Raw genomic sequence first — 130,159 nt, 5'->3', positions numbered from 1 at the left:
TCATACATTAGTATGTCGTCCAAATTTTGACAAAAAAGTCATACTTTAGTACGTCGTCCAAAATGTGACAAAAAAGTCATACTTTAGTATGTCGTCCAAAATGTAACCGAAATGTCATACTTTAGTAAATCTTCCAAATTTTGACCAAAATATCATACTTTACTATGTCGTCCAAAATGTGACCAAAATGTCATATTTTAGTATGTCGTCCAAAATGTGACAAAAAAGTCATAGGTTAGTATGTCATCCAAAATGTGACCGAAATGTCACACTTTAGTATGTCGTCCAAAATGTGACAAAAGTCATACTTTAGTATGTCGTCCAAAATTTGACCAAAATGTCATACTTTACTATGTCGTCCAAAATGTGACCAAAATGTCATACTTTAGTACGTCGTCCAAAATGTGACAAAAAAGTCATACTTTAGTATGTCGTCCAAAATGTGACCAAAATGTCATACCTTAGTATGTTGGGCAAAATGTGACCAAAATGTCATATTTTAGTATGTCGTCAAAAATGTGAAAAAAAGTCATATGTTAGTAGGTTTTTCAAAATATGAAAAAAAAAGTTTGTGATTTTGGACAACATACTAAACTATGTTATGCTATAATTAAGTTGATCATTCTTTATCAACAATATCTGTTGCTGCTTGTATAAATAGCATTGTAGTTCTATAAACATGTCATCAGTGATTCTGAATTGTCTTGTCTAAACTTACAACTTCATACAATTGTTGTACATCTGCTCATTGTGTGAATTATTGGGTTCATCTGCCCTGTATAATGTTGTCTATGAACAGTTCATTGAGATAATGTATGTTGTGATTCAATGCTATATTAACAAAATTGAATTGAAATAAAATCTGTTTACAATTTCACGCAAATATAAAAAAACATAACATTCACTTCACTCATTCGTTCTTTTCTCAGATGTCTTCTTTGTTTTTTTTCTTACCCAATTAATTCAACTTTTTTTTTTTCAAATTAAAGGATTATGTTTTTGTTTTTTTAAATTTAGGGATGGAAATCAGATTTGACCCTAAGGATTAAGGAACATTTAAGGATGATTTAAGGATGAAGACTTAATTCTCCAAGTGTATAACATACATTATACTCCCATAAACAATAAATTCCCAACTGACAACATGACTTAGTTAAAATGCTGTTACAGATTTTTATTTACATTTTTACAGTCCATATTTAACAATGTGATCAATCTGATAGGATTTTACATTTTTCTCTTTCTTCCCAATTACTCATTCAGTGATTTTAATCAGTATCAGACAATACATACTAAGTATCATATTGCTCACCCTTAATTAAAGCAATTTCAAAATAAAGTATAATGTATATTAAACTATATCAAATAGTAATTTTAATTGATGTGATCGAAAAGGACTAAACTGAGGCTTATTACATATCATGCAAATAATATGGATAGATGTGATTCCACATGATGTATTATTAGATTTAATTTATTCATCCATTTCTTTAACGTGGTCTCAACTTTGAGAGAAAGTGAAAAACTGTTTTGAAAAAGAGATAATAAATAGGAAAAATTAAAAGAAATAGTTAAGGTTTTTGATATTGCGTAAATGAGGTTCCTATGCAGAGTCAATGTTGCATATGTGCTGCCTGTTCGGGAGGGAGAAAGAGAAGATGGACAGCAGAAAAACATCAATCACATTATAACTGTACACTGTTTAAAATGCTGTCACACCTTATCTAGGCAGGTTTTCTCCAAGTATGTATGTACATAGGTGCAACGATGTTAAAGCAAAAGTTAAATGTCACTAGAGCTGAAACAGTTACTCGATGAACGGATTATTAATCGTTTACTTAATCATCAACTATTTTGATAAGTGATTAACCGATTCAGCTTTTTTTCATGATTAAAACAAGATTTTTTTCAGCTTCTTAACTGAGACTATCATTAAAACTGAATCTTTTGGTTTGTGGAATTTGAAGTGACAACTTGAAACAAAATGATGGGAAACAAAAGACAAACTTGAGTCCCATTTTTGGAAACAAGAAACCTTGTTGATTCCAGCTACAGTTCAGCAAAAGGCCGGTTTTTTAATATGATACGTATTTTACTCAAGTTGAATCCATACATCAGTGGGTTGAGGAGCAGCTGCACCGTGAGCCAGTACAGCGACAGAATGATCCTCAGCATGTTTGGAGTTCCTTTCATGTTAAATCTGCTCTGGACTATTTCAAAACAGGATCCTACCGAGAAGTTGATCAGCGCTACCACGTGAGGCACACACGTGCTGAATGCCTTCTGCCGTGACTGTTTGCAGCCCGAGGAGCAAACGAGCATAATCTTCAAGTAGGTAAATACGATGAGGACCATAGGAAGACCAATGGTGCTGAACGTGGCGATGAGGCCGAAGATGTTTTTGATGCTCGTATCTGAACACGCCAATCTGACCACAGAGTAGTTGTCGCAGTAAACCTTATCGATGACATTCCCACACAGCCGCATAGACGACGTCTGAGAGACCATGATGACACATGCGACGACCCCGGACAACCACACCACAGCGAGCAGTTTGGAGATCGTGGACGTCGACATGCGTGTGCTGTACTGCAGAGGGCAACAGATGGCGAGGTAGCGATCATACGACATAATGGTTAAAAGTAAATATTCCACAGTCCCATAAGTATGTATGCAATAGAGCTGCAGGAGACAGAAATGAACAGAGATGGTGTGAACATCAGAGAGGATCTGCACCAGCAGCAACGGAAACACACTTGTGCCCCCACACAGTTCATTTACAAACAGGCTGCACAGAAACATGTACATAGGCTCGTGTAGACTTCTGTTCATACAGATGACTACAATCAGCAGCACATTAGCACACACCATGACCATGTAGATACACAGAACACACACGAAAAACATGTATTTAAAGAGACCGAGTTCGATGTACGCAGACAACGTGAAATATGACCCCAGAGTGGAGTTCATCATCCTCCAAACACACCAGAATAAACGAAACAAGGTCTTGGAGTGAGTTCAATCCTGACTGAGCTGGAGGTTTGCTGCTGCTCCTTTAAACCAGACACACACACACACACACATGCACGCACGCACACACACACACGCCACACACACACACGCATGCACAGCAAGCACACACACACACACACACACACACACACACACACACTCACACACACACACACACACACACTCACACACACACACGTTGTGCTTACTTCATAGAGAGACATTAATGCTGATCCTTTACCTTACCCATCACAACTAAAAGACAAACCCTAACCCTAAATCCAGGTCTTGAGGCTTAAAAGCCCTTAAAGGATCTCCTCACTTTCCACACTGCCTATGGTTTATACTTTTTTTTTTTGGCCCTCACAAGGCTACAAACACACACAAACACTGATTTGCACATGAAAATCAACAATTAATCATCATAGATTGATCATTAATCAATCATAAATAAATAAAAAAAACACTTAGAAAAGGGTAGACGTACAGATGTTCAATTTTGAAAACTGCAGATATGTTTTAGTGAGGAGTTTTTTTCTTCTTCTTTTCTGTTCAACCTCACTAAATTGTGACCCCAAAGATTTCAAAATAAAGGCCTTACTTTCTTTAATGAACAAAGGATAATTTACAAATACATTTTTTCCCTCCCTCTCTAGAGATCGCCACAGAAAGGTCATGGGCTGGTCTAGATTTGAAAATGACAATTACAAGACAAGTTTGTTTTTCTGACTAAAAACACAACTCTGCAGTTTTCAAAGTCAATAAGTCATTTATCCCCTTGGTTTATTCTTATAAAAGTTTCAAAATAATAGTCTCAGTTTCTGTTCATCCACACTAAAAGTATCTTTTTTAGAGGCTGTAATTTAGGAATTCAAGGCTCTTTGTTGTTGTTGTAAACCAGTTATTCATGTTTCCAGGTAACAGTCACTTTAAGTTTTAAATATATTTGGAGTGGATGACAGGATAAGGAGAGTGCTGTCACAGCCCCCTTCATGTCACCTGATCTGGCAGAAAAAGATAAAGCACAAACCAAAGACGTAGAAGCAGAGTCTGACCTCAGTGCAGGAGGGAGGGACTCTCGCTGTAGCAGGTGGATGTAAGGTTTGCTAATCCTTACTGGTTTCATTTGTTCAGGTTTATTCTTTCATTTTAAAAGTTTTCTGAATCTGTTCAATTGTGCTCTTTCTTGATTTTACATTTCACAGTGACTGAATAATATTTACAAACATATTGATTGTGTTTGAACGTTCAAATCTTCATCTTGTTATCAAACTTGACTTCCCCCTTATCACCGTTACTTAAAATGTAAAATATCGACGAACAGTGCAACATTGAATTATGATAAACTCCACTAATGTGTCATATTTCATACTTGGTGCATTTTTCGACACTGGACATCTTAAATATCTGTTTTTCTTGATCGTGCTGTGTTTATACGCGTTGATCATTGTTTCTAACGTGCTGCTGATTGTAGTTATCTGTATGAACAGAAGTCTTCATGAACCTATGTACCTGTTTCTGTGCAGCCTGTTTGTAAATGAAGTGTATGGGAGTACAGGATTGTTTCCGTTACTGTTGCTTCACATTCTCTCTGACGTTCACACCGTCTCTGCTTCGTTTTGTTTCCTGCAGATTTTTTGTTTGTATACTTATGCTTCCATACAGTTTAGTAATTTAACCATCATGTCCTATGACAGGTACCTGGCAATCTGCTATCCGCTGCAGTATAACACACGTATGACGTCTCACAGGGTCGCTGTGCTCATTTGTCTCTCATGGTTGTATCCGTTTGTTGGGATGTCTGTTCTGATTTCTTTGAGCATCCCTCTGCAGCTGTGTGGAAACATGATTGACAAAGTTTACTGTGATAACTACTCCATTGTGAAACTGGCTTGCTTTGACACAACAGTCAATAACGTCTATGGAATCTGTTACACGATCTCCTTAATAGTTATGGTTCTGCTGATCATTTACTCGTACACGAGGATCTTAAGAGTCTGCTTCTCTGGTTCCAAACAGACGAGACAAAAAGCCATCAGCACCTGCTTGCCTCACCTGGCCTCCCTGTTTAATTTTTCTTGTGGTTGTTTCTTTGAAATTATACAAAACAGATTTAACATGAAATATGTGCCAAATGGGGTGCTTATTTTCTTATCATTGTACTGGCTCACCTGCCAGCCGCTCTTTAACCCTGTCATGTACGGACTGAATTTAACTAAAATACGCAGCACATGTAAACGTGTCATCTTTGGTAAGATGTGAGCTGGAAAGTAATATTTAATAATGAATGAATGAATGAACAATATCAATGATAACAATAAATAATATGAATCATTCATTTTAAAATGTTTCCACATTTTTTCTTTTTCCAGTTTGTAAAAACAATGACACAATATACTTTCTCAGCTCCAGTATGATGAGAATACGTGAAGAGAGAAGGTTGTGACAGTGGCTCGTCTTATGTTCAGTAAGCATCAGTGTATTAGACAAATAAACTTCTGTTAAATTAAAACTTGTACACTGTTGCAATGGAGTTAAATAAAGCTTTATATTGAAATACATTTGAATATGGGACAATTATACAAATGTCTAAAGTTTAAATATTCTACTTATACTGTTGAATAAAGTGAGCTTACCATAAATTTAAATACATTATTGTTATAATATTATATAGTGATGCATTATGGAACTGTTGTGAAAAATGAAATAATGTACAGTTATAAGAATACAATGAATTATACTACTGTTATTAAATATGATGATGTTAGTCATTAATGCAGTGCTGTGACAGATATAAATAAAGTTAAATACAGTAATAGAATCTGACTACAGAATAAAAAGAAGTAAAATGGATAAAACACCAGGGATGAAGGGTTTACAAATTCATTTAATGAAACCCATAGAAATGAAATATTTCTTGGGAAAATAACTAAAAAATAACAAATGCACTTTAAGCCAATATATGTAAAGACATTGTGCCACATGTAATAGATAATGACCAATGTGAATTCATTCCAAAACGGGTCATTGTCTGCCAATATGTGCTAAATATAATAGAACAATCACACAGAGCTTTTGCTTTTAGCATTAGATGCAAATAAGCAGGTAAACAACAAGCAGTGAATACAAAGCTAATATACAGAGCAAAGGATAATGGAATCATTTCTAGAAGAACATATGAGAACAAATGAGAACAACACAAACTGCTTTTATATGCAGATAATGTGATTATGTATGTATTATCCCCAGAACAATCTTCAAATATAGGAAACACTTAAATGAAAACAAATGTGAAGCTATAGCTGTTGGTAAACCTGTATCACTACAATTTAAAGTGCTAGCTATAAATCTCAATGGGATTTGACAAAAAATAAACAAGACTTAAAAGATGGAAAACAATACCAGAATAAAACAATAACAGAACACTAAATAACACAATTTTAAATAGAATAGAAATTTAGAAAATGTAAAATAGTAAATAGTAAAGGGGAGCACTCTCTATTTGAGATTATAAAAGGAAAGACAGTTTATGCTTAGTGTTCCAGATTTCCAGATTTATTTTCATGCCACCCAAACCTCAGTGATAAACTCTAAATGGAAACAGATAAAAAACATCATTAATAAACATCAGTATCTGATTGAAAGAAATGCAAAAATGCATCAGAAATAATAGATTTGTAAAAAAAAAAAAAAGGAAAAATAGAAATTGGAAATATAGTTGGAAAATATATATTTGAAAATGAATGTTCATGTATTTAACTTGAGTAATAATCTTTATGAATTACCTACAAATGAAAAGCTATTTAGCAGACGGACAGAATCAGAGAAGCAATACACTATTGGAGTTTAGGAATAAAACCAAAATATATCAATTAATTTCTCCAGGAAAAAAAGGAGAAAGAGCTGGGAATTGTAATTTTGTAAGAGGACTGGACACAAATATGTGATCTTTAAAACTACACAATCCAAATATTGGAGAGAATTCTCTTGGAAAATAAATGTGATGATCTTCATAATACCAAAAACTATGTATGTCATGCAGGAATTACTGAACTAATTTTTTTTAATGAACTGATTCTAATGATTCAGTACAATGAAAACAACTGCTTTGACTGTCACTAGTTCCCTGTCCACTTGGCTGTGGGCTGCCCCCAACTGTACATGTAGGGGTACTGAACCTGAAAAGGTTAAAGTGGAACAATGCAGGATTTTTACTCTAATTAACAGCTTCAGAGTCATTGTGAAGGTTAAATGCCTATGTATACTTCTGCGTACAGCGCGCCCCGACCCAATGCACAACAGCCCAGATTTTGGAACTGCATGCAAAGAGCTCGTTGGGTGCACGTGGACAGCGCATGCACAAACTGAATTTCCGCCCCACCGATAGATGGAGTATTAAGCCCCGCTCACCAAGCAGAAAAAACATTTTGACGCGATGCAATGCGATGCACACTACGGCATGAAGGCTTACCAGGGCCTTAAATGTATTCCGGAAGATTGGGGACTCCCTCCACTCCCACTACTGTCTGTTAAGGAAAACCACCCTTAGAAGATCATGGCTGCTGACCCCAAATCAGGAGGTCTTCGAAAGTCTAGGGTCTGACGAGAAACACAAATTGCTTCACAGCATTACACTCACATATCAAGGTACCAACTATTAGATCAAGGCAGAGATAGATAGTGAAATTTTAGACATTCATCATGACACAACCGGGGAAAGAGAAGCAGAGAAAATTGCTGTTGGAGGAAGTGAAGTAAAGGGCATTTCCCTTTTCTTCACTTCCTCCAACAGAAGAAAAGGGAAATGGTTGTCTGACCGAGTGAGAGGTCACAGACGAGTAAACATCAGAGTGGCTTTTTTAGTATGGAGAGAATAGAAAAACACAGAAGCATGCAAAATGGACATGGCGCCAAAACTTGTGAAAACACAGTCTTGGAGCAAAACACGACAGTGAGGATAGATGGATGTATGGATGCATGGATGGATGTTTACAGTGGTGTTGTAAAAATATGCACTCCGAAACTATAGGGGGAGCTCTTTAGAGAAAAAGTGACCAGATTTGTAAAGCTCTGCTTTAAAAGAGACCAGAGCAGAGTTGAAGCTTAGTGGAAGAGGGATGAATGCTCGCTGCAATAAGTGGGTGTTAGGTTTGCTGTTTTTGAACTTAACGTTTTCTGTATTCATTCGTTGTATTCTAGAATCTGACTGAATGTGCGTGAAAACCAAATTCTTTCATAATATTAGATGTGTTTTGAACATTCAATCTCACGCATGTTTCATTGTTTCACAGGTGAGTTTTTACAGTGAAGAAACCCTTTCAAAACTCAAACACTGGAAATGCTTTTTCTACACGACTTCATCAAAGTTTGACAACTCGTTGTAAAACAAGACTTCATATGAACAGTAGCAACATTTTTCAAAAATGGAATTCTATATGTAAAGTATCTATTAACTGTGCAACAGTGAAACATGATAAACTCCACTAGTCTTTCATATTTCATACTTGGAGCATTTTTTGATACGGGAGACTTTAAATATCTGTTTTTCTTGATCGTGCTGTGTTTATACGCGTTGATCATTGTTTCTAACGTGCTGCTGATTGTAGTTATCTGTATGAACAGAAGTCTTCATGAACCTATGTACCTGTTTCTGTGCAGCCTGTTTGTAAATGAAGTGTATGGGAGTACAGGATTGTTTCCGTTACTGTTGCTTCACATTCTCTCTGACGTTCACACCGTCTCTGCTTCGTTTTGTTTCCTGCAGATTTTTTGTTTGTATACTTATGCTTCCATACAGTTTAGTAATTTAACCATCATGTCCTATGACAGGTACCTGGCAATCTGCTATCCGCTGCAGTATAACACACGTATGACGTCTCACAGGGTCGCTGTGCTCATTTGTCTCTCATGGTTGTATCCGTTTGTTGGGATTTTTGTTCTGATTTCTTTGAGCATCCCTCTGCAGCTGTGTGGAAACATGATTGACAAAGTTTACTGTGATAACTACTCCATTGTGAAACTGGCTTGCTTTGACACAACAGTCAACAATGTCTATGGAATCTTTTACACGCTCACCACCCTTGTTCTGGTTCTGCTGATCATTTACTCGTACACGAGGATCTTAAGAGTCTGCTTCTCTGGTTCCAAACAGACGAGACAAAAAGCCATCAGCACCTGCTTGCCTCACTTGGCCTCCCTGTTTAATTTTTCTTGTGGTTGTTTCTTTGAAATTATACAAAACAGATTTAACATGAAATATGTGCCAAATGGGGTGCTTATTTTCTTATCATTGTACTGGCTCACCTGCCAGCCGCTCTTTAACCCTGTCATGTACGGACTGAATTTAACTAAAATACGCAGCACATGTAAACGTGTCATCTTTGGTAAGATGTGAGCTGGAAAGTAATATTTAATAATGAATGAATGAATGAACAATATCAATGATAACAATAAATAATATGAATCATTCATTTTAAAATGTTTCCACATTTTTTCTTTTTCCAGTTTGTAAAAACAATGACACAATATACTTTCTCAGCTCCAGTATGATGAGAATACGTGAAGAGAGAAGGTTGTGACAGTGGCTCGTCTTATGTTCAGTAAGCATCAGTGTATTAGACAAATAAACTTCTGTTAAATTAAAACTTGTACACTGTTGCAATGGAGTTAAATAAAGCTTTATATTGAAATACATTTGAATATGGGACAATTATACAAATGTCTAAAGTTTAAATATTCTACTTATACTGTTGAATAAAGTGAGCTTACCATAAATTTAAATACATTATTGTTATAATATTATATAGTGATGCATTATGGAACTGTTGTGAAAAATGAAATAATGTACAGTTATAAGAATACAATGAATTATACTACTGTTATTAAATATGATGATGTTAGTCATTAATGCAGTGCTGTGACAGATATAAATAAAGTTAAATACAGTAATAGAATCTGACTACAGAATAAAAAGAAGTAAAATGGATAAAACACCAGGGATGAAGGGTTTACAAATTCATTTAATGAAACCCATAGAAATGAAATATTTCTTGGGAAAATAACTAAAAAATAACAAATGCACTTTAAGCCAATATATGTAAAGACATTGTGCCACATGTAATAGATAATGACCAATGTGAATTCATTCCAAAACGGGTCATTGTCTGCCAATATGTGCTAAATATAATAGAACAATCACACAGAGCTTTCGCTTTTAGCATTAGATGCAAATAAGCAGGTAAACAACAAGCAGTGAATACAAAGCTAATATACAGAGCAAAGGATAATGGAATCATTTCTAGAAGAACATATGAGAACAAATGAGAACAACACAAACTGCTTTTATATGCAGATAATGTGATTATGTATGTATTATCCCCAGAACAATCTTCAAATATAGGAAACACTTAAATGAAAACAAATGTGAAGCTATAGCTGTTGGTAAAAAATGCATCAGAAATAATAGATTTGTAAAAAAAAAAAGGAAAAATAGAAATTGGAAATATAGTTGGAAAATATATATTTGAAAATGAATGTTCATGTATTTAACTTGAGTAATAATCTTTATGAAGTACCTACAAATGAGAAGCTATTTAGCAGACAGACAGAATCAGAGAAGCAATACACTATTGGAGTTTAGGAATAAAACCAAAAAATATCAATTCATTTCTCCAGGAAAAAAAGGAGAAAGAGCTGGGAATTGTAATTTTGTAAGAGGACTGGACACAAATATGTGATCTTTAAAACTACACAATCCAAATATTGGAGAGAATTCTCTTGGAAAATAAATGTGATGATCTTCATAATCCCAAAAACTATGCATGTCATGCAGGAATTACTGAACTAATTTTTTTTAATGAACTGATTCTAATGATTCAGTTCAATGAAAACAACTGCTTTGACTGTCACTAGTTCCCTTTCCACTTGGCTGTGGGCTGCCCCCAACTGTACATGTAGGGGTACTGAACCTGAAAAGGTTAAAGTGGAACAATGCAGGATTTTTACTCTAATTAACAGCTTCAGAGTCATTGTGATGGTTAAATGCCTTCGTATACTTCTGCGTACAGCGCGCCCCGACCCAAAGTGCAATAGCCCAGATTTTGGAACTGCATGCAAGGAGCTTGTTGGGTGCACGTGGACAGCGCATGCACAAACTGAATTTCCGCCCCGGGGTATTAAGCCCCGCTCACCAAGCAGAAAAAACATTTTGACGCGATGCAATGCGATGCACACTACGGCATGAATTTCCAACTTACACAACACTAGGAATTTGCTCTGGCCTGTGGTGTGCATATACAGTACATTATATATATGTACATATAAACATATATATATATATATATATATATACACATATATATGAACAGCATCGTTCATATATATAGTTTTTAGTTCACTCTGGAAAAACAGAGGTGGTATGGAAAGCAAACAGTGTCGACGATGGCTGTTAAGAAACATGCAAAAAATGAAGAAAAATAATTAAAACAAGGATTTTAAAACCGTGACACCAGTTTTAAAATCACTACATTGGCTCCCTGTGTGTTTCAGGATTTATTTTAAGGTCCTGGTAATGGTTCTTAGATGTCTTAATTGTCTTGTGCCTTCTTATCTCACAGAAACACACCTTTTCTAATTTGGCCTTTAAGCTAATGTCCCCTTCCTATTGTGGGAGTGATTCTGTTTTTATTATGTGAAGCACTTTGTGCTACATTTTTATTGTACAAAAATGCTCTACAAATAAAGTTTGATTGATTGATGCAGGCACCTCCTATGAAAGTGACGTGTCACTGCTTACGCTCATCATTTTGCACGTTAAAAGCAGTAGTGACAGAGGTTCAGGTGAGAGAGGTAGGGCTTAGTGTGATCACTGGTGATGGTGTGGTGTTCTGTGTATCAGCACTGTTGTTGTTGTCACTGCAGCTGGAAACTCCACATGACGTGAGAGAGTCAGTGGCATCTCCGCATCTAAGAATCATCTTAGAGTCGACAGCTTGACACCTGATTGTTTGTGTGTGTGAAAAGAAATGATGATTAACTCCACTCTGGTGACACATTTCACCTTTGCTGCTTACTTTGACATTGGTTTATTGAAATACTTTGTATTTGCAATCCTAATGGGTTTATACCTGTTTTCTGTGTTTGCTAACGTGCTGCTGATTGTGATAATCTGTATGAACAGAACCTTACATGAACCTATGTACCTGTTTCTGTGCAGCCTGTTTGTGAATGAATTGTACGGTAGTACAGGCTTGCTCCCTTTCCTATTGCTGCAAATCCTTGCTGACGTCCACACTGTTCCTGTTCCTCTCTGTCGCCTGCAGATCTTCTGTTTGTACATGTATGTGAACGTGCAGTTTTATACCTTAGCCGTGTTGTCGTATGATCGCTACCTCGCTATCTGCTGTCCTCTGCAGTACAATGGGTGGATGACATCTAGAAAAATAGCCCTACTCATCACCTTGATGTGGTTCTTCCCTGTTGTTGCGATAGTGATAATGATTTCGCTAAATGCTTCTCTGCAGCTTTGTGGGAACATCCTTGAGCGACTCTACTGTGACAACTACTCTGTGGTGAAGCTGGCGTGCGACAACACCACAGTCAACAATGTCTACGGCATTATCTACTCATTTTGTGTGCTGTTCAGTCTCATTCTGCTGATCTTGTACACGTACATCAAGATCCTGCTTGTCTGTTTCTCAGGGTCCAAACAGTCTCGACAGAAGGCAGTGAGCACCTGCACACCTCACTTGGCTTCACTGCTGAACTTCTCCTGTGGCTGTTTCCTTGAAGTGATACAGAGCAGGTTCAACATGAATGGAGTTCCCATCCTGTTACGCATCTTCCTGTCTCTGTACTTCATCATCTGTCAGCCTGTCTTCAACCCGGTGGTGTATGGACTCACTTTGACCAAAATACGCATCATCTGTAAAAATCTAGTCTTTAGACAAATATAAAGCTGCAACATGAAAAACAAAAAAAGTTTGTTTCAAGAATATCAAAGAAAGATTGAGTTTAATCTTTGAGCTTTTTAAAAAGCGCCATATTTTCTCAAACCTATGAATGTTTGTTTCATTTATGTATAGTATTTCATAATAGTTTTCAGCTCTTGTCTTTTAATTGTTAACTTTGGTAAACACCGGTAATTTTAAAAAGATTTGAATATGTTAAGGTCAGTGATGTTAGATGATGTTTAGATATTTGAACACAAGTCACAATCTGAGAATAAATCCATAATTGTATATTATAATGAAAAACTATAAATAAGAAAATAATTAAATGAAAACATAAAACTTAGACCATGTTGACACAGACTGATTGTTTGATTGATCCTAGGTAACTTGTTATTCATTTCCATCCTACTAATTCATCCTCTTCATCCTAATCCATCACTTTCCACCATAAACCACACACTGTTGTGTCATGGTCCTGGCCAAAAAAACTACAAATTATTCTTTTCATATATCATATATTCCTGTGACTTTTACAAATGTTTAAATAAGTTGTAAAAGTTGAAAATTCTGTTTCTTCTTCTGGAAACCTCATCTTCTGGATTTTTCGGGCTGGTTCCTCATTCTTGTTCCTGTCTAATACACATTTATTTGGGATGATATATCTGGTTTAATAAGAACAGTCAAATCGCGATGTATATGTATATATGTATATATATATATATATATATATATATATATACACATGTAATGTAATGTAATCTTTACACAGAGAAATAAAACACACACATAAAACACTGGTGGACACTGAAAGAGAGCACACAAACGCACAATTCAGGGAGGGCAAGAGAGAAAACACAAACTCACATAGAAAGAAGGAGAGGGAGAAACAGCGTGTGCACGCACACACACACACACTTTTTAAAATGAAACATTCCACCTAAAAGTCCGTCCTTATCCATCTTTGCAATGTAGACTGTCCTGTGACCAGGATGGCTCAGTTTGCCTTCAAACGTGACCAAAGGTTAGGGGTCAGTCGCCACCGGAAGAGATCTTTATAGGTATCTCAAAAACTTATATTACAAGCTATAAAAATAAATAGAGAACTACTTTATCATAGAAAAAGGTTGGAAAGGCTGGAAAGAATTTAGTTGGAAATTAAAAATGCTCACTATCTACCACTTTATCCTCCAGGGGCCACTGGAGTCAATCCTAGTTGACACAGGGTATAGGACGTGGTACACCCTGGACAGGTCACCAATCCATCGCAGGGCCAACATACAGAACCAACAACCATTCTCTCTTTTAGAAGAATTTGTGTAGTACAGGCCATTCAGAATAATCTGTTTCAATGTGCGTCAGTGCTGATATCACATTTTATCTGGTAACACCGGTAATTTAAAAAAAAGATTTTAATATGTTAAGGTCAGGGTTAGTAATGTTAGATGTTTAGATGTTTGTGAGTAAATAATAAATACGCAGACTGACTCGATGTATATATACACATACACACATATATACATATATATATATATATGTACATATACATATACATATACATGTGTGTGTGTTATCTATATCTTATATATAGGTATATACTTTTATTAATACTATGTTTATGTACTGAGTAACATTTTTAACTTATTTTATTTAGGATCAAGACAGAACATTGTTAATATACAATAACAAATATTCCTTGACCTAAGTTTTCATATTGTACGTTCATTCATTCATTCATTCATTTATTCATTCAATCATTCATTTCAATGTGGTAAAATATCAAAATAAAATAAGGCACAGGCAGTTAAATAACAAAATCTAAAGAAAAACGTCTTTAAATAAACAGTAAATCAATTCAGTATTCAAAAGAATATAGGATGGCGTCAGGAACTTTTCTCCTTCTTTTTTACCTCTAACAGTCAAATCAAAATGAGGGTAAACCAAGGCCTTATTATAGCATATATAATGGGACAGAATTTAAATAATTTTCCCTAATATCAGGAACAGTTTACACTTCCATCACAGGATCTTTATAAGTATCTCAAGATAAGAAAACCCTGGACAGGTCACCAATCTCCATCCTACTAATTTATCCTCATTACTTTCCACTATAAACTCATATATAATATATACCTGTGACTTTTACAAACCTTTAAATAAGTTGTTGAAAATTCTGTTTCACAACAGTCAGTGTGAAATATAAAAAAAAAAAATAGCCAACAGACACACATAAAGATAACAATATAAATAATGTATAACCCTCATGAGACACACCACATTGTTTGTGAGCCAGGAGTCTCAATCTGAGGAAAAACATGAGCAAAATTAAAAAACCCAATAAAGGACTAGAGCAGGGATATTCAACTAAAATTCTATTAGGTCCACTTCCAAGTTCCTCAAGCAAAGGTCCGGAACATCATAATGTCTAACTTGTGTTATTATTTAGTAGTGGGATGTATACTGAAGTAGCCTAATAGTCTGCGTGTCATCAACAACTGACTGTCAGATCAAATATAGAAAGAACAATTCAAAAACATTTCGACAATATTTATTGTCACTTTTATACAATTATGTAGATATGTGACACTGAACATATGTATTATTTTCTTCTCTCATAAAGGGAAAGAAGGGCTGCATATAAAAATAAATTGGTGGAAACAAATCCGTCTTCTCTTGCTGTAACGCTCTTTTCTCCATCTACTCTCGCTGTAACGCTCTTTTCTCCATCTACTCTCGCTGTAACGCTCTTTTCTCCATCTACTCTCGCTGTCTCTTTTCTCCGTCTTCTCTGGCGCTCTTTTCTCTCCGTCTACTCTGTGCTCTTTCTCCGTCTACTCTCGCTGTAGCGCTCTTTTCTCCGTCTTTGGTCGTCTACGGCCGTCTCCATCTCTCGCTGTAGCGCTCTTTACTCTCCGTCTATCTTTACTCTCCGTCTACTCTGCTGCGCGCTCTTTTCTCCATCTACTCTCGCTGTGCTCTTTACTCTCGTCTACTCTGCGCGCTGCTCTTTACTCTCCGTCTACTCTCGCTGTAATGCTCTTTTCTCCGTCTACTCTCACTGTCTAGCTCTTTTCTCCGTCTTCTCTTGCTGTAGCGCTCTTTTCTCTACGTCTACTCTCGCTGTAACGCTCTTTTCTCCATCTACTCTTGCTGTGACGCTCTTTTCTCCGTCTACTCTCGCTGTAAAGCTCACTGATGCCCTGTCCGTCACTCGCTCCTCACTGCCTTCATCTGTCCGTATTCAGGGTCGCAATATTTAGCGGGACGCACAGATTTGATTGGCTTTTAGTGGCATCACGTGGGATGGCTTAACTCAAATACAATTGGACGAATAATTTATTCACTGTAGGTCCAGGTCCGTATAGGACAGCGTCTGGGTCCGGACTCGGACTGCGGTCCACCTGTTAGTGACCTCTGGACTAGAGGTTTAATTCATCAAAGTGAATCAAACCTTTAGTCTTTTATTGAGTTTATTGGGTTTTTCAATGTCAATGTCTATAAAAAGTAGTTTTAGGAAGAGATTTAAAAGATAGACTTGCTAATTAGCAAGCCTTATCTCAGCGGGAAGGCCGCTCCAAAGCCGAGGCGCTCTGACGGAGTAAGCGCGGTCACCCCTGGTTTTGAGCCTCAGCCTCGGAACAGTTAAGAGAGACCCGCCCGCGGATATAAGGCTGCAAATGCAATATTTTTGAATGATTAAATCGATATTTTATTTGCTTCTTAAAATGTGTTGTTTGAAAATATTGACACAAATCTAAATCCAGCTCGTCCTCATTTGTAACTCTGTTTATGTGCACTGTGCTGCTCTCACACAGCGCTTCTCTCTCTCTGTGTGCGTGACTCTCTGCCCGCAGTAAAATATGGAATGAAACTTGAATATATTGAATGAAAGTCCTCGTTCTACCAATGAGCTACAGTTGCCCGCAAACTCTTTACACAAATAAATTATTCAAATTAGATGAACAATGACGTATGTAAATCTGCATGTCAGCGAGTGTTGCAGGCCCCTCCTATGAAAGTGACGTGTCACTGCTTACACTCATCCCATCCTCTGTATTGTTCTGTGTATGAACACTGTTGTTGTCACTGCAGCTGGAAACTCCACAGCATCTGAGAGACAGCTTGACAGCTGATTGTGTGTGCGCGTGTGGGTGTGTTTGTGTGCTGTGATGATTAACTCCACTCTGGTGACACATTTCACGTTTGCTGCTTACTTTTTACATTACATTACATGTCATTTAGCAGACGCTTTTATCCAAAGCGACTTACAGTTGAATTGAGTACAATCAGCTAGGGGTGGAATCGAACTCTGCAGTACAATGGGTGGATGACATCTAGAAATATAGCCGTGCTCATCACCTTGATGTGGTTCATCCCTGTCATAGCGATATTGATAGTATTTTCATTAAATGCACGACTGACAATTTGTAGTACCATCATTGAGCGACTCTACTGTGACAACTTTTCCGTAGTGAAGCTGGCGTGCGACGACACCACAGTCAACAACATCTACGGCCTTACGTACACAACCTGTGTGTTCGGTGTATTTCTGCTGATCTTGTACACGTACATCAAGATCCTGCTTGTCATTTTCTCAGGTTCCAAAAAGTCCAGACAGAAGGCAGTGAGCACCTGCACTCCTCACTTGGCTTCACTGCTGAACTTCTCCTGTGGCTGTTTCCTTGAAGCGATACAGAGCAGGTTCAACATGAATGGAGTTCCCATCCTGTTACGCATCTTCCTGTCTCTGTACTTCCTCATCTGTCAGCCTGGCTTCAACCCGGTGGTGTATGGACTCACTTTGACCAAAATACGCATCATCTGTAAAAATCTAGTCTTTAGACAAATATAAAGCTGCAACATTAAAGTTACAGAAAAAACAAATGTTTCAAGAATACATTTCAAAGAAAGTGACATATTTTCTCAAAACTTGTAACCACACACTGTTGTGTTGTGGTCCTTGGCCGTAACAACTACGAATTATTATTTTAGTATATTATATACAGAATATCTGTGACTTTTACAAACGTTTAAATAAGTTGTTGAAAATTCACAACAGTAAACGTAAGCAAATTCATTCAGTCTGGACGAAGGTTACAATAGTTTTGGGTTATTTTTTTTTTTTATAGTAGTTATAGTATAGTTTTGACTTTTAAAATAAGTGAGTTTGAATTAGTTTTCAGGACCATCTCCAAACTGCCTTTTATCTCAAAAATTCTTGAGAAGCTAGTCCATGGTCAAGTAATGGCCTTTTTATAGGAAAATAATATCCTTGAGATTTTCCAGTCCGGTTTTAAATCACTGCACAGCACAGAATCAGCACTTTTAAGAGTTTTTAATGATATCTTTTTAGCTACTGACTCCGGTGACTGTGTAGTTCTTGTGCTTTTAGACTTAACTGCTGCTTTTGATACAGTGGACCACGAGATCCTGATCTCACGTCTGGAGGAGCAGGTCGGCATCAGGGGCACAGCTTTGGAGTGGTTCAGGTCATACTTGGCTGATCGAACTTTCTGTGTCAGCCTCGGTGACTCGACATCCTCCTCGGCTCCTCTCACCTGCGGGGTCCCACAAGGCAAGAGTTCTGGGCCCCCTTCTTTTCTCTCTATATCTGCTTCCACTTGGCTCCATTCTTAGAAAGTGTGGCATCTCGTTCCATTGCTATGCAGATGACAGTCAAATCTACATGCCTATTAAAAAGAACGAAGTTAACTCTTTTAAAATTTTACTTCAGTGTCTTGATGACATAAAGGCCTGGATGGCTCTGAACTTTTTAAATTTTAATGACAAAAAGACAGAAGTGATGGTGTTTGGTGGCACCACCGGGACCCCCCAAGTAGATCTGGGCTGCTTGGCACCGTTTTTAAAACACACTACCACAAACCTGGGGGTTAAAATTGACTCTGATCTGAAGCTTGACAACCAGATCAGGTCCGTTGTTAAATCGAGGTTTTTTCAATTGAGGCAGCTGGCCGAAATAAAGCCAATTCTCTCGAGGCAACATTTTGAAATAGTCATTCAAGCCTTTGTCACCACTCGGCTGGACTACTGCAATTCTCTTTATGTGGGGGTTAGTGCGTCCTCCATTGCTCGTCTTCAGATGGTACAAAACACTGCCGCACGTCTTTTAACTGACACGCGTAAATTTGAGCACATTTCCCCCATTTTAGCTTCACTCCACTGGCTGCCCATACACTTCAGGATCGATTTTAAAATTATTTTATTTGTTTTTAAATCCCTGAATGGTCTTGCCCCGCCCTACCTCTCTGAGCTTCTACATCCATACTCACCCGCTCGCTCTCTCAGGTCAGCTGATCAGCTGCTCCTGAGTGTGCCTAAAACCAAGCAGAAGCTCAGAGGGGATCGTGCCTTCGCTGTCGCAGCTCCAAAACTTTGGAATGCTCTGCCCCTGCACATAAGACAGGCCTCGTCCTTGTCTGTTTTTAAATCCCTTCTTAAAACCCACCTTTTCTCCTTGGCCTTTGACACTTCATGAGACGTTTGGTTTTTATTTATTTTACATATTTTAATTTGAATAGAATTTATTGTTTTTTTTATTGTATGGCTGCTAATTCTTATTGTATTTTATGATTCTAATTTATTTTAAGCTGTTTTATATAATTTTGAACCTTTTATTTATTATGCCTTTTATTTATTCTGTACAGCACTTTGGTCCATTGTGGTTTGGATTGGATTGGATTAGTTTTGGAGTAGTATTAAAGTAGGTTTGCTAGTCTTTATTTGTTGTAAATGCTTGGTTTTTATTGAGTATGTGATTACAGTGTTAGTTTTAGTTTTGTTTTTTGTTTGCCAGGTGCAGATTCAAAAAGGTCATAATACGTATTGTAGCAATGTGTTGTGATTTGCACTTCAGGGCCACCGTATTCAAGCGCTCAATCTGAGGAAAAACCTGAACAAAATTTAAAAAAAACAAACATTTAGGATTAAAGGCTTGGTTCATCTGAGACTTCGATAGATAGATAATATTCTATTGGGTTTATTTTTTTTTTTTCATTGCTCATGTTTTTCCTCAGATTGAGCTCCTGAGACTCCTGGCTCAAAAACAATGTGATGCGTCTCATGAGGGTTACTTATGAGACACAAATGTTATGTTTAACTTGCATTGCCTTATGTCCAACATTCTAAACATTTTATTATGAATGACTGAAAATGCTGTCTCAAATAAAACCTTTCAAAATAGCTGGCAGAGAAGAAATAAATACACTCCATATGAACCCAAAATGTTCACTACAATTTTAGTTAGTTTTATGAACAAACAATTCAGTTTTAGTTAGTTCTCTCTTCTTTCTTCATTTATGGACACAAGGATGGATTTACTGTATATATTTACTCAGTAAAATAACTGATTAAGATTTTTCTGACTGGTTCCTCATTTTGTTCCTGTCTAATACACATTTCTTTGGGATGATAAATCTAGTTTAATAAGAACTAAGAATTTTAATAAGTTTAATAAGAATCACGATCACGTCATCACAGAGCTGAAGTCAGTTAAACGTGCAAAAATAATTATTCTAATAATAAATACACAGACTGACCGACTAACAGAGCTGCACTGCCACACACACACACACACACACAGAATATTGTTAAAATAAAATAGCAAATATTCCTTGACATGAATTTTAATTTATTCATTCATTAAATTATTTAATTTAAATGTGGTAAAATAACAAAATAAAATAAGGAAGAGAATTAACAAAATCAAAAAAATCTAAGCAAAATGTCTTTAAATAAACAGTAAAAGTAATAACAATCCAGTGTTCTTATGAATGTAGGATGAAGTTGGGAATTGTTCTCCTTCTATTTCACCTCTAACAGTCAAATTAAACAAAGGCAAACAGCGTAAACAAAGGCCTTATTATATCATATATAATGGAACATCATTTTAATTATTTTCCCTAACGTCAAGAACAGTTTACACTTCCATCACAGGATCTTTTTTAGGTATCTCAAGATAAGAACTTCTATTACAATATTATAAAAACAGAGAACTGGTCAGTAAAAACGACTTAGTATTAGAAAAACTATAAATAAGAAAATACTTAAATGAAAACGTTGATCTATGTTGATATACCAACTGATTGGTTGATTGATCCTAGGTATTGTGTATGGGTTTCTAAGCACTTTGATCTCCATCCTACTAATTCATTCTCATTACTTTGTACAATAAACTCTGTAGTCCTCGACCATACAAATTTTGTGTATTCAATTCAATTCAATTCAATTCAATTCAATTCAATTTGTATAGCGCCAAATCATAACATACATTATCTCAAGGCACTGTACATAGACAACATCAAAGAGAGCAGAGAACCCCAACAGTTCACACAATGAGCAAGCACTAGGCATCAGTGGAGAGAAAAAACTCCCTCTTAACAGGAAGAAATCTCTGACAGAACCAGGCTCAGAGATGTGCGGTCATCTGCCTCGACCGGTTGGGGTGAAAGGAAAAATGGGGGACAGTGGAGAGGTGGGGGACAGAAAATGGGGGGAGAGAAAGGACAAGAGGGAGATGAGGGAGAGACAGAAGAGAGAGAGGGAGACCAGCAGCAGATACACACACACACACACACACACACACACACACATACATATATATCATTATTTTTATGCACTGAATGACGTTTTTAACTTATTTAGGATTAAGACAGACAGAACATTGTTTATGTACAAAAACAAATATATTCGTTGACATGAGTTTTCATAGCATTCATTCATTCATTTATTCATTTAAACATAGTGAAATAACAAAATAAAAGAGGGCACGGGCAGTGAAATAAAATATAACTCAGAGCAGAATGTCTTTAAATAAACATTTATATGTAACACGTATATGTATCTCCAGATAAGACATTGTATTACAGACTAGAAAAATAGAGAACTGATCAGTAAAAAACTACTTTATAAATATTAAAGAAAAAGGTTTGCACACAACAAAATATGTTTTACACGTATACAAAAGTGACTGATGACACACACACAGCACTGACAATATCAAAGAAAAATGGGAACTAGAACAACAGTAGCTGCACTTAAGCAAGCTTGACTAAGTGTGCGCTATGTTAGCAGTGGAGGCCATTCAAAATAATCAGTTAAATAAAAGTGCAGCAGTGCTGTTATCACAATTTATCTGTGATGGAGTAGGAAATAAAGTTTAGACGGACGGACAGACAGATAATTAATAGTAGTAGTACAAATGTTTGACAATCTGATGTCTGTAACATGCACATGAAAAACACATTTTCACTGAGATCACATTCTTACTATTTAGTTCAGTGAAATAATTAAATACCCAAGTTTCCACTGTGACCAGCCAATGTCTTACAGCTGAGGACATGTATACAGGCATTTCGTATTTTGGTCATTTGCAATCCAAACATTACTGGACTTAGCAGTGGCTGAATGATGAGGAAATACAGAGACAGCATGCTACGCACGACTCTGGGCACAGCACTCATATCAAACCTACTCTGAAGAATCTCAAACATACAACCAAAGGAGAAGTTGAGCAGTGAAGCCAGGTGAGGTGCACAGGTGCTGAGAGCTTTCTGTCTCGTCTTTCTACAACCAGAGAAACAGACCTTTAAAATCCTCAAATAGGAAAAGAGGATGGGAACCAGAGGAATTACAATAGTGATAATGACACCAAATAGTCCATAGATGTTGTTTACGGTGGTGTCAGAGCACGCCAACTTAACAACCAGGTAGTTATGACAATACAAACTGTCTATGATGTTTCCACACAGCGTCAGGCGCAGGTTTAAAGACAATGTGATTAAAAACTTCACAAAAGAGTAAATCCACACAATGAAAACAAAGACCAATGCCCTGTGAGTCGTCATACGTGTGTTATATTGCAGAGGGCAGCAGATGGCGAGGTACCTGTCGTACGACATTACAGCTAAACTACAAAACTCCACATGTACATAAGTGTACAAACAGTAAATCTGCAGGAAACAAAAAGGGGCAGAAACAGTGTGAACATCAGAGAGAATGTGGATCAGCAGTAATGGAAACAATCCTGTACTACCGTACAGTTCATTTACAAACAGGCTGCACAGAAACAGGTACATAGGTTCATGGAGACTTCTGTTCATACAAATAACTACAATCACACACATGTTAGAAAAAACTATCAGGATGTACAGTGAAACTGTGATGGTGAAATAAAAATAGGTCAACTTTCCTTCATTTAAATAACCCCCAAGAATAAAGTACGACAATGGTGATAATGTTGAGTTCATCTTTGCTGTAAATTATTAAAACAGACACAACTAATAAAAACACATCCACAACTTAAAATCTTCATGTTCACCAACAGACACTATGGTACCTTACATGACACATCCTCAGAGTCACAGGAACTTAGCCAGTAATCAACCCACCCTCACTGACCCTCACCAACACAAATGAGCTGAGCTAACAAACCTCATGTCTTTTAACACCACAACCATCCCGAGACCTCCCTGACGACATCATCATCATCATCATCGTCATCATCAACTTGGTATATGTGGCCTTTGTGTTTTTGGTTGATCAATGCTGAAGTGGCTTTTGGCTGCCTCAAGAAAGCAATGCAACAACAATGTGCTGGCCAACACACCTACAGGTGCACTGATGGGTGCGAGTGCCATGGCTGCACAATAAATCATTACAAAAACATTGTGATCTTGAGTCACAACTACACGTGATCTCATTCTTCTGCATTTGAGCTGTATCACAAATAAAAGATCCTATTTCCTCTCCTCTCCCCAAACGTAGCCTTGTCACTGCCTTCTTTCTCAACATAGAAGCGCCTTTCCATCATGGGATTCAGTGGAGGCGGAAAATGGATGGTGATGAAAACCCAGGTGGTAGTGACTTGAATCACACAACCACCCGACCCGAGCTTGTGCCGAAAAAAGGTTTGTATTCGTATATCTTCAGATTTTGTTAAGAAAAATATACTGAAATTTGAAGTTCTGAACAAACATGATATTCTTGAGGCAATGAATAAATTTGACCCGGCTTCATGTGGGGTGGTTTCCCTTTCTTATGGAATCCTTCATGAGAGAGCTCTGCTGAGTATAGGTTTATAAAAAGGCATGGGCAGATGACTGGGAGGAATGTCTACATAATGTACATAAATGTTCAGTTAACGTGAGACAATGTTATGCAATTTAAAACAATACACCGACTCCACTATTCACAGGAGAAACTGCACAGATTTCACCCTGTTTCACCCATGTGTAATCGCTGCAAATCCAGTCATGCAGTAAACTTCACTCGTACTGGAAAAGCATTTTTCATTGTTTTTCTGAGGCTTTTGGAAAAAGCCTGGAACCCAGCACGCTAGAGGCGGTTCTGGGAGCTACAAGTGCCTTCTACTAACAAATATGAAAAGAAGTTCTATTCAATTCTATTCAGACAGAGGAGAGGTATAAAACAATAAAAATGTGGGACCCTGTGCTGAGATACCTTAAGGGGTAAGACTTAAAATCTTAACACCTCACTGCGCATAGTATAGGAGTTTGCATATACTTAATTTTATTATTTTATTTAGTCATAGATGTGGGATTTTTTTTGTCATTTGGGTTGGTTTTTTTTGTCATTTGCTTTATTATCGAAATATGACCATGGACTGATACCATAATTTCGGATGTACTATGTTCTGAATGTTATCTCTTTTTTTCTCTCCTTTTTGTTTCTCTGTCTTTAGAAAAATAACAAACATACTTCAAAAAAAAAAGAAAAAGAAAATAGACATTGGTTTATCCTTGCTTCGGTAATTTTATTTTTCCCTGCCTCTGTGAACGGTGTAGCTAGAGGTGCACGAGTGCAACTTGCTGCAGCATTTGAACCAGCCAGACTCTGGCCGTCATCATTATCATCTAAATTTGATGGACAATGAAATGGCACTCACATTAACTAAGTAGAAAGGGCCTGTCCTGCCTGGAGAGGTGAAATTTACCTTCAGCATTAATAACAGATGGCATCTCGTTAGCTCCACTGCTGCTTGACTCGTCCCTAAGTAGCAGCATATCAAACACGTGACAGTCCTGCAAATGAATTGCATGCTGTGTGGCCAAATGTTTCTGCATATCGGAAGATATGCAGAAACATTTTGTTCATGAGAACAATAAACAATTGGGCATGTTGACTGAAATGTTTCATATTTCATATTCATATTGAGTTCCATAAAATGACAAGACTGTCTGCATCTCAAATGACTCTATCCTGTGAAATCCTTTAGACTCACCTTTAGTAGAGGTCTTGCTCCTCTCACTCCCTGTGCTCCTCTGCCTTGACTCCTACAGGTCAATAGGGATGGTGAAGGGATTATTATTAGTGTATTATTATTATTATTATTGTTGTTGTTATTATCCACTGATAGTCATACGTGAATGAGCTCAGGTCCTGGCGCAAGTGAGAAACACAGCAGCTGATGCTTCGGAAGTTAGTCTATGGTAAAAAGAGTGCACTGCACACTTAACTCTATAAACAACCAGGGCCTTCACAATGCAGTCAGACTAACTAGCTAGCTAAGTAGCAGTGTTCTTTTAGCGCTGGAATGTAACTTTTGACCGCAAAACAACAAAGGTGAGACGTGTGCAGAGATCGTCTATAGTGTGCAAGCTAGGTTTTTATTTTTCAAACAGGGAGCACTTGGTTCATTCATTACATGGGACTTTCTGCTGTTAGCTGGGGCTGGAGTTAACTAGCTGTTACTACCAGCAGTGATGAATACTTACTTACTTCTGATATCCATTCTTCCTTCACGTTATTCTGCTAATGCTGCTGTATTCGCTCTGTGTGCTTCAAGGTGCACACACGCTGCAGGAGTTCGAGCAACGTCGAAGGGAAAACGTGGACTGGATTTTCAGTGATGTGGGCGTTCTTTATATGAACAAGTGGAATGGATTGGATAACGACGAATTAAAGGGGCTCTCTCTGCCTTACACTATGAAGTCAAGGGAAACTGACAGATTTATGATCATATTTAAGTGAATAATGACAGGTTATATCATTATTTATTCAAACTCAGATTATGGCCATTTTATATAGAATTTGGTGACAGAATAAAATTGGTGACAAAATGTGCCAAATGAGACCTCGCCTTTGCTTGGAACAACAGACCAGCTCTTTACTGGAGTGGGCCTGGGAGTAGAATTTTCCAGTCTATATTTTGCTGTAAATTATTAAAACAGGCACAACTAATAAAAAAATAAAAATCCACAAAATAGAATTTAGTTTTGTGGATTTGGAGAAAGTGTATGACCAAGTCCCCAGGGATGTGTAAATTCTCACACATCTGAGGCAAAACTTTTTAAGTTTAAGATATCTGCGAAATCTCAAAGTGAATTTGCATGTTGTTGCCAATGCTTGAAGTTATCAAATAATTTCTCAGCTCAATGTGGTTTTGACTGACTCTTTTGTTACAGGTGATGTAATCCATAGCTGTGGCCTGCTCATCCAAAATACTTTTTTGTATTATTCTTATTCTTATTAATATACGGACAGAAAGATAGTAAAAGTACAGTTCAATTATTATTAGTAGTACAAATGTTTGAGAATCTGATGTCTGTAACAAACACAAGAAAAACACATTTCCACTGAGATCACATAGAGTACATTTTATTTTAGTTCAGTGAAAGAATTCAATTAAATTCTAACACATTAAATGACAGGTATCCTAGTTTCCCCTGTGACCAGCCAATGTTTTACAGCCGAGGACATGTTTACAGGCATTTCGTATTTTGGTCATTTGTAATCCAAACATTACTGGATTCAGCAGTGGCTGAATGATGAGGAAATACAGAGACAGCATCACACGCATGACTCTGGGTACAGCACTCATATCAAACCTACTCTGAAGAATTTCAAACATACAACCAAAGGAGAAGTTGAGCAGTGAGGCCAGGTGAGGTGCACAGGTGCCGAGAGCTTTCTGTCTTGTCTGTTTACAACCAGAGAAACAGACTTTTAAAATCCTCATGTAGGAAAAGAGGATGGGAACCAGAGGAACTACAATAGTGATAATGACACCAAATAGTCCATAGATGTTGTTTACTCTGGTGGTAGAGCATGCCAACTTAACAACCAGATGGTTGTTACAAACCACACTGTCAATGACATTTCCACACAGTGTGAGACGCAGGTTTAAAGACAACGTGATTAAAAACTTCACAGACGAATACAGCCATATGACAGCAATGAAGACAAAAGTTCTGTGAGTCGTCATACGTGTGTTATACTGCAGAGGACAACAAATGGCAATGTACCTGTCAAATGACATCACAGCTAAGTTACATATTTCTATATTAGCATAAGTGTAAACACAGTAAATCTGCAGGAAACAGAAAGGAACAGAGATGGTGTGAACGTCTGAAAGAATTTGGATCAGCAGTAATGGAAACAAGCCTGTACTACCGTACAGTTCATTTACAAACAGGCTGCACAGAAACAGGTACATAGGTTCATGGAGACTTCTGTTCATACAGATAACTACAATCACACATGTGTTAGAAAAGACAATCATGATGTACAGTAAAATTGTGACAGTGAAATAAAAATATGTCAACTTTCCTTCATTTAAATAACCCCCAAGAATAAAGTACGAAAATGTTGGGAATGTTGAGTTCATCTTTGCTGTAAATTATTAAACAGGCACAACTAATAAAAACACATCCACAAAATAGAATCTCCATGTTCGCCAACAGACACTATGGTGTTTTACATGACACATCCTCAGCAATGCATCAAGAGACAAACGAAAACACAGAGTCACAGGAACTTACCCAGTAATCAACCCACCCTCACTGACAAACACTGAGCTGAGCTGCCGACCCTGGTGCCTTTTAACATCACAACCATCCCATGAGACCTCTCTGACATCATCATCATCATCAGCTTGGTATACATGTAATGTGACCTGGCCTATGTCTGTGCATCTAATACTGGGTTTAAATAAGCATGAAAATACTGTGCCATTGACTTAAGACCATGTTTTTGTTGATCAATAGTGCAGTGGCTTTTGAGGATGAGTGGGTCTTTGCAGTGGCGCCCCCTAATCTCTCAATAGTTTACTTGTTTGGGACATCCCACTACCAAGTTTAGTCTAAGGTGCTGGAAAAGAGGATTTAGCTGATTGTCGAACCTCAAATTGAAGAGGAGCAATGTGGATTCTGTCCTGGCTGTGGAACAACACACAAGCTCTTTACTTTGGCAGGGATCCTGGAGTGGGCCTGAGAGTACAATTTTCCAGTCTATATGTGTTTTGGGGATTTGGAGAAGGTGTATGACCAAGTACCCAGGGATGTTCTGGGGTCAGTTCTTAGGGCCATTTAACCCCAGTATGCCCAAAAGTGTGAGCTGTGTCCAGATAGTCGGCAGTAAGTTGCATTTGCTTCCAGGTGTTGGCCACCACCAGGGCAGTGTGAAGAGGTTGCAGTTTTGACGACAGGAGGATTGCTTTTTCTCAAACAAACACATTTCAGCTAACTAGTAAACCAATAAACTAATGAAGAGAAACGGTTTTCAATCTTTATGCCATAATTCTTTATTCCACTGTTGCATCTTTTTTCAAATGTTCTCAGCCATTATTTTCTAACATACTGTTTATAATGTGTGAAGAGGAGAAATTCTGGATTTGCTTTACATGGACATCAAAGTTAATTTTATTTGGATGACTCCTTTGCATGTGGTTGCCCAGTTTTGCCTATGTATAATCTTTAGTGTCAATACACAGCGTTCCAAATTATTATGCAAGTGATATTTTTCTCTAATTTTTCTAAATAGTCGATGCAAATGACAGTCAGCATTATTTTCAGTAATTAACCGTTAGAGTATAATTTGAATGTTACTGAACAAATCTTCCAATGATAACAGTATTTTTTTCAAAAAATAAAAAACTTAAAATGCACTGTTCCAAATTATTATGCACACCAGAGTTTCAAAACATTTTATAGGTTGTAAAGAACTGAAAATGGTCATTTGTTGAATTTGCAGCATTAGGAAGTCATATTTATTTCAATCAAAAGCTATTTCAATCAAAAACATCTTAACAGGTCAAGTTACATTTTAACATAGGACCCCTTATTTGATAGCAGCTTCACAATTCTTGCATCCATTGAACTTATGAGTTTTTGGAGAGTTTCTGCTTGAATTTCTTTGCAGAATGTCAGTATAGCCTCCCAGAGCTGCTGTTTGGATGTGAACTGCCTCCCATCCTCCTAGATCTTGACGTGGTGTCATGGTGCATTGTCATGCATGACGATGATTTTGTTACGGAAAGCATGGTGCTTCTTTTTGTACCATGGAAGAAAGTGGTCAGTCAGAAACTCCACATACTTTTCAGAGGTCATTTTCACACCTTCATGGACCCTAAAGGGGCCGACCAGCTCTCTCCCCATGATTCCGGCCCAAAACATGACTCCGCCACCTCCTTGCTGACGTCGCAGCCTTGTTGGGACATGGTGGCTGTTCACCAACCATACACTACTCCATCTACCTGGACCATCCAGGGTTGTAAGGCACTCATCAGTGAACAAGACTGACAAGAGGATCCTACACCTTGATGTTCGTGGGACTCCAGAGGCACCAGCAGCTTCAAATACCTGTTTGCTGCTTTGTAATGGCATTTTAGAAGCTGCTCTCTTAATCCGATGTATTTGTCTGGCAGAAACCTTCCTCATTGTGCCTTTATCTGCACGAACGCGTGTATGCTCCGAATCAGCCACAAATCTCTTAACAGTACGATGATCATGCTTAAGTTTTGGTGAAATATCTAAGGTTTTCATACCTTGTCCAAGGCATTCAACTATTTCATGCTTTTCAGCAGCAGAGAGATCCTTTTTCTTTCCCATATTGCTTGAAAATGGCAGTCTGCTTAATAATGTGGAACGTCCTTCTTTAGTAGTTTTTCCTTTAATTGGGCTCACCTGGCAAACTGATTATCACAGGTGTCTGAGATTGATTTCAGTGATCCAAAGAGCCCTGAAACACAACACCATCCATGAGTTTAATTGAAAAAAAAATGTAATCTTTATGACACTTAAATACAATTTGCATATAATAATTTGGAACGCAGTGTAGAGAAGGGTTTTCATAAAGACAAACACAATGAAGACCAATTCTCTTCAAATTCCTTGCACCCACCTGTCATGTCTAAAAGTGACACAGTAACACTTTAAGGTTAACTCACCTTTTAATATGCGTTTGTGTCACTTTGGTCACATCATGAATAAAAAAAATTAAAAAAACATTGATCCAACTGAAAACCTCTGTTTTTTTCCATATATATATATACACATATATATTAAAAACAAATATTTTTAAATTCTTCATACAGAAAAAAAACTAACAGAAACATTTCACACCTCTGAGGTAAAACTTTTTAAGTCATTATATCTGTGAAATCTCAAAGTGAATGTGCATGTTGTTGCCAATAAAGAAATAAATTATATTAGATAAGTATTGTTATCAAATAATTGTTCAGCTCTATGTGGTATTGACTGATTGCTGTGTTACAGGTGATGTAATCCTCATTATATCCTTATTATTATTATTATTGTTATTAGTATTATTATTAGTATTAATATTATTGTGGTTGAGGCTCTGATGACATCACAAAAAGTCAAATATGATGCAAGTTAGTTTCCACTGTGACCAGCCAATGTCGTACAGCTGAGGACATGTATACAGGCATTTCGTATTTTGGTCATTTGCAATCCAAACATTACTGGATTCAGCAGTGGCTGAATGATGAGGAAATACAGAGACAGCATGCTACGCACGACTCTGGGTACAGCACTCATATCAAACCTACTCCGAAGAATCTCAAACATACAACCAAAGGAGAAGTTGAGCAGTGAAGCCAGGTGAGGTGCGCAGGTGCTGAGAGCTTTCTGTCTCGTCTTTCTACAACCAGAGAAACAGACTTTTAAAATCCTCAAATAGGAAAAGAGGATGGGAACGAGAGGAACTACAATAGTGATAATGATACCAAATAGTCCATAGATGTTGTTTACGGTGGTGTCAGAGCACGCCAACTTAACAACCAGGTAGTTATGACAATACAAACTGTCTATGATGTTTCCACACAGCGTCAGACGCAGGTTTAAAGACAATGTGATTAAAAACTTCACAAAAGAGTAAATCCACACAATGAAAATGAAGACCAACGCCCTGTGAGTCGTCATACGTGTGTTATATTGCAGAGGGCAGCAGATGGCGAGGTACCTGTCGTACGACATTACAGCTAAGTTTAAAAACTCAACACTTCCATAAGTGTAAACACAGAAAATCTGCAGGAAACAGAGAGGAACAGAAACAGTGTGAACATCAGAGAGAATGTGGATCAGCAGTAATGGAAACAATCCTGTACTACCGTACAGTTCATTTACAAACAGGCTGCACAGAAACAGGTACATAGGTTCATGGAGACTTCTGTTCATACAAATAACTACAATCACACACATGTTGGAAAAAACAATCAGGATGTACAGTGAAATTGTGATGGTGAAATAAAAATATGTCAACTTTCCTTCATTTAAATAACCCCCGAGAATAAAGTACGACAATGGTAAGAATGTTGAGTTCATCTTTGCTGTAAATTATTAAAACAGACACAACTAATTAAAAACACATCCACAACAAGAGAAAACACAGTCACAGGAACTTACCCAGTAATCAACCCACCCTCACTGACAAACACAAATGAGCTGAGCTGCTAACTGTCCACTGTCATGCCTTTTAACACCACAATCATCCCCTGACATCGTCAGTGGCATAACAGAGCCACACCTTCTCATGCAACATCAGTGCATTCCCATAGAAACACTCCAGACTTCTGTGGAAAGCCTTCTCAAAGAGTGGAGCCTGCAAAGGGGGACCAACTCCATATTAAAGTAGTGTGTAACGTCATTACAGTCCATGTTGGTGTTATGGTCATTTGTCCGAATACTTTCGTCCATATAGTGTATATCAGCTCACTTTCAGTTTACTGCTGCCAGATTATCTTGTGTTTACACCAAGCTAGCCAGCATTATCTTAGTTTATCTTATCTGATCTGCCTATACCGACCTGTTTGCCGTTTACCAGCACAAGTCACAGGACAACCTGGCCAAAATGAACCCAGCTGACACAGAGTCACTCCATAATGAGCTGGGAGCACAAGCCACCGCTCTGCAATGCCACAATAAACAGACCAGGGGTCTGTGGGAGATGGCGTCATGAGAGAAGCATGTGTTCTGTTCAAGAACATCATCAATACTATTCTGGTGCTCCTGGTTCCTGCCGGCCATTCTTCGAGCAGCGTTCCCTTGCCTTTGGACTGCAACCTTCTTATTCCCCTACCGAGCAGTCACAATACACAATACATGTGTATTGTTTCTGACAGGCAGAGCTAAAGACAAGGGAACTGCAGAGTTCTCATCTGTAAAGAAATTCTATGATGAGCTGCATAGGATTTTTGATCACATCATTCCTAAAAGAGAGGTTGCTCGAGGACTGACTCTGGAAAGGAAGTCAGTGTCCACTTATTCCATTGAAGTTCACACCATAGCAGCTGAGAATAACTGGAACTTCTCCTCTCTTCAATGCATTCTACAATGAACTATAATGAAAGACAAGCTTTGATACATGCTCAGCTTGTTTGCACAGGTATTCACTGACCAGCTCATTTGGGTCTTGGTCGAGTGGCTCTGAAGATCCATGCAACAACTTTAGATGATTGCCCACTCTGCAGGGTTACACATCGATCAGCTTCTCTTTAAATTATATCAGGTAATCACACCGAGACGCTCTCTTTCCACTTGATTAACGCACCAAAAGAACCTGTTATATTAGGTTACCCTTGGTTTAGAAGACACACATAGATTGGGCTTCAGGAACAATTATTCAATGGAATGCTTGTTGGCATGTTGTCTGTTTGAAGACTGTCTTGTTAGCTGCCCCTGTTGTGCCAGTAACCTCTTAGTTTACAGACCTATCCGACTTTCTCAAGGAATAAATGGATTTAAAGGAGGTTTTCAATAAGACCTGGGTTACCTCCCCACCACAACATTGCCCCTGTGACTGGCTCATTGATCTTCTTCCAGGTACGTCCCTTCCCAGAGGGCGAATTTATACCTTATCTGAAATTAAGGCAACTAAGGCTCCTGAAACTAAGGCATCAATTGGCGCATTTCCACCGGCTCTACTCGCCACTGCACGGTCTAAGTAGGGTTTCCACTAGCATAGTACCTGGTGCCATGTGCTATTTTTAGTACCTGCTCCAGCGGATTCCAATCGTGCTAGTAGTAGGTACTATGCGATGATTGGTCAGACTGCCGGCCGCTGACTGGCCAGAGTCCTGTCACAGGAAGAGACGTCCCACACAGAAATCAAGCCGAACAGCGCCGAACTGTAGATCACTTAAAACTACTTAACAATCCTAAAAACGTGGGTTAATCTCAAACAACTACCAGGGAAACCTCTATATTTAACAGGAGTCTTTTAAAGTGGAGTGGTGTATTAAGGGACAGCGCCACTGATCGTGAGCGGCATCACAGACCGCTGCCGCTGTAGTCTGTGGAGTAGGAGGCTGTACTCCGGAGACGTGTGGGCCGAAATCAAGCCGAACAGTGACGAATTGTAGATAAATTAAAACTACTTAACAATCCTAAAAACGTTAATCTACAGAAGTCTGGGGTAAAGTCACTAGTCACTCGTGTGTGTGTATCGCGTATAAAACACCGCAGTTTCACTCAGTCATGCAATGATGACTCTGCCCACGTTAAGTAGGTACTTTTTTGTAGTGGAGATGCAACCTAATCGTGCCATGTCGTGTCGTGGCGCGGCAAGGTGAGGCAAGGCGAGCCGGTGGAAATGTGCCAAATGAGGAGAATGTGGTGCGTGAATGTTGGGTTCTGCAGAAACATTTGGCGAATCAGCTTTTCATGAAAGCTGAGAAATGTGTGTTCCACACTTCATGAGATTCGCCGCCAGTGCTGGCAAAATAAAGAAGGATACAGCCAAGATGCAGGTGGAGACAGACTGGCCAACCCCATTAGGATTTTTCAATGTCTATAGGAGGTCTATCCGAAACTACAGTTCTGTGGCAGCTCCAATCACCACTCTCACCTCCTCGAGAGTTAGTTTTAAATGGTCTCCTGAAGCTGAAGTGGCGTTTGGTCAGTTAAAATCATGGTTCACTTCTGTCCCTAGTCTTATCTTTCCAGAATCCTGCGCACCAGTTTACAATGGAAGTGGATGCTTCAGCTGATTTAGACAACCACAAGCTGCTGGCGATCAAGCTCACTCTTGGAATTTGGAGACACTGGAGGGAATGGAACATCTGTTTGTGAAGGTGATTAAAATTGCGATTTCAAATCATATAAAATTCTGCATCTTTCTTTGCTCTGAAAAGCTGTGGGGCTTGTATGCACTGTATGCTTTAGTGTGGACCCAAGCAGGTGAACATCATCAGAGTTAAACACTCTGCTGTCAAACATAAAGAGAAGCGACATTCATCTATTTTGGTCCCCACTAAAGTATTGTAACTCTCACGCCAGTGCTGCAGCGTTGAATAAGGGAGGGACTACACAAAGTCTCTGAGATGGCCCGGCCGACGTCTCCATCTCCGCGGCTGTGAACGAGTGGGGGACCCAGGCGCCTCTGCCTGGAGGTTGGGGCTATGTCCCTGTGCAGTGAGGTGTGTGTGTGGTGAGAAGGGGAAAGGATGAGTTTGAACAGGGGGGTCAGTCACAGTCTCTGTGGAAGTATGTGCAGGGGGAATGGGGCTTTGATAGGGCTCGTGGGTGTGTCCGTGTGTACTGGTTGTGCCATCGCCCCTCCGCACAGGCGTTTGGGAAGGCAGGGAGTCTCCTTTGTACAGGGCCAATCTGTCTCTGTGGAGTGCTACCTTCTTCTTTTTAGCCAGGACAAGGGGCACATGCATGTCCCAGTCACGTTGATGCTCGGCGGCCTTCTGGAGGGAATTGAAGGCTTGTTGGCACTATGGTGTCCAAGTGAAGCCCCTGCCCCTTTGCAGCAGGTGGTACAGGGGAGCGGCCGTGCAGGAGAAACCTCGGACAAACTTCCTATAATATGAGGCCAGGCCAAGGAAGCTCTTCAGTTGTCGTTGGTCTGTGGGTGTGGGCCAGTCTCTCACTGCATGCACTTTGTCTTCCAGTGTGCTGATACCTTCTCCCCCCAGTCTGTGGCCCAAAAACTCCACCTCTATCCTCATGGAGCGGCACTTTTGGGGGTGCAATTTAAGGCCCGCCGCCGACACTCTCTGCAGCACCAGCCTCAGCGACTCCAAGGCTGTTTGGAAGGAGCTCCCATGGGCCAGGATGTCGTCCAAATACACCAGACATCTCTGGCGCGGAATGCCAGCCAGCACCTGGTCCATGAGTCTTTCAAAGGTGGCTGGGGCATTGCACAGGCCAAAACTGAGGACCCGGAACTGCCACAACCCCCTATCCATGGAGAATGCAGTCTTTGGTCTCGCTTCAGGGCTGAGGGGCACCTGCCAGTATCCGCTTCGCAGGTCGAGTGAAGAGAACCAGGAGGAGCCAGACACCAAATCCAGTGATTCATCAACCCTGGATAATGGATATGCGTCCTTTTTGGTCACACTGTTCAGAGGTCTGTAGTCCACGCAGAATCTCATCTTGGAGCTCCTCTTTTTCGAAACCATCACCACTCCCGAGGCCCATGGACTGTCTGATGGTTCGATAATGCCAGCTCTTTGCATCTCTTCCACCGCCCTGTCTGCAGCTTCACGGTGAGCCATGGGGAGGTGCCCTGGACGCGTCTTGATGGGACGTGCATCCCCAGTGTCTATTTCATGCTGCACAAGGTGTGTCAGGCCCACTTTGTCGTCTGATAGCGCAAAAATGTCATTGCTCCAATTGGTCACAATTCTGTCTCCATATCTCTCTCACCGCTGTCAACCTGTCCACCCCCTCCACCGTAGTGGACTGGGCCGGGGAAGATAAACAGGAGTGAGCAGAGGAGGGCTGGCCATTGTTGGGGGCATGGGGCACCAGTGGCAGGGTGCTGCAGATTGGGGAGTTGTTGGTCTCTTCTGGGGTTTTTGTGTCATAGCAGTGTGTCTCTACAGCTGTCCCGACCAGGGGGTGTGGCTTTGGGGACTGTGTGGGTGGTATCATTCTGATGGTGGGGCCCCCGGGGAAGGTCAACGTGTTGAAGACCAGTCGAGCTGCCGCATTCTGGATGAGTTCCAGAGGTCGTATGGCGCATGCAGGAAGACCAGCCAGGAGGGAGTTGCAGTAATCCAAGCGTGAGATGACAAGAGCCTGGACCAGAACCTGTGCCGCCTTCTGGGTTAGAAGAGGCCGAATCCTTCGGATGTTGTGCAACATGTATCTGCAAGATCTAGCTGTTGCAGCAATGCTGGCAGTGAGGGAGAGATGGTCGTCAAGTGTCACACCCAGGTTCCTTGCGGTATGAGAAGGAGTTACCACAGAGTTGTCCCCTCTGGAACCACATCTGGCCTCATTAGTGTTGCTGTGGAGCCCGTGTCCACAAGGGCGATGCATGAGGTCCCACATATGGTGACAGGAACGTGGCAGAAATTCCCAGCATGAGTCCAACCCACCACCATTGTGGATTCCGTGTTCTCGTCATCCTCAGGAGCCTGTCTCCCCCAGCCGTGCTGTTGGGCTCCTCCTCTCGATGACGCAGCATGGAACATACACGTACAGTCCCATCTATATGGGCCCTGGTCCGTTTCCCTGGTCGTTAGAACGCTTGGGGCACTGTCTGAGGATATGGCCAGGCTGTCCGCATCCCCAGCAGACCAGGGGGCGTTGGCGAGGGCGTGTGGCACTTTGTGGCACATTCATGGACACAGCCCGAATAAGTTCAGTCATTTCAGCCACCCACACAGGCGGCACCTGGGCTGTGTCAGCGCATGCGGCGGTTCTCACTGTAGGACCACTCTCTCCAGGGCCCGCGTCATTCGCCATGCGCCCTCGACGCCAGCTTCAAGTGGGCTTTGGTCTCTGCAGCGCGCTCCCACTCCTCCACCAGACCCTCCGCACGGGCAAAACCGTAGCTCACCTCCTCCTCCTTAACTTTGGGCCGTGTTCCTCTCTCGTGCGGCATGTCCATTGACAGTACAAACAGCGGCTCCGCTCGGCTAGGCTAACACCGGAGAAGAAAAAAAAAAGTTTGTCACTTAACTTCTGACACCAGTGTAACGCTCACGCCAGTGCTGCAGCGTTGAATAAGGAGGCGATTACTGGCTTGCAACTTCTGTGCATTTATTTGCAGCAAAACACAGATTAACTCCGGTCACTGTTGGCCGTGACCACACCGTACATTTCAGCAACCACAACAACATACCAGAGCAACAACATCCGCCTCGCGTTGTCTCACCCCCTCTCGCGAGACAGTCCCCCCACAATAGCGCACAACACAAAACAGCTGTAACATTTGCATAACTGATGAACTCATAACATAAACACATGAACTCAGCTCATTACAGTATGTATATGAGCACACCAACGTCCATAGAGAAAATTGCTGATCGATCACGGGAGCTGCTGGTCTACTGCAGCCTCGCTGGGTCAATTTGTTTTACTGATGCAGAGGTGGCAAAAACCTACAGTCCTTAAATGTAAACTGCTCACTTTCCCACACCAACGTGCGGAGAGGAACACTGGAGCTACTGGTCTACTGCTGCCTCCTTGGATAAGCTTGTGTGACTCTAATAAAATAACGCATCAGTGGATCAGCTTCTCATGTGTCTCATAATCTAAAATGGTTTATTATTTCTATGGACTTTGGTGCGGCAGAGTGAGCAGTTTGCAAAGTCACACAAACATCAGTTCTTGCTAGAAATGATGTTGTAGACTTAAGCTGGTGAAGTATTTATTTGATAAGGCTTTTATTAAGCTGCTAAAATCTATTACTCCTGGTGTTCCACTGGCAGCCATGTTTTCACAGAGAGGGAGCTGCGATGTCTAAGGCTAGTTTTATGCACTGATTATATTTCAGTGCCTGAACGATCCCTTTAAAGTCACACTTTAGCCTGGGGGAACCAATTTGTTTGTTTTTTGATCAAATGTCCAAGAAAGATGAAAACACCAAAATATAAAAAACAAACTTAAAATAGCCTGACAACAGCACAGAGGCCAGACTTCAGGACACAAAAGTTCATGCCACATGAACTGCAGACTCACAAACTCACTGAAGAAAGACAATGGTAAAGGTTGCTTAATTGTCCCCAAGGGGAAATTTGTGGTGCAGCAAGGGTTTACATGTACAACATAAAACACATAAAAACAACAACAATAAAAAACACACACAGTAACTGTGAGTACAGTGTTGTGTTTGAGGCTCAAACCACCAGAGACAGCTGGAAGGTACAGTTCTGACCATTAACATGTTGTTGTTGTGCTGCTGTTGTCCATCCTAAAGTGTCCAAGGGGATATCATTACCTGTCCTTAGTGGACCAGAGGGACTAAGTACATTGTTTCTGAGGGAGTAAGGGGAAACTGTGGCCAATGTGAAATTGGCCTTTGACCTGAGGGACCTCATTAACGATGTCCACCTTAATGAAGAGATCTAACTTTGTCCAACTCCTGAGGACACTTTATTAAACTTTTGTGCTTCAGTCTGGACTGCTACAACTACAAAAACAATAAAAAAATATCCAGCATAAAGAATTCAATATTTTAAACCTTTTTAAAATCCTCATGGACTGTATTGTATTTCCTTTTAACAGATCCTTGTCGCTTTGTTGTGTCCCAGACGACTTTAAAAAGTACAAGTTACACTTTATCCAACTGTCTGTCTTCTTCTGCCAAAATAAGGACTTGGTATAAGAGAGTGAGTTCTGTTGTCTAAACATGAGATGGGGCAGTGAAAATATTCTTCAAGGTAGGGTGGGAGATCATTTTCTGGACTGCTTAAAATCCTTTTCACACCCCGATTGTAACCTATTATTAATGCATTGTAATAAAAATGAAAAATGTCATTCACCTGTGGAACGGACATGCCTGAAAATAAACACCATCCAATCATATTGAACAGCCTTAACGAAATAATTGAATGCATCAAAACCCATCTGTCCCCCACCAAAAAGGCTGATGCAGATCGATCCAAGACCAGAGTGAACATTGGTGCTGCGTTTGAACGGTGGAGACAACTGAAAGCCCATAAAGGGCAGCAGAGTGATGCCATGGTGGCTCTGTTTCTCATGGACTGGCAGATTAACTTTTTGTCTTTGTGATCTTTTGAGAGTATTTGTTGTTTTTTGGCATCAGGTTGTCATTTGAACAAGTATCCAAAAAAGTTCAGAACGTTACAGATGCTGTGAAATGCTTTAGAATCTATGTTCGTTGTGCGTTCTTGTGCTCTGGAGGCGGAGCTTCGGAGGAAAGTCTGAAGAAAGGGGCTTGGATTTTTGAATTCAAAATGTAGCCTGCTCAAACAGTTTTTCCAGGATCTCCAACCTTACCTTTAAGATACATCATTATCTTAAATAATACAATCTATTTTTCTCAGTGTCTCTGCAGGTTTCACTAACAGCAAGCCCCCATGTCTCAGGCTGGTTTGAGCGAATCGGTCAGTGCTGACTATATCAGCACCTCACACAATCACACCATTTGAAGTAATTATGTTTATTGACAAGGAGTGATTTTAAACAAACATCTTTTCATAAAACAAAAAATAAATCTGAAAACAAGTCAGTGTTGCAGTTTACTCTCAGTTTGACCTCACCTAACCTCCTGCAGCTTTTCTGACACAAAGAGGCGTTTGATAGGCACCGTAACAGGTAATCTGTGCATCACCTGGCGTATTAAACATGAAATTGCACCAACTGACTCTGTCCTGTTCTCTTTTCAGCAAAATCACCCGGTAAAAAAAGGAGGACCTTGTGAAGCCACTGGTCACAACAGAAAGAGTGGTTTGTCATTTGATCCGAGAGTAAAAAAAAAAAAAAAGCAAACAGGGTGAGATACAGTGACCCCAACATCAACATTGTTTCTGATGTGAGACAGGGTCTGACCAAGATCTGGACATATGATCATTCCGGTCCTCCTATCCTTCAGGACTCTGGAGACCAGCTCCTGGTCATGCAGAACCTAATCTTTAACCTGGGGATCTTGATGATCAGTCAGATTGAATGAACCAGACTCTGCTGCTCTACTCCTCACATTCTCATTTTGTTTGCTGAAGCCAAAGTAGATTCAGTGTTCACACGTGGACAGATTCCATTCAACACGCTGACATTGGCCTACAAATCACTCAGATGTCCTGTGGTCCCAGTCCTGGCCTACCTCTCAGCGCTGATCTTGTACCGTAGGACAAAGTATGCAATGAGCCTCAGAGAGAAGAAGAAGATGGCAAGGACAATGAAGTCCAGGTAGAGTTTGGCGTCCAGCATGTCCAGCTCCTTTAGGATTGCCTCAGATTTCTGGAAGTGACATGTCTCGTGTTCATCACAGTGAAGATCCTCTCGATCCAGACTGTAGATGGACAGGATGACACCCTCAAAGCCGAACCTGAGAGACAGAAAGCAGTGACCTACGGTGAGATGGACATAGCAAGACAACATCAGCACCGTCTCTCTTGAACAGATAATGTAACATGCAGTCCTATTTACGGTTTTCAAAATAAGTCTTATCAAGAGTAAACACTACATACCGGAAAGTTGTTGAGAATGTTAAGTTATCTGTCAGTGAAGCTGTAGTTGTTTACATCTTGTTTTTGTATTGTTCGTCTTTATTAAGTTGCATATAGTCATATTTCTTTACCTTATGTCTAGTTTAATATCAGTGTTGCTATCATTAAACAGTATAGCGTATATGACATGTACCCATTACTACTGTTCACAGTTTGTAGTATTGTAATCAGACAGGACCCCACCTGACGTAGGATATGTATGATATCCATTGCAGGTACCAGGGTATGGTGTCAAAACTGACAAAGAATCCGGAGAACAGCAGGACTGGTATTGCAGTGACAGGGCCGACAAACGTCGCTACCTGCAGGAGACAACCAATACCTGAGTGACGCCAGTAAATACACTCACACCTGTCTGCAGGTGGCACACATGAGCTCTGACAAAGGTGAGGTGACCTGCAAAGAGGTGGAGGCGGCTCCAATGAGTAGACCCAGACTCTGAGCTACCAAAGATGTAAGTATGCCCAGAGACAAAAAGAGAAAGAAGCGGCTGGCATCAGGAGGCTGAGCTGTCATCCAGTACACAATACTGCAATACACCACCGGGAATACCACCTGTAAAACAGAGGTAACAGTAGAACTCAGTAGAGTTCAGCAGACTGCTGCATAATCCAGTGAAGTTCAGTAGAGAGTTCAACAGAGTCTAGTAGATTTCAATAGAGTCCACTAGAGGTCACTTAAGTCCAGTAGATTTCAGCAGAAAGGTTAATAGAGACTTAGTAGCCCAGTATAGATCAATTAATCTCAGAAGAGTTTAGAATAATGCAGTAGAACTCAGAAGAGTCTATTAGAGCTCAGTAGAGCTCAGTACAGTCCAATAGAAACCCTAGAGCCCAGGTGACTCTACTGAAGAGTTTAGTCTTGTAGACCTCAGTAGAGCTCAAAATAGAGCTAAAAAAGAAACCAGCTGGGTTCTGTAGAGTCCAGTTTAGCTCAGCAGAGCTCAACAGAATTCAGTAGAGTCCAGTTGACTTCAGTTTCTATTACATTTCTCAACAGAAACATGATTCTGATCATCAAATAAAACAAATCTATTAAAATAAATGTACTTACCTGGAAAGGGACGTCCGCCATGGTTTTAGCAAGGTAGTATATCTTCAGACTGTACCAGTAGTTCAGATGTTCCCTCAGAAAAACTCCCATTTCCAAGGGAACTGAAGCACACACAGTGACACAACACAACAGTATATATATGACACCACTAGACTCACAACAACCTTACAACAGTTCATACAACAACTCAAGCTGTTAACAGTTTACAGACTAAGTTTGTAGACTCACATGTGAGCACTGTGGGCATCAGAGCGGCAAACATTAGGAACAACATGGAGAAGAAGAGGAAGCCTGAGTTGCTCAGAACCTTCTTGGCCTCATTCCCAATGCCCAAGTACAACAGACCAATCAGAATGCCGATCCCAATGTGAGACAAGATCCTCAGGTGAGTCAGCACCTGCTTGATCAGTGACAAGAGTCTTTATTGAAAGCCACAGTGCAGTGACAATGACTGTCAAGTGGGTATCTCTATACGCTCCTCTCACCGAGTCTCGAAGAATGCTGAGCAAGGTTCTCCTGAACAGGATGGAGAACTGGGTCATACAGGTCACAGAGAAGCTGTGGCAACCATCAGAGGGCATTGACTCCTTAGGCAACATGAGAGGATACGTATCAAAATAACGGAAAGATGATATACTGCTATTATTGTACTGTTTTAAAAAAGGAAATAAATGAATACATACTAATATGTACCAATATTCTGATAAAGATCAGTTGAGTCAGTCAGCAGAGTCACTAAACATTTCTGCTTGTATGTACATGGCAGCCCTTCCATTCATACTAAAATGAGGGTCTTCATTAGTCTAAAGTTCCACACATGCATAGTAAAACTCCTTCCCAGTAGTGCAGTCTACATTCAGTCAGTGCGGTCACAAAAATCTTGGGCTGTTCGTAGTGTCATCAACATGATGACAGGGCAATTTTATTTAAAAATGTTGAAAGTCGTGCAGCAGCGTAATATAACCTCCATCATAATAAAAGGGTTGGTGTGATGCAGCAGTTTGAAGTAGTTGTTGGTGGTGTTTTAAGGCAGTTAGCAGCTGTAACGCTGCATTATTGCCAGTCAATCCAGTTCTTGCAGTGATGAATCTCTGTTGTCTTTTATTTTGAAAGAGTCAGTGTGATAAGTGTGGTAAGTGTGGAGGGGGTTTCAGGGGTTAGGATTAGTGTTAAGGTAATGGAAGATGTAACAGCAGTTAGTAATACAGCAAACGTTAATAAAACACCAAAGAAGAAGGAAAGCAAGAGGTTATAAATGTGAACATGACTAAGAGCATTTTATACCTCCTTAGTGCTCTGCCAAAGAAACGGGTGCAGGTTTGCGTCTCCGTTTAGGTCAGTCTGATGATCCATGTCACACTTTCGGTCATGAACGGCCTTCACCATTCGCACCATCTGGTCTCCATACTCTCCGGACGCCACCTCCATCACTGCAAGGCAGAGGAGGAAGGGAGCGTGAGCAGGTGACAGTGAAGGCATCATGGAGGTGATGTTAATGTGGGGGACTGTCTTTACCGAAGTCAGCGGGGTTGTGGTACGTGGGACAGTTAAGTCCAAGTTCTTTGAGGTAGGACACAAGGCCGGAGACTTTCCCTCTGTAGATACACTGACCCTGACTGAGTACATAGAGCTGGAACATAGAGATACAAACTGATCAACAGATACAACACAGAAAAATGACAGAGAAGCTACAGAACAACCAAGGTTCCACATCCCAAACTTATTTTAAGGTACATTCTATGACAAGTTTCTCATCAACTTAAACCATGACATTTACTGTATTATTAACTGTTCTTTAAATGAGTTTTATCTCTCGCTGCTTTGAGGGCAGCACTGGAGTTTATATATATATGTATGTATATGTATATGTATATATATATATATATATATATATATATATATATATATACATATATACATATATATATATATATATATATATATATATATATATATATATATATATATATATATATATATATATATATATATATATATATATTTATACATATGTGTGTTTGTTGGTCAGTGGAGCATTGTGTAGTGACACAGTGTTGACTTAGGTAGAGTTTGTGCAGGATGCACTCACCTTGTCAAAGAGCTCAAACAGTTTGGCGCTTGGCTGGTGGATTGTGCAAATGATGGTTCTTCCTCCCTGAGCGAGAGCTTTGAGCTGAGACACCACCTGGAAACAGGACGAGCTGTCCAAGCCACTGAGACAAAGAGGACAGAGAGGGAGGACAGAGAGACAGGGGCAATATCTGTGTTATGTCAGTGATAATAAATATACAAAAATATCCAAAGGTGTGTCCATTTGTGGTTTTGACTCAGTGGGTCACATAATATTGCAGTTTGCACTCCTTTGTTAGTGTTTGACAGTGGTTCATCCCTTGCGTCTCAGGTCTTACAGGGTCTTCATGACTTCCTTTGTCATGGTTGCTTGAATTGCTTTTACCTCTACACCAAAACTATTGTGCATAATCTGGTATGTCAAAGGGAGGCTCTCAGTGAATGCATGGCTGCCAGTGGGGGCACCAGGGAGAAAAAACTCTATTAACTTAACAAAAGGCTCACCTAATAAATTCTATGTCATTCATTCATTCATGCATGCATTCATTGTCCTGCTTTATCCTGCACATGACGGTTGCCAAGACCTGGAGCCAATCCAAAGACAGGACACACCCTGGACAGGTCGGCAGTCCATCGCAGGGCAAACACATAGAGACAAACAAACATTCACATTCTCACCTTATCCAATTAAGCTCTGCATGTTTTTGGACATGTGGAAGGAAACCCACACACGGGGGAACAGAATCTCCACACAGAAAGGCCTTCATTCGAACCATCAATCTACATGCTGTGAGGCAACAGTGCTAGCCACAATCTCGCCATGAGAGCCTACATTTATTTAGGATTTGTGTGACCTGATATGAATTTAGGTACATTTTAGGTGCAAGCTGCTTTCAGCGAGTCAAAGAAGAGCTCAAACTGTTTGGTGCTGGGCTGGTGCAGATGATGTTTCAACAAAACTCCATGTCACGGGTTGGTTTGTTTTGGGTTTTTTTGTTGGCTGTTCCAGGATATTTTCTAATGTATTTTCTTAATGACACTGCAATAGGTGTGCAGTAAGAGGCTGGGTTAAAATGTACCTTTTAATTTTTTTGCAATTGCATGCCGTTTATTTGCATCAAAAGTAATAAATAATAAAACCAGAATTAAATGTCTTTAGATTTGTGAAAAAAAACTGAATCTGTCCGGAGCTCTGACCTTGTTGGCTCATCAAAGAACATGACTGGTGGATTATTGACAAGCTCCAGAGCGATGGCCAGTCTTTTCCTCTGACCCCCTGACAGGTGAGACGTCCTTGTTTCAGCACAGTCTAGCAAACCCAAAGCCATCAGGATCTCCCGGACCTGAACTCACAGAGAGACCAGAGACCTCTGACATTTGACATTTAACCTCTTCAATAATAGCACCTGGAAATAGTATGGTGTCAGAGCTCACCATCACTCTGCCAGTCTCCACCTTCTTCTGCAGCTTCAAGTTAGCAGACACCTGCAGAGACAAGAGGACCAGATCAGGACTAGATCAGGATCAGGATCAGGATCAGGTCAGACCTAGATCAGAGTGTAGATTCAGCAGTTCATACCATCATGGACTCATGGACAGTGAGGTGAGGTAGCAGTATGTCATGCTGCATGATGTAACAGGAAACCTTACGGAAGGAGCGCAGGTCTCTGGGTTGTCCATTGATCAGAACCTCCCCCTTCATTCCTGTCTGCCTGTTCAGAACCAGAAACACAGGCACTGGACCAGACTGGTACACAACCAGACCAGTTCTGGGCTGGGCTAATCCAGACTAATACTGGACCAGGAACATGACTGAAACTAGACTGAACTGATTCAGCCTGGACATAATTAATTACTCACACAGACATAGATACCTCACCTGTACCCAGCCAGGATATTCATGAGTGTGGACTTCCCAGCTCCTGAAGGCCCCATGATGGCCACCAGGTCCCCACAGGTGAATTTCCCAGAAATCCCTTTGAGCAGAGTTTTGTAACCTGAGAATAACAGAAACAATAAGCCTGCAGGTTCCCAGATTCTCTGATAAACAACAATCTTTATCCACAGCTCAGAGATTCAGGTTTCAGAACAGTCCACAGGACTTTGCCTGAGTCTGGTTTCACTCTCACTTATGTCACACACACACACACACAAACACACACACATATGCTCGCCCCTTCAGGAGGGACCAAATTGTCAATTTGAAATGTTGTATTCATGAGGGTGGAGCAGTGATGCAAGCACACAATGTGCTGCTATGTTTCAAGATTCATATCAAAAAGATGTTCATGATTCAAAAACTCAGCAGGCGATCTGTTGTCAGAACATTCACTGTTTTTTATTTCTAAAAAATCTTCATTTTGAACTTTGAAGTGTTTTATTACATTTCTGTTCATCACAGAAACTTAATCTCTGGGGTTTGGACAAAACTGCAACAAAGGAGCAACATTATTTTTTTTTAAAATGTTGTAGGACTTTTGAATATCACCATGTGTTTTTGGATGTTTTGTGTTCTGGACATTGATGGATGTTTTTGAAGAGTTTTGGAAAATCGTGGACATTGTCAAGTTGTTTTCATATCTGTATCATATTTATGAAATTCACCAGAAATAAAAGAGAGATCATGATAAAAAAAAATAAGAGGACCCAGATAATGACCTGGATTTTAGATCAGACATACTCTCTGAGAAATTTATATAAATGGGGTTGCTGCAGAAATCAAAGAGGAGCAGCATGAAAATAACTTGCAGTGTTCATCTGCTGATAGAGGTTAAAGGCTCTTTAATGAGATTATCAGATTTTATCTGCCTGGATTGGATTTAATCCTCTGACTGACAGTAACCTCTGCTGCAGGAATACTTACGCCATACTGCAATAATACACTCTGTACAGTAGGAAAAGAAACAGTTATTCAAACTCTGTGAGAAATGCTGTAAGACACATTGCACTGTAGTAATTAGTGCAATCAAAACTGCTTCTGATAATTAGTAATTACACACTATAATGCAGTAATACACACTGTACTGCAGTAACATACAGATACTGTGTATTTATTTGAATCTGAAGAACAGCATACAGTTTATGTAGGGAGAGTATATAGAGAGTACATATATATACAGTTGTAGAAAGTACTACAACTGTATGTTGTAGTAGAGTAGAGAGTACTACAACATACAGTTGTACTGTAGTCAAGGTAAACTGTACGCTGTTCTTCAATATAAATATGTGCAGATTCAGAGGTCAATGAAGAGGTCAGTTGAGCTCAGATGAACTACAGTAACCACAGTAACACATTCGGAAACCTGCATGTTATTTTCATTACATACAGTAATAGCTTCATAATTCTCTGTGATCTCAGCAGAGGAGGAGGAGGAGGAGGAGGAGGAGGAGTTTTCCTCACACCCGAGCAGGTGTGAACTTTTCTCAGTGAAACTAAAAACTCATCAAGAACAAAATGTTTGTGCTACAGAAAGAACCTGATCGGGTTCAGATTGTGACAGCGTCTCATTAAAGACTTAAAATGACAAAGCTCCAACAACAGGCCTGAGACAAGACATCCACACATTTACACATCTACACGCCCATATGTCCAAATGTCCACACGTCCACATTCATACACATGCAGACGAATGTCCACACATCACGGTTAAACGGCCACATGTCCAAACAAAACAAAGATGGAGCCATGTGATGCTCAAACAGCAAGTGTCTTCACTTCAAAACAGTTTCATAAAGTCATCACAGTGCAGACAGTAAAGACAGCAAGTCAGTGAAACTGTTTGTCAATGGAATTTGAGTTATTCCATTTATTTGTCTGTTTATTACAGCATTTAATCACTTCTTGTTAATATTGTTGTTTGCTCTGTGTGGCCATGGGGTAGTTTTACATTTTTTTCTGTAAAAAGTTTTATGATGAAAAGTACAAATAAAGTGAATTGAACAAATTTTAAACTGGTGTGTGGACCACAGCAGGCAGCTCTCTGGGCGAGGCCTGGGTCTCTAGTGGCAGCAGATCTTAGATCAGATTTCACACCCGCACTTGTTCTTCTTTGGTCTTTTCTTCCATGGTCTTTTGTCCTGAAGCTGAAACAGGAGACGTATGTCTCTGTCCACATGCACTGTTTAATTGAATCTAACTCAAAAGTTTCCAGAAAGATCATTTAAAATCTTGCTGTTTTTTTACATTATGTTTAATATGAGTTATAAATCACAGAAAATAAAATATTAATTTGTACAAGTCTCTATGTTTTCATGAGCACCATCAAACTGTCTCACTCAGAGAAAAGGTGATGTGTGTATAATATCCTATCGCCAACTAAAAATTTAAATGTCTCAATGTGTGTGTGAGTGAGCTGCTTCTAATTTGGCCTGCAGCTCATTGCAACAGGAGAACAGATTAACAGATTAACACATATACACACAGATCTCAAATCGGACTGTGATAATAATAATAGCCTGCTGTTAAAGTTGAACACAAATGGTAAGATGTCAAATTGGTTTCATGAGCCACATATAAACAAACAAAACCTGGCACGTTCATCAACAGTTATTATGATTTTTACATCTGTGGGATGCACATGAGAGAAATAGTGAAGTGGTGATCTACTGTTGATACCAGCTACCATAAAACACCAAAGAAGAAGAGGAAGGAAATGGATTCCGGGACCTTTTAGAATGGCTAACCTTTCGAGATAAGGCAGTTTACTAAAACTGTGGAAAACTGAGCAGCCTTAGCAGAGGTATGCCCTCTCTTTTTTTGTAGTTATTTATAAAACTAAATATCAGCTGATATTAACTGCTAGCATGTTAGCTGTTATTAGCTGCGTTTAACTAATATGTGTTGCTATATGGCCAGTTATTTATAATACTATATTAGCTTAGCTGTTATTACCAGCACTAGATGTTAGCTAATAGCTATTATAAAGTGTCATTGGCTGTTATTAGCTCAAACTAACTGATGTACAGTAATATCAGCACTTGAATGATGTTAGAAACATTAGCTGTTATTAATTAACATATTGAGTAAATGCAAATGGTCTCAGTTCAGCTACATGGGGACAGGCCCAGAGTCACAAATTAGTTATTAGAGTTATTCATTAGAGGTAGCCTAAATGTTGCTAGGTTAACAAGTGTTTTCAGAGTGTTTTAAGTTAACAGTGCTACTGTAGTGAATGTGTCGGTGGTGTAGTACCTTTCTTCCTCCACCAGGTTCCCTCTTTAACGGAGTATGACACATCATTGAACTCGATGTTGACTGCTGGTCTTCGTGGTAATGAGGAGAACCTCTGGGCCTCCATCAGATTGTTGTCCATCTTCTTCAGGTGTCCCTGAGCCATCGGTGTCTGCTGCCTGCCAGCCACCCTCCTGTTGACCACCTCGTCCATATAAACACACACTGACTGTGCATCCAACATCAGGTCAGGAGGCCCATTAGTGTTCTGAGGGTCAGACAGGATACTGATGTGAGGTCACCAAGATCAATCAGCACCATCAATTTGTCCTCAGTAAGTGTCATCAATATGATGTGTCTTCACTGTATGTCCTCAGTATATTTCAGCAGTCAGTCCTTTGTATCTGGCCTCAGCATGTGTCTCCTCAGTATCTGTTCCCTCAACATGTGATTTACAAAAGTGTCCCCTCAGTATGATGTATCCCCAGTATCTGCCCTCAATATGTCCTCTCAGTCTGTGTCCCCTCAGCATAATGCGTCGCCTCTGAACTCACCATGATGATGGCATTGGTAACGCTCGGGTTGTGGACAGACCAAGCGGCCATCAGACAGGCCATGGCATTGGGACACAGAGCCTCTCTCACTTACATCTGATCAGTCTCATGACGCATTCCAGTGCTTACTGCTGGCCACACCTCTCCTGACACAAATCACACCCTCTGTAGTTAACCTGTGGGTAAAGAGACTTAAAACAAGACATGTCTCAGTATGTGTCATTCTAGAATCAATTACTCTATATTTACATAATCCATAATCTGCATATGCAACTGATTTGATTAGCATAGTTCATAAACACAAAAAATAGAATAAAAACAAGAAATATATCAGATAAACTATGCAAAAATAAGAAAATATAAAGGGTGAACAAAACAGTGTTTAAAGAAATACAAACTATAAACAAGCAAATTTAAGCAAGCAAATACAAACAGCACTCAGAACAAATCTCCCCAGTGTCGCTACATCGCCCCACCGGTCAAGATTAACGTTTTGTTCCAACCATCCTTATTCAGAATCCCCAACTGGACCACAACCAAAATCAAATTTATCTTTCTTCATCACATCACACTCACAGAGACAAAGGCGACAAAAACATTTCCTCCTTGGTGAAGGAAATGAGCATTCATACATTTAACATGATTATATACTTCCAACATTTTTCACATGGCAACCAATTATTTAAGTCACAGGGCCTGTTTAATCAATATCGCTGAGTCACATCTTTAATATGTTGCTAACATAATTGAAAATACATGAACCACATGTCATTTAATCGTGTCTGATTAATGTCTCATTTTAAACTTGTTTACTTTAAGTAAAACATTCCTGTAAGTAAATGAATATTCCAAGACAAAAGCTTTACTTCAAAAAGTGATTAGATTACATTAAATTTCAGCTCTTTAGTGAACAAGAACTACAGTATTTAACAAAATATTTGTTCACCAATCTGACCCCGACTCCTATGTAAGCAGCTCCCCCTGCAGGCTTTACAGCAGTGCTACGACAAAATAACTATACAAACACACTTTTGTAACAGTGCCCATCTTTAATATCATCACAATGTTTACACACAAACATTCTGTATAAAAGTCTGGTCAACATTCAGTCCACTACGTGTTGAGTTGTCAACACACCATCTGTGACAAGGACAAAGGTCAACCGTCATAATCATATTCTTTCGCTCCGGTCGCCCTCCAAGTCTCCTGCATTGTGATTGGTCTACCGGGTAAAAAAAAGGTATTTGTTTACTAGCTGGACTCAGCGCTGTGTTGAAGGAGACGGTGAGGATTGAGTGAAGTGAAAGCTTCACTGTGATGGCCATGGTTTGACCACAAAGAAACAAATAACTTCCTCTCAGTTCCTTTAGCTGAGGAAAAAGGAAATTACATCAAAAGATGACTGTGATGGCAAGTCGAAAATCAGTCAGAACAGATCTTTTCAGTTACTAACTTTTCCTCAGAGAAAACGAGTGACAATCTGCAGACAGCGTAAGTGTGTACACTTATGTTTGTGTGTCAATAATTACAGTAATTTTAATTTGTTACTCATGAATCCAATTCGCAGAAAATATTTTCTGGTTTCTTTGCTCCATATAACAAAGAAATAATTAAAATACATGAATTTTGGTTTGAGGACAAAACGACATTTGAGAACATAATTTCAAGGTTTGGGAAAATACTGATCAATATTATTTAAAATTTACTGGACCAAACAACTAATCCTCAGATTAATCGATCATGAAAATAATAGTTGGTTCCAGCCCTAGTCAGGACAGTAAGCAACACCTTTATAAATGTCATGAATAACCACACAGTGACATCATGTCCGTTTGTGGCCAACATCAAAATTTCACCCAAACATCACAGACAAAACGTTGCCAGCACTGCATTATTTCATCTTCTTGTCGGATGCCAGTGTGTCATGCAGTTTGGAAACACATTTTTCATACAGGTCCATCACCAGTGTTCCGTTCTCATCAAAGAAAGCAGACACAGAGCGTGTAAACTCCGCCTCCCTCGAGCATCGGGACTTTCCATCAGTAAAGGAAACTCTGAGCGAGTACTGGTCGTCAAACCTGTGAACACAGAGACGGCAGAAAGGAAGGGCCCAATTACTCACAAAAATATTACTACGAGTATGATGTGTTTCTTTCGAAAGGACACAGACAATTACAAGTGATTTTTGTTCTAATCAGTCTTTTCATACAAAGTATCCGAGCTGACCACACTGTTAGCATTGGCTCCATCTAAGGCTATCTAATGAGGAGATAAAGTAGTGAACATATTTGAACAAGATATGGTAAAGTTAAGACTCCCTAGATTGCTTTCAGTGACCCTTTTGTTAAGTGGCTAAAATAAGTTCCTCCTGGTGTAACTGCTCTAAGCCTTGACGTCTCAGGCTAGTTCTCCGCACAAAGGGCACTCACAGCACAGTTAACTGTGACCAAGTCTCAATACCTTGTACAACCACAATTAAAAGACACAACAAAAACTACACTGAACCTAAACTTTTAAACATTTATATGCAGAGTGAAAATACAGTGAAAAATCACTGTTCTTTTTTTAGATAATTGATCCAAACACTGAAGCTCTCAGTTAATTAACATAAACTATGACTTGTTCTTCAAGATGTGACAGAACATCCCCGTTGGCTGAACAAGCGGAGCAGATCAAATGAGGGTAAAATCAGAATAAGGGGATGGGGCTGGACAAAGCATGGTGTTTGGGGACAGGGAACTTACCGTTTCAGGGAGGAGGAGAGTGTCCACAAATGGTCAGGATCCATCCCCGCTGGATCCTTCTGCAGCGCCACCAGGAAGATATTCTTCTCTTTGTAGGACGTGTAGAGAGTCAGAACACCCATCATAATGAAGTATGTGATAGAGGTGAAAGTTAAAGGGATAACAGGTTCACTTCAAACAACAAACAAATACTTCCTGTAAACAAACATCAATTATATAATCCAGGTGCAGTAGGATATGAGATGACACAGCAGGCGAGTACTGGTCTGGACTCAGGGAAAGGGTGCATATAGTCCCAGACCAACGCCAACATGGCGAAAAGACACGACACAGTGCAGATCATCAGACGCCCATCCACAAGCCAGAAGTTCTCCACATAACCGTACTTCTCCAGCAGCACCTGCAACAGATACAGCAGCGCACAAACAGTGTCAATTCCACAATCAATATAATCTCCATATCCGTTTCATTATGGGCCAAATAAACAAAAAGTAAGAAAAAAAATATTAATACAATAAATACCAAACCTATTTTTTTTTAAAAAAAGAGAGATTTAGAATTGATTAAAACCTTTTTTGCTGCATCGTCCAGAGAGTTCTTAACAGCAGCTCCATCCCATTTATCGATCTTCACTGGCTTCTCATCAATCCTCCACTGGTAAAAGCAAATCGAACCAAAGTCACTGACTGATGATCAACAATCAATTTCATTAATTAATTTTTTTTACAATACAGTCAAATTTGTCACTTTGTTATACATATGTTAACTATACAAACAATGTTGTTTAATGACTTACATAATGTGAACATGGGCTCCGAAGGTTTAGGGGAATGTTATTATATTTAGGAGACTTGGCTGTCAGTTACTCACATAAACTTCATTCAATTATTCACATACTTCACAGTACAGTGACGACACTGAAGCTGCAGTCAAATAGTATTCTTTCGTTTCAAATTGTCTGTACTCGTTAAAAGGTCTTGACAGTTGAGTCGCTTTATAGATTTCTGCTCCAAGGAATAGTTGTGCATCATTGTTTATGATCCACGTGTACCATATGCTACAGATAATTTGACCGACTTATCATGGCTACTACTCAGATACTTCCGGGTCATTTCATTCAACTAGAAACCTTCTAAGACAAGACAATTCTTGAGTCCGGAACACATACATTTAACTCAAGTTTGAGTTTTTACAGTTGACACGTCATCACCGAACATGACTGATGCTGTGACATCAAGCCCATGTCCTCGCTCATGCACACTATTTTGTTCAGTTTCACCTAATTCACCTAATTATTTCCTGAATGAAGTTTGATGCAACAGAGACAATGAAAGAGAGGAAACCAAAGCGACACCATGATTGGATCAAACAGAATCAGCTTCAGGCTTCAGCTCAGTGTCTTTTCAGTCACTCTTTATACACAAAACATTTCCTGAACCCGCTAGCATTATTAGCTTAGCTGGCAAGCGGCGCCTGCACCGGAAACAGACCGAACGCTGCTTACTGCTTGAACGCTATGTTAGGAGGCGTTACAAAATAACAGTGCGTACGTTCGTCAGACTACTGCTCAAACGTGTGTAGTGTAAAAACCTTACTTTCTCCAGCAGACCATTTTTCCCGTTTCTTGAGGCAGCCATATTCTTTTCAGCACAAACACTGCACCTGTGACCTGGACGCATGTGATTGGGTCTCAGCGAGATTTGAAACGTCAAGCTACGTCTTACGTCGACAGCGTCCGCATGGCCGAGGACGCAGCATGCGCGCCCCTGATGCGTCGCGGGAAATTATTTACATTTCTTTAATTTCTTTATTTTTTGATTATATGTATTTAAACCAATCATTGACCATTTGAACATTTTGAAATACGCAAAGAATACACATAACAGACTATTAGGTACTGAAAAATAAGGAAACATGTACACAAAAATAAAGAAATAAATTTGTATTAAAAAAGGACTTCTTGTATTTAACAATAACTTCTAAAAGTCTATAAAAAGACTTCTTCAGCACATTTAATTTTCAATTAATTTTAGGGACTTTATATAGAGTTGGATCCCATTTTAAAAGCTCTTTATACCGTTTGACTAAAATACACAAAACATAGATCATTAGGTCCAATTTCGTGTTCTGTTACACAAAATATTATGTAATCATCATTTATGCTAGTAACAACCCTGTATTTTCTTTTTAATCATTCCATAAAATGTGTCCAGAACAATTGAGTATGAGAGCATGAAACAAATAGATGTTCTGTTGTTTCAATATTTTTTTTTTTATAAAAAAACATACATTCATTTACCTCAAAGCCAGATCTTAGTTTTATACATTTTCAGGGAAGAATAGATATCATTTTTTATTTTGAAGTGGTGTTCTTTTGTTTTTGGGTGGAACTGGGTATTGATGGAAGTTGGTTCTCGGTTCAGATATGTTTTAATGATCTAATAATAAGTTCATAAGTTCATAACTTTATTCCTATGAGATCAAGCAGGGTATAAACCATTTGTTAGGGTGGATCTCAAAATTAATTCCACTTATAGAGAGTGTGGGTAGATTAACAGGAGGCACTGTCACAGTTCTCCACATGAAAATAAAGCATTTAATTGACTCTGGGTGTCCTGTTGTGGGGTTTTCTTATAATTTTCAGAATGCTGGCTAGTCCCCCAAAAATAATTAAAAAAAATGGCCAAGGGTGTGGAAGAATTATGAAGCAGAATTATGAAGCATCCACTTCTACGTGCTATAAATTTGGAGGCAGTCATATGGCTTCATCTAGTGAATGCAGCCATTTGTCCATGGCAAAGGAAGTTCAGGAGGTTGAAGATTTTTAGAGTCAGTTTAAGATCTCATATACATATATCTGGGCCCTTAAGTTAAGATAAGTTAAGTTAAGTTAAGGGCCGAGAGTTTCAAGAATGGTTGAGAGAGTGGATCTCATTGGATATCATTTGTTGACAATCACTAAGACGTTATTGAGATTAGTGGGAAAGCCCTCGTAGCTTTTATAGCTGATGTTTTGTATGAAGCTCATGAAAAGAAATCTAGATCTAATATCTGAAGAGCTGAAGTTTGTGTCGTACAAGGTTCCGGGAGGGGAAGAATTGCCCCAGCGACTTCATGAGTATTGTGAGGTCAAGTCAAACCTCAAATCTCTGTGTAAGGGGTGATGAGATGGAGGAATGAGAGAGTGGTCATTATTTATAGATTTTCTCCTGATGATTTGTAGCAAGGAAGCTCATTGCTCATGGACAGGATACATGTATTTGAGGCCTGGCATCCAATGTCAATTGGACATTTATTTATGTAATATAGGGGAGAACAGCAAGTTATTTGTTGAGCTGGCAGAACAGAGGCTTTCATGTTTTTTTTTCATCTCCGAATCATTATTCTTGCTTTGCCATTAAGGCAATTTACTAAACTTTTCTGGTTGTATGCTGTACAGCCTATATACATATTTTAAACATTTATACCTGTTCTTAGTGTGAAAGTTTTATTCTGTCTTTATAATTACCCAGTCGTGATCAATAACATTCTACGTAAATAGGGCATTGAAATTGAATGCACTAACCAAAAAGTACAGGGTGTCCATAGGCAGTTGATAAGATATCTTAACCAGATTTGTTCTATTTGTTCTGTACCTTCATTTGGATACTTCAAAATAAATCCCTTCGACGATATGTTGGCAAGCAGATGACATTTTAAAGTCACAGATTTGAAATTGGAGGTGCGACTAACAATAATTTTCATAACTGATGAATCCGTCAATTATAGTCTCAATTAATCGATTAGAAATTGATACTGATCAGTGTTTCCCCAAACTTCAAAATGATGACATTTTCAATCGTCTTGTTTTATCCACAAACTTAAATTTTTCAGTTTTAATGATTTTTTTGTGGCGCAAATAAACCAGAAAATGTTAATAAGATAAAAGATCAGAGCACTTGTTTTTTTAATAATAATAATAATAATAATATTATTATTATTATTATTATTATTATTAATAACAATAATAATAATATATACATATATATACATATATACTCAAACTGATTAATTAGTAATTAGAATAGTTGGCAATTGATTTAGTAATCAATTAATTGTTGCAGCCCTACTGGGAACCAACTTGATTCACAGATGTTTCCTCTCAGTGAAAACACGGCTGCCTGTGGGGAGTAGGGCTGCAACAAACAATTACTTTCAGAATCAATTAATAAGTTAATCATTTTTGTTTGGTCCATAAAATGACAAGCCAGATTTAAAATTAATGAAACCAGAAAGTATTCTCATTTAATAAGCTGAAAAAAATATTTTAAATTATTTGAACAACACTTCATTTAGAAATCAATTCATGTAGTGCTACATGAAATATTAACAATACTTTACCTACCATTTAATTATTGTGAGTGATTTTTATCATAATGTGTGATTAGACATTGATCCACACATAGCCATCACACTGTGACATCAACAGACTAAAGGAGGACAGGACACAGCGTCATCTCAGGTCTTTAGTTTCTCATCATATAAAACCACCATCATAATCATAATTATCATTATTATCATCATCATCACACAGTCTCTGGTCATTTGGCACTCAGCATTAACATACACACATCTGAACACTGTCAGATTGGATTAAGATCAAAGCTTTAGTGTAACTTTATAAAATGTGCACCAGTAAAGCTCATGTGGCATCAGTAAAAACAAAAAAACAAAACAAGGAAAGCCCTTCAGGTCCATCGGGTCCATTCAGATTCAGGGGTGATCTTGAGGTGTCAATCCCTCCACATGTGTGTGGGCTGGACTACAGTCCCCATGATTCTTACCAGGCAGAGCTGCACAGAAAGCAGAGAAATGTCTGTAAAGATTCAGACTGGAAGACGGTCAACGGCAGAGGCGGCTGGACTTGGGCAAGGGCCAGGACCAGGGCCTGGACCAGGTCAATAATGAAATTGATTTGTTCATTTTTAAATTGCAATTTAGAAGTTTTGAGTCATGTCTGACTATCACAGCTGATGAAGTTCCACTGTCACAACAGCAGTGTGCTGGTGTAAAAAACAAACATTTGAATAAACAAGTTCAGGATTCATTAAACATTTGCCACTTTGCATATATGAAACCCTTCCTGTCTGACTTTGTGCCACATAAGCAGATCCATCTGCTCTAGTGCTTCTTGTTGAGTCGTCGGGATCTCCTCAGGCCACGCCTCCTACGATTCTGATTGGACATCCAGGACCGCAGGAAGTAAGCATCAGGGCTGCGCCTGCGGTTGACGGTCTGATTCTCCAGGTCGAACTGTCTTTGCAGCTTCAGTGCCAGGATGCGGTCCTGTCGCTCCTGTTGGATCTGGCAGACATATTGCTCATCAAAGGCGTCCTGGTTGAGTGAACAGCTCCTCTTCAGGTTGGCATCACAGTCCGACTCCAGGTGTTTGGTCTTCTGCTTCCTCTTCTTGCCTCGCCTTGAGGTAGGCTGGTTGTGGACACCACTGTCCAACTCCTTCCTTGGACTCTGCGCATCCTTTGGCACTAATTTACACGACTGGAAACTAGAGTTCTTTGAGTACGGCGAAAAAGATTGTTTTCGGCTGAACAGTGCCGCCCCACTGCATGACTCAGAAACGAGGACTGTTGAATCAAAGTCCGAGCTTCCTCTGAACGCCACTGTCTCAGTGCTGTAGCGGATTGCAGGGACCCGGATCTTTACGGACTGCTTCTGGAAGGCAGCCGTGTCTCCGGCTGGAGGATCAAACAGCAGCCTCCTCTTGTTGATGGACGTCACCCCCTCACTATCAGCGGCAGATGTGCGAGTTTTTGCAACATCCTCCCTGCTGCTGATCTTGTTATGCACCTCGGTGACAGGGCTCGTCAGTGTGGCCTTGGAGTTGACTTTGAGGTTCTGGCGGTCAAGTTCAATCTGCCTCCACTTCTGCAGCACTGCAGGACTTGCCTCGTAGCTGGTGGACTTCTGCAGGCCACGCGTCAGATTCCGTGGTGTGGACTTCACAATGGTGGGCTCCATGAGGCGACCATCTGGGAGCCGTTTAGGCGGCGTGCACGGTGAGCAGACGATGGGCTTAAAGTGATTGAGCTCTTCTGAGATGCTGTCGTTACTCTCAGGGCTAATGGAGCGTTCGGGGCGGGGCGGGGGCACAACCACAGGGGTAGAAGATGACAACGATGATGTCATCACAGCTCGCCAAGTGAGCTTTCGGTCAGGGGTGGCAATGGGTGCGGAGACAGAGCGACTGTTCTCAGAAGACAGGAGGATTCCGGCAGTGAAGCTGTGACTAATCCCGACCTGAGAGTCAGGAAGAGAAGCATAGGTGAGATCAAGTGAGATCTTGACAGCGATGTGACTTTTGACCTTTTATCCAGACTCTAACATATAAGAGGGATAGGGTGGATACGGTGGTTGGATGCATATATGGTTGTGAGGTACTGTCACACAGAGCTGACTGCACTGTGAGCACCCTGTGTGAAGAATACAGGAAGTGGGAAATGTTTTTAAAATATAAAAATTATATTTCAGCCACTTAACAAAGGGCTCACATAAAGAAACCTATGTTAGCTTCAGTCTGTATTATATCTGTTATTTACTGCATTATCTCACTGTTGGTCGCAAGTTTAATAACAGTTGTTTTCTATAGACTTCGGTATGGGAAAGTGAGCAGTTCACAAAATGTAATTCTTTGACAAGGCGTGTGTTGGAACATCAGTATTGTATGCATCTAAAATGAGATTTCATACCCGGTCCATTATGGCAGGATGGGCAGCAACCTTCACTTTCCCTCCTCTGTCCTCCACAGGGTCAGTGCAGCTTCGACTCCTCTGAGAACCACTGAAGAGAAAAACAAACCATGAAACCACATTTGGCACCCTGGAGCCCCCTAGTGATCATGTAGTGACACAAGACAGTGCTTTAAGTCTGAGTAAAGCAAAAACAGAGTTCAGTGTCCATTGAGGGTACCAGTGCTTGACGAGCTGATGTGCAGCAACAACTTATTGTGTCGCTTCCTCTTCGATTGGCGTATCCCTGAACCAGCTCTTGTTTGAGTACAGTATGGGCCCCTTTACACCTGGTATTTAAATGTGTTTTCTGTAATCAGATAGCGATCAGATAGCACTTCACCACATAATTCACACCTGGTGTTAAAATGCTTCTCCAGTGCCCAAATCAAGATCTGATAGCTATCCGATCATGGTCATCCCCTCCTGTTAGCCGCACATAGTTGCTGTGAGTGGACCAAAATGGTGAAAATGTTGCTTCTCTACGTGTTGGTTAATTAAGCCAATGCTTTAAGCCCCTGAGATGTTGTGCTGGATGTGACTTATTTGACGGTGTCCTGTTTGTTTATCAAAGTCGGAGACAAAGGCTTCTGTATATTTATTTTCTTTGCCGATAGTGTTAAATTGTTTCATTGCAATTAAAAACAAACATGTCAGTCACTTGCGATGGTGTACCGACTAACAAACATTTCTCTCTCACTCTTGTGATCAAAAATATTTTTTGCTTCCAGTGGAACACCTGTCCAGGCAAGATTTAGTTCCTACTTATAACCTCTTTCAATTTGGCTCCTGAACAAGTGTTTTGATACCAGCATGTTAATATTTATATTCAGTATAAAAATCTCTACATGTGTGCTTTAACAAGAGGTTTGCTTCTCTACATGTGTGTTTAACAGGAGGTTCGATACCAGTGCTTTACATTTATACTCTGTACAAACACTGACATACAGCAACATTCAGCTGCTTTGGTCCACACTAAAGTGTATTCGTGTGTCTGCGTGTGTGAGCTCAGCTCCTCCAGCGGACGCGCTCCAAGCATTTCAAAGAATGTTGCTGAATTTTCTTTGATTTACAAACATACTTTAATTTAATCATACAAATTTGGCAAGCTGGTTAGCAACACAGTTTTCAGTGGGGTGACAAAGTAATTCTTCATTGTTTTGTGAACGGACAGAAGATAAAGACACTTTGCATGCTCACCCTGTGGTGGCCGACAACATCTTTGTTTTTCTGACAAATGCAGAGATGTTTCGGTTCCTCCTGTTGATCGGCTCCTCGTTCTCAGAGTCAGACAGAACTCCCTGAGAAAAAACAAATACAACATTGCTAGATCCAAACACAGACACTTAGTTTGTTTTTAACATGGGAATGACTTAAAACTATGGCTCATGTTGACTCAGGAGTCATCATGGTGCCCTTCACAACAGAACAACATTTGCCATTCAAATGATAAGACCATTACTAGGCTAGGATTATCTGTAGGTACTGTTAACATAATGCAAGTTAATAGATAGAGGAAAAAAATAGTACAATAACAACATATTATCTTACTATCTACCAAAAAATTTACTTAAAAAAAAACGTAAAGTCTGTGCTTTCAGAAATGTTCCATTTCTTGAATACTAGTATGTGAGGGAGACGTTCACATGAACTCATAAACAAAATGACATTTAAAGGAACTAACAAACTTACTTCATCACGGCGCACTGGTTCATCTTTACATCTCCTGAATTCATCTCTGTCGTCACATGACGACAACAACAGCTGCATCACAACAAACACAAGACCGTTCAACTAAAAATGAACTACATCAGATTTTACAGATACAAAATCAGTTCACTGATTATGTATCAAGCTTTCTGATTGATTAGGATGCCACGTGGTGACACTGTCTAACTCTCATGAAGTCAGATCAACATGAGGGAGGATTAACTAGTTATTGAAACGTGATTGGCTAAGGTCAGAGGTCATGAACTGCAGTGAGGTCTTTAACAAACCACTTCAGTTTAAAAGACTGGTAATGTTTAAACACTGTCAATACTACAAATTGCTGCTGGTGCTGTGTTCGGCTCACTCCCACTCACCTTGTGTTTCGCGCACACTCCTGATAAAACCTCCACACACTTTGGGACAACAGCAGGAGACACAAAGAACTCTGAGGAGACACAAACACATAGAGTGTGTGAGATATAAACGGATAATAATTATAAACCAACAGCTACAGAGAAACCTTCAAAAGGAGCTTCAGTTATAACAGGATGAGGAGATAGCATTACTAATTTCATTATTGATAAATCTGCTGGTTATTGGTTTAACTGGTGATTAAAAATAACTTCAATTGACAGTTCATGATTATTTTTGTGAAGGTGTATGAGGTACTTTTACATAATCATCTTCTTACATACAGCTGACTGCACTATGCAATCCCTGCACTTGTAGCCTGAGGCAGATGGACAGGTGCTTATTGAAAATATGACTGCGACTGGAGACACTGGAGACACCACACACACAAAACACCACACACACCACACACACAAAAGGCTCTCTAATAGCCACCATAAGTCTACAATATTTTGACATGTCTCACTTGTTAAATCCCTTTAAACCTTTTTTTTTTTTTTTTTCAACAGTGGGAATGTGTTTAATCTGCTTCCGGGTAATATTACTTTGCAGTGTACACAAGTGGCATCAGTGCCACATGCCATTTTTTTTTCTTCATCTGCTTTATTTTTTTTTCCAGAGCCATTTGCAGCGCAACACTACAATGCAAATTCATCTTCCAGTCGTTAGCATTAATATGTGTAATGATACACATAAAAGCTTGTCAATGAGGGGCTTCAAAGTTGGTTCCAGGATGTCCATGACGTCAAATTTCACACAGGGGTGAAAAAAAACACCACAGGGCAGACCAACCACTGACAATGGGAGTGATGGTAAGTTTGTGTGACCAAGGTATACCTGAATGAAGGCTTTCAATCACAAAACAACACATTTGAACTTCATGATGGAGGAAGCAGTGGAAAAATAACTCCTGTGTGCTACTGATGTAAAATGTTTTCTCTAGACTTGGGTGTAGAAGTTTATCCCTGCTGTTCCAAAGTCACTTACTTGTATGTAACACATTGATTATGTATTTAGGTATTATGGATGTGAACGGGTATCAGTCAGTATCGGTCTGATACTGGTCAAAATCGCTGGATCGTATAATCAAACAGAAATTAATGTAAAGTCTGATACAATGCAAAAAGGTCTGAAATGACTCAGCAAAATATGTGTTGATAAAAGCTTCATAGTTCATGTTCATCAAAAATGACTTTAACTGACTAATATGAGTATTACAATAGTTAGTGATATCGGTATTGTTATCGGACACAAAAAGTGGTATCGCCCCCATCCCTAGTATCTCATAAAACTTTGCATCAAAAAGATCGCAACCGGCTCCTTTACTGTTTTTCTAACAGTGAATGAAAATTAGAAACACTTAAATATCACACGTAAAAAACCCTCTGTAAAATTTACACTAAAAAGGAGTTTACGAAGAGACTGTGTTGTTAGGCTTATTAGAAATTAAGCAGCTTAAAAGACCAGAGAAAGAGCTCACCTGAACTCAGCTCAGCTGAGGGCCTGTGACATCACAAAGTTAGTGTTAATAAATCTGATTCAGTGACAAACACATGAAGTGAAGCAGCTCCTCCTACAACTGCACAAGTCTGGACAAGTCCTCACACACTAATTCACTCACTCACTCACTACTACAGACATTAAACCTATCACCGTTGTCATCAGTCTGTGAGTTGGTGCGTTCAGGTACCGGATTCAAAAGAGAACACAGTGGTCATGTGACTGATCTGAGGTCAGAGCTGCTCCCATTCAAAACTCCACAAAAAGAGCCGCTGTGTTTGCTGACTTGTCATTAAAGTCGCTCTTCACACTCTTTTTTTTTAACGTTCATTCAACGAATTAAACTCTGACTGCTTTTACTGCGTCTGGTGTGTAAATCGAACACCCAGCGCTGGTGCTGACACGACGGTATGTAAGCTTCAGTTTGCCCGGGTAAAACACCCACCTCTGCGGTTGTCGCAGTCCCTCCTGCCGGGTCTGCTGCAGCTCCTCTCGGGGTCACTCCTCCGACGGAGCCGCTCCTTGTTGCCGGAGTGTCTCCGGGCTAAGCAGAGCGGACAGGCCGGGTGTCCAGAGGGCGGGCTTTCGGCCGCAGCCGCGCACGCCGCGCAATCCGTCACCTCGTCCTCCAGCAGGCTGGAACCAAACCCGGAGCCGCGCCCAGCTCTTAGTCCGGAGGTGGACCTGCCGGTGGCGGCGCTGGCCGGTCTGCCAGGCCGTTCGGCAGACCCTGCGGTCGCCATCTTCCCTGTTGAGTCGTCTCCCTCCGGTCCGCTCTCAAAACAAACCCCGCCCTGCTGCTGCTGCCGCCGCCGGAACAGAGCGAGCACAACAGCGGATGTGGACCATCGCGCGAGGTCCTGAAGGTTAAGCTTCAAAATAAAGCGTGTAGCTGAGCACTGTGGTTCAGGAATGACGTAAACAACGTTTTATTTTGAAAAAACGTTTTGATTCACACAAACCGGAAATAGACTAGTTTGATCGCGGAAAAAGAGAAGGGCAAAAACAATGGCGGCGTAGAAAAGATTCAAGTGTGCATACAGAGGTAAAAGTGCTCTATGTAAGCGGATTTAAACCGATATGAAGTTGAACCAAAGTGGTTTTACCTTCAATTAGTGTCAATGTGGTCTAACTCTTTTTCACACACCTTTTGTAGATTATATTTTAAATGTATGTCTGTTTACATTTACACATAGTGCCTGAGTCCACTATAGATCTTCCAAGCTATAGTTTTATTCAGTGTTTTTTTATTATTGTGGTTCAGTTTGGTTTAAACCAGGTTTCTTGTCAGACTCTGGTTCCAGTCCTTAATGAAGGGTGCCAGGCCAGTGGTGGAGGTGGTCCGCCTGGGTGTGGTCCCCTACCAGGAGGCTCTACGACTGCAGCAGGTCTATGTGGACAGGCACCGGTCCAGTCCAGCTAATGCTCTGCTGCTGTGTCAGCACCTGCCAGTCTACACCACAGGGATCCGCCATAAACCCTACCCTGCTGCCCTGCTGGATCGCCTCCGACTGCTGGGCGCTGATGTCCACCGGACCAATCGAGGGGGTCTCATTACCTTCCACGGGCCAGGACAGCTGGTCTGCTACCCAGTCCTGAACCTGGGTAATTTCACAAAGGTTTGAGAACTGCACTGAAGTTTAATGACTTCAGAAATAAAGTGGTTTTAAATTCCTGTTCTGTCTTTCAGAGTGTGCGTTGGTATGTCTGTGAGCTGGAGAAAACCATCATCTCAGTCTGCAGACGGTTTGGCATTGAGGCATCGACATCACCTCACACTGGAGTTTGGGTTGGAGACCAGAAAATCTGTGCCATTGGTATGATAATACAGTTTTACTCTCTGGTAGACGTCCAAACTGAGAGTCTTGTTGCACATGATTACCAAGTGAGAGAAATTATTGCGATCAGTGTGTGCAATGTCAGTAACTCATACAATGGTTCTTTAAAAAACCTGAACAATCCCTTTCATGTGAAAGAGAAATGTATTTTCTCAAATCCTTATTAGTGTCACAGAACGAGTGACATAAAAATGGGGACATTTTTGGTGACATTGTGTAAATAATTACATGAGGTAGAGGCTCATTTGACTTTAATATAAACAACTATGGTGCTAAATATATTTATTTTTTATTTTATTTAACCAGATAAAAGACCCATTGAAATCAAGATCTCTTGATTTCAATGGGTGACCTGGCCAAAAAAGGCAACAGCACACATCATAGTTAAATAAAAAACAGGAAGGCAACTACAATACAAACACCGACATACAAGAGTACAACTAGACAAACATAAAGTGCAGGAGTTGTGGTTGCAGTAACAATTTAAGAACATAGGCACTGTTCAATGGAGTTCTGTTGTCTGTCTTTTAAGATGGAGAGGAAAGCTCCCAGTGAAATAAAAGCTTGCAATTTAAGTTCATTTTGGAGGGTATTCCAATCAGAGGGGGCAGAGAAACTGAAAGCTTTTTTTTCCCATTATGGTATATATTTGCTTGTTAAGGAATGTAAATATGAACATTGTAGAGATAGGAAATCTGTGGAAATGTAATAATAATTTTAACCTAATTTGTATGTGACTGAAGTGTCAGAGACTATTTTTCAAACTTAACAAGTTTTGTTTTGTGGTGGTTGTCAGGAATCCACTGTGGTCGCTACATTACATCTCATGGGTTGGCTTTGAACTGTAACACTGACATGTCATGGTTCAGTCACATTGTTCCATGCGGTATTGAAGGGAAAGGTGTGACGTCACTGAGTGTCAAGCTGCAGAGAGATGTCAGCGTGGAGGACACTATCCCTCACCTGCTGGATGCCTTCAGACAACATTTCAACTGTGAGCTGACAGAGGAACACACAGCTGAGTGAAGAGGACAGAGGATTCAGGAGGATTATCTGACCCAATGGGACTCTGTTCCTTGATCAAGCCTGAATCTTAAAGTGATAGTTTGGGTTTTTTGAAGTGTGGTTGTATGAAGTACATGTTCCGCAGGTGGAAGAAGTCAGCATCTAGTGGTCTGCCATTGTCTGGAACCAGCATAAAACACACAGAGAATGTCTGCCACTGGGGACACCAGGAAAAAGATTTTAGCCACTTAACAAAAGGCTTACCTAATAAAATCTATATTAGCTAAAGTCAACGATATCTTAGGTATTTGTTCCTTACGTATATGTTCCTTATATTCCTTTAGCTCAGGCAGTCTTTTCTAACAGGGAACTGCAGTTTGTCTGCAGCAGACAAATCACATGCAGAAGGAGAAATGAGCTGCATATTCACAAACGATGGAGATTCAAAAGCACAAAAGAAAACAACAAACAACTCCTGTAACCCCGCGGTTTTTATGATCAGTGTTTTAAATCAACAGTAGTTTGCTCTGGACTAGTGATATTTGTCCACGTGGTAAAGCTGTCATGTGACCGTGCAAGACCAATAATTTGGCAGCTTTTTGTAAACACAATCAAATCTCGGAAAATAGTAGCAAAGACAAGGAAACTACTCAAATGGTCTGCAAAAAGTGATTGGTAGAGATTAACAACACTGCTACAAGAATTTATCATCTGTGAAAAATGCATAATTTTGTTTTTGCAGCACGTTTCTGTTGATGCATGTATTTCGCCTCTCTGCAGGTAATTTTTCTTTTGCAGCACGTTTCTCACATTGCATTTTTTTCGTTTGTGAATATGCAGCTTCTTTCTCGTTCTGCATGTGTGTTGGGTCATTACAGTGCGTTTGCCCCAGTCAGCCACCATACTTATCTCACAGTCACACTTTTTTTTTAAAAAAAACAATAATAAACAAGCCCCTGAACTTTCCCTTTAAGTGTTAACTTTATTCCTGGTATGTTTTACAGGTTTGAGGATTTCAGCTTATTTTTAAATTGTACATATGGACTGTAATTGGTTTAACGACTTGTTCCATTCATTGTTTTCAATAAATAAAATAATATAGTTTATTAAATAGTTTTATTAAATAGTTTATTCGTAATTATGACGTGTTGCCTTTAACAGGGAAACTCATCCATTAGAGCGCCACCAAAAACATGCTGACTTTAGCAAAAACAGAACATACCCGCAAGTAATGGTTGTGCTCAATAACAAAATCTATTTTGGAGAACAAGCATGTTTTAAATTTAATCGTGAGCTCTACTGAAAGGCATCGATTGAATCATCACATATATGTTGCGTGAAATGTGTCTTTAATTTACTGTCAGAATACATATTAATGTGAGGGGCTTTTATTTTGGTGACACACCAGAAGTAGGGAGATTGTGTCGGTCATTACCAGTGATGTTTCTGAAGTTCGGTTCTTTATGTTGCTGTCTGACTTTTTACCGTGGAACATTCTAGACTTTCACCGGACTTAGCTTATCTAACCGTATACGACATCAGATAACTAGTTAATGTTAGCTTCAGGTAAGGAAACTGGCTGGTACCACCGGCAGCTATAACAAAGAGGACGCGTGTATCCGGTCCAGCACCGGGAGCCGAAGACCCGCACCGTAAGGCCGTCTCATCCACTCACTGTCAACCACCGGTCCAGTCCACCGACTGTTAGCTGCAGCACCCGACAATCCAATGGCCCCGGCGTGCTCCTCTTACTATTAGCTAGCCGCACTTACTCCGACAAAATGGGAGACGATAACGAAGTTAATGGGGACCTGAACGCCAACTCGATGAGCCAGAGCACCGGTGATCCGCAGCTGGACAAGGCGGTCCGTCAATGGTTAAAGTGGGACAAGGTGAGTATCTGTGGGGAAGCAGGGGGAGGTCCGATTGAGCTGCTGGAAATACTCTACTGCGAGCTGGGTTCATCACACCAGACCTCTCTGAAACATCTGTAATTTTTACATTCGTTAAAAAACACGTGTTTAAACCGACGAAAGGCACGCATTTAAAGGACGATTGGAGTCTTGAAGTGAACTCGGCTGATTAATGACAGTCATTAGCAGCTCGGTTCGTCAGGTAACTGACGTTTTCTGAGCAGTTTAACGGGGCTGGGCATATGTTATAGGTGCGTGACAACATATGGCGCAGCAGCTTTGAAAACAAGTAATTTTTAAATGTGCTGACACTTTGTTTCCCTGTTTCAACCGAAATTAACTATACAAGTGACCTGCACAGAAAATCACTCCGTTCACCTTCCTTGTTGTGTGTATGTGGTCGCGTGAGGAACCGTTAACCTGTGACGTAAGAAAAATGTGTGTGTCTGCTGGCCGCAGTGCGGAGCTGCAGGCTCCTAGAATCTGCTGTGTGGGTTGACGGCAGCATGACTCAGCAGATTCTCTACATTAGCCTCCGGGACTGTGATGTCACCAGGTAACTGTGGTTCAGGCAGGTGTGCAAAACGTTACATCCAGAGACAGATGCAAACTAGGTGAGTCCTGGAGAATGAAACCTGTCCGTGTTAGTGTGTGTGTGTGTGTGTGTTCACAGACTGCAACATTGATTCAGAGTTTTAAACCATGAGGGACCACATGAGTTCAGGTCAGTCTGAACCATCCACTCCTGGTCTGGCCACTGGCAGTGAAGTTGGCTCCAATTGGTGTATCATACAACCACACTCTGATAAATCTGAACTACCCCTTAATGCAGAACCACCTCCTTTTGATCAAATATATAATCCATTAAACGATCATGATCAGGTGAGGATGTTTTAACCTGCTGCAGTTGTCATGACAGCCAATACAACAACAATACATGCCAGTGGCCACATGGTGGCGCTGACAAACTATTGTTTATCAAACAGTGTTTATTGTTTTAAATGTAACATTTTTACACACACTCACACATCAGGGGCAGCCACCTGACCCGAGAGCTGTGTGACTGTAAAGGTCAAAGCTGACTTGACGGTTCCTGACCTTCATTCAAATGTCAGCAGCTTGGAAAAGACACACACACACACACACAGGTTTGTGCAGCCATCCTTTTAAGGACTCTGCCTAACCAAAATGTTATTCCTTACTTAAACCATAACCAGACAATGCCTAATACCATAACCTTAATCTAACCACAATTCAAATATTAGCCCTAAATTTAACAGGAATTAAGAAATTAGTTTCTACCACTTAAGGACCAGGGTTTTAGATTACTGGTCCTGACTAGGTCAGTGTTTATGTGTGTGTGTGTGTGTAATACTGATCTGAAGATCAGGTTTTGGTTGTTTTTATGGTTCTGGATCTGACTGGATCTCATGATGTTATTTCTCTGCTTTAGAACTGCTGTACTCGGGCTCAGGTGGAGTCTCTGGTGGCAGCGGGTCAGGTCAATGACCTGAGGTCAAGACTTAGCAGCAGGATGACATTTGGCACAGCTGGACTCAGAGCACCTATGGGAGCCGGCTTCAACCGGATCAATGACCTCACCATCATCCAGTCCACACAGGTCAAATAGTATTGATCAGGTGATTGATGAGGTCATAAAGCAGCTGTTGGTCAACGTGACTTAAACTTCCTGTTCCCTGCTCAGGGTCTGTGTTCATACCTGTCCAGGTGCTTTGCCAACCTCAGCAGTCGAGGAGTGGTCGTTGGTTTTGACACCAGGGGACAGGAGAGCAGTGGCTGCAGCAGTCAAAGGTGAGGAAGAAGACAGACGTCTACGTGGTCCTGGAAGATGTAAGTGGGAGGAGTCACAGGTTCATCATAATGTTTTTATTTGTTCCAGGTTGGCTAAGTTGACGGCTGCGGTGATCCTCAACCGAGATATCCCCGTCCATCTCTTCTCCACATTTGTCCCCACACCATTTGTGGTGAGGAAAGTGTCTTACACCTGTCTTTCTTGCTTGTCTCACACTATGGTCAGTGTGACCAAACTGTGTTTTTTTTTCTTCTAAGCCATACGCAGTGAAGAAGCTTGGTGCAGCAGCTGGAGTTATGATCACAGCATCTCATAATCCTAAAGAAGACAACGGCTATAAGGTAACAACAAGACAATGATGACGTCCCCAAATGTAACAACAGGACCATCAGATGAAACAGGAAGTGGTTCCCTTCTAGTGTCTGTGCTGAGTTCTGGCTCTGTACCACCCGCTGCAGGTGTACTGGTGTAATGGCGCTCAGATCTCCTCGCCTCATGACAAGGAGATCCTGCGGAGCATCGAGGAGCAGCTGGAGCCCTGGTGCGCCTCCTGTTGGGATTTGGAGCTGGTAGAGCGCTGCTCTATGAGGACTGACCCCCTGACCCTGATCAACAGCTCTTACATGGATGAGCTTGCCTCCCTCTGCTTCCACAGGTGAGAGGAAGCGTTTGCTTCTACAGATACACCCCAGACCTCTTCAACCAGACTACTGATGTGTGCAGCCAGACCCCTTGACCTGTCTTTCTTTGTTGTTCAGTGGTGAGCTGACAGATTGTAAATCAATTTTTTCCCTTGTTTCTCAGAGATCTGAACAGCTGCTGTCCACTGAAGTTTGTCCACTCGTCGTTCCATGGTGTCGGGCACGATTTCATCCAGCAGGCCTTTCAGACATTCGGCTTTGCTCCACCAATCCCCGTCCCTGAGCAGAAAGACCCTGATCCCAATTTCCCAACTGTCCGCTGTCCAAACCCGGAAGAGGGAGAGTCTGTGCTGGTGAGGAACAGATCCGCATTTTCTTGAGAGTTTATTTTATTTTATTCTCTGTGTTTTGTTTTAACTTTTTACTCTTTCTGTGTTTCAGGAACTTTCTCTTCTCTTGGCAGAGAAAGAAAATGCTCGCATTGTTCTGGCCACAGATCCTGATGCCGACCGTCTGGCTGTAGCAGAGAAGTCTGATGGGTAACTGAAGTTTCCTCAAAGACCCATCAGAGACAGAGTCACCACCAGATGTGCTCACCTCTGCATCTCTGTGTTACAGGTGCAGATGGAAGGTGTTCACAGGTAATGAGCTGGCAGCTCTGCTCGGGTGGTGGATGTTCTTTAACTGGAAGGAGAACCATCCAGATCCAGCAGACTCTCAGAGGGTCTACATGTTGGCCACCACGGTTTCCTCAAAGATTCTGCAGGCCTTTGCGCTCATCGAGGGGTTCCACTTCGAGGTGAGGCAACATGTAATCAATGAACATGGGCAAGAACGTGATGAGACTCTGGATCATTCAAAAACGTTATTCAAATACTGATTCCTCTTGATGACTTATTGATGACCTTTTACCGCTAAAGTTCTTTGCACTTCACACTTATCTATGAACCTAATTAGCTTAGCATTAGCTCCAGTAGAAGAGTAGACATTGGTTGTGTTTGTTGTGCGACAATGATCCAGCAACACAGCTGCACAAGAAACACAACGTCAGCAATATTTCTCTAGACAGTAAAGCAGCAGCCACAGAAGTCTGCCCAAACAGGGAACATGATGGGGAGAAAAAACTGCTGACATGTCACGTGTTTTTGTAGTTACTCATAATTCCTCATTGACACTCTACCTCTCCCCACTGTTCTTCACCAGATACCTCTGCATTCAGACATTCTCACCAACAGACTATACTATTGTTAAAATCCTTATAATGCCCATTTCTGGTGCTAACGACAGATTTTGATGTTGATGACAATCTCTGTGTATTTTTTTTAACAGGAAACACTTCCAGGGTTTAAATATATCGGCAACAGGATTCATGAACTCGCCAAAACAGGAAACACAGTCATCTTTTCCTTTGAGGAGTCAATTGGTAATTGAACCCATTTCTTCTGTTTACTATTTGTGAGCTGATTGGCTGTTTCTTTCGTTGTTATTTAACCCATAACATGAAGTGGGGCTCTGATTCTGTGACGTCAGGTTTCCTGTGTGGTGGTATGGCCCCCGATAAAGACGGCATCAGTACGGCGGTGGTTGTGGCTGAAATGGCGTCCTACCTCCACAACCGGAGCCTTAGTCTGACGAAGCAGCTCGACAACATCTACCAGACGTACGTTCATGAACACAAACATGACAACAAACGCCCACATGAGATTTAAATCAGACAAAACAAATATAATGGGGATGTAATTATGTCAAAATCTCACAATACTGTAATACCATGGTGCAATATTGTGATAGTATTCACAGTATGAGTAGCTTGTAAAGTCCACCAATCGATGGTGAGTGAGATGCTCTGTGTAACTTTAGCTTTTGTCTCTTTGTAGAGGCGGTAATAGTGTTCGACTAATGTCCTGTATGTCTGTGACAGGATTTTATACTTCAGCTCCAGCGTGTCTACTAATCTTATGAATCCTTTGTTGTCCTTAACAGAAAATGGCCACAGGCCATGTACAGTATTTTCTCTTTTCTCATTTCATAACGCTAGGAGATGGGAACGCTTTCATGGGAACGGTTTCTCCATTCTGTTTTTCATCACTAACACTGTTACACGAACACTCCTCCATTTTCACCATACTATAACTACCACCAGTAGAGGCAGCAACAAGCAGAATAAAATGGATGGGCAATCATAGAATGATGGTCCCTGTGGTTCAAAACTACTTTTTTCCCAGACCTAGTTTTGTTCTTGTGATATCTTTAAATTGAAAATACCATTGCATCCCGATCATTCTTAGTTATTGATGAATAGTGGGATTACACAGTATTTCTTGCATTTCATCTTCATCTCCATGACAGTATCATATTATTGTAGTATTTATTATTATTTAAATATAAATATAAGAGTTGTTGGGGTTTTTTCCACTTCAATCCAGTTCAGTGTGATTTAAAATGCAATCTGTGCAGAGTGTACCCCGCCTATTGCCCTATGTCAACTGAGATTCTTGTGGTATAAAATGATGGATGGATTGATTTAATTTACAGCTCACACCCACTGGGAGGCAGCAGAGTTCCATTCTTGAAGTTGCCTAACTGAGTGACCTGGGAGTATCTCAGTGGCAGCCGCCCCATCACAAACGTTTAATTACACAACACAAAGGATACAAATTGTTATGCAAGTTATAATAGTAATCCTCTTCTTCTTTTCCTTTTGGCTGCTCCCTTCAGGGGTCGCCACAGCGAATCAACCTCCACCATCTCACTCTGTTCTTTGTATCTCTCACACCAACTGACTTCATGTCCTCTTTCACTACATCCATAAACCTTCTTTTTGGTCTTCCTCTAGACCTCCTGCCTGGCAGTTCCAACCCCAGCATCCTTCTACCAATATACTCACTATCCCTCCTCTGTACATGACCAAACCATCTCATTCTGTTCCTCTGACTGACTCATTCCTGATCCTATCCATCTTCGTCACTCCCAAAGAGAACCTCAACATCTTCATCTCTGCTACCTCCAGCTCTGCTTCCTGTCTTTTCCTCAGTGCCACTATCTATCTCTAGACCATACATCATCGCTGGTCTCACCACTGTCTTGTATATCTTTCCTTTCATTCTGGCTGATACTCTTTTATCACACATCAAGTTATAATAGTAATAATAATTTATTTTTGCAGCGCAACAAATGATCCGACTGCGATAAGATTGTTTGCGGTATAAAATAGTGACCTTTTATCAATTTTTCATCTCTTTTCAACCCTTACGAGATTTATGAATGTAACACTCACTCATCATTCATCTTCTGTTGCTTTATCCTCCATGTGAGGGTCGTGGGGGGGCTCCACGGATCTGTATTCTCTTTTTGAGATTCCAGATTGACAAACATGAGTGATTAGGATGGCTCGATACCGCTTTTATGTGTCCAGGGCTTATTTTGAAGTTTCCTGTGATTTCATCTTTTCTTATTTTAACACTTATATGTAACTTCCTTTCTGCAGGTATGGTTACCATTTGTCTAAAACTTCTTACGTCATCTGTAAGGACCCGCCCACCATCCAGAAGATCTTCAGCCGGATCAGGAACTTTGATGGTGAGGGGTCATACCCAAAGACATGCGGCGGCGTCCAGATTGTCCATGTGCGAGACATAACCACTGGATATGACAGCAGCAAGGCTGACCTCAGATCTGTAAGGAACAAACAGGGAGCAGTTTTATGACTTGTTTCCTCATTAATTGTTATTTCCTTGACATTTGTGTGTGTTTCCTGGGGAGGTGTTCCCGGTGTCTAGGAGCAGTCACATGATCACCTTCACGCTGCAGAATGGCATTGTGGCCACGCTGAGGACCAGTGGCACCGAACCCAAGATCAAATACTATTCCGAGTTCTGTGCTGCACCTGGAAAACGGTCAGCTGACTCAAACTAATACTAAAGGAGTTTCTTTTGCTAGTTGTGTTTGTGCCGTGGCATAATCGGTGTATAATCGTCTGTGTTGCAGTGACGTGTCCAGTCTGGAGGAGGAGCTCAAGAAAGTGACGGACGCTCTGCTTGACGACTTCCTGGAACCAGAGAAAAACAACCTAACTCGCTGCTTCGTCTAAACCCTGCCTATGCGTACCTGGTCTGTCCTGTAATGTCATATCCTGTTGTGTTTGTAGACAAATCAGAGTAGCAGCTTCTCCTCTCTGTGGTGTCAGTAACATTCATGATGGACTGAAGAACTAAGCATGGGCAAAGAACAGATGTTGTGACAGAAGTGCCTGAAGGAAAGTTAAACTGCTTAAACTTGATGTCACCTTCTGTGGCGGCTTTGTATGGAAGAACAAGGGGAAACAAGGAAAAACAGAATTTAGACACTTCAAAAGGTTCACATTGTAACATCTATGTCAAGTAATATGATATCTGAAGTAGATTTAATGTTAACTGTTTTTCCTTGCTGATGAGAAGTTTTCGTAAACTCTTCACTTTCCTACATCAAATTCCACAGAGAAAATACATGGTTTTAGCAGGTCTACTGTTGCCTTGTTCGGAGAATTTATGTCAGGTGCGAGGTTAATCCAAGTAAAGGATTTCAAAAACCAAAGTTTCAAAATAATACATTTGACCTTACTGATGGAGGCAATAGTGGACCAACAACAAAGTGGCTAAAATCATTTTTTTTCCTATGTCTCACGCTGGTTTTAGTTACAGTTAACACTCACAGTGTGTCAGTACCTCATACAACTACAATAACATAAAATAAAACAATCGCTACTATCCCTTTAATTCTACAAATTGTTTCTTCCAGTAGTTGATCCTGTGGAGATGTTTATTTTGATTTCGTGTTTGTTGTCCTCACTTGGCCTCTCACGAGATGATGATTCTTCATTACTTGAAGCATCTCCCCTAAAGTTCTCATTAAAACTTGTATGTTCCTCCATACATGGCGTTAAAGGGGTGTTTCCAAATAGATGTGATTTATTTTTGATAATTATGTTGCACAGACGACGAGCTGCTGGTAATGATTTCAGACAATAGTTTTGTGATGTTGGCACTATGCACACACGCACGCGCACACACACACTCCGTTACTTTTGTGAAAGTTGCTGAAAAAGCTCTGTGGCGTTTACACTGCTGTCACCATGGTTACCTTTTGATGATGTAATCCATATATAAACAGGTGATATAAACAGACCAGAGGGCTGCTCAAAAGTCAAAATAAACCAAAGTCAAACTTTGAAACGCGTTTGTATGTTTTTCAAAGTGTTTAATGATTGTTCTCTTTAGTTTCACAACATCTGTCGTTCAATTTCATCTTTATCAACAAAAACGGACAAAGTCTGTCAGTTTGACTAGGCTTTATTGACATGAATGTCACTTTGATGCTTCAGGTCTGTACAGTTCATGCATGAATTTAAAAAGGAATATTTAATGCATGACAAAAAGATTGATTTACTTGATTTCAAACATTTCCACTAAACTTAATGGGCAATGAAAAATATGTGCACAGACTAAATTTGTTAAAAAATAGATTTTAATCTCAATGTGACCTGGTGAAATTAAATTAAGAGTATTGATATGTATATGCCAATATAAAAAATGGTTATGTGTGTTTGTGTAAAACTGAGTGAAAATAAAAATGTTTTTCTCATTCATGATGTAGAGTCACACTGTTTATTATTTAATTAGTAATTGAAGTAAAAACAAACCAAATATATACGATCATAGACTAATAATAATCATAAAAATGTACAGCACAAGGGTTCGGATCACTTTTCTATTTTGGGGGTGTCGAATTACTTCATTACAATTAAGTTTCAATAAAAGCTAATGATTTATCGTTACTATATTTGGATTTTTGAACATGTGGTTTGTTGAATAACAGCCACGTTAATTATGAAGTATTGCTTTGTTTTGTTTTTTATCAAAGGGGACAAAAGCAAACATCACAATCTAGGTCTGATAGGAATCACATGAGTGTCCACATAAAATGTCAGCATAAAAAAAACCAGTGAGGGATACAATTAATGGATGATTTTGAAAGTCACTTCCTTGACATAATAGGAGGAGGAATAGAGGATATTTAGAGGAAGAGAGCTAAGTTTATTCTATCATGGTATAACATTTGGAACAGAGAATTGTTCACAGTATTTAACTGTACTTCTTTTTAGAGAAACCACAGTAAAAAACAGAATCCAGGAGTAATTATTCACATTTTAACACCAGAAGATTAAAGCAGGTATTAAACTTGTTCAGAATATCACATTATTAAACTGCTGAAATTAAAGATCTGGACAACCAGATATATCCCACAAACAAAAGTTTATCCTCGAATAACAACTTTTTATATAAAATGTCTGTTGTCAAAATAGATCAGATTAAGCAGTTTCTTAAAAAGTCAAATTGGTTTGTTATTCCTGATTATTATTTGTTCCTGCTCTTTCATCTATTGACATAATTTCTACATAAAGTATTCAGAGTGGAGGCTGCTGAATGTTTTAATTCCTCTCTGACTGTGGTGTGACTCTGCTCAGGTGTGTGTTAGCAAGGCCTTCGGTCTGAGGCCTAGGTTGTGCAGGATCCCGGAGCGGATGTGCTGCAAGTTGATACCATAAATGATGGGGTTGACAAGCGGTGGGACCACCAGGAACTCTGCAGACATCAGGTTCCGCAGCATCAGCTCATGAACGCTGCCGTAGCGCGAGTACAGGTTGTCAAACATTAGTGACAATGTGAAGATGAGCAGCGTGATGAGGTGGGGCAGACAAGTCTGCATAAACTTCCTGCGGTCCGAGTGTGAGCGCAGCGACGCGCGGACCAAGTGCATGTAAGAGAGCAGGATGAGTATGGTCTGCAACAGGTGTGAGAACATGAGCACAAAGCCGTACACGTTGTTGATGGCGATGTCCGCATTGCACGACAGCTTCACCACCTCCCAGTTGGTGCAGTAGAGTTTGCGCACGTGTTGTCCACAGAGAGGCAGCCTGGCGGTCAGTATCACCCCAACCACAGTCTCCAGCATCGAGAAGCACCACGTGAGCAGCAGCATCTGTGCTACCCTCTGTGGCGTCATGAGTATGTGGTACTGCAGTGGCCTGCAGATGGCCACGTAGCGGTCGTACGCCATGACGGTGAGGCTGGTGAACTCACAGAAGACGTAACAGTACACGGCAAATATCTGCGTGAGGCAGCCCGTGTACGTGATTATGTGCGAGTCGGCGAGAAGGTCCTGCAACAGCTTTGGGTAGAAGCTGGATGCACCACAAATCCCATTGAAACATAGGTTACACAGAAAAATGTAGATGGGCTCATGTAGCATCTTCTCCATGCACACAGTGGCGATGAGAATCACGTTCACAAAGATGGTGAACATGTACACGGTCAGACTAAGCACAAAGTACATGTGGCGGTTGGCAAGAGAGTCATTGAGGCCATGCAGCTGAAGAACAAGCTCTGAGTTATTCATCATGATGAGAGGTCAGAGGTCACATGACGTTCAAAAAGACCTAAGACAGGAAAGACAGGTCATCCACATCAACTATCCACAGTGAGACTGGAACAACTATACTTACATAACGGATGAATCGGTTAAAGTGTTTCTGTGAATGTAAAATAATTATAGATTTTGTTTGCTTCTCTATAGCAGTAAACCATAAATCTTTGATTTGCTCAAGGACAATGGGAATCAATGGTTATCGTTTTATGAACCGAATAACTAATCAATAATTCCAGAAACCAATTGATAGATCAGTCACTAAAGCAAATAATCATTAGTTACAGATGCACATCATCAGAAAACTTCAAGAGGTCAGACTTTCCCTTCAAAGACCAACAAGAAAATAAAATCTGCCTCAGCTCCAGAGACTGTTTAGAAAAAATGATCATGAAACAAACTCATTATCAATAAAATTCATCAGATACGATCAGTTGCCAATACGTGCCTTTGTTTCAACTGTTCAAATGTTACGTTATTAATCAGTGACAAACATCAACAATAATATATCAATCTGAGATTAGATCAGTGACAACAACAACACTGACCACTGAGTGTAACATGATGACACACTGACACACACACCCCCACTCACACTCTGGTAACAAGTCAGCTTCTCTTATACACTTCAACTACATAAACACACAGGGGTGATGACATCAGAGTGTGGGTGGTGGCCCCTTCTGATATAATAATATCAAATATCAAACATAAAACTTTTAATGTGATGCAAACAGAGTCACTGTCACATGATGTGCTACAACCTTTACACACACACATGTGTAAGTAACTGTAAACTGCAACTGAATTTGAATTTCAGACATTAAACCATTTCTAGCTTTATGGTGTTCTTTGGCTCAAATGTGTGGCTTCAATAGTCTGTATCTGTGTTCTGTGGGGTCAGAAAAAAATGCTTTAGTATTAGAATTAGAATATTTAGAATTCTGGAAGTCATTGTGCATGTGATGGAGGAATGCACAGTGCATGTAGTGGCCTCAATGGCCCTGCAGTAAGTAGTTTGCCATGTCCCTGTGATTGAGGAATAGCATATTATACTCAACTGTATTCAAATCTGATTGAACTATATTTATGTTCCCTACTTTCAACTTTTAACTTTTAACTGGTAAATTTCCAGTTAATTCCCATTAGTTCCCATAATTCCCTGTGGAAAGTTTCCAATTTGGAATATTTAAAAAATTCCCAAACTAAAGTTTCCATGGAAAGTCTCTTTGCAACCATACATATATATGTCAGTCAGTCAGTCAGTCATCATCTACCGCTTTATCCTCAACCAGAGGGTCGCGGGGGGTGCCGTGCCAATCTCAGCTACATCGGGCGATAGGCGGGGTACACCCTGGACCAGTGGTCACCAACGTGGTGCCCTCGGGCACCTGGTAGCCCGCAAGCAGCCAACGAGGTGCCCGTGGGCACATTTCACTTCACCTCACTTGCATGTATCCATATGATCACTGAGTAAAATGTCCTTGATATTGTTTATACAAACTGTGATAATCATTAGGAGTAAGCACTGGAATTAATGTGTATGCAATTGAATGCATAATATACATCATTTAAATGGTAAATTGCACAAAATAATAAAAATGAATATGGTAGCCCTCCATATTATTCTCTACCCTTCAGGTAGCTCTCGGTCTCAAAAAGGTTGGTGACCCCTGCCCTGGACAGTTCGCCAGTCCATCGCAGGGCCACACACAGATAGAGACAAACAACCATTCACTCTCACACTCACTCCTACGGTCAATTTAGAGTGTCCAATTTACCTATTCCCCACATTGCATGTTTTTGGACTGTGGGAGGAAGCCAGAGAACCCAGAGAGAACCCACGCACAAACGGGGAGAACATGCAAACTCCATGCAGAAAGGCCCTTGTTCCAACTGGGGCGCGAACCCGGGTCTTCTCGTTGCAAGGCGAGAGTGCTAACCACTACACCACCGTGTGGCCCCATACATATATGTATGTATGTATGTATGTATGTATGTATGTATGTATGTATGTATGTATGTATGTATGTATGTATGTATGTATGTATGTATGTATGTATGTACAGCCTTTCAGCAATCTTCTTGGTTGTGTTGTTTGCTTGTTCGCAGGCCAATAATTTTACCCTTGTCAAACAGAGTAACATCCTGAGAATTTTGTTTTTAGCCAGAAAACAGGGCTGGCTCTACACATGGTTTGAGCAAAGATTTTGGCCATTTTGTTTTTCTGTGACGTAAAGGTCAACAGGAAACTGATTCAATACACACTAGCTTATAGAGAGATACATCACCACCTACGAAGGAGTCAGGCGTACACGGCCAATAAATCAATTTTATTTTCTGCATGTACACTCAGGCTTGGCAAGTTATTCAGTTGCCCGTCTTACACAGACTACAGCCTTAGCTCAATTAAACTGTGCATGTAAACATACTGAGTGTTTAGTAGGTTAGCCTTGGTTCATGGCCAGACCTTTAAGCCCTAAGCCTATTTTGTAGGTCGAAAAATTGCACACATAATGAAATGAGTAAATATCTGCAACCACAAGGTCTATTTGAATACTTTGGGCGACACAGTAAAGGGAACACTTGTAAGATTTGTTAAGATGTGTAAATATCAGTCCATGTGTTACTGGTGAAGAGGAAATGAAGATGGCACACAACAAAAATGAAAAGATTTCAGGCTTGCTCAAAAAAAAGAAAAAAAAGCACTTTCAGTAGTATAGAACAACATGTAAACACGATCTTTGTAAAGGAAGACTAACAAATGTTAAGGAAATGATACAAAACTTCTCTAACTAAACTTTCCTACACAGACCCTGCTTCTGGTGTTATTCAGGTCAGAAGTCAACATGTTTGTCACTGGAGTGACTTCACATTAGCCACAGTTTCCACTGATTCCTTTAGGGAAAAAACACGACTTATCTGTTTAACAGGGAGAGCTGAGAACTGGTCTCTGTGGACTGCTAATGACCTCCCCTCGGACACACACTGATCAGTTTGTCCAGTGTTTGTCCACAGAATCTGTGATGTTTCCTCTCTCGGGGGAAACGATAACATCATAGCAAATTCTTTCTTAAACTTTCTGAACCTCTGATGGTAAATTAAACTTTGTCTTGATGAATGTTTGGAGGTTATGCGCATGTTGGAAGTTAGATGTTTTTGTTAGATGTTGTTTTTCATGTTAATTGCTGTTGATATAGATCTCACATGTAGTTTCCAACATGTGTGCGATTGAGGTTATTTTTATATTTGTGACCTGTGCATGACCATAACTCCTAAATATGCCAGAGGGCCAGTTGTAACTAATTTTTGTATGATTAGGGATGGTTAGGATTTTTTCAATGCCTATACCAGATTGATTGTCTATAATGTACTGAAGATGCCTAAAAACTAAGTAGAGTTGGCCATTAATGCTTTTTACTTCCTTTGTTAATTTGGGACTTGGGTTGACTTAAGACCTTTTCATATAGTTGGTGAATTGATTGACCCAACAGATTTATTGCCCATTATTGATCTCCCTCTCAAACCATCACTTTCAACAAGTGTGCATTTGATATGGGCACTAAACTGTAGTGCTTATGTCCATTAAAGGTCTCTGTCCTTCTGTATGTAGCAATATTTAGATTCCACATCGCCCAAAAAATAAGTGATTTGTTTTATGTCAAGACAGACGGAGGCAACAACAACACTGTACTAGTAAAGTGAGATGGCTGTAAAACAATCAACTCAACTGCTCAAAATGTGGTCGTTCACACCGCAGCTTGTGAATGAATGTACACCGGTGACCTAATTCCCTTCGGCCCAATTCTGGGCCCATCAAGAGTGTAGGAAGCTTGAGTGCTTCTCATGCTTCGGAAATGATGACACTTGGTTAACTGTCAGCTGTGAGTTCTACTTCACACCATTGTTGTTGTCAGAGGAGAGCATCAACTTCCTGTTAACACCAGCATGTGCATGTGCAGTGTACCTGAATGGTCACTTGATGCATATTAGTTCTGAAACTGAGCAAAAAATGCTCTTCTAGATGCTGATTGTCAGTAAGTCAGTCAGCATCTACCGCTTTATCCTCCACCAGAGGGTCGTGGGGGGTGCTGTGCCAATCTAGATGCTGATTGTTCTTCTGTAAACTGTATATCATTGCTCATTCATGATATGTAAAATGTACCGCACCACATCCAAATTTAGAGATACATTTGGGGGTCTTACTGAGGGTTTAGAGGCCCAAAGTCAGTCATACATATAATGGACACTACTTCAGGTTTTTGGCATTGTTCACTTCAAATATCGTGTCAAATGATGCGTAGTGGACAGAACCATACCCAACTATAGGATGTCACTTGTGGTGGTAAGCTGCACTGTAAGTGTTAAACTCCAACTTCAAACAGTCAAGATATGGACTCCAACAGAGGACAGTTTAGGTCATGTCTCTGACAAGAAAAGGTTCTGTGGGGTAAAAATTGACTATAGTTACCCTAGAAAGACAAGGACCTTGTTTTGTGTAACATTCATCTTCTGAGCACTGGCATTTAAAGAAGACAGGGTCTTCATCATTCAAATGCTAAGCACTATGAAAAATGCAGCTTGGTCATATTGTGGCCCCAGCAACATAGTCCTGTCACTTTCTACTGCAATTATAGCTGCTTTAGCTCTATCCTATAAAATGAGGCCTCTGTCCACTTCAAATAACCTGGACTCCATGACCATATACTTAAAGTATGGACAGTCCACTTTAGGCATAAATCAGGTGTTCAGTGCAATATCAGGGAAATAGAAACTGTGTCCAAAGACAATAACTTCTAATCCAAGAGATGTAGTCTTCAGTGGCAATACCTGGAATGTGAAACAAATGATCTGGAAATAGTCGATAATTATTCAACAGAGAAAAGTGTTGAAGCAACTTAGTGCAAACAGCATTGTTGCATGTTTTAGCCCCATCACAGCACAAACCCGAACAACTATAGAATCAATATAGACACAAGCTTAAATGTTAAAATGTTGCCAGAGCATGACAATCTCTTCAGCATGAAACATCACCAAACTTCTGACACTTCAGCTTGTTTTGGCAAAAGCTACAGCACCTCCCAGTGGCAGTAAAGCACAGCTGCAGTTTTATCTGAGTGGAACTAATAAACTGATATCGATGTGATATCAGTTCAAGTACTCGCTGATGACTCACAAATGACTGGCCTGGCCCTTTTGCACAGTATCTGAGGCATTTCTGGTGCTGGTATTGGAATCAGAACATCTCTACTTCAAATTATTTGATATAATTTTATTTTTAAATCCCATCTTCATTCAGTGACAGTGAACCACACGGGTCATGCAAACTATACAGTCTGTTTAAGCATCAAACTTAAATTAAATATGACAAAGGTATATCAATTATTGTTTACATCAGATCTGTGTGTTGTTTGTTATGACAGAAGAGATTTTTACAGGCGTTACGAATTGTGGATATTTGTAATCCAAACATTAAAGGATTCAGTATTGGTTGGATGATCATATGATACAGAGAAAGAAAAATCTGCAGGACTTCGGGAAAACCACTGACAACCATCCTACTCTGAAGTATATGAATAAAACAAGCAAAAGAGAAGTTGAGCAGGGAGGCCAGCTGAGGTGCACAGGTACTGATAGCTTTCTGTCTTGTCTCTTTAGAACCAGAGAAACAGACTAGTAGAATCTTCAAGTAGGAGAAGAGGATGGGAAGCAGAGGGACTAAGATGGTGATGACGGTACTGAACAGTCCATAGATATTGTTCACTGTCGTGTCAGAACAAGCCAAATTAACAACAGAGTAGTTTTTGCAATACACTTCATCCATGATGTTTCTACAACGTGTCAATTGGATGTTTAAGAAAACAGTAGCTAGAACTTTTGCAAACGAGTACAACCATAGAACGAAAATAGAGATTAACACCTTGCTTGTTGTCATATGAGTATGATACTGCAAAGGACAGCAGATGGCGACATACCTGTCATATGCCATTGCTGCTAAGTTCAAAAATTCTACATTTACGTAACTGTATAAGCAGAAAATCTGCAGAAAACAAAAAGGAATAGGAACAGTGTGAATGTCAGAGAGAATGTGAAGCAGGAGAAATGGAAAAAATGCTACACCACCATACAGTTCATTTATAAACAGGCTGCACAGAAACATGTACATAGGTTCATGCAGACTTCTAGTCATACAGATAACCACAATTACACATGTGTTGGAAACGACATTAGACATGTATGTCACTGCAGTCAACACGAAATACAAGTATCTCAAACTTCCAACCTGCATGTAACCTCCAAGAACGAAATAAGAAAAAGTAGAATTTCCTATCATCATTGTGCCACACAACTGAAACTGACAATGATGAAATGATAACTAATTTGTTTTTTTACTAAATTCTGAATGTCAAACCTTATCAACTGTGTTGCTGATTTAAATTAAAAATGTCTTATTTCTTTATCTTAGCAGCTTCAAACTATTCAGTCCATCTGGTGTTGAAACCTAAGCTCCAGTCCCACACCACTTCATACACAAGGCCAAGTGTCACTGTGTGTGAGTATGTGGCACAGACTTATGAACCACTTTCATTCACAAGTTTAAAACTAAGTTCAAGAAAGTCTAAGCTATTGATGTAATAATTCCCAACAGAGAGGAAATGCTGCTGATCCTGAGGACAAACACTGGTCTATATGTCTGCAAGGACGTCATTACCAGGCCTCTGTGGACCACAGGAATGAGTGCTCAGCTCTCACTGCTAACCAGCTCATTTAGTTGTTTGTAAGATAGTCAGTGGAAACTGTGGTCGATGTAAAGACACTTCAGGGACAAACACGTTGATCTTTGACCTAAGCAGCAGGGTCTGTAGAGATGACATTAGTTGAACTTGTTTTGAAACATCCCTTTAACTGTGTGTCTTCTCTTTAACTTTTGCTCTAACTGACGTCTTTTTCCAGCAATAGTACTGCAGTTTATACATCATCACCTTCTACTTCCGGGTTAAAGACCAGGGATCAAATGTTGGTCTATGCGAAAAATAGCAAGTGTATACATGCAAGAGTAATCATACTATGAATTGCATTATCCAGGTATGTTAGTTCGATTAAGACTAGCTCGATTTTAGTCGGACTAATGTGTTCACATGACATTAAGAAAACCAAATGATTGTCTTAGTCTACTAAATGACAGCTATTTTCTACTAAAATTGGACTTTTAACATGCATGTAACACACTGACTATTGACTTCAGTAGCTTTACATTACAGATGCCAGTGTACCAATTTTACATTTAGTCTGCAGCTGTGTTTGGCACCCTTCTCTTGGGGTACCAAAGTAAAATGGTACAGTAAAATTCACATCAACTCATCACTCTCACCCCTCTTGTGGAGGGGTGAAAAAGTACGCACGAAATACTAATTAATAATATCATCATTCCTGGACAGTTGGGTAAGCAAATCAAGCGTACCTCCTCTAAGGTCAAAGGTGGAGGCAGTAGAGGGGCTAAAGCTACATGATGGACAGAGATAGCGTGACAGAGTTTTATTTTAGGCTGGAACCATTATTACTGAGAGACATTTAAACAGAATATTGAGAGGGAGGTTTTCTTTACTGGTGCAAGTACGACAATATCCTCCGTAGGGGCTCCGTAGGTATCAGTACTGGCATTGATAAAATCTTAACAAAACACATACCTAACAATATTCATTCGAAGTTACAGCTGGCCTTCTGACATATTTGAGTTATGGTAATCACTTGTCACGAATATAAAGATAACATTTAACGTTTAAAGGTTAAAAGTTATTTGTGAACTTCAAAGTGTGTTGGAAGACCGTTGTAGCCTTCATTTATTATTACAGTTAAAAAACAAATTGTTATTGTGGTCTATTGTAAAAAAAAAAACATGGTAGTCCATAATGGCAACAACCCTGGAGTTAACCTAGCTCCTGATATACTTTTAAAAGGTTAATTCTGGGGTAATGAAAAACAATGGGCGATTGTAGACTTAATAAATATTTTATCTTCAATTTCCGCCAAATTTCACTGGACATTTAACTCATAAAGATTGCTGACACAACATTTGTAATGTGTAACACATGTCACTGCATTCAACATTAAAGTTTATCAACCTTCCAATATGCATCTAACCTCCATAAATGAAGTAAGATAAAGTTTTATTTACCATTAGAAGTAACCATGAGGTTCTGAAAACGTTTGTAGTTGATGTATTCTTCCCTCTGGAGAGAAAACATTACATATCAGATGGAAAAACACTGGTCATTGTACGTCTGAAGGGACATCATTAGCAGCCCTCTGTGGACAAAGAGGCCAGTGCTCAGCTCTCTCACTGTGGCTGATGTAAAGACTCCTCAGGGACAAACAAGTTGATCTTTGACCTATGCAGCAGGATATGGAGAGATCAGTTTATCTGGACATGGTTTGTAACATCTTAAACTGCTGAAGATGCCTCAGGGACAAACATGTTGATCTTTGCCTTAAGAGAGAGCAGCAGTATCTGTGGAGGAACGTTTAGTTGGAGAAGTTTTGCAATGTTTAACTCAAAGACATATCATTATGAAGAGGTGATCAAGGCTAAACTGGTGTTTCACACTAAACACTGTCTTTATCAGCTTTACAGTGTGCATTGTGCTGTTTTACATTTAGTCCCAAGCTGTGTCCCAGTCCAGGCCCTGCCCCCCTTTGATGGAGTGACCTACACCACGATTCTTAAATGGTAGGTCAAAATACTGGACAATACCATTGACCAGGATATATTGTGTGACAAACAGACACAGTATATGTGGATCCCTTGGCTGGATCATATAAGGACTACTGGTCCAGTTTATGGGGGGATTTCCCTGTTGTTTCCTATGACCCCTATACTGCATTCACACCAAACAGGACTGATAAGTCAACTATGCAGTCCTCCCGAAGGTCAGCTGTATGTATCAGCAGAGAAAGGCATCCAAAACCCTTAAAATATCCTAACTCTGGGACTGTTAACTGTTAACATCTACTTGTTTATGTTTGGCATTGTCTCAGTTCTCCTCAGATCTGAGCTGCTTCCAATAAAGCTTTTCAACTTAACTCCTCTCTGACTCCAAAAACCCCATCCCTGGTCAGCTCACCTGATAATCAAATCTCCGCAACAGTGGTGTGTGGTTTCACAACACCATCTGGAGCCGGACACAGCTGGCGAGTTTTACTGTTAACTTCGGGAGCTCCATATGGATGAGAACCACAGCTGGGACGAAAACACCTGTTGTTGGCATCACTCCTCAATCCTGGCCTGTAAGAGCTAGCAAGTCATCAAATTAGCTGCTTGTCATTCAAAAGTATTGCTGGAAGTGATTCCAGGGAGCTTCTGAAGTAAACGGTGAAACTCGCCAAGTTGTGTCTGGCTCCAAATGCCGTTGGTGTTGACCCACACACGATGGCAGTTTTCTATTTGTAGACATTTCAGCGAGATAGAGTGCATATAGCAACTTGTCAGGTGGAGCTCCGAGTGCACACACACAAAAATTATTCCATTCTCCTCCATTTTGAGCAGAGTCTGGCCATCAGCATGTACGTGACATCATCAGGAGAATCTCAATGCAAATTGGTCATCGTGTCAACGCGGTTGAATGTACGCAACCGGATGTGCCCGGACTAGTGCCCACACCAGGAGGTGCTACGGTGGTGAGGTTTCCTGCAGACATCATCAGCAAACGAAAGTCCATTTCTGCTTTGCACAGCCCAGGAAAACAATAAAACCCTATTTTCTCTGCAGTCGCTAAACTGTTTCTTCTGAAACTGTAGGGTTTCATAAACGAGGTAATGACGCAGATACACACACAAAAGCAGCAATTGGAGCTTCCGGTCTATGTCCCCTTCAAGACAAGGTGCTGAGCCGCTGAAATGATATATCTAACTGGAAATAGCTGTCATTGATGCTTTTGTTTTAGTCCGATATAAGAGTTCAAATGAGACAAGTAGTAGTGCATTAGTATTGCATCATGAACAGGAGGTTTTTATTATTCTTTATGTTTATCTCCCTAACAATTATGACGAATTCAACTTTTTTGTACTCGGAGCATACATGCAAGTTGGAAGTTTGAAATACTTGTATTTCATGTTACTTGTGATGACAGTCATAATGATAATTGTTTCCAACACATGTATGATTGTAGTTATCTGTATGAACAGAAGTCTCCATGAACCTCCATGCAAGTCCTCATTCAACTTGTCCATATGTGTCAGCCTGTTTTTACACCCACTGTCTTGGCCAAGATAATGACATTAATCTGACAAAATTTATCACTAACAGCAGGCCAGATGACAGTCTTGCCTGTGCCCTAATTATAGATGGGCGCCCGCACCTGCGGCATTCTGAGACTAGTAGGAAATAATTTAATATTTACCATTTAAAAACAGGTCTGATGCTGTGTTATGTCTCCTCCTCTCTGCTCCAAATTTCTTTTTTGATTTTCAGTTTTTCCTCCTTCCTCCACTCATTAAGTTTTGTTTTTTGTATACAGGATATTTTCATCCCATCTATGGAATTCAGTGCTTAAGTTGACTTTTTGTCTACTTCATAAGAGAAAATCTAGGTTGGCAAAATAAGGCCTTCAGTTTTTCTTTTTTAATAAATTTGCAAAAATTTCTACATTTCTGTTTTTTTTCTGTCAAGATGTGGTGTTGAGTGTACATTAATGAGAAACAAAATGAACTTTTTTGATTTTAGCAAATGGCTGCAATGAAACAAAGAGTGAAAAATTTAAAGGGGTCTGAATACTTTCCATACCCACTGTATGTCAAATACTTTGGTACATGTACAGCCGTGGGATCATTTTGTACATTTTGTGACACGATGGGAGCACTGGCCGTACGTCCCCATATTTTAAACGGAAGTAACAAGCATTTCTTTTCACCATCAGCAAAATAATTGTTGCACTCTGTTGTGGAAATGTTAATAAAAACATCTTTGCAAGGTTGCTTTCCACCTAGCCCCATGTGGAATTAATCTAATTTCAGGCTTGTTTTAAGTCATGTTTGTAGTGGTCTCGGCAAAAGCTCCCAAAATTACATTGGCATCCTCCCTGGCAAAGTGCACAAAACTGGACATTCTGAAGGTCATATGGTGCCGTGCTAACTTTTTCATCTTTTGTTGATGACAACGTCAGCTGTTGTTGTGGGCGTTCACCAACGGGAAACATTTAAAAGAACCAGATTCCCTTCAGATGGAAACACTTACACCAAGTTATGAACACATTGTGATGTTAAGGTAAGATGTGTGTGTGCTTCATGTTTTGTTTTCACCAACTCCCATTAATATGAAATTTGAAGCAGTTAAATTGAGACAAACATATCATGTAATTGCTCAATGAATGCACAAGGATGATGAACTTGACACAAGTTACATATTTTACTCTTGCTGCGTACTTTGACACCAGAGTGTTCAAACACCTTTTTTTTCTGATTGTGCTGTGTCTCTATGTGTTGATCATTGTTTCTAATGTGTTGCTGATTGTAGTTATCTGTATGTCCAGAAGTCTACATGAGCCTATGTACCTGTTTCTGTGCAGCCTGTTTGTAAATGAAGTGCATGGTAGTACAGGCTTGTTCCCATTACTGCTGATCCAAATTCTCTCAGACGTTCACACCATCTCTGTTCCTTTCTGTTTCCTGCAGATTTTCTATGTTTACACTTATGCTAATGTAGAATTATGTAACTTAGCTGTGATGTCTTTTGACAGGTACATTGCCATTTGTTATCCTCTGCAGTATAACACACGTATGACGACTCACAGAGCTTTTATCTTCATTGCTGTTATATGGTTGTTTTCGTTTGTGAAGGTTTTGATCACATTGTCTTTACACCTCCGTCTGACGCTGTGTGGAAATGTTATTGACAATGTGGCATGTAACAACTACCTGGTTGTTAAATTGGCATGCTCCAACACCTCTGTAAACAACATCTGGGGAATATTTGGTGTCATTCTTACCGTCGTAGTCCCTCTGGTTCCTATCCTCTTCTCCTACATGAGGATTTTAAAAGTCTGTTTTTTTGGTTGTAAACAGACGAGACAGAAAGCTCTCAGCACCTGCTCACCTCACCTGGCCTCACTGCTCAACTTTTCCTTTGGTTGTATGTTTGAAACTATTCAGAGTAGGTTTGATATGAGTGCTGTACCCAGAGTCGTGCGCATCATGCTGTCTCTGTATTTCCTTATCATTCAGCCACTGCTGAATCCAGTAATGTTTGGATTACAAATGAGCAAAATACGAAATGCCTGTAAAGATCTCTTCTGTCATAATAAACTGACTTGCCACACAGATCAGATGTAAAACAGTCTGTATATCTTTGTCATATTAACCTGGACAATTTTCAGTCTCATGTTTAATTTGAACTGAATAGAGAAGGCCTGCCCTGCTCACACCCCATGCATGAACTGATGGGAAAATGAACTCCATCCCCAATTTTTACATTGACAAAGGTGGTAAAACTTGACGTTCAACTGGCTCAACTATACCAGGGGTAGGCAACAAAGAAACTGTAATTATGAGACAAAGAAATTGTTGTTCTCCGACTTTAATCTTTTTGTTTTTGCTTTGTTTGTTTTTCTATATATTAAAATCTCACCTTATGTTCTCTCACTTTATTGTTGATATATTTGGTACATGTACAGCGATTTATTAAAGTCATGTTCATCAGAAATACATGATTGCAGAGATTTATGTAAACTAACATGAAAATGACATGAATTGTATGAAACAAACAAAAATGGAAGAATGTTGGAATTAAATGTAATTGGTAAAAATGTGGTAACCATCCTATTGATGGGCATACACTGTACGATATGTTCAGTGTTTTTGTAAACCTTCAGCTCAAACTGTACGACTAAATTGCATGTGATAAAAAGCTAAATCTCACAAACTTAGCTGAACTTCTGTAGCCTGCCCTGAATGAGGTGATTGCCATTAGGTTCTGCATGTGGTTATTGACAGTGTTGTGTGTGAATTATTTGAAGTTATGGTATGTCAGCCTCAGTGTTCTCATCTTTCAGATTTTTCCATTATGGTACAAACTGAGGCAGTGACTTATCACAGAGTAAATGACATGCTTCCAGTCAGCATAGTTGAAAAATTTGGTTTTAAAAATCTCATGAACGTGCTTGACATTACTATTTCCCTCTGTGTGGTCTGATAACTGTAGTGATTAAAATAAGAGGAAAGTTTATGAGTTTAGAATAAAAGTGTTAAAGTCAAAATACTTTTTTTTTAATTATTCATTTTTAATAAGTCATGAAAAATGTTGAATAATTATCGATACGGATGATCGTGATATGTTTTTCAACCATAATCCCCAGCCCTATTAAATTAAATCTAAATATTAACCATAATCCAAATTCATTAAACCAGCAAAATTCTTAAGACTTGTGAATATCTGGCTATTTTTCCCCTTCTTTTGGGTGCTTAGGAACCACAAATACCAACTTAAGATATTATTTAATTATAATTATTGCTAATTTTGAATAGTCAATAAAATGATGAAGTGCCACATTTCAACAGAGGTCAGCTTCTGCTGTGGGCATTCTCCAGTTTGAAAACTATAAAAGGAGCTGTTCATGAAAACATTCACACAGAGCCATGAACAATATTGTGATGCTAAGGTAAGAGGTGTGAGTGCTTGGTGTGTTCTTTTCACACACTCACCAACTGTTATAGTATGGAACTTGAATCAGTTAAATTAAACAAACATGTTGTGTAATTGCTCAGTGAATGTGCAAGGATGATGAACTTGACACAAGTTACTTATTTTACTCTTGCTGGGTACTTTGACACCAAAGTGTTTAAGCACCTTTTGTTTCTGATTTTGCTGTGTCTCTATGTGTTGATCATTGTTTCTAATGTGTTGCTAATTGTAGTTATCTGTATGACCAGAAGTCTACATGAACCTATGTACCTGTTTCTGTGCAGCCTGTTTGTAAATGAACTGTATGGTAGTACAGGTTTGTTTCCATTCCTGCTGCTTCACGTTCTCTCTGACGTTCACACTGTGTCTCTTTCCTTGTGTTTCCTGCAGATCTACTGTCTTTACTCATATGCCACAATCGAGTTTTTTACCTTAGCCATCATGTCATATGACCGTTTCCTTGCTATATGTTACCCTCTGCAGTATAGCACACGCATGACCTTTAACAGGATTGCTATACTCATTGCTGTAACGTGGTTACTTGCTTTATTTATCATGTGCTACACAATGTTATTGACTTCTTCTCTGCAACTGTGTGGAAACATCATTAACAAAGTTTACTGTGATAACTATTACATTGTCAAACTGTCCTGTGGTGACACTACAGTCAACAACATATGTGGACTGATCGGCACAGTGGTCACAGTATTTGTTCCTCTGACTTTGATCATGTTCTCATACATGAAGATTTTAAAAGTCTGTTTCTCTGGTTGTAAACAGACAAGACAGAAAGCAGTCAGCACCTGCACACCTCACCTGGCCTCACTGCTCAACTTCTCCTTTGGGGTTTGTTTCGAAATTTTTCACAGCAGGTTTGACATGAGCAGCGCCCCTAATACTCTGAGAATTTTTTTATCTTTATATTTTCTCACATGTCAGCCACTGTTCAACCCTCTGATATACGGACTCAGGCTGTCCAAAATACATCATGTATGTAAACGTCTGCTTCGTTCTGACATGTAGGTGATTCATTTGTTTTGTTTGAATTTGAGTAATAACATCACATGACACAAAGCAGAATTCAGCACAAGCAGGACAGGAAGTCAAACCCTGATACAACATTAAGCTTACTTTTTTTCCAGAAGAAATGCCCCGTGTTGACACCATGTCGTATTTCACTTAACATCAACGACACTCTTGTAAATCCAGCATTCTGGACCTTCAGATGTCAGCTGGATTGCTATACTCATTGCTATAACATGGTTACTTGTTTTTTTTATGATGAGCTACACAATATACCTGACTTTGTCTCTGCAACTGTGTGGAAACATCATTAACAAAGTTTACTGTGATAACTATTACATTGTCAAACTGTCCTGTGGTGACACTACAGTCAACAACCTCTGGGGAATGATCGCCAGGTGATTTATAGTCTTTGTTCCTCTGACTTTGATCCTGTTCACATACATGAGGATTTTAAAAGTTTGTTTCTCTGGTTGTAAACGGATAAGAAAGCAAGCAGTCAGCACCTGCACACCTCACGTGGCCTCACTGCTCAACTTCTTCTTTGGGGTTTGTTTTGAAATTTTCCACAGCAGGTTTGACATGAGCATATTACAGCATATAATATTCTGAGAATATTTTTATCTTTATATTTTCTTACGTCAGCCACTGTTCAACACTTTAATGCAGTGGTTCTCAATTATTTTGTGTCATGCCCCCCCAAGAGGACAGACATTTTTTCAAGCCACCCCTGAATTGAAATACTATTGAGAATCTGATAATATTTATTTATCTGTATAAACTGTACACTGTATGAATTGTCCCGCCCTGCCTCTCACGCCCCTAATATTCTAAGAATATTTTTATCAATATATTTTATTACATGTCAGCCGCTGTTCAACCCTCTGATGTACGGACTCAGGCTGTCCAAAATACGTCATGTCTGTAAATGTCTGCTTTGTTCTGACATGTAGGTGATTCATTTGTTCTGTTTGAATTTTAGTAAAACATCACACCGCTTCAGAAAACTGTCTCAATATGATTCTGTGATATAATGATCTTGTTACTATATAACAGCTGTTGAAATGTCATTACCTCACACGAAGTACCAAAAAATCACTGGCATATATTTGAGTGCCCCATTGTTTGTAGAAAATTTATAAAATTAAAAGTAAAATAAAAACTGAATTGTATTTTATGTAGCTCATGCTTGAGAAAATCTGCTGGCATAATTCTATGGATCCACAGATGGACAGGACACTTAATGTGTACATGACGTCATTTAAGTGTTGGGAATTCCACATTTCAAAAACAAGTTTGTTGGGTCTGGGGAGGTTTCAAGTTCTCATTTAACGTAGACATAGGATGTGATGCATATTTTGGTGGACGAAATATGAAACCACTTTATTTATCACCTTGATCACTAAAAAGTAAAAAGAAGGGTTCGCTTTGAAATTGATTTTCCAAAGCTGCATGGAGCCACTGAAGAGCCACATGCGTTGCAGACCCCTGTCTTAACAGAAGCCAAAAAAGTGCAGAAACTAAGAAGCGAAAAAAGAAAGAGTGCAGAAACTAAGAAGCGAAAAAAGAAAGAGTGCAGAAACTAGAATTTAAGGCAATAAAGTCTACAGAAAATGTGTCAGGGAAGCTCAGATTAAAAGAGCACAGTCAGGGAATAACTTAAGTTATATCACTTGATTTCAAGATTCAAGATTCAAGATTTCTTTATTGTCATACCAACACACATTAAGACATGCGGTCAGAACGAAAATCAGTCTCTCCAGAACCTGGTCGGCCCAGCAATAAAGAAGAATAAGAAAGTAAGAAAGAAGAACCAACAGTTTAACTTAACAAAATATTAATTAAAAAAGACTAAAACTTTAAAACCTCTAGAGGTAAATAAAATTTGTGCAAAGGTGGCGTACGGTACTGGGGGCATGTGCAAAGTACAGTCCGTTGGAGTGGGGGCAGCAAGGCTATGGGGGCTACAGAGAGTTCAGGAGTCAGACAGCTCCAGGGTAGAAGCTGTTCCTCAGTCTCGTTGTCCTGCTCTTGAAGCTCCGTAGCCTCCTGCCTATTTATGATAATAGCTACTTATTAAAAGTTTGAAGTAAAGAGTATGAACTTAACGTTTGCCTGTTTTTTTTCATGGCATCAAAATCTGCCATAAACACAACACACAACACCATTCAATAATCCATAAATTCCAGGAACGTCTGTCTGTCTGTAAGTCGCATATCTCTCGAATCGATGATCCGACTGATTTCAAACTTGACAGGTGTCTTGCTACGGGCACAAGTGCAGTGCCAAGACAACTGCAACTCTCCCTCTCACTCACACAGCACTGTCAATGAGACAAGGCACCGTGAAGCCGAGTCAAATGAAAAACGCAGTGCTTGATTGGCAAGTAACGCTGCACGTCAGACAAGGCACCGTGAAGCTGAGGCAGACAACGAACACAGTGCCCCCAATCACAGACTGTTCACTGTACTCCCCTCCTGGAGGAGTTACAGGTCTCTCTGCACCCGAACCAGCAGGTTCAGAGGAAGCTTCTTTCCTGCAGCTGTCACCCTACTGAACTCTAGCTCTGCCTCCCGGTGAAAACCAACCAACTGTTATGCAACCATGTAGTTAATTTTTCCATATTTATTGTATGTCATTATGTCAGTATCAGTATTTGCTTTCTACCATAGACAAATAACAATTTCACTGAACCTTTGCCGTGTAATAGTAACAATGAGCACTCAAACACACCAAACCAACAATTACTAAAAACACAGACAAAAACAGATTTTGCACAGGCATTGCACAAGTAATAATAATGTTCACTGCTGCTATTACTTCATCATAATCCTGTACTTAACTATAGTGTCATATAATTTGGAGTTTTTTATAATATTGAACAAATCAGTGTTTGTTCACGTTTCTCATTTAGTTTGTTATATTTGAGATATTTTATTATGTTGCTTTTCTCATAATAAAACATCAATGCTATTTTTTAATTCCAGTATTATATATTATATTTTATCCTCATCAGGCTTCAGCTACTAAGTCAAATCTTCACTTTTGGTCAGTTCTGTGTATTTTTTGTCATGCAAATTAAATAAAACCAAGTCAAAATATATCATAAACTTATTCTGTGTTTACATACTTCTACGGTAGTAGTACTACTTTACTGAGTGGAGCTGCTAAGTTCAATTCATGGTGGTGTGTCGGGTCGGGTTCGGGCTTAAAGACCCAAGGGTCGGGTCGGGTTGTAATTTTCAGGCCCGTTGAGAACTCTACACTATGTCCATTGCTGTCCCAACTTCAGGCTTGACAGAGTCCTGTGAACGGCACTTAAAGATATAACGACACATTTTAAAAACAGACACCACTAACACATCCCACAAACTTCAGCTGACCATCCGCTACCATTAGACTAATTGTTAATAGATATGATTCCTGTTTGTAAGAAATTGTTCTGTTGAAAAAAGTAAAAACAAAAATATTGTGTGTTCTAAAGTATTGTTATTAAATATGAATCCTGTTTGTTAACTGTCAACCTGTTTCGGCCTATTGCTCCCGCACCACAGAGGTCAGCTGCTGTGGGCGTTCACCAGTTTGAAAACTACAAAAGAAGCTGTTTCACTTCAGATTAAAACATTCACACAGAGCCATGAACAATATTGTGATGTTATGGTAAGAGGTGTGTGTGCTTAGGGTGTTCTTTTCACACACTCACCAACTGTCATAATATGAAATTTGAAGCAGTTACATTTAAACAAACGTGTCATGTAATTGCTCAGTGAATGTGCAAGGAGGATGAACTTGACACAAGTTACTTATTTTACTCTTGCTGGGTACTTTGAAACCAGAGTGTTCAAACACCTTTTGTTTCTGATTTTGCTGTGTCTCTATGTGTTTATTATTGTTTCTAATGTGTTGCTGATTGTAGTTATCTGTATGACCAGAAGTCTACATGAACCTATGTACCTGTTTCTGTGCAGCCTGTTTGTAAATGAACTGTATGGTAGTACAGGTTTGTTTCCATTCCTTCTGCTTCACGTTCTCTCTGACATTCACACTGTCTCTCTTTCCTTGTGTTTCCTGCAGATCTACTGTGTTTACTCGTATACCACAATCGAGTTTTTTACCTTAGCCATCATGTCATATGACCGTTTCCTTGCTATATGTTACCCTCTGCAGTACAGCACATGCATGACCTTTAACAGGATTGCTATACTCATTGCTATAATGTGGTTACTTGCTTTTCTTATAGTTACTGGCACGATTGTCTGTAGTTTGTCACTTAAGCTGTGCGGAAACATCATCAACAATGTATACTGTGTGAACTACTCCATAGTGAAACTGTCCTGTGGTGACACCACACCAAACAACATCTATGGACTTTTCGTCACAATGGTCGTAGTCTTTGTTCCTCTGACTTTGATCCTGTTCACATACGTGAAGATTTTAAAAGTCTGTTTCTCTGGTTGTAAACAGATAAGACAGAAAGCTGTCAGCACCTGCACACCTCACATGGCCTCACTGCTCAACTTCTCCTTTGGGGTTTGTTTTGAAGTTTTACAGAGCAGGTTTGATATGAGCAGTGCCCCTAATATTCTAAGAGTAATTTTATCTTTATATTTTATTACATGTCAGCCGCTGTTCAACCCTCTGATGTACGGACTCAGGCTGTCCAAAATACGTCATGTCTGTAAATGTCTGCTTCGTTTTGACATGTAGGTGATTCATTTGTTCTGTTTGAATTTTAGTAAAACATCCCATAACCACTTCAGAAAACTGTCTCAATATGAATCTGTGATATAATGATCTTGTTACTATATAACAACTGTTGAAATGTCATTACCTCTTATGAAGTAGCAAAAAATCACTGGCATATATTTGAGTGCCCCATTGTATGTAGAAAATTTATAAAATTAAAAGTAAAATAAAAACTGAATTGGATTTATGTAGCTCATGCTTGAGAAAATCTGCTGGCATAATTCTATGGATCCACAGATGGACAGGACACTTAATGTGTAAATGACGTCATTTAAATGTTGAGAATTCTACATTTCAAAAACATCTCTCGAACCGATGATCCGACTGATTTCAAACTTGACAGGTGTCTTGCTACGGGCACGAGTAAGTGCAGTGCCAAGACAGCTGCAACTCTCCCTCTCACTCACACAGTACTGTCAATGAGACAAGGCACCATGAAGCCGAGTCAGATGAAAAACACAGTGCTCGATTGGCAAGTAACGCTGCACGTCAGACAAGGTGCCATGAAGCTGAGGCAGACAACGAACACAGTGCCCCCAATCACAGACTGTTCACCGTACTCCCCTCCTGGAGGAGTTACAGGTCTCTCTGCACCCGAACCAGCAGGTTCAGAGGAAGCTTCTTTCCTGCAGCTGTCACCCTACTGAACTCTAGCTCTGCCTCCCGGTGAAAACCAACCAACTGTTATGCAACCATGTAGTTAATTTTTCCATATTTATTGTATGTCATTATGTCAGTATCAGTATTTGCTTTCTACCATAGACAAATAACAATTTCACTGAACCTTTGCCGTGTAATAGTAACAATGAGCACTCAAACACACCAAACCAACAATTACTAAAAACACAGACAAAAACTGATTTTGCACAGGCATTGCACAAGTAATAATAATGTTCACTGCTGCTATTACTTCATCATAATCCTGTACTTAACTATAGTGTCATATAATTTGGAGTTTTTCATAACATTGAACAAATCAGTGTTTGTTCACGTTTCTCATTTAGTTTGTTATAGTTTAGGTAATTTATTATGTTGCTTTTCTCATAATTATTACATTATTACATTACATGTCATTTAGCAGACACTTTTATCTTTTATCCAATGTGACTTACAAGGGAATTGAGTACAATCAGCCAGGGGTGGTGTCGAATTTGCGACCATGATGTCTTTTGCACACAGGGTACTGGTCTTAACCACTGAGCCACTCCACCCCCCCTTAATAAAACATCAATGCTATTTTTTAATTCCAGCATTATATATTATATTTTATCCTCATCAGTCTTCAGCTACTAAGTCAAATGAACATTGTGCCTCGCTCTCTTCACTTTTGGTCAGTTCTGTGTATTTTTTGTCATGCAAATTAAATAAAACCAAGTCAAAATATATCATAAACTTATTCTGTGTTTACATACTTCTACGGTAGTAGTACTACTTTACTGAGTGGAGCTGCTAAGTTCAATTCATGGTGGTGTGTCGGGTCGGGTTCGGGCTTAAAGACCCAAGGGTCGGGTCGGGTTGTAATTTTCAGTCCCGTTGAGAACTCTACACTATGTCCATTGCTGTCCCAACTTCAGGCTTGACAGAGTCCTGTGAACGGCACTTAAAGATATAACGACACATTTTAAAAACAGACACCACTAACACATCCCACAAACTTCAGCTGACCATCCGCTACCATTAGACTAATTGTTAATAGATATGATTCCTGTTTGTAAGAAATTGTTCTGTTGAAAAAAGTAAAAACAAAAATATTGTAATAGAGTGTTCTAAAGTATTGTTATTAAATATGAATCCTGTTTTTTAACTGTCAACCTGTTCGGCCTATTGCTCCCGCACCACAGAGGTCAGCTGCTGTGGGCGTTCACCAGTTTGAAAACTACAAAAGAAGCTGTTTCACTTCAGATTAAAACATTCACACAGAGCCATGAACAATATTGTGATGTTATGGTAAGAGGTGTGTGTGCTTAGGGTGTTCTTTTCACACACTCACCAACTGTCATAATATGAAATTTGAAGCAGTTACATTTAAACAAACGTGTCATGTAATTGCTCTGTAAACGTGCAAAGAGGATGAACTTGACACAAGTTACTTATTTTACTCTTACTGGGTACTTTGAAACCAAAGTGTTCAACCACCTTTTGTTTCTGATTTTGCTGTGTCTCTATGTGTTGATCATTGTTTCTAATGTGTTGCTGATTGTAGTTATCTGTATGACCAGAAGTCTACATGAACCTATGTACCTGTTTCTGTGCAGCCTGTTTGTAAATGAACTGTATGGTAGTACAGGTTTGTTTCCATTCCTTCTGCTTCACGTTCTCTTTGACGTTCACACTGTCTCTCTTTCCTTGTGTTTCCTGCAGATATACTGTGTTTACTCGTATACCACAATCGAGTTTTTTACCTTAGCCATCATATCATACGACCGTTTCCTTGCTATATGTTACCCTCTGCAGTACAGCACATGCATGACCTTTAACAGGATCGCTATACTCATTGCTATAATGTGGTTACTTGCTTTTCTTATAGTTACTGGCACGATTGTCTGTAGTTTGTCACTTAAGCTGTGCGGAAACATCATCAACAATGTATACTGTGTGAACTACTCCATAGTGAAACTGTCCTGTGGTGACACCACACCAAACAACCTCTATGGACTTTTCGTCACAGCAGGCACAGTCTTTGTTCCTCTGACTTTGATCCTGTTCACATACATGAAGATTTTAAAAGTCTGTTTCTCTGGTTGTAAACAGACAAGACAGAAAGCAGTCAGCACCTGCACACCTCACGTGGCCTCACTGCTCAACTTCTCCTTTGGGGTCTGTTTTGAAGTTTTACAGAGCAGGTTTGATATGAGCAGTGCCCCTAATATTCCGAGAATATTATTATCTTTATATTTTCTTACATCTCAGCCACTGTTCAACCCTCTGATTTACGGACTCAGGCTGTCCAAAATACGTCATGTCTGTAAACGTCAGTTTCGTTCTGACTTGCAGGTGATTCATATGTTCTGTTTGAATTTTAGTAAAAACATCACACCGCATCAAAAAAATGTGTCAATATGATTCTGTGATGTAATGATGTCGTTTAAATAATAATAAAGTTTATTTGAGTGGGGCAACCATTAGCCATCTCCTCTACATGTATGATCTCAAGCTGTGTGCCAAGAGTGAGCTGGACACTGACTCACTGATCCACAGCGAAGAAATTGGAATGTCATTTGGACTTATATATGTGGACAAATTATATTAAAAAGAGGAAAGATGGTCATAACTGAGGATTGGAACTACATGAAGGCATAAGTAAAAGATAAAGATAGCTGAAGATGCAATGTATGAACATCCCAACAATCACCTGAAACAAGTAATATATGGGATAATATATGTTCAAGGAACAGTGGGATGCTGGGTGACTGAAGTGATATTATTTGAGGTTGGCCAAAGATTAGATTTTTGGAAATATGTCCATGAAGACCTAAAGAAAGTGCTGAGTATTTACTTAAACCTAGATCCATGTTTACTGCGTTCTCTCGCTGTTAGACATGCTTTTCTTAAAAATAAAAATTAAAAAAAACTTTCAATTTTATAAACCACTTGCACACAAGGGCCAGGCGATATGGAAATTTTATTTATCACAATATACTGTTCTTATATCATATGATATCCATATATATTAATAATTTAAATCCCATTAATATTTCTGTCAAACTTGAAAGTGAAATGTAAACATAGGAAAAGGTTATTTCTGGTTTAAATATTGTTTATTTTTTTATGACATATCAGCGTTTGTGTTGTAGACAGAGAAGACACTATTGTCGCTTTTCCACTACCCAGTTCCAGCACGGTGCGACTCAGCTCAGCACGTTGTTGTTTTGCTTTCCCATTACCGATAGTACCTGGTACTTTTTTTTAATACCTGCTCTGACGAGGTTCCAAGCGAGCTGAGCCGATACTATGTGTGACGTCAACAGATTGCCATCCACTAATTGGTCAGAGTGTCGGCACTGGATTCTGGAAAAATCATGAGCACAATGTCCAGCACAAGAATCAAACTGAACAATGCCGAACTGTAGATCAGTTAAAAAGGACTTGTGTTCATTTCCAACATTTAGCAAGGAAATGACTACAATCTCAACAGAGGAGTGTGGTGTATTTAGCAACAGCACCACTGAAAGCGGCAATCATGAGCGACAAGCCACATCACAACCCCTTCAACCGTATTTCATCACAGAGTCTGCGCTCCTGTGATGCAGGAAGTACTGAATGACTGGGATTGAGTACACTGAAAACAACTGCTTTACAAGTCACTAGTCACTAGTTTGTGTGTGTTGCGTGTAAAATGAAGTAATGGCAGTTTCATAGCCTTGCTATGATGTCTCCACCCACGTTGAGGAGGTACTGTAGTAATGGAAAACCATACCAAACCATGTAGTCGAGCCGTACTGAGCTCAAACTGGGTAGTGGAAAAGCACCATATGGTCTGTTGTGGTGCAGACATCACATTAGCTATGAGTTAGCTCTTGTGTTCTTCAGGGGAGGGACGGCAATGATTCTTATCCGTAGCAAATCCATAACGCGCCTGGCGGAAGGGCCACTGTTGGAGGCGGGCCAATGTCTTGTGAATATCGAACAAGAAACTAAATTCACCGCGGTTTTCCTTTTGACTCGCTCTCACTTCTGGCACGCACGCCATTTCATTATCGTATTATCGTCCAGCCCTACCTCACACCAAAGTCTATTGAGAAAATGTTTTCATCATGGCATAAAGGAGTTTTTGATCCACTCTTGCCTCTATCACTAAGTTCCAATGTGTTGTGTGATTTCAGTATTTAAAATAGTTTTCTCCTGCTTTACCACCACATGGGGGTCACGGGGGTCGCTATACCAACAACCATTCACTCTCACACTCACAACTACAGTCAATTTAGAGAGAAAAATTTACCTAATCAGTGTTTAAAATCATTTGTTCAAATTTTCCTAAATGAGACAAACTTACCAAACAAAGCAAAAGTACACCAGATACTGTGTTCTTGCTAGATAAAAATGCAGTTTTTTTCTATGGACTTGTGGGAGAGTGCTATCACAGCCTTACTGTAAGCTGACGTGCACTATTTTAGTTGAGCCTTTTGTTATGAGGCTAAAATTTGTTTATTGTCCAAACAACCTCAACGATCATCAAATATGTTTGCTTATAGATTAGAGATCTCATGCTGACAATATAAAGGGTTTTACTTAGTAACTTGAACAGAAAGCATTGTGCCTGAGAATTCAAAAGCTATAGACATTGAAAATGTGAAAGAGTCTGGAGATTTTCTTGAATACAAAGGCATTGTAAGGCAAGTTACATTACATTACATGTCATTTAGCAGATGCTTTTATCCAAAGCGACTTACAATGGAATTGAGCACAATCAGCCAGGGGTGGAGTCAAACTTGCGACCATTGCTGAATGATGTACCTGAATGATGTACCACAGGGTACCGGTTGTAACCACTGAGCCACTCCACCCCCCAAGTTAAAATTTTATGAAAAATATACCAGCTGCTTTGTAGAAAGCAGGCTCCCTGTGTGAACAACAGACACAGCACATTCAATTTTCTTGATCAATCAGTGTTTCTCAACCTTCAAAATGATGTTTTCAAACAAATCCTATACCAAAAGTTCACCGTCATTGAGAAGCAAACAAATCATAACATATTCACATTTACAGAAACACTTAAACAGATTCATCCATTATCTTAATGCAGTGTTTCTCAAACTTTTTCAGACCAAGGACCACTTAACCCATAAAAAAACACGGACCACCTAACTCAAAATAGCCCCAAAACGGTTGTGGTCAGTGGTGTCGCAAAACTGGTCCACTGCACTGCTCAAGTCAGAAAATGCCACAAAACAAATATTTTTTGATTTTACACAGGCTACTAGTTGATTTGATATTGAAAACAACACATATATGTGACAGGCAGTTTGAGAAACACTGAAATTAAAACACTGACCTTTTAAATTTTAAAACATGATGTTACTTGCTTATCACCTCGCAGACAATTAGGGGTCGCTGACGTGGCCCACACTATGAGAAAGGCTGTCTTAATGGATAGTGTTTAATTTAGTAATTAATTCATAATCAATAAAATAATGCATATCTAAAACCATAACTAGTAAAGCAAAAGCACTGGGACACAACACTGGAGGTTTTGTGACTTTTTATGATCATTATTATTATTGTTGTTGTTTTCATTATCATTGTCCCTTGTGTTGTTGATACTGAAGCTGTTCAAACATGCTGAATGATGAGTGACACTTGCTGAGCAGCAGATGTTTACAGACATGACGTATTTTGGACAGCTTGAGTCCGTACATGACAGGGTTGAACAGCGGCTGACATGTGAGAAAATATAAAGATAAAAAAATTCTCAGAATCATAGGGACACTGCTCATATCAAACCTGCTCTGTAAAACTTCAAAACAAACCCCGAAGGAGAAGTTGAGCAGTGAGGCCAGATGAGGTGTGCAGGTGCTGACTGCTTTCTGTCTTGTCTGTTTACAACCAGAGAAACAGACTTTTAAAATCCTTACGTATGAGAAGACAATGACGGACAAGGGAGCGCAGACAGTGAGTGATGTCGCAATCAGCTCATAGACATTGTTGACTCTTGTGTCACCACAGGACAATTTGATGATGGCGTAATTGTCGCAGTAAACTTTGTCAATGACGTTTCCACAGAGATGCAGAGACGATGTCAAACACACTGTCACAGAAACAGCGACAACAGGAGGAAACCATATTCCAGCAATAAGCAGGAAAACTTTACTGCTTGTCATGTGTGCTTTATATTGCAAAGGGTAACAGATGGCGAGGTAGCGGTCGTACGACATGACAGCCAAGTTGGTGAACTCGATGCTACCATACGAATAAACTGAGAAAATCTGCAGGAAACATAGAGGAACAGAGATGGTGTGAATGTTAGAGAGAATGTGAAGCAGCAGTGCTGGAAACAAGCTTGTACTGCCATACAGTTCATTTACAAACAAGCTGCACACAAACACGTACATAGGTTCATGTAGACTTCTGTTCATACAGATAACTACAATCAGCAGCAAATTAGCAACAATGATTAACAGGTAGAAACAAAGCACAAACACAAAGATCACATGTGTATACAGGCCAGGATCAGAATAGGCACCTAGAGTGAAATGTGACACATGAGAAGAGTTCATCATCTTCATTCAGTGACCATGAAGTGTAAAATATTCATGACATAGATGTTTTAGTCACAAACCTACCACTGTCTGACCACAAACATACATACCTATGTTACTGACAGAGGACTTCACTCTACACTGTGGAAGTGTGGACCTCTAGTTTTGCACATTTTGTGAAAATAAAACTAGAAAACAGAATTTAACTTCAAGACCCTCTCACAGAAAATAACTTTGAATGTGCACCAGAAATCTCTGGACCCATTATTTTTCCTATTTTTATTAAAAAAAAACACACACACATTCATTTAACTTCAACGTTAACATTTTCTTCATACATGTTGGCTACTTCATTTGACTTTGCCTGTAAATAACTTGCGACTGAGGTAAAAGACACAGACACACACACACACGCACACACATACACCCACTCAACCTGTTCCCTCACCTCTTTTAAACATCACTGTCAGTGGACGCCCACAGTATGGTACGTAATGACATGTAAATATATACAAACAACAAACTATACAAATATCCAAATAAATAAACAAAAACGGCATGAAACAAATTATAAAATAGGACTTAAATATATTTTGCCTTGAACTGCTTTACCTTTTTGCCATCTGTTGTGTGTTTTGTTAATGTGTTCATATGTGTTCCTTCCTATGTCTTGTACATCTGCATGTATTTTATATCGGATCCTTTTCCATTTAAGTTTTATGTTGTATATTTTTTAGGTTTAGTTTATATAGACAGATACAGTTTGATCAGACAAACTGAAAACAGCTGTATAATAGAGTTTGAAGAAAGAAAAGGCACCAATTTCAAACAAAATGAGTTCTTTCCAGACTCCACCACCCAGCAGGCCTTGTGTGAATATCGACGGAACTGAACTCTCAGCTCCCATTGGACAATTCAACCGGACGTCTCAACCTTCCGGCCCTGACCTTCCCAACCACAGACAAAAACGTAAATGCAAGAAAATGCAGTAAAATAATAAAAAACGCCATCCGTTTGTTTTATGTACAAAGGCAACTCATTCCACCTTTTTTGTCATAGGGACAACAACCCATCACTGATCTGCCGACCTGAGAGAGCGTACGGCTGAAGCTAGTCGGACAAATACTGTGGGGCAAGACCATGAAGATATTGAAAAATAAATAAAGGAATTTTAAAATCAATCTGAAAATGAGCTTGTTTGAAGATGCGTGAGGATGACGTTACATACATTTAAAAAAAAAAAGTAATACTGTGATTAAGTTGATCAAAGGTTATTCCCACCCCTAACATTTACTAAGCACACATAAAAAGAATACTAGGAACAACCCTCTGATGATGACGTCAGCGTGATGACTTATAGAAGAGTTGCAGTGACTCCGACTCACACTGTTAAACATCCTCATCACATGTTTATATGTATGGAGAATGTGTTTGTTTCATTTTATTTCATTTTGCTAAAGTTTGTGAAAATGTCACATTACTTCAGCTGATCATCTGAACAATTTTTTGTTTTGTTTCACAGATGAGGGTGAAGATGAACTCGACTTGTGTGTCTTATTTCATATTGGCAGCTTACTTTGACACTGGTCTGTATAAATACGTGATCTTCCTGACTGTGCTGTGTTACTATGTGTTAATCATTGTTGCCAACATGCTGCTGATCGTAGTTATCTGTACGAACAGAAGTCTGCATGAGCCCATGTACCTGTTTCTGTGCAGCCTGTCTGTAAATGAACTGTATGGTAGTACAGGCTTGTTTCCATTATTGCTGCTTCAAACTCTCTCCAATGTTCACATCATCTCTTTTTCTCTTTGTTTCTTGCAGATCTACTGTGGTCACACTTATGTTTGTGTTGGATTGTTAAATTTAACCACCATGTCCTACGACCGTTACCTCGCCATCTGTCACCCTCTGCAGTACAACACAAATATGACATCTAAAAAGGTTGCTGTGCTCATTGCTCTGTCATGGTTGTTTCCTCTCCTTGAGATTGTCAATCTGATATCACTGACGTTGTCTCTACAGCTGTGTGGAAATGTCATCCACAAAGTTTACTGTGATAACTTTTCTGTGGTCAAACTTTCATGCTCTGACACCAGTGTCAACAACATATACGGCCTGGTGTTCATGGTGATCGCCATCATCATCCCGTTCATCCTTATTCTGATAACATACGTGAGGATTTTAAAAGTCTGTTTCTCTGGTTGTAAACAGACAAGACAGAAAGCAATCAGTACCTGCACACCTCAAGTGGCCTCGCTGCTCAACTTCTTCATTGGGGTTTGTTTTGAAGTTCTGCAGAGCAGGTTTGATATGAGCGGCACGCCTAATATTCTGAGAATATTTTTATCTTTATATTTTCTTGCATGTCAGCCGCTCTTCAACCCTCTGATGTATGGACTCAAGCTGTCAAAAATACGCAACATGTACTTCCGTCCCACCTCATGACCCACTTCAGTGTAACATCTGGCTTCCTGCTGCTGCTGCTGACACGTCCATAAAACTCTTATTTTTGGCAGTCCACAAATCTTTTAGTTATTTTCCCTTGTCCAAATAAGCTTTGTTGAGGTAGCAAGCAAATGTTTGTTGTATTGATTATCTTACAGACAGAGACTCCAACAGTTGATAATTGTAGTGTCTCCCAAGTCCAGAGCTAAGACACGTCATTTGCCTAATAAACATCTTTAAAATGAGGGAATGAACAATGTTAGAGTAACCAGCAAAACACAGCTGGCAGCCCTACTATATATGCACACCATGACCTTCTCCTACATCTCATACTGTTTAACAGTTTGGGCACAAGCAACTCCTTCAACAATAAAACACATAGGCTCATTATACAATCAACCTCTGAAAACAATGGATAACAAAATCTTTGTTATATACTGCAAAAATAAAAATGTTTGAGTTTTGATAACTTCACTGATCTCTGCTTTCTTTAAAATTAATATTCAAATTTGTCAGTAATTCAGCACCAGAGTCTCTCAGTTGTTTCATCCAAAGACTCAAAAGGAGCTTTGTCAAAAACAACTGTAAAGTAAAGCTGCAAGCAGCATTGTGCTTGTATGTAATGTCTTACAGATGTGTTCAGGGCCCTTGGTCTCACATATCAAGTTTCGTGCCGATAGGTCAAGGTACGGGTGAGTTACAGGGCACTTTGTGTTTGGTGGCGAAACAACGGAAATATGGCCGACATCGAGTTTGTGTCAAATTCGCGTTCGTAGACGTGTTCAGGGTCGGTCTCTGTAAAACAAGATGGACGCCAAATCCAAGATGGCCGACTTCCTGTTGAATATGTATAATTCTGTTCATCTCTGAAAAGCCAGGCTAGATTACAAACTAACAAATTGCTATATATAGGTTGATTGATTGAGAAGGTGATCAACATTACTCTGTTTATCAACATAGTTAACGTCAGCAGGAACACTACTGGCAATAAATCATTTCAACATGTTGTTTCTGTAATTTTTCTGAAAACAGTTTTACTCACGTGCCGCTAACGTTTCCTCTTGTGCTAACGAGGGCTGATACTCTGGATCGTGAACTTCTCCAGCGGGAACACTGACACACTCATAACATCACTTGTAACAACACCTGTGCTGTAAGTGGGCACTGACTGCACCCTCAGTCTGTGTTTTAGTTGCTTTTCGGGGGGGTTAAGAAATAAAGAATATCCAGAATTCTTTGATTTTCTGTGCCACCGTTTTCCCTCCGTCGTCTTTGAACGGCGCTGACCCTTACACTTAGACCTGGGTATGCTGACGTCATGAAAACTAGAGATCATCGAATCGAATCATTAAGCGATTGATCATCACCAAATTTTTTCATGGAAACAGTTAATGATACACCTGTTAATGGTACGAATGCCAATAATACAACTGTTGAAGGTGAAACTGTTGCAGATGAAATGACCGGTTGTAAAAGCAGGAATGTTGGAAAAACATGTTTTCCAGAGAACAAGAGCAATAACGTCCCCTGCTTATGCAGGGGACGTTATTGCTCTAAAGTCTCTAAAGTCAGAAAGGGCATGTGAAAGGTCATTTGCCAGTTCTCTCGGGGGCAGCCTTTCGTCATGCTTAAAAAAAGGAATTTGAAAGCAGCTAGACACATGTATAACTAACTAGTAATTGCTCATAGTGGAAAATGATGAAATAATATGTTAGATAAAAACGTGGGTCAGGGAGGGGGGGCCCTTCGCCCAACCCAGGGGATAAAAGAAGAGACTTGGAGAGCAAAGTTTCAGTTTGTACTTTTGTACCCTCATAGGTGTTTGACTTGTGAATCCACACTAAAATACCTGTTTGACCTGAAGATTCCTGCCTCAACTCTTTGTTATGTTTCCAGAGTGAGTTCTTTTATTTTTGATAGCCCAAGTACCTAGATAGACAACTTAGTTGATTTTCTCAAGTCTGCCATGACACTGGCCTGCCTGATGCGCAAAGGCAACTCATTCCACCTTTTGTAAGCTTTGTCTTCTTTGTCTCAGGGACGACCAACAATGACTGATCTGCCAACCTGAATGAGCATGAGGGAGCGTACAGCTGTAGCTGGTCGGACAAATACTGTAGGGCAAGACCATGAAAACATTTAAAAATAATTTTAAAATCAATCTGAAAATGAACTTGTTTTTCATAACGCATGAGGATAACGTTACATAAAAATGTAAAAAAAACACTCCACTAGACTTACACTGTTAAACATCCTCATCACATGTTTATATGTATGGAGAATGTTTCATTTCATTTTACTAAGGTTGTGAAAATGTCACATTACTTCAGCTGGTCATCTGAACAATTTTTTGTTTTGTTTCACAGATGAGGGTGAAGATGAACTCGACTTGTGTGTCTTATTTCATATTGGCAGCTTACTTTGACACTGGTCTGTTTAAATATGTGATCTTCCTGACTGTGCTGTGTTACTATGTGTTAATCATTGTTGCCAACATGCTGCTGATCGTAGTTATCTGTATGAACAAAAGTCTACATGAGCCTATGTACCTGTTTGTGTGCAGCCTGTCAGTAAATGAAGTGTATGGTAGTACAGGCTTGTTTCCATTATTGCTGCTTCAAACTCTCTCCAATGTTCACACCATCTCTTTTTCTCTTTGTTTCCTGCAGATCTACTGTGGACACACTTATGTTTGTGTTGGATTGTTAAATTTAACCACCATGTCCTATGACCGTTACCTCGCCATCTGTCACCCTCTGCAGTACAACACAAATATGACATCTAAAAAGGTTGCTGTGCTCATTGCTCTGTCATGGTTGTTTCCTCTCCTTGAGATTGTCATTCTGATATCACTGACGTTGTCTCTACAGCTGTGTGGAAATGTCATCCACAAAGTTTACTGTGATAACTTTTCTGTGGTCAAACTTTCATGCTCTGACACCAGTGTCAACAACATATACGGCCTGGTGTTCACGGTGATCGCCATCATCATCCCATTTGTCCTTATTCTGATAACATACGTGAGGATTTTAATAGTCTGTTTCTCTGGTTGTAAACAGACAAGACAGAAAGCAATCAGCACCTGCACACCTCAAGTGGCCTCGCTGCTCAACTTCTTCTTTGGGGTTTGTGTTGAAGTTCTGCAGAGCAGGTTTGATATGAACGGCACCCCTAATATTCTGAGAATGTTTTTATCTTTATATTTTGTCACATGTCAGCCGCTCTTCAACCCTCTGATGTACGGACTCAAGCTGTCAAAAATACGCAACATGTACTTCCGTCCCACCTCATGACCCACTTCAGTGTAACATCTGGCTTCCTGCTGCTGCTGCTGCCACATCCATAAAACTCTTATTTTTGGCTGTCTACAAATATTTCAGTTATTTTTTATTCTCCAAGTAAGCTTTGTTGAGAGAGCAAGCAAATGTTTGTTTTATTGATTATCTTACAGAAAGAGACTCCCACAGTTGATAATTGTGGTGTCTCCCATGTGCACAGGAACATAATTTTGCCAAGGGGTGTTGTATAGGATACAGAATGCAAGACACTGTACGTGCATGCACCAACACACTCTCTTTCCTTCAACACATGTCCAGAGCAAAGACACCATTATCATTTGCCGTAAGAAACATCTTTAAAATGAGGGAATGAACGATGTTAGAGTAACTATCAACACACACCTGGCAGCCCTACTACACATGCACGCCATGTCCTTCTCCTACATCTCATACGGTTTGTCAGTTTGGGCACAAGCAACTCCTTCAACAATAAAACACATAGGCTCATTATACAATCAACCTCTGAAAACAATGGATAAAAACAAGCCAATGCATCATTGTTATATATTGCAAAAATAAAAATGTTTGAGTTTTGATAACTTCTCTGATCTCTGCTTTCTTTAAAATTAATATTCAAATATGTCAGTAATTCAGCACCGGAGTCTCTCAGTGGTTTCATCCAAAGCCTCACCAGGAGCTCTGTCAATAACAACTGTAATATCCCACCACAGAACCACATTCGGACAGTTTTCTCAAGGGATGGGAAACGGTCAAAATCATAGATCAGATATAGATCGGCCAGATAAAGATGTAAAATCGATACAATCCAAAAATCCTATGTCGCATGCTTAACTATGCACAGACTGTAAAAACGTAAATAAAAATCAGCAAAAGCACTTATGCTGAGTCATGATTTGGCCGTTTATTACAACAATATTTGTTACACATATTGTGAGAATTAATTCTGTCTACTGATTGAACTTAGTTTTTTGGTTCGTTTTGGAAGTTTTCCTTTACCTTGTTAATTTCGGCGTGTATCTTCCGCCTTCCTCAGAACTGTCACCTGATGTTAGGTGGTGACGTGCCTTATTTGACGGGTCGACGGCGCTCCAGGTGTGTGACAGCATGTACGCTCCCTCATCCCAGGTTCACCGCACAGAAGAAAACCGATACCAAAAGGTGGGGACTTGCTTCCTGTTGTTTAAAAAATACAAACCCAAAAAACTAATATTTTCTACACAGTTGGAGAATTATGTCTTTGAAATGTCTCAGCATAAAGCTTCATAGTTCATTAATGGTCTAAAAGTACTGCATCAGAATAAGTTTCAGATTCCAGAGTAGTATGTCCCATCCCTTGTTTTCTCCATTTCAATTAACACATTTCAAAACTTTCACTTCAAAAGGTCAAGAACTGACTGAAAACAAGATTGTGCCCATTTTTCATATACGTAAATTAAATCAGCTTGGACTGTTTTGGAGCGTGTGGATATTTACATTATATTAGGTGGATGCGTATGGGCAGAAATATGTGCCACTGGAAACTGAATTTGAATCACATAATCTGAAGTTAGGGTCACATGGTGGTATAGTGGTTAGCACTCTCGCCTTGCAGCGAGAAGACCCGGGTTCGAGCCCCGGTTGGAACAAGGGCCTTTCTGCATGGAGTTTGCATGTTCTCCCTGTGTGTGTGTGGGTTCTCTCCGGGTTCTCCGGCTTCCTCCCACAGTCCAAAAACATGCAATGTGGGGATTAGGTGAATTGGACACTCTAAATTGACCGTAGGAGTGAGTGTGAGAGCGAATGGTTGTTTGTCTTTAGCTGTGTGTGGCCCTGCGATGGACTGGCGAACTGTCCAGGGTGTACCCCGCCTATCGCCCGATGTAGCTGAGATTGACACAGCACCCCCCGCAACCCTCTGGTGGAGGATAAAGCAGTAGATGATGACTGACTGAATTTGAATTGAAATTGCTAAACGAATTATTGCATTGGAAAAATTCTACATATTTTCAAATTCAGTTCTCACAATTAAATTTCTATTTACTGTGACAGACATCCAGGTACTAGTAAAGGAAGAGCATTTTGAGATTTGTGACAAATGAATTTGAATTGTGACAACTGAATGTGAAAATATATAGAATATTTCCAATGCAATGATTCAAATTAAACAATACAAATTCAAACATAAATTATTCAAATTCAGGTTCTGGTAGCACATATTTCAGCCCACAGATGAGACATATGTCTTTTATATTGTTATATATTGTTGTCGTTTTTACTGTACATGTGTAATTCTGTTTATCTATGAAAAGCCAAGCCAGGGAGGGCAGTTGCAAACTAGCTAATTGCTATATATGGATTGATTGATTGATTAAGAAGGTGATCAACATTACTCTGTTTATCAACATATTTAACGTCAGCAGGTACACTACAGATAATGAAAAATTTTAACGTCACGTTGTTTGTGTATTTTTTTTCTAAAAACAGTTTTACTCACGTGCTGCTAACGTTTCCTCTTGTGCTAACAGGGCTGATGCTCAGGATCGTGAACTTCTCCAGCGGGAACTCGACACACTCATAACATCAGTTGTAACACACTTCTGCCTAACTGGGCACTGACTACACCATCACTCTGTGTTTTAGTTGCTTTTGGGCGTGAAGAAATAAAGAAAATCCAGAAATATTAGATTTTCTGTGCCATCGTTTTCCCTCCGTCGTTTTTGAACGGCGCTGACCCTTACACTTTGACCTGGGTGTGGTGACGTCATCGTAAGTTAGTGGAAAGTAATAATTCAACATACTTTAAACACGTTTTAATATATTACTGGACAAGCAAATTATCATTCACGGCTGTAAACTGTAATTAAATTTCGGAATTATTTTTTTGAAAGGAGAAAAAAAAACTTTCCACGCTGTGTGTTCCACCCTTTGTCAGTAGGGGGTGCTGACGGTGCTGCATCACTCACTACTTGCCGCGTGTGAGTGCTGATGTCATCACGTTAGATAGTGGAAAGTAATAATTCAACATACTTTAAATCAAAAATCAAACCTGAAACCATAATGATATGATTGCTACGTTAAGCTCTTTCTCTGTAATGAGCGCCTATGGCAAGAAAACAGTATCCATAATACTGGGGTTTCTGTTCTGATTTTTGGAGACGTGAACATGGACATAACTAGCCCTGAAAACAGCAATAAATCATCACTAAATTTTCTCATGGACACTTAATTATAAGGAGGATGAGAACTCAGCACAAATGATTCAAAATACAATGGCTCAGAAAAACTATATTTTAAAGTAAAACCATGTCGTACATTCAGGGATAAGTCAAATATATATTAGCAATAAGACAACTTAAACATTTCTAAAATATTAAAAAGAAAAAAATAATAGGGATCAAACTAAAAGCCAGACTAAAAGGTTTTTGTTCGTTTTTTAAAAAAAAATTGTTCAATGCTCTGTGGTCCTCAAGTCTTCAAACAGGCTCTAACACAAACATGGGCCATAATACTCTTCATGGCCCATGTCATCACACATTGAGCTTAAAAGCTGAGGTAATTGTAACTGAATATTACCTTTTTCAGAGCGTAGTGGTTTCAGTTGATATGAAAGCTGCTTTGTTGTTTGCATGTCACTCAGATCAAAGAAAACAAAACAACAAAGCCACTTTTTATAACATACAGAATCAATTTCAAATCTTGATCAATAACATGTTTAATTCAGTTTCCAGTGACATTAAACATTACTTATGACAGTAATTCACTTTGATTCATCTGCCACCACACAGCAGACGTTTACATATGGTGCAGATTTTAGACATTTTCAGTCCGTAGAGAAGCGGAGTGAACAGCGGCTGACACACCAGGAAGTACAACGATAAGAAGACGTTCAGAATATTAGGGACACTGCTCATATCAAATCTGCCCTGTATTATTTGAAATAAGCAGCCAAAGGAGAAGTTGAGCAGCGAGGCCAGGTGAGGTGTGCATGTGCTGACGGCTTTCTGTCTCGTCTGTTTACAACAAGAGAAACAGACTTTTAAAATCCTCACATATGTGATCAAGATCAGTATTAGTGGGGAAATAATGTAGGTCATAATTTGCACAAGTCCGTAAATGTTATTGACTCTTGCATCAGAACACGCCAACTTCACAATGGAGTAGTTTCCGCAGTAAACTTTGTTGATGACGTTTCCACACAGTTGCAGATGTAAAGTCAGCAAGATCGGAACAATGATTGTAAGAAGAGGGAACAACCAACTCAGGGCGATGAGCAACACGATTGTTTTGCTTGTCATACATGCATGATACTGCAGAGGGCGACAGATGGCGAGGTAGCGGTCGTAGGACATGGCAGTGAGGCAGAATAACTCAATTGTGGCATAAGAATATACACAGTAGATCTGCAGGTAACAGAAAACAGCAGAGATGGTGTGAACGTCAGAGAGAATGTGAAGCAGCAGGGCTGGAAACAAGCCTGTGCTGCCATACACTTCATTTACAAACAGACTGCACATAAACAGGTACATAGGCTCATGTAGACTTCTGTTCATACAGATAACTACAATCAGCAGCACATTAGCAACAATGATCAGCACATAGAAACACAGCAGAATCAGGAAGATCACATATTTGAAGAGACCGGGGTCAGAATAAGCAGCCAGAGTGAAATGTGACACCTGTGAGGAGTTCAACATCATCTTCATCATCTTCACCCTAAAACACAAGACACTAACCATGAAACTGTTGTTTATCACAGTAATGATATTAATGATAATAGTTTGTTTATGTACAACTTTTTTAGTCTGAAGTGTTTTCCAGACATTGAGGAAGAAATTACTATAATATATAAACGTATGAAGTACTATAAAAGTACTTACTTATGCACTTATAGTACTTATGCAGCTCTTTACATCACACGTTAAACCAAAGCGTCACCAGTCCTTCTGACAACATAATAAGTAAATAAATAAAACTGAAGAAACTGAGCCGAGAAAAGGCTCCTATAAATCTCAACAACCTGCGTTTAATCAAACTATTCATGAGTGAACAAGAATCGGCAGAATTCAAAGATAAACATGTCAGTCGTGATACTTCAGTAAATAAGAAAAAGTACAAAAATAGATGATGTTTACTGTAGGATGTAAGGGAGAAGCTGAAAGAAAGGAAACAATAAGAACATATAGAGCAAATAACTCTTAACTCTCTTCAAAATAATAGCATAGGAGTAGACTTAAATATAGAGTAGATAAAATAAAGACAAATTAATGAAGCTCAGTTTAAAGGCAGAGGGTTGCTCTTAAAGGCACAGTGTGTAAGATTTAGCAACATCTCAGTGAAGTGTGCATAAAGAACCTATGTCGATTAATTTAGCATCAAAACTCTAAAGACATTACATTTGTCCTCCATAGAACTGTCTCAGGTCCTGACATAAACAAGGCTCATTCTGGAGTTATGAAAAAAACCGCAATGTAACTAAACAATCACATGAAGATACAAATACTGTGCAAATGTAGAAAAACATGTTATATTAATAACAGGAAAATGATTACAAATTACAATAAAACAAAAAAGATGTGGTTATAGTGGCATCATTGAACCGACATTGCTGGCCGACATTGAACAGCTGCAGTGGAGTCAGCTGATGTCACATTGAGCGGGAAACTGTTCCACACACACACACACAAACACCGTGAAGAGAAAACATCAAAACAGTATCTGAACTCACCATTCACAGTGATGTGAAAACTAATTACTCTCACAGATTAACATGTGGAGAAAATCAGACGGTTTTACTTTCAGTGTCATTATTTAAAAACACACATTGTCATCATTTGCCTTCCTTGAGTTGAACTGAGACTGAGCTCTGCACCAAATAACATGTCCTGGGTTATTGATATCGCTCTCCAGCCAATCACAGTCACTGTCGCTGTGACACTGCAAATCACATGATGTTTGTTGATGTAATTAGTTTAGTTTTGGAAACAGTACCGATTATTAATGGTGTGGGTTTATTTTAACTTTGTTGTTCTATTGGCCCTGTTGTCTGTTAAACAAAGGTTTGAGTGAATTAACAAATAACAGGTTTTAGGTTTTAATGCATTTTTAGAAACCTCTTCTGGGGTCTGTCAACTGAAGTCTAAACCTTTAGAGTTTATGTTCAGTGGTTTATTTGGCTGTTCAACAAAAATCCCTGATGTCTGCAAGGGACTTTTGGTGTGAGCAGTTTGGAAAGTGACGCAGACCTCACACTTCATGACAAAATGTCACAATGTATTTTGATAAGGATTATTTTGATGCAGAAGACATTTTTTTAAAAAGTGTGAATGGAATGATCCACACGGAAACAGGTTTAGGTGAATACGCATACTTTTGTTTGTCCACACGGAGACGGCATTTTAGGAGACCTGAAGCGGTATTTTCTGAAAACAGCTCCCAGATTGGGAAAATCTCACATACGCTAATACGCTACTTTAGGAAAACGATGGCGTCATATTCACATTCATTCACATTCATTGTCTTGTGTTTGGAGATTATCTGACAGAGTTACCAACTACTGTCAAAGAAAAGTAACACAAGTCAGCCTGAGAAGATATCACTATAACATATCCTTTCATGTCTTTAGAGATTTCACACACGGGGGTGAAAAAGTGTTGAACCGTAAAATAAACTTTTTACTTGAATAAACAAAACAGATCAGTAATTGTTCCACAGTAAATACAGTTAGATGGATCTCACTCTTGCGGCAAAATTGTGCTTTTCCTTTTCGTAGGAAGTATTTAGTTTTATGACAGAAAGTCGGTAGATTTGCTTGCTACGTTTCTTTCCTCTGACTCGGCTCATTCTGTCTCAGTTTCTGTTATTATATGTGTAAAACGTCTATATGTGTAAAACGTCTGCTTCTTTGTTTTTGAGTGTTACAGCGCAACTAACAGTCTGGAGGTGGCCTAAATAAAAGTCCCTGCCCTCAAGCTCCTAAAGTCACAATCCTGTGGATGCCAGTGAAGACATTAAAGGTTGGGGCACCAGCGGATCAGAGCAGTGAGGAGTGTGCTGCGTCTGTCACACTGATGTGGTAAACTGCTGTCTCGAAGGGGAATCATCTCCAACAGCTTTAGTGAAATGTGATGAGATGAACTGTGATCTCTGCTGCTGCTGCTTACAATGAATATGATGGTGATGCTTGATGCTGACTCATGTTCTTATTTTCTTGCCTGTTTTTAATGGTCTTAATCCCACTTGTTTGTCAGAACCTTCCAGAATCGTCAGGAACTAGAATAAAACCCTACAGAGGGTCTCAGTCCTGGAACATTGAGGGCAGCAGAGAATATCCATATTTTTCAAAAACACACATACAAAACAGCCCTTCTACTGTATATCCTCATTGTATCTTCAAAACAATGAAAAAACTAAGGCTCTGTATTTTCAAGTAAAAATTTACTGTCATTTATGCTGACTTTCTCCGTGTATCTGTTACATTCTGCTCCAGCAGGAAATTGTTATTTACTTGATTTGTGACGGCTTTTCCTCGTTCAGTTCCTTCTGTTTTATTTATCTGTTTACGTGGTAAACAGCAGGTGATGGACGTGTGTGTTGAATCACATCGCTTTGTATGAAAAGTGTTTGTTGTTTGCCATTCACAGGAGGGTGAACTGACAAGAGTTTGATTTTATTCTGTGGAAAACACTTTGTACTTAATATTGTTGTTGTTACTGTGCTGTTTTGTCTTTTGTGTGAGTGTGTGTGTGTGAGAGAGAGTCTATAGAATGTTAAAGATGATGAAGATGATGTTGAACTCCTCACAGGTGTCACATTTCACTCTGGATGCTTATTTAGACCCTGGTCTGTTTAAATATGTGATCTTCCTGACTGTGCTGTGTTTCTATGTGTTTATTATCGTCGCTAACGTGTTGCTGATTGTAGTTATCTGTATGAACAGAAGTCTCCATGAGCCTATGTACCTGTTTCTGTGCAGCCTGTTTGTGAATGAACTGTACGGCAGCACAGGCTTGTTTCCATTGCTGCTGCTTCACATTCTCTCCGACGTTCACTCGGTCTCCGCCCCCTTTTGCTTCCTGCAAAACGTTTGCTTGTACTCGTACGGTGGCGGCGAGTACCTGATCTTGGCCATCATGTCGTACGACCGCTACCTCGCCATCTGTCGCCCCCTGCAGTACAGCACACACATGACGGGGAACAGAATCGCTGCGCTCATCGCCTTCGCGTGGTTATGTCCCCTGCTGCTGTGTGTGGTGATGACGTCGCTCAGCGCGACTCTGCGGCTGTGCGGAAACGTCATCAACAAGGTTTACTGCGACAACTACTCCATCGTGAAGCTGTCGTGCGGCGCCACGACGGTCAACAACATCTACGGCCTCTTCATCACGTGCTGCTCCATCTTCCTGCCCCTGGCGCTGATCTTCGTCTCGTACGCGAAGATCCTGAGGATCTGTTTCTCGGGTTGTAAGCAGACGAGGCAGAAGGCAGTCAGCACGTGCTCGCCTCACCTGGCCTCCCTGCTCAACTTCTCCTGTGGGGCCTTTTTTGAGATCATGCAGAGCAGGTTTAATATGAATAACATTCCCAACATGATGAGGATATTTTTATCTCTGTACTGGCTCACTTGTCAGCCGCTGTTAAATCCTCTGGTTTATGGCCTCAACTTGTCCAAAATGAGAGTCATCTGTAAAAGTCTCATCTCTGCTGAAATGTAACTCACAAACACACACACACACACATATTGTTGTTTGTCAATACATTTTAAAACTGTATGGAGTTTCCTCCCACAGTCCAAAAACATGCCAAGGTCCTGGTGGTGTGTGTTTATAGGTCACCTTCAGGCTTTACAAAATACTTATTCCGTGTTGTTGAGTCAAAGATATGATTCATTTTATATCGCATATTTTTAAAAAAAACAGGTGTATCAATAATTGTGCAGAAGATAAAAATCAAAATATACCATTTTTATTTTATTTTTGTTTATTAAAAACGAGCCAAACTGTGACATATTTCCAAATTTCACAAAATCAATCCGAGTACTTTTTGCGCAGGTGTGTTTATATAGTTCTTCAGCTTGCCTATAGGTTGTGCTGAAAAGATATAAGGATATAAGTCACTCTGGCCCTGTGGTGGACTGGTGAGACTGTTTGAGATGACATTTTCTGTGCATGAAGTTAATGGCAAAGAGAGGAAATAATTACATTTTTAAACCATTGGCAGAGATTTGTGCTCTCTGAGTTCATTGTTTTTGGTTCTATTATATTTTGTTTTGGTGGAAACTGATATTTGCTATAAAAAAACTGAATAAAGACAATATTGTCAATATTGATAGAAATGTGTTGGAAAACAAATTATTATTTTTAATATTACAGATGAATGACTTAATTGAGGTTACTAATCAAATAAGCTACAAAATGTCACAATCCAATAATTAATGGTTATTACTGATCACGTAATTGTGAGGATTGATTAGAGATTCTTCCATTGTCACAATGTGCGATCAGAAATGGGGGACAGTTGCTGTATTTGTATCTGTGAATTGGCTCCTTTAATATATTCTTTCTACCTTTTTAAAAAAATATATAACGTTTATTAAGCTACGGTGGACCTGAAATGTTGTTGTTTGTTTATACAATGACAATAAAGAATCAAATAAATTGAGAGAGAGCGCTCAAATGAAAAACAAGAGGTTGGGACAGAAAGTCAGTGAGGAAGTTGAACAATGTGATTAACGTCTGAAGAAATGTGCGTGTGTCTGTGGCACTTGCTTTGAAATGGAAAAGCCCCAATAAAGTAGTTATACGGTTAAGTGTACTGTTGTTACAAGTGAGTCTTCTCATTTCATCTGTTTAAAATAACATAGAATGAACACGATTGTCAAACAATATCAGTATCAATAAAACCAGCAGTCTCAAACATGCGGCCCTCCAATCAATTCCACGTGGCCTTCCAATATAAACCTGAGTCATTTAATGAATAGCTTATTTAAAAGCAATCTAAAACAACTACAGTGGACCAAATCTCAGCTGACATAGGGCAATCCCCCAAGTGGTACCCCAAATACCGTACCTCCCTCCGTCCAACTGCACACTTCCCTGGATTGGCCGTGAGCCCCGCCCTCCTCAGGGACTCCAGCACTGCTCCCACCTGCTGCATATGCTGCTCCCAGGTCTCACTATGAATGATGACATCATCCAAGTAGGCCGCAGCATATGCAGAGTGAGGCCGCAGCACCCGGTCCATGAGGCGCTGGAACGTGGCTGGGGCCCCGAACAACCCAAATGGAAGCGTTACAAATTGGTACAAACCATACGGAGTGGAGAAGGCCGTTTTCCCCCTGGACTCTAGCGACAAGGGAATCTGCCAGTAGCCCTTGGTCAAATCCAGTGTCGTAAAAAAGCGAGCCGTGCCCAGCCGATCCAGGAGTGCGTCGACCCGGGGCATTGGATAGGCATCGAATTTGGACACCTCGTTGACTCTACGGTAGTCCACACAGAACCGTATTGACCCATCAGACTTGCGAACAAGAACAATGGGGCAACACCAGTCACTGTTGGACTCTTCTATTACTCCCATCTCTAACATAGCCTGAAGTTCTGCCTGAACAGTTTTCCTCTTATGTTCCGGCAGGCGATAGGGTCGTGAACGCACTGTCACACCCGGGGAAGTTTCTATGTGGTGGTGTATGAGGTTTGTGCGTCCCGGCAGGGGAGAGAACACGTCGGCAAACTGCCGCTGCAACGAGGCCACGTCTGCTCTCTGGCCCGGCGAGAGATGATCGTCAACGGGGACCGGCGCCGACCTGTTTAATTTATTCACCTCCGGTCCCAGCTCATCTCTCTCAATCACCGTGGTGGCCAGAGATACAGACGCCACCTCCCTCCAGGCTTTGAGGAGGTTAAGGTGGTAAATCTGTGTTGCTCCACCCCTGTCAGAACGCACAACCTCATAGTCAACATCCCCCACTCGTCGTGTGACCACAAAGGGCCCTTGCCACTTGGCGAGTAATTTGGAGCTAGACGATGGCAGCAATAGAAGCACTTTATCTCCCGGTGAAAACTGTCTAAGTTTAGCCCCTCTGTTGTACAGCCGCTGTTGACGTTCCTGGGCCTGGAGCAAATTCTGCCGGGATAACTGACCCAGTGAATGGAGTTTTGCTCGCAGGTCCAGTACGTGCTGTACCTCATTTTTACTGGTGCTTGGACCCGCCTCCCAGTTTTCCTTAACCAGGTCCAAGACACCCCGAGGTTTCCTGCCAAACAGGAGTTCAAAGGGCGAAAACCCCGTGGAGGCCTGGGGCACCTCCCGCACTGCAAACAACAGAGGGTCCAACCATTTATCCCAATTACGACTATCCTCGTGTACGAACTTACGAATCATGTTCTTTAGCGTTTTGTTAAACCGCTCCACCAGGCCATCAGTCTGGGGATGGTACACACTAGTCCGGATTGAGCGGACGCCTAGTAATTCGTATAGCTCGCGTAGTGTACGTGACATAAACGATGTGCCCTGGTCAGTCAGGATCTCTTTCGGGATCCCAACTTGGGATATGACCTGAAACAGTGCCTGTGCAACACTCTTCGCCGAGATGTTGCGCAAGGGTACTGCCTCGGGATATCGTGTTGCATAGTCCACTAGAACTAACACAAAGCGATATCCCCGTGCGCTCCGGTCTAATGGCCCGATGAGGTCCATGGCAAACCTATCAAACGGGACCTCCATTAATGGTAATGGGCGCAAGGGCGCTTTTGGGGTGGCCGGAGGGTTGACTAATTGACATTCGCGGCAGGATGCACACCACCGACTTACATCCGCCCGAATGCCCGGCCAGTAAAATCGGGCCATGATCCGGTTCAGTGTCTTATCATATCCGAGGTGACCCGCCATGGGGTTGTGGTGAGCCGCCTGGAAAATCGTTTCTCGGCGGCTTTTTGGGACTAACAACTGGGAGAGCTCTTCCCCTGTTCGAGCGTCACGACTCACTCTGTATAAATGGTCTTTAACGACAACAAAGTAGGGGTGAGAGAGTGATGCGTTAGGGTGAACAGGACAACCATCAATTTCCATCACTTGGTCAAAGGCGTGGCGGAGGGTCTCATCCCGAGACTGTGCTAGGGGAAAATCTTCCATGGGCGCCATCTGTGCCCCCCCCCAGCAGCGTCGGGATGCGGCACCTCCGCCTCACCACTAAGGACAGCACATAACTCACATTTCCCTGCCTTACGTGACCGCACCCTCATGGTTTCCCCTGCTAAGCTCGTAAACCCCGGCCAGTTTGTTCCCAAAATTAGAGGGTGCGTGAGGCGAGTACTAACTCCAGCCTTTACTCTATGTTTTTTTCCTTTAAAACAAATTTCCAGGGCCACCACCGGATAATCGTGAATATCCCCATGCACACACCTCACCCTCACCCACGATGCCTCTAACAATGCCCCCGGTCGAACCAAGCGCTGATGGATCATGGTCTGTTCACAACCAGAATCCAGCAGAGCTTGATGTGTACCCCCTTGTATACATACTGGTATACGGTACGTCCCTTCCGAACCGGGGGAGGGGGCCGGCGGCCCGGCAACCCGAACCACTTGCCCCACTTCCATGAGCGGGCACTCCGCTCTGATGTGGCCGGGCTGCCCACACCGCCAGCACACCTGCCCTGGCGTCTGAGGAGCCCCCCGGGGTGCCAGGTGATCAGACACGTAGGCTGGGCCCTGAGGGAAAGACGGCAGAGGGTAATTAGACAACCGGAGCGATGCATGCTCCGGCTGTGTGTGTGTGTGTGTGTGTGTGCGTGGGTGTGGTGTAGGAGCCGATGCCGCTGGGAACCTCCTCCTCGGGGCTGGAGTGGGACGGCTGGCAGGGATCGTCGCTGGCCTGGTCTCCTCCCTCATGCTCCGCCGGGGAAGAGAGAGATGGTCCTCCGCGAGGACGATCGCTGCCTCGATGTTGACCGGGCGGTGGCACTGGACCCAATTGGCTGTGGACGATGGTAACCCAGCGATGAACTGCTCCAGCGCCACCTGTCCAACGACGTCCTCAGCGGAGTGGGTCCCCGGCTGGAGCCAGCGCCTCGCTGCGTCCAGGAGCTGCTGCGCGTATGCAAAGGGGCGCCCGGCTTCTTCAAAGGAGAGCCCCCTGAACCGCTGCCGGTGTCCCTCCGACGTACTGCCCAGCCGGTCCAGGATGACTCTCCTCAGCTGTGTGTAGTCGTGACGCGCCGCCGCCGGCAGGCTGTGCGCGGCCAGCTGCGCCACGCCAGTGAGCAGGGGAAGAAGCCGAAGCGCTCTCTCCTCCTCCGGCCACCCACACGCCTCCGCCGTGCCCTCGAAGATGTCCAGGTATGCCTCCGGGTCATCTTCCGCGGTCATCCGCTGCAGGGCGACGGGCGGAGACCGTCCTCGACCGGGCTCCGGGTCGGCGCCGTGGGCAGCCGGGCGTTGCAGCAGCTCCCGCAGGAGAGCACGATCGTCCCGCTGTGACGCCGCCATGTCCGCGAGGAGCTGGGACTGCTGCTGCTGCAGCGTGGTGGTGCTCTCCTGCATCGCAGCGAGGTGCTGAAGGGCCAGCGACAGCGGAGATTGTCCTTCCATGTGTCCCTATTCAGGCGCCACTGTGAGCCTTTCCCACTCACTGGGGTTCGGGAAGGACGAGGAGGCGGCGTTGAGGGAGCAAATATATTGGTTTATTGTAACTGAAAATAATCAATCAAACAAAACATAAGCAGTCAGCTGTGGCTGGTGTGTCAGCGCTCTCCTGCGCTGCGCTGGTCAGACTCTCTGTGTCTCTCAGTCTCTGTCTCTCTCTCTCTCTCTCTCTCTCTGTGTGTCCGTGTGCGGACCCAGCCTACTGCAAGAGACCAGAACCAGGTTACAAACATGCTTATATAGCTGACTAATTACCTGATTCTGTCCAGCTGTCTGATCACCGGCTGAGCCACTCCTTCCTTTCCTCCAGCAGCCGTCGCTCTAACCAAGCCCCACTGCCACACAGCCGTACAACAACATCGGCAGAGAGAATCAATATGAAGTCTCAGAGAATTGATTTTAACTGTGTTTGGCACTAATGTGTTGTAGATGTTCCTGGGGAAGACCCGGGGATGTGAAAACTCAAAACAAAAACAGACACATAAATGTAATTTGGGCTGTAAAAATGTTGCTCAGCGCCTCCAGGGCCTCCCCGTGATTGAATGCCGGGAGAAACTGAAACGGCATCATTTGTCTTGGCTGCCATCTTTTGGCCATATGTTGCAGTAGCAATATAAAACATGTCAAATTAATTTTTCTTCACTTTAGTCCTCTAATGCATCCACTTTTTTTTGATGCACCACAAAACAACTTCTCCTGACAGCCGGAGGATTCATCTTGTTTATTTATGTTTTACCTTATTTTTATTTATTTTTTATTTTGTGTGTGTGTGTGTGTGTGTGTGTGGGCAAGAGTAGCAGGCTTTTTTGCTAGAGCAGCAGCGGATTCACCAGCTCAGAAACTATCAAGCCTCCATGGAGGCTGCTGGCTTGTCGATATCCTTCCCCGGACACCGTCCCCTGTCGCGGGCTCAGTCCTCTCCAGCCTCGGCTTCCTCTTTTCCAATCAGTGTGCCAGCTCCTGAACCTACCATCAAACCTCGATTCACCACAGGTTGGCGTCACTGTCCCCCTTTTTTCTTGTTTTAGTAAGAAAATTGGGCATTTAGTTTCCTTTTCGTTAACTAAAATTATTTTCTTACAGATTTATCAGTCTTTTTTTCCTTCCCCATTTCTGTCTGTGTATCTTAAAAGTGCTCATCAATTTTTACTGAATTGTCATGAATTTCCTGGAAAACACCTGGAAATTAACAATGATTTCTTTGTCATATGACAGAATCTGGTTCTGGACTTGTGGTCTGCCATTTAGTGACCTATAATTTACAATATTTGAGAAGTTTTTGTCTCCAAATTTGACCATTTCCCCCTAATGCACTGGACTGAAAAGTCAGACTGTAATGTGCCTTTTAACAAGGAAAAACAGGCCAAAATTAAAGAAAGTTGTAATTATAACAAGATTTTCACTTATTAATCAATTACTAAGTTAATCGTCAACTATTTTGATAATCGATTCATCGGTGTGAAGCTTTTTTCATTTTTTCATGTTTTCGGAGTGTTTGAGCTTCATAAATGTGAATATTTTCTAGTTTATTTGCTCCATATTACAAAGAAATTATTAACTGAATCATTTTGGTTTTTGGATATCATCATTTCAAGGTTTGACAAACACTGACAGATTAATCGAATATGAAAATAATCGTTAGTTGCAGCTCTAATAATAAGCAACAAAATTCTCTCATGTAAGAAATGTTAAATTAAAATGAGTCTTCTTTTACTTACCTAAGCTGATTATGAGAATGTATACCTCAGAAAGATTTTTCTTACTTAAATTTAGATAATTTGGTTTTGTGCAAAACTTTCTTGACAAGATTATTTTGCTTTTTTGGCAAAAAAAAAGAACAGTTCCCCAGAGATGAAGCTGATTTTACTTTCTTGAAAATCAATTTTTGCAGTGTAAGATGCTTTTCAAAGTAAATGAAATACAGATGTTAGAAATAAGTCTGGATTTTTATTCAATAAACACCTAACACGAGTGTGTGTGTGTGTCTCAGGTTTGGTGTACGACTCGTTGATGCAGAAACATCAGTGTATGTGTGGAAACACCAACAGTCACCCGGAGCACGCCGGGAGGATCCAGAGCATTTGGTCGCGGCTGCAGGAGACTGGACTCAGAGCGCAGTGTGAGGTACGACGTCTCCACACTAAAACATACACAAAGTAAAATGTCTATGACACGGATGTAAAACCTTGTGTGTGTTTGTGTGTGTGCAGTGTATCCGTGGGAGGAAAGCCACTCTGGAGGAGCTGCAGACAGTTCACTCTGAAGCTCACGTCCTACTATATGGAACCAACCCTCTCCGACAGAAACTTGATTGTAAGCACACACACACACATACTTACTGCAGACAGAATGCATTCCCTAGCCCTTTACCCTAACCGTAACCATCACAACTAAACGTTAGCCTCATGAAAACTAAATTCTGTGTGAGTGAGAAACAACAAACAAAATGCACACTTCAGGTCCATAAAGTACAGCACTAGCAGGTAATGCTGCTGATGTGGGAGCTCCAGTCTGGTATAGAGGATGTCATTTAATGTGCATTTTGTGGGAAACTGTACATACTGTACGGACTAAAAAACAAACTATATTCTACATTGTTTCAAAATGATGTGCATTTTTGTAGACGTGGGATTTATAATCTGAAGACTGTGGACCTTGAGGCTCACTCAGGCTGTGTCAGTGGCACAATGATTGACAGTAAAATGATGTCGGATTAATGAGGTCCTAATGAGGTGGAACTTTCAGATTTAAAATTCTTTCACCACATTGTACTAAGGAACAGAGTTAGGACTGAAACACAACTTTGGTACTTATTTTCCATAGCACTTGTTCTTTTTAGTGTATTGTCATTTTTGTACTTTTTCATTTGCACATTAGCACTTATTATCATGTGTCAAGAATACATACATTCATATGAAACAAAAAAAACAAACGTTTCCTAACTCCTAACCCTAAAACCAGGTCTTAACCCCCCAAAAAGCCCTTTCAAGTTGTGAGGACCAGACAAAATGTCATCACTTTCCCCAAAATGTCCTCACTCCATATGGTTTATACATTATACATTGACTTACATTTAATTTCCTGGAGACGTACTCTAACTCTAACTACTGTACCACTGGCCTAACCTTATCTTTCTTCACCGTAAAATGATTAAGATTTAGGTCCCCACAACAGAAGTAATACCTGGAACACATTTATATTATCCAAGTGTCTCTAATTTTATTTTCATTTCCCGATCACCAGGTTCAATCACTCCCATGTTTGTACGGCTACCATGTGGCGGGGTGGGGGTAAGTACAGCTATGGAGTCAAGTATTTAGTATAATTTATCTCATAATTCTTCCTAGTTGCGGTGCAGAAATATGTGCTATGGAAACAAATTGTAGATTTGTGGCTCAGGTTTTGAAGTGTGTGTGTGTTTGTTTCTCAGGTGGACAGCGACACCATATGGAACGAGGTCCACTCCTCCAGTGCGGCTCGCCTCGCCGTCGGCTCTGTTGTGGAGCTTGTTTTCAAAGTGGCCACTGGCGAGCTGAAGGTAACCCCCCCCCACACACACACACACACACACACACACATCCACACTCATCCTCTGGTGTCATCTCTTCTTCCCCACATAGTCGGGGAAAAAAACACTCATGAGGCTGCCACAGACAACCATAATCTCTAAAGGTGATATATATGTAAGATATTTATATTGGGATAATTATCACATTAACTAGGTTGTAAAATCATCATATATGATTATAAATATCTACCAAAAGCATATTTGTTTTTCGGGGAAATTTTTTTTTTTTTAGGTTTTATAACAGCTGGCACCTTCAAACCCATAGCTCCGGACACCATGTGTCACGGATTCTATGAACTGCCAAAAAAGAATGGGACCTGTTCTAGATTCAGCCTGTCGAGAGTTGACTGCACACTTTAAATCCATGGAGATATCAATTTTGCGATACATCGCAAAACTTGACACACTTGAATATATGTGATCCTTTTTATTCCCCCTGGCGAGTGTGGAAACAGCTGGAGAGGCCATTATTCGTAGACCTGCAGTATCCTGACATCTTCAACTTGAAAACAGCCAAGTTGTCTGACACATTGCCGGATTTATGTGTCATCTCGTACAACATATACCCTCCCAGATCCTGGCTCGCCATCAACTTCCTAAAACTTAACTGGTTAAGAGTCTGGGTGTCATCCTCGACAGCGCTCTTTCATTTCAGCGTCACATCCATCCCTCTCACCCAACAGCACTGCTATTCTGCTTCACATCCTGTCAATTCCATCCATAAACTGCAACTGGTGCCCGCGTCTTTACCAGAACCCCCTCCATTAGTCGGAAATCACCTGTCCTACAGCAACTTCACTGGCTCCCTACAGTATCAAAGATCACATCATGTATGAGACCAACAATAACCTCCTCCTCCACATGAACACGCCCACCCGTACTCTTGGGTCTTCCTCTTCCATCCAACTCACCGTTTGACCACCATGGGGTGGAGAGCCTTCCGCCGATCAAAACATAAACAGAGTTTGCAGCCGCAAATAAGATTGTGGAAAAAACAAATGTTTCCTTATTTTAATGACATATCATTAAATATCATTTTCTTTCACATAGCCCCTCTGAGGAGAATAAACTAAATGTTTTATTTTCACATCGTCAGTAAAACAGATTTATACTGTTTTCACTGCAAGACTTGTTTTCATTATCTGTTAACCAGTCAATAGCATTGTGTTTCAGCGTATTGATTCATTAACTATATTGTGGCACACCTTTGAACAAATTCCACTTAGTTTTGTTATTTGAGGTTCAATCTGTTAGCGCCGCTCACTGTTGTTGTTTCAGATTTAGTCCTCTCCACTTTGTCTTCAGCTCGACAACAGCGTCTCGAGCAGTTGTTCACTAAATCACTAAACGCAGGGGGGAAACAACTGAGGAATGATGGGTGTCTTTCCTTCTTTCTTTCTTAGAATGGTTTCGCTGTGGTTCGCCCTCCTGGACATCACGCCGAGGAGAGCACTCCCATGTAAGTCCACAGCCGTCACCACACTCACTTAGAGACGCTTAATCTGTGCATAGACATATACCACTGTCTGGAACACATATTACACAAATAATTGAGTTTTGTTTGCACATAAAATGCTTTAAGGACACCTTTATTTATTTTTTATACTTCTTTACTGCAACGTCTTTGAAGTGCATGATAAAAATGTGAACGTTTTGTTGCCGTTTCAGGGGTTTCTGCTACTTCAACTCCGTCGCCATCGCAGCCAAACTGCTGCAGCAGAGGCTCAACATCAGCAAGATCCTCATCGTGGACTGGGTCAGTCTCTGGAGAGTCCACATCTTTGTGCTGACATGTAGTGTTGTGCAATGAATAGTTTGTGCTTGGATTTCTTTCTGTCCTCTCATTTTGTGTTGTGTAAAAATCAACCCCCAGGACGTTCACCATGGCAATGGCACCCAGCAAGCATTCTACGATGACCCTAACGTCCTCTACCTGTCTATTCATCGCTACGACGACGGGAACTTCTTTCCTGGAAGCGGGGCGCCCGATGAGGTGTGTTTGTGTTACAGTAGCTCGATCTATGTCGCTAAATACCAATTTAGTTTGATGACTCAAGTGCCTGAGACGACATTTTGTGTAATGATTTACAAAATACGAGTATATGGATTCAAATGTCAGGAAGTAATCACTGAGCAAGTGAACGTGGAGCTGCACTGCAAAACAAACCCCCATCCTACATGTAGCTCACAGGCAAACAGAGCAGCTAACAACCGGCAGACGTGATGTACATATGAGTCACGCGTGTGTGTCTGTGTGCAGGTGGGCAGCGGTCCAGGAGTCGGGTTCAACGTCAATGTTGCCTTCACTGGAGGCCTCGACCCGCCCATGGGAGACGCCGAGTACCTGGCTGCCTTCAGGTGTCACACGCACTCTCAGTCTTTCACACACACACAGTGCCTAGTTTCTTTTTTATATATCACTTTTCTTTTTAATACCAACAGCAGAGAGTGTGGAAAACACCCCTGCGTAAATTGAATCTTCCTGCTTTATAGGCCGTTTCAAATTGACAGCTGGAGTTGAAGATTGGTGACGGGGAAAAAACCTTTTAACTCCATAACAGCACATTTTTATTTAACGACTTTGTAACAACACATCTTTTAATCCAGGGGGGGTTTTTTAAACGTGTTGTGTGTTTTTTTCAGCCCATAAAGCAAACACTTAACCTAAAATATTCAAAACCACTAAATCTGGAGATGGATTGTTTCATAAAAAACACTGACTGCTGTTGTGTTTGATTCTTTTCTCGTTTTCTGCCGGTAGATTAGAGTTTCATTAGGGAAACACCCTGTTATTCCCCCGTATTTGATTGAATATTTGCTGCCATAAAAATGTCCGCCACGGTTTCTAAAGCCCAAAAGAAGTGTAATGTAATGTCTTGTTTTGTCCGACAAAACCTTTTTAAAATGCAAAACTATTTGATTGAGACAAATCGAGCTGAAAAACGTTCATAGTAGTCAATAAAAGTGAGCAGTTTAAGTTATGCACACACATCCTAGATGAACCTTACTGCTGGGGGGAATGCACTCTGAGTCATAAAAACAGACAATAATCTTTAACATTGTAATCTATACACCATATAACTTTTACACTTATATCTTTACCTCTTGTTCTCAGGTCAGTGGTGATGCCTATAGCCAACGAGTTTGCTCCCAACATCGTGCTGGTCTCTTCAGGCTTTGACGCGGTGGAGGGACACCCTCCACCACTAGGGGGCTACACTCTGACGTCCAAATGTGAGTGTGGGGAGTATTTG

At 40.4% G+C, this 130,159-nt stretch overlaps 24 protein-coding genes across 29 annotated transcripts; 14 read left to right on the top strand and 10 right to left on the bottom strand.

The window, feature by feature from the left end:
* Nucleotides 1-1,912: 1,912 nt before the first annotated feature.
* Nucleotides 1,913-3,057, bottom strand: LOC122760365 (olfactory receptor 142-like). The gene has a single exon (XM_044015490.1). It carries the CDS (start codon nt 2,974-2,976, stop codon nt 2,050-2,052), a length of 927 nt encoding a protein of 308 aa, XP_043871425.1. The 5' UTR covers nt 2,977-3,057; the 3' UTR covers nt 1,913-2,049.
* A 1,160-nt stretch (nt 3,058-4,217) lies between these two features.
* LOC122760360 (olfactory receptor 11A1-like) lies at nt 4,218-5,277 on the top strand. Its single transcript, XM_044015482.1, has one exon. It carries the CDS (start codon nt 4,354-4,356, stop codon nt 5,275-5,277), a length of 924 nt encoding a protein of 307 aa, XP_043871417.1. The 5' UTR covers nt 4,218-4,353.
* Nucleotides 5,278-8,129: 2,852 nt separating this feature from the next.
* LOC122760359 (olfactory receptor 11A1-like) lies at nt 8,130-9,409 on the top strand. The gene is made up of 2 exons (XM_044015481.1): nt 8,130-8,152; nt 8,307-9,409. Exon 2 carries the CDS (start codon nt 8,486-8,488, stop codon nt 9,407-9,409), a length of 924 nt encoding a protein of 307 aa, XP_043871416.1. The 5' UTR covers nt 8,130-8,152; nt 8,307-8,485.
* A 2,587-nt stretch (nt 9,410-11,996) lies between these two features.
* Nucleotides 11,997-12,968, top strand: LOC122760358 (olfactory receptor 142-like). The gene has a single exon (XM_044015480.1). The coding sequence runs from the start codon at nt 12,039-12,041 to the stop codon at nt 12,966-12,968; it is 930 nt and encodes a 309-aa protein (XP_043871415.1). The 5' UTR covers nt 11,997-12,038.
* A 4,321-nt stretch (nt 12,969-17,289) lies between these two features.
* LOC122760361 (olfactory receptor 52N5-like) lies at nt 17,290-17,825 on the top strand. Its single transcript, XM_044015484.1, has one exon. It carries the CDS (start codon nt 17,290-17,292, stop codon nt 17,812-17,814), a length of 525 nt encoding a protein of 174 aa, XP_043871419.1. The 3' UTR covers nt 17,815-17,825.
* Nucleotides 17,826-21,754: 3,929 nt separating this feature from the next.
* LOC122760356 (olfactory receptor 10J4-like) lies at nt 21,755-33,193 on the bottom strand. Its single transcript, XM_044015478.1, has 2 exons — nt 30,653-33,193; nt 21,755-22,315 (listed from the first exon to the last, which is right to left on the bottom strand). Exons 1-2 carry the CDS (start codon nt 31,562-31,564, stop codon nt 22,268-22,270), a joined length of 960 nt encoding a protein of 319 aa, XP_043871413.1. The 5' UTR covers nt 31,565-33,193; the 3' UTR covers nt 21,755-22,267.
* Nucleotides 26,597-27,832, bottom strand: LOC122760357 (olfactory receptor 10J4-like). The gene has a single exon (XM_044015479.1). The coding sequence runs from the start codon at nt 27,604-27,606 to the stop codon at nt 26,656-26,658; it is 951 nt and encodes a 316-aa protein (XP_043871414.1). The 5' UTR covers nt 27,607-27,832; the 3' UTR covers nt 26,597-26,655.
* Nucleotides 33,194-37,216: 4,023 nt separating the features above from the next.
* Nucleotides 37,217-49,608, bottom strand: abcg1 (ATP-binding cassette, sub-family G (WHITE), member 1). Of its 3 annotated transcripts, none has more exons than XM_044015474.1 (15): nt 49,516-49,608; nt 48,983-49,229; nt 45,671-45,788; nt 45,371-45,503; nt 45,226-45,276; nt 44,989-45,134; nt 43,811-43,934; nt 43,237-43,351; nt 43,006-43,151; nt 42,207-42,308; nt 41,950-42,121; nt 41,722-41,822; nt 41,065-41,223; nt 40,852-40,970; nt 37,217-40,487 (listed from the first exon to the last, which is right to left on the bottom strand). In XM_044015474.1, exons 1-15 carry the CDS (start codon nt 49,576-49,578, stop codon nt 40,259-40,261), a joined length of 2,025 nt encoding a protein of 674 aa, XP_043871409.1. In that variant the 5' UTR covers nt 49,579-49,608; the 3' UTR covers nt 37,217-40,258. The 3 variants fall into 3 exon arrangements, with proteins under 3 accessions (XP_043871409.1, XP_043871411.1, XP_043871412.1); XM_044015476.1 differs by having other exon boundaries at nt 41,950-42,118; XM_044015477.1 differs by having other exon boundaries at nt 40,399-40,509.
* Nucleotides 49,609-50,544: 936 nt separating this feature from the next.
* spcs2 (signal peptidase complex subunit 2) lies at nt 50,545-53,959 on the bottom strand. Its single transcript, XM_044015467.1, has 5 exons — nt 53,855-53,959; nt 52,830-52,913; nt 52,499-52,659; nt 52,260-52,394; nt 50,545-51,593 (listed from the first exon to the last, which is right to left on the bottom strand). Exons 1-5 carry the CDS (start codon nt 53,936-53,938, stop codon nt 51,407-51,409), a joined length of 651 nt encoding a protein of 216 aa, XP_043871402.1. The 5' UTR covers nt 53,939-53,959; the 3' UTR covers nt 50,545-51,406.
* A 2,792-nt stretch (nt 53,960-56,751) lies between these two features.
* Nucleotides 56,752-63,498, bottom strand: rnf169 (ring finger protein 169). 2 transcript variants are annotated; one of them, XM_044015471.1, is made up of 6 exons: nt 63,111-63,498; nt 61,129-61,199; nt 60,737-60,808; nt 60,245-60,345; nt 59,006-59,096; nt 56,752-58,556 (listed from the first exon to the last, which is right to left on the bottom strand). In XM_044015471.1, exons 1-6 carry the CDS (start codon nt 63,406-63,408, stop codon nt 57,420-57,422), a joined length of 1,770 nt encoding a protein of 589 aa, XP_043871406.1. In that variant the 5' UTR covers nt 63,409-63,498; the 3' UTR covers nt 56,752-57,419. The 2 variants fall into 2 exon arrangements, with proteins under 2 accessions (XP_043871406.1, XP_043871407.1); XM_044015472.1 differs by lacking the exon at nt 60,737-60,808 and having other exon boundaries at nt 63,111-63,497.
* Nucleotides 63,499-63,623: 125 nt separating this feature from the next.
* Nucleotides 63,624-66,474, top strand: lipt2 (lipoyl(octanoyl) transferase 2). The gene is made up of 4 exons (XM_044015473.1): nt 63,624-63,710; nt 63,957-64,284; nt 64,356-64,482; nt 65,300-66,474. The coding sequence occupies exons 2-4, from the start codon at nt 63,976-63,978 to the stop codon at nt 65,527-65,529; spliced, it is 666 nt and encodes a 221-aa protein (XP_043871408.1). The 5' UTR covers nt 63,624-63,710; nt 63,957-63,975; the 3' UTR covers nt 65,530-66,474.
* Nucleotides 66,475-66,650: 176 nt separating this feature from the next.
* Nucleotides 66,651-75,498, top strand: pgm2l1 (phosphoglucomutase 2-like 1). The gene is made up of 14 exons (XM_044015470.1): nt 66,651-67,400; nt 68,875-69,042; nt 69,127-69,233; nt 69,322-69,406; nt 69,492-69,575; nt 69,693-69,889; nt 70,039-70,228; nt 70,317-70,414; nt 70,494-70,674; nt 71,205-71,298; nt 71,406-71,535; nt 73,363-73,552; nt 73,638-73,771; nt 73,863-75,498. The coding sequence occupies exons 1-14, from the start codon at nt 67,290-67,292 to the stop codon at nt 73,963-73,965; spliced, it is 1,872 nt and encodes a 623-aa protein (XP_043871405.1). The 5' UTR covers nt 66,651-67,289; the 3' UTR covers nt 73,966-75,498.
* Nucleotides 75,499-75,543: 45 nt separating this feature from the next.
* On the bottom strand, nt 75,544-77,907 carry LOC122760364 (olfactory receptor 6N1-like). The gene is made up of 2 exons (XM_044015489.1): nt 77,885-77,907; nt 75,544-77,349 (listed from the first exon to the last, which is right to left on the bottom strand). The coding sequence occupies exon 2, from the start codon at nt 77,310-77,312 to the stop codon at nt 76,374-76,376; it is 939 nt and encodes a 312-aa protein (XP_043871424.1). The 5' UTR covers nt 77,313-77,349; nt 77,885-77,907; the 3' UTR covers nt 75,544-76,373.
* A 4,717-nt stretch (nt 77,908-82,624) lies between these two features.
* On the bottom strand, nt 82,625-83,953 carry LOC122760373 (olfactory receptor 11A1-like). Its single transcript, XM_044015498.1, has one exon. The coding sequence runs from the start codon at nt 83,671-83,673 to the stop codon at nt 82,726-82,728; it is 948 nt and encodes a 315-aa protein (XP_043871433.1). The 5' UTR covers nt 83,674-83,953; the 3' UTR covers nt 82,625-82,725.
* A 4,621-nt stretch (nt 83,954-88,574) lies between these two features.
* On the top strand, nt 88,575-90,757 carry LOC122760349 (olfactory receptor 11A1-like). The gene has a single exon (XM_044015468.1). It carries the CDS (start codon nt 88,710-88,712, stop codon nt 89,658-89,660), a length of 951 nt encoding a protein of 316 aa, XP_043871403.1. The 5' UTR covers nt 88,575-88,709; the 3' UTR covers nt 89,661-90,757.
* A 103-nt stretch (nt 90,758-90,860) lies between these two features.
* On the top strand, nt 90,861-93,758 carry LOC122760350 (olfactory receptor 52N5-like). Its single transcript, XM_044015469.1, has 2 exons — nt 90,861-90,985; nt 91,399-93,758. The coding sequence occupies exons 1-2, from the start codon at nt 90,941-90,943 to the stop codon at nt 92,029-92,031; spliced, it is 678 nt and encodes a 225-aa protein (XP_043871404.1). The 5' UTR covers nt 90,861-90,940; the 3' UTR covers nt 92,032-93,758.
* A 1,907-nt stretch (nt 93,759-95,665) lies between these two features.
* On the top strand, nt 95,666-97,785 carry LOC122760370 (olfactory receptor 478-like). The gene has a single exon (XM_044015495.1). It carries the CDS (start codon nt 95,815-95,817, stop codon nt 96,736-96,738), a length of 924 nt encoding a protein of 307 aa, XP_043871430.1. The 5' UTR covers nt 95,666-95,814; the 3' UTR covers nt 96,739-97,785.
* Nucleotides 97,786-98,698: 913 nt separating this feature from the next.
* LOC122760372 (olfactory receptor 478-like) lies at nt 98,699-100,173 on the top strand. The gene has a single exon (XM_044015497.1). The coding sequence runs from the start codon at nt 98,848-98,850 to the stop codon at nt 99,838-99,840; it is 993 nt and encodes a 330-aa protein (XP_043871432.1). The 5' UTR covers nt 98,699-98,847; the 3' UTR covers nt 99,841-100,173.
* Nucleotides 100,174-102,768: 2,595 nt separating this feature from the next.
* Nucleotides 102,769-104,381, bottom strand: LOC122760367 (olfactory receptor 142-like). Its single transcript, XM_044015493.1, has one exon. The coding sequence runs from the start codon at nt 103,998-104,000 to the stop codon at nt 103,014-103,016; it is 987 nt and encodes a 328-aa protein (XP_043871428.1). The 5' UTR covers nt 104,001-104,381; the 3' UTR covers nt 102,769-103,013.
* Nucleotides 104,382-105,299: 918 nt separating this feature from the next.
* Nucleotides 105,300-106,487, top strand: LOC122760366 (olfactory receptor 52N5-like). Its single transcript, XM_044015492.1, has 3 exons — nt 105,300-105,389; nt 105,496-105,559; nt 105,799-106,487. Exon 3 carries the CDS (start codon nt 105,850-105,852, stop codon nt 106,420-106,422), a length of 573 nt encoding a protein of 190 aa, XP_043871427.1. The 5' UTR covers nt 105,300-105,389; nt 105,496-105,559; nt 105,799-105,849; the 3' UTR covers nt 106,423-106,487.
* A 1,751-nt stretch (nt 106,488-108,238) lies between these two features.
* LOC122760363 (olfactory receptor 10A3-like) lies at nt 108,239-109,750 on the top strand. Of its 3 annotated transcripts, XM_044015486.1 has the most exons (3): nt 108,239-108,319; nt 108,461-108,538; nt 108,789-109,750. In XM_044015486.1, the coding sequence occupies exons 2-3, from the start codon at nt 108,494-108,496 to the stop codon at nt 109,713-109,715; spliced, it is 972 nt and encodes a 323-aa protein (XP_043871421.1). In that variant the 5' UTR covers nt 108,239-108,319; nt 108,461-108,493; the 3' UTR covers nt 109,716-109,750. The 3 variants fall into 3 exon arrangements, with proteins under 3 accessions (XP_043871421.1, XP_043871422.1, XP_043871423.1); XM_044015487.1 differs by having other exon boundaries at nt 108,239-108,538; XM_044015488.1 differs by lacking the exons at nt 108,239-108,319; nt 108,461-108,538 and adding an exon at nt 108,680-108,694.
* Nucleotides 109,751-113,402: 3,652 nt separating this feature from the next.
* Nucleotides 113,403-115,524, bottom strand: LOC122760368 (olfactory receptor 1-like). The gene is made up of 2 exons (XM_044015494.1): nt 115,426-115,524; nt 113,403-114,413 (listed from the first exon to the last, which is right to left on the bottom strand). The coding sequence occupies exon 2, from the start codon at nt 114,404-114,406 to the stop codon at nt 113,468-113,470; it is 939 nt and encodes a 312-aa protein (XP_043871429.1). The 5' UTR covers nt 114,407-114,413; nt 115,426-115,524; the 3' UTR covers nt 113,403-113,467.
* Nucleotides 115,525-117,441: 1,917 nt separating this feature from the next.
* LOC122760371 (olfactory receptor 10J4-like) lies at nt 117,442-118,458 on the top strand. Its single transcript, XM_044015496.1, has one exon. It carries the CDS (start codon nt 117,464-117,466, stop codon nt 118,409-118,411), a length of 948 nt encoding a protein of 315 aa, XP_043871431.1. The 5' UTR covers nt 117,442-117,463; the 3' UTR covers nt 118,412-118,458.
* A 5,227-nt stretch (nt 118,459-123,685) lies between these two features.
* On the top strand, nt 123,686-130,145 carry LOC122760362 (histone deacetylase 4-like; the record flags this gene model as incomplete). Its single annotated transcript, XM_044015485.1, has 10 exons — nt 123,686-124,330; nt 125,328-125,461; nt 125,548-125,650; nt 126,581-126,627; nt 126,768-126,875; nt 128,309-128,364; nt 128,574-128,661; nt 128,779-128,898; nt 129,166-129,263; nt 130,021-130,145. Coding segments are annotated over exons 1-10 (1,018 nt in total), but the record flags the coding sequence as incomplete, so codon positions are not given.
* Nucleotides 130,146-130,159: the final 14 nt, after the last annotated feature.

Source organism: Solea senegalensis, unplaced genomic scaffold (genome assembly GCF_019176455.1).
Source record: "Solea senegalensis isolate Sse05_10M unplaced genomic scaffold, IFAPA_SoseM_1 scf7180000013475, whole genome shotgun sequence".
NCBI classification, from domain to species: Eukaryota; Metazoa; Chordata; class Actinopteri; order Pleuronectiformes; family Soleidae; genus Solea; species Solea senegalensis.
This window is presented reverse-complemented; position numbering and strand designations above follow the sequence as displayed.

Excerpts from the sequence above, each read along its gene's own strand:
- LOC122760372 (XM_044015497.1), top strand. The coding sequence starts at position 98,848 with ATGAACTTGACACAAGTTACTTATTTTACTCTTACTGGGTACTTTGAA.
- LOC122760357 (XM_044015479.1), bottom strand. The coding sequence starts at position 27,606 with ATGAACTCAACATTCCCAACATTTTCGTACTTTATTCTTGGGGGTTAT.
- abcg1 (XM_044015474.1), bottom strand. The coding sequence starts at position 49,578 with ATGGCCTGTCTGATGGCCGCTTGGTCTGTCCACAACCCGAGCGTTACC. Across the intron at positions 45,504-45,670 it reads AATATCCTGGCTGGGTACAG|GCAGACAGGAATGAAGGGGG; the intron begins GTGAGGTATCTA and ends GGTTCTGAACAG. Across the intron at positions 42,122-42,206 it reads TCAGCATTCTTCGAGACTCG|CAGGTGCTGACTCACCTGAG; the intron begins GTGAGAGGAGCG and ends TCACTGATCAAG.
- LOC122760364 (XM_044015489.1), bottom strand. The coding sequence starts at position 77,312 with ATGATGAATAACTCAGAGCTTGTTCTTCAGCTGCATGGCCTCAATGAC.
- LOC122760371 (XM_044015496.1), top strand. The coding sequence starts at position 117,464 with ATGTTAAAGATGATGAAGATGATGTTGAACTCCTCACAGGTGTCACAT.
- LOC122760370 (XM_044015495.1), top strand. The coding sequence starts at position 95,815 with ATGAACTTGACACAAGTTACTTATTTTACTCTTGCTGGGTACTTTGAA.
- LOC122760361 (XM_044015484.1), top strand. The coding sequence starts at position 17,290 with ATGACATCTAGAAATATAGCCGTGCTCATCACCTTGATGTGGTTCATC.
- LOC122760366 (XM_044015492.1), top strand. The coding sequence starts at position 105,850 with ATGTCCTACGACCGTTACCTCGCCATCTGTCACCCTCTGCAGTACAAC.
- LOC122760368 (XM_044015494.1), bottom strand. The coding sequence starts at position 114,406 with ATGATGAAGATGATGTTGAACTCCTCACAGGTGTCACATTTCACTCTG.
- LOC122760367 (XM_044015493.1), bottom strand. The coding sequence starts at position 104,000 with ATGAAGATGATGAACTCTTCTCATGTGTCACATTTCACTCTAGGTGCC.
- LOC122760350 (XM_044015469.1), top strand. The coding sequence starts at position 90,941 with ATGAAAACATTCACACAGAGCCATGAACAATATTGTGATGCTAAG. Across the intron at positions 90,986-91,398 it reads AACAATATTGTGATGCTAAG|ATCTACTGTCTTTACTCATA; the intron begins GTAAGAGGTGTG and ends TGTTTCCTGCAG.
- spcs2 (XM_044015467.1), bottom strand. The coding sequence starts at position 53,938 with ATGCGTCCAGGTCACAGGTGCAGTGTTTGTGCTGAAAAGAATATGGCT. Across the intron at positions 52,914-53,854 it reads AAAATGGTCTGCTGGAGAAA|TGGAGGATTGATGAGAAGCC; the intron begins GTAAGGTTTTTA and ends TGCTTTTACCAG. Across the intron at positions 52,395-52,498 it reads CTCGCCTGCTGTGTCATCTC|ATACTTCATTATGATGGGTG; the intron begins ATATCCTACTGC and ends CACCTCTATCAC.
- rnf169 (XM_044015471.1), bottom strand. The coding sequence starts at position 63,408 with ATGGCGACCGCAGGGTCTGCCGAACGGCCTGGCAGACCGGCCAGCGCC. Across the intron at positions 59,097-60,244 it reads ATGTTGTCGGCCACCACAGG|TGGTTCTCAGAGGAGTCGAA; the intron begins GTGAGCATGCAA and ends TTTTCTCTTCAG. Across the intron at positions 58,557-59,005 it reads ATCCTGCCATAATGGACCGG|GTCGGGATTAGTCACAGCTT; the intron begins GTATGAAATCTC and ends CCTGACTCTCAG.
- LOC122760356 (XM_044015478.1), bottom strand. The coding sequence starts at position 31,564 with ATGAACTCAACATTCTTACCATTGTCGTACTTTATTCTCGGGGGTTAT. Across the intron at positions 22,316-30,652 it reads GAAATGCCTGTATACATGTC|CTCAGCTGTAAGACATTGGC; the intron begins CTCAGCTGTACG and ends TGTATACATGTC.
- LOC122760365 (XM_044015490.1), bottom strand. The coding sequence starts at position 2,976 with ATGATGAACTCCACTCTGGGGTCATATTTCACGTTGTCTGCGTACATC.
- lipt2 (XM_044015473.1), top strand. The coding sequence starts at position 63,976 with ATGAAGGGTGCCAGGCCAGTGGTGGAGGTGGTCCGCCTGGGTGTGGTC. Across the intron at positions 64,285-64,355 it reads ACCTGGGTAATTTCACAAAG|AGTGTGCGTTGGTATGTCTG; the intron begins GTTTGAGAACTG and ends TCTGTCTTTCAG. Across the intron at positions 64,483-65,299 it reads CCAGAAAATCTGTGCCATTG|GAATCCACTGTGGTCGCTAC; the intron begins GTATGATAATAC and ends GGTGGTTGTCAG.
- LOC122760358 (XM_044015480.1), top strand. The coding sequence starts at position 12,039 with ATGATGATTAACTCCACTCTGGTGACACATTTCACCTTTGCTGCTTAC.
- pgm2l1 (XM_044015470.1), top strand. The coding sequence starts at position 67,290 with ATGGGAGACGATAACGAAGTTAATGGGGACCTGAACGCCAACTCGATG. Across the intron at positions 73,553-73,637 it reads GCAAGGCTGACCTCAGATCT|GTGTTCCCGGTGTCTAGGAG; the intron begins GTAAGGAACAAA and ends TTTCCTGGGGAG. Across the intron at positions 73,772-73,862 it reads TGTGCTGCACCTGGAAAACG|TGACGTGTCCAGTCTGGAGG; the intron begins GTCAGCTGACTC and ends TCTGTGTTGCAG.
- LOC122760349 (XM_044015468.1), top strand. The coding sequence starts at position 88,710 with ATGATGAACTTGACACAAGTTACATATTTTACTCTTGCTGCGTACTTT.
- LOC122760360 (XM_044015482.1), top strand. The coding sequence starts at position 4,354 with ATGATAAACTCCACTAATGTGTCATATTTCATACTTGGTGCATTTTTC.
- LOC122760359 (XM_044015481.1), top strand. The coding sequence starts at position 8,486 with ATGATAAACTCCACTAGTCTTTCATATTTCATACTTGGAGCATTTTTT.
- LOC122760363 (XM_044015486.1), top strand. The coding sequence starts at position 108,494 with ATGAGCATGAGGGAGCGTACAGCTGTAGCTGGTCGGACAAATACT. Across the intron at positions 108,539-108,788 it reads TAGCTGGTCGGACAAATACT|ATGAGGGTGAAGATGAACTC; the intron begins GTAGGGCAAGAC and ends TTTGTTTCACAG.
- LOC122760373 (XM_044015498.1), bottom strand. The coding sequence starts at position 83,673 with ATGATGATAGGAAATTCTACTTTTTCTTATTTCGTTCTTGGAGGTTAC.